This window comes from Astatotilapia calliptera, chromosome 14 (assembly GCF_964374335.1).
Source record: "Astatotilapia calliptera chromosome 14, fAstCal68.1, whole genome shotgun sequence".
Lineage (NCBI taxonomy): Eukaryota > Metazoa > Chordata > Actinopteri > Cichliformes > Cichlidae > Astatotilapia > Astatotilapia calliptera.
Genome location: NC_137435.1, coordinates 40,449,332 through 40,593,510, shown reverse-complemented (window position 1 = coordinate 40,593,510; position 144,179 = coordinate 40,449,332). Strand labels below are relative to the sequence as shown.

At 44.3% G+C, this 144,179-nt stretch overlaps 3 protein-coding genes, 3 long non-coding RNA genes and 1 pseudogene across 8 annotated transcripts; 3 read left to right on the top strand and 4 right to left on the bottom strand.

Moving 5' to 3' along the window:
- Positions 1 to 570: 570 nt before the first annotated feature.
- Positions 571 to 1,254, bottom strand: LOC113036191 (ras-related protein Rab-11B pseudogene; annotated as a pseudogene).
- Positions 1,255 to 10,414: 9,160 nt separating this feature from the next.
- On the bottom strand, positions 10,415 to 23,180 carry LOC145420039 (uncharacterized). Of its 3 annotated transcripts, none has more exons than XR_013901317.1 (4): positions 22,849 to 23,180; positions 21,680 to 22,761; positions 20,632 to 21,246; positions 10,415 to 13,178 (listed from the first exon to the last, which is right to left on the bottom strand). It is a non-coding gene; the product is annotated as an uncharacterized LOC145420039 (long non-coding RNA). The 3 variants fall into 3 exon arrangements; XR_013901318.1 differs by having other exon boundaries at positions 11,897 to 13,178; positions 20,632 to 20,890; positions 21,022 to 21,246; positions 21,680 to 23,171; XR_013901316.1 differs by having other exon boundaries at positions 21,680 to 23,173.
- A 13,143-nt stretch (positions 23,181 to 36,323) lies between these two features.
- On the bottom strand, positions 36,324 to 51,463 carry zbtb44 (zinc finger and BTB domain containing 44). Its single transcript, XM_026191918.2, has 6 exons — positions 51,180 to 51,463; positions 43,989 to 45,088; positions 43,393 to 43,477; positions 42,761 to 42,912; positions 42,074 to 42,374; positions 36,324 to 37,704 (listed from the first exon to the last, which is right to left on the bottom strand). Exons 2-6 carry the CDS (start codon positions 45,052 to 45,054, stop codon positions 37,293 to 37,295), a joined length of 2,016 nt encoding a protein of 671 aa, XP_026047703.1. The 5' UTR covers positions 45,055 to 45,088; positions 51,180 to 51,463; the 3' UTR covers positions 36,324 to 37,292.
- A 1,831-nt stretch (positions 51,464 to 53,294) lies between these two features.
- On the bottom strand, positions 53,295 to 71,796 carry LOC113035900 (A disintegrin and metalloproteinase with thrombospondin motifs 8). The gene is made up of 9 exons (XM_026191762.2): positions 69,828 to 71,796; positions 67,867 to 68,106; positions 63,261 to 63,393; positions 62,976 to 63,143; positions 61,892 to 62,181; positions 58,698 to 58,884; positions 56,499 to 56,671; positions 56,045 to 56,220; positions 53,295 to 55,435 (listed from the first exon to the last, which is right to left on the bottom strand). Exons 1-9 carry the CDS (start codon positions 70,542 to 70,544, stop codon positions 54,691 to 54,693), a joined length of 2,829 nt encoding a protein of 942 aa, XP_026047547.2. The 5' UTR covers positions 70,545 to 71,796; the 3' UTR covers positions 53,295 to 54,690.
- Positions 71,797 to 72,137: 341 nt separating this feature from the next.
- On the top strand, positions 72,138 to 94,872 carry LOC113035899 (A disintegrin and metalloproteinase with thrombospondin motifs 15). The gene is made up of 8 exons (XM_026191761.2): positions 72,138 to 73,242; positions 78,247 to 78,379; positions 80,293 to 80,460; positions 84,609 to 84,892; positions 84,987 to 85,164; positions 87,758 to 87,933; positions 88,623 to 88,798; positions 89,278 to 94,872. Exons 1-8 carry the CDS (start codon positions 72,289 to 72,291, stop codon positions 90,053 to 90,055), a joined length of 2,847 nt encoding a protein of 948 aa, XP_026047546.1. The 5' UTR covers positions 72,138 to 72,288; the 3' UTR covers positions 90,056 to 94,872.
- An 8,389-nt stretch (positions 94,873 to 103,261) lies between these two features.
- Positions 103,262 to 105,244, top strand: LOC145419909 (uncharacterized). Its single transcript, XR_013901167.1, has 3 exons — positions 103,262 to 103,426; positions 104,226 to 104,327; positions 104,902 to 105,244. It is a non-coding gene; the product is annotated as an uncharacterized LOC145419909 (long non-coding RNA).
- A 21,748-nt stretch (positions 105,245 to 126,992) lies between these two features.
- Positions 126,993 to 127,940, top strand: LOC145420037 (uncharacterized). Its single transcript, XR_013901314.1, has 2 exons — positions 126,993 to 127,132; positions 127,688 to 127,940. It is a non-coding gene; the product is annotated as an uncharacterized LOC145420037 (long non-coding RNA).
- The last annotated feature ends 16,239 nt before the right edge of the window (positions 127,941 to 144,179 follow it).

Here is a 144,179-nt window from a genome sequence, read left to right as displayed (position 1 = left end):
CCAGGCTAGTGGGCTGTTTGCTGTGACACTGATACACTATCTGTACATGTGATAGTCTTCCCCTGTTACTCCAAATTTCAGCACTCTCTATAATTCCATTTACAAGTTTCCATGATGAAGTTTGATCCCAGCAAAGCTTTATGCTTGTGGATCAGCAAAGAAGGGATGGAACATAGATATGCTTACACTGCAGTGTGTGCCATGGGATAAAATGAAAGAGCACAACATGCACAGTGTGCTTTGCAAAATATTCCACAAGGTAAGGGTAGTGTGGCGGGGCGTGGTCTGGCGTGGGTGTGGTGCCGCTGCAGGGGAGATGGATGCACCTGCACGGTATCTGCAATCACGCCTCGCCACCATACCAGGCTGTCTGTGTGTGTGTGTTGTTGGTAGTGTGTGTGGCTGAGCTGGAAAGCTGCAGCCGTGAGGTGTGTGTTCAGTGCAAAATAATGACTATGCTGAAAAACATGCAAACATCGTTGGGTCTATTGTTACAGGTTTCACATTTTGATTACTGAAACATGATTCTATGTATTCAGACTCACGTGACTCTGGGAAAGGAGGTCGGGGTCACAGGCTTTGGCAGTAGAGGAGTTTGTTGCCCCTCTGCCCATCCAGTGTTGGGGACACTTATGTCCACTACATTGTTGCCTGGGGAATCTTTGTGTGCAGATCTGTCTGATATTTGCTTCTGAGATATGATACGGTAGGTTTCTGTGAGAATGCTCTTGAATGCTTCTTCTTCGTTAGTGGAGTCCGAGGCTGAAGTTTCAATAAATGAAAGACTGTTCTTTTCTGCAGATGCTCGGGCCTCGTCAGTGGGCACGGCCCTGAGATGTCGAAGGTCGCTCTTGTTTCCAACCAGCATGATGACGATGTTGTTGTCAGCGTGGTCCCTCAGGTCCTTCAACCAGCGGTCCACATCCTCGTATGTCAGGTGCTTTGCAATATCGTAAACTAGGAGAGCCCCGACTGCACCCCGATAATACGCTGAGGTGATGGCTCTGCAGCACTCCTGCCCAGCTGTGTCCCAGATTTGAACTTTTATCGTCTTGCCATCCACCTGAATGCTGTGGGTTGCGAACTCCACCCCGATGGTGCTCTTGCTCTCCGAGTTGAACTCATTTCTTGTGAAACGCGACAGCAGATCACTCTTCCCCACTCCAGAGTCTCCAATGAGTACAACTTTGAACAAGTAGTAGTATTCATCATCTGGAGCTCCCATTTTAGAAAACTTTAACACAAACAACAACAATAAGAACAACAAGCTTCTCCACCAGCAGTAACAAGCAGCAGGCACCGCCTTCCAAGTGCTGAATTACCAGAAGATGGAGCATCTTTATTTGTGGGATTTTTGTTCTTATCAATATGAATATGATGCCCTGAGAGAAGCAGCAGACATAGTTCGTGGGTGTTTTCACTGACAGTTGTGATTCCTGTGGCAGTTACCTTTTGATGATATGCTTTAGTTTTGATTTAATTAGGTGTGCTGTCAGAATAGATCATTGTAATGGTGTTCTTTTAATTTGAGGCATATTTAGCATTTTCCTTGATAAGTAAAAGAAAGATTCCTCATTGACCTGCTGGGTTGTGTTGTGTGCAACCTGATTCAGGTTTGTAGGTCTGAATTGCAAACTCTATTTACTGTGCTGGAATCTAAAAATCAGAAGAGTCTAGCTCAAGATCTTCGAGACTCCTACATCTGGTATGGCCACACTCCTGAAAGCAGCTCTGAATAATCAGGATCGTTGCTTTTCCTCAGTCGTGGTTTCTTAGCAGCTATTTGACCATAAAGTATCAGACACACAGACTGATACTGGAGCTCTGTGCGTCATCTATCTGGGCTCTGATCTGAGCTGCTGTTAACGATTTCTGAGGCTGGTGACTCGGATGAATGTATCCTCAGCAGCAGAGGGACTCTTGGTCTTCCTTTCCTGGGGCGTCCTCATGTGAGCCAGTTTCATCGTAGGGCTTGATGGTTTTTCTGACTGCCATAATATGAACCAATGATATAATTCCAGCAGTTGTCAAACAGGGCTGTCAGCTGTGAACCAACCTGACTTCTACACAACACAACTGACGGTCCCAACCTCATTTAGAAGGCAAGAAACTCCACCAATGAACCCTGGCAGGCACACCTGTGAGGTGAAACCATCTCAGGTGACTACATCACTGAAAGAAAGTCGAGGGTTTGCAGCGCTGTCAACAAAGAAAAGGTGCCATACTTTGAGGAATCTAAAATACAAAACATATTTAGAGTTATTTATCATTTTTTTCTTTGCTACATAAGTCCATTGTAAACATCACGCGGCAGACCCGACTACATGTTTATACTGTTCAGCGTCTTTATTAAGTCCTTTCCTCACGGTTGCTGTTCACACTGTCATGGCTGCACCAGTACACACCAACAACATCATCATAGTCCGGACTTAGTTCGCTCTTATAGGCAGGCGGGGCTCAGGTGTGTCAGCCTCCCTGCAGATACAAATGAAATTTGACTTTACTTCTGATTTGAGGCTCTATTTTTCACAGGAGCTTCAGTATCCAGAGTGTGTTCTTGCAAGACTTCTGACCTCGTCAGCCATCATTGAGAGTGTGCACTGTTTGTACTCAGTCCTGGAGCTGTTAGTAAGAAACAGACATGGTGACTCAGTCTGAGCATGTTGCTTCAGGTGCACCTTTCACCAGTTGTGTATCTCACCTTATGCAAGAATAACAGTTTATCCTATAAAGTTACACCATGCAACAGTTTGCAGCTAACTGAGCTTATATTGGTATTGGTATTATATTGTGATGTGAGTACAAGTGTGTGTGTGTGTCCGTCCTCTGCTACTCATCCAGCGTATGTGTGTTATATTCTGCCCTAAAAATGTAGAAAAAAAGCTGTGTACTCCAGCGGTCCCCAAGCCCCGGGCCACAGACCGGTACCGGTCCGTGAGTAGTTTGGTACCAGGCCACGAGAGTCGAGGCTCGGGTGTGAAACCGATGATTTTCAGGGTTTTTAATCGTTAACACCTTAAAGGCCGGTCTGTGAAAATATTGTAAGGCGTTAGCTGGTCCGTGGTGCAAAAAAGGTTGAGGACCTCTGCTGTAAAAGCTCTATACTTCTGCAATCAAGTTCATAACCCCAGAAAGAACAGCCCAGCTCCGGCGTGTACATATGTGCCTTACTGTGATACACAAATAATGAAAATGAATTATGTTTAACCACCTATTTCTAAAACTCTCCCACTGCCTGTTTTAAACAAGCCAAATAAACTGAATTGACATTTTATACCCAAATGTGAGCCGGCACACTGGACTTGTTTAAGAAAGCAGTTTAGCATGTAAATAACTGTAATTTGACTTCTTAATGACAGCTTTATTATTTTGTCAGCTTTTTTTTTTTGTAAAAGTGTATAATTACCATAATTGCTTTTTAGCACTGAAGCAACACAAAGACCATCTTGATCCACGCTGGCAGATTAACCATTACAGGAATATAAGACATGACAGTGGTTATTACCAACACTGTTAATTTAGGGCGGCTAATCATTGGCTAATAAATTAGTTTATTATGGTTGGAATAAGATGAGATAACCTTTGTTAGTCCCACGCGTGGGAAATTAGTTTTGTTACAGCAGTGGAGAGTGCAAAGTTGCAGAGAAAAACACTGGAATAAGATATCAATAAGATACTGTACACAATAGAATAAAATAAAATACTGTATACAATCAAATAAAATGGAATACAAATGCTATATACAATATGAGTATAATACAATGGTGCCAGGAAAGAGTATTGCACTTAGTCTTATTGCACATGTGTGGATGTGTTTGATCAGTTGGAGGCTTTGTTGTGGAGTCTGACAGCAGTGGGGAGGAAAGACCTGTGAAATCTCTCCGTCCCACACCGTGGGTGCTGCAGCCACTGAAGGAGCTGCTCAGTGCTGTCACAGTCTGCTGCATGGGCTGGGAGACGTTGTCCAACAGGGATGACAGCTTAGCCACCATTCTCCTGTCACTCACCACCTCCACTGGGTCCAGAGGGCATCCTAGAACAGAGCTGGGCCTGCAGATCAGCCTGTTCAGTCTCTTCCTGTCCCCAGCAGAGATGCTGCCGCCCCAGCAGCACCAGCATAGGACTCACATATCACCCATGCATGAAGCCTACGCTCTCAAGCGTGCAGCAGGGTTACGGTTTGAGTGTTTGAGTCTGAACTAACGATATGAGTGACTCCTTGTTCTGAGGTTACTCTATTTAAACTTATCAGAGTGATGAATGATGCTAATCTACAAAATAAAAATGCCTTCAGTATACGTGGCCACATGTCGCACATTCTTACTAACATATTATGATTAAAACTAATTTCCTCCATGTTCATATGCAGGTTCTGCCATCCTAAACTTGGCCAGATGTGCTGGCTGACAACAGGACTGCTGGAAAATGTCAGAGGTGTCGTAGGCGCTTTACTGTCACCGCTGTCAGGTCGGCTTTTCCACGATTTCCCTGAAATGCGATGGAAAGACTCTGTCATGACCGAATGGAAAAAAGTGCTGAGACCCTTTTCTGATGGTTGGTTGGTGGGTTGGACATCGCTGCATCGCTTCAGAAATCCCTCATGTGCTCCAAAAACTGGTCCTAATTGTCTGATATAAATTTCACCCTTCATCTCAAAATGAAACAGAGTTGTCGCAGACAATGGCTAATGAGGAAAAAGTGAAAGTGTGCGTTTAAAGCCTGCAGCACGTGCCCCGTGTCGCAAATCTGTCATCTTAAGAGCCTCTTTGCAACACGTACATGAGGAGGTGGAAACACAGCTCGGGTCGCAGAACGTGGCTGAAATGATGAGAGTGTAAAAAAATCCCAGGCCCTGGCTTTCTCATACGAGCTCGCGCTGAACACACTGTCCAGGCAGCACCTTCTAGATCTCTGGGAAGATTATTTAAGAAGATGAGAGCGCTGTTTGACGTCAGGCTTCCTGTGAAGTAGAGATAGTGTCCTTAGTAACGCCTGAAAACAATGCATCACAAATGTAACTCTGACAGCAGCCGGGAGTCTCATCCCAGCATTGTTACAGGAATAACACATACTTGGAAATGACTTTGAATAGCTCGGCTGTGAATCATCAACACACACACACACCAAGTGTAACCTCTGCTGCTGATCTTTCTAATACACTCCAGCCTACTGACATAATCTCCTCTGGATTTGGTGGATGTGATGCAACTTAATAAAAGTCTGATTTCATGATTAACTCATTTGATCAACAAAACAACAGAATGTCACAAATACCAAACGCAGTACATCTGTCTCATTGACCCTTTTCCCAAAACTTGAACACATTTTTCTTCAGAAACAACCGTGGCAGCATTTTCTCATACAGCGCCCTGTTTACCAGCTGTCAGTTGTATCTGGGCACATTATGTGAATACTGAGCTGCAGGTAAACGGAGTCCATTTTTAAGTGCCTACCACTTTAGTTTGCTATCTAGCTTAAACTGCACCATAAGTGTTGCTCAGACTATCAGAGAGTGTGAAACTCGAGAGGGCAACATGATGCAAAATGAGCAGATGTGTGAGTGAAAGGTTTTAAATGTGAACACATTCATGGTCGATATGTTTGTGCTCCTGGTTTAGTCTGACACCCTGTGCCTATAATGTTAAAGGCAAACATGCTGTTACAAATAACAACAGCCTCAGTCATACACACTTATCGAAATCAGCCGCACAGCGGTGTGCTGATTGTAGCTGTTCCCGTACAGCAAGCAGGCCTTGGGTTTAAATCCACCCTCTGAGTCTGCATGTTTCTCTGGACACTGGGGCTTCTGTGGGCTTACGGTTATAATAGTTATGATAATGGGTGTGAACGGACTTCTATCCTATTTGTCTATCCCCAACCAATCACAGTAGATGGCCCCGCCCCTCCCTCAGCCTGGTTTTGCCGGAGGTTTCTTCCTGTTAAAAGGGAGTTTTTCCTTCCCACTGTCACCAAAGAGCTGCTCATAGGGGGTCATGTGATTGTTGGCTTTTTCTCTGTATGTGTTATTGTAGGATCTACTTACAGTGAAAAGTGCCTTGAGGTGACTGTTGTTGTGATTTTGCGCTGAACTGAATTGGTCATGTGTCTCTTGAGGTAAACTTTCTTTACCTCACAGCAAAGCACGGTATGTGTCCAATAGTTCAATGAAATTCCTCCAAAAGCCACCAAAACTACAAACACAGCAGCTCAAACTCTGAGGCAGACACAGCTTCTATTTGCAGGTCTAGTAACGTGTTAATGCTTTGTTAAAGTGGCCAGAGTTGCCACTTAGTTAGAACTCGATTAACACAATACAATAAAGTCAGATATAAAATCTCCCTGTAGCCATCCAGGCGCTCGGTATGCTGAATTGAAAAAAATGATCATTTTCTGTCGTGCCAGCTCTCAGCATAACAATTCAATATATGTCGGGGAAAGCTCCCCGAAGCCTCAGCTGGTCCATCGAGCCTTCGGTCCCTGCTACAAGGTTTTACGTCTCTTGCGTGGTGTATTCTCGTGACCGACTGAGCCACTAAAGGATCTGAGATAACAGCCGTGACAGACAGCTTGTCCCTCGGCCACATTTCATCTGACCTACCGCAGAATGATGCAAAGTAGAAAATAACTTTACAGCTTGTAGTGGCTGCAAACCTTCAGGATGAGGTAATAGCATTACTTATAATGACTGCAAATTTGTACTTTATATTTATCAGTGCAGCGTAATGGGGATATTTTCTCCTGAAACAGAAAGTTTTGAGAGCTGCAAATCTTAACACCTAGCCAAGCCAGCACCAAGTCCCTGGTGTCCAGATCAGAAACCCTCAGCAGAAATGCTACACAGCAGGAATGTGGGACTTATTGCCACTTAGAGACCATCCCAGCTGGTGAAACGGCAATGCAAATTGAGTGGTGCACTGTTGCACTGTTTGTGCTGAAAACAGCCTCTCTGTTCACAACAAGAGGCTGGAATTTGACATGTTCATATGTTTCCACATGAGCAGACAGCTTGAAAGGGCACCAAGCTGAACACTGAAACTTTTATACCCCTCCATTGCCTACAGCCTTTCCTCTGCAGCTTATGTAATTTTATGTTATTTGCTACCTACTCACTCCCTTTGGAAAATTGTCTCCCCTCACTGGGTCTAACAAGATCCAAAACTGGATGAACACTTTCATTTCCTTAAGATTTGATTTTTATTTTAAGCCCTTAATTTAATTTTGTATCTGGAGCCACGACTCATGACAGACCAACAAAAACAAAGGGTCAGCGCTTTCTCCCAGTTACAGAATTAGCCCTTCAAATGCTGAGCATCTCCAAATCAATTGTGTTGTAGGAGAGCACGCCGAAATAATGCATTTCATTGCTTCTTCTTCTACATAGCAAGCATGTGACTGAGAACATGAGATTTATGCTCACATGTGTAGACACATGCCAGCTATCCCCCGTAGTGAAAACATCTGATTCATTTTCTCCAAAATTCACTGTTACGGTTGAGTGTTTGTAGTAGCCAAAGTCAAATAAAAGTTGCACATGTGTATGCCTGTCTCCTTTCACGTGGGTTTTCTTCATCCAGCCTATCTATTTATCAAACACATCTGATGTACGCTCAGCCTTGATAACTGCACTGCTGTTTATTGCATTCACGCATTTTTTCCATGACAAAGAGTTTTAATCTCTCCTATGGCTTAAACTTACTCGACTCCTCGGTGCATTCAGGAACATCAGTAAGCGAGAATGAGAGATCAAATTAGATTGAAAATGTGACCTCAATCTTTCCACATTTTTCCACTTGAGACAAATCTGTGGAGTAACCAGATGATTAAATGGGTAACAAACAAACTAATTCATCATTTGTCAGACACAAATATGTCCACGCCAGGGCTGACACCACCATATGACCTAAGCTGACTGCGGGTGTTTTCTGAATGCATGAACTGCAGGCTAATAGCTAGCTGTTTGGCTAGCTATTAGCCTGCAGTTGCAAATTTGAAAAGAGCTCAAAATGCATAAAGAAATTTAACAAGAACTCATGTGGCTCATGATCCACCACTATTCACAACTTAGTGAATGAAAAACAAACAAAGTTTTCTGATCAGTAGCTTTATTACACAAACTAATGGAATTAAAATTAAAGTACAGCGGTCCCTTGTTTATCGCAGGAGTTACTTTCTAAAAATGACCCGCAACAGGTGAAATCCGCCAACTTTATTTTTTACAATTATTTTAGATGTTTTAAGGCCGTAAACCCTTCACCACACACTTTATACACTTTTCTCAGACTTTTTTCTCTTGTTTAAACACTCTAAAGTTCAAACCTTCGTAGAAAAATAAGTCCAGTATTATAGAATGAAACCAAAGGCAACTGCAGGAGCCTTTGACAGTGCAAAATGTTTCATCGGCATTGTCGTGTTTGTTGGGGAGAAAACTTACAAACATACAGTCCAGCACTTCAGAGTCACGCTGACATTACGCCCACATTACACCGGTTTTAGAATCGCTGCACTGGCTCCCCGTGTGTTTCAGGATCGAATTTAAATCCATTATTATTATACCTAGACTACCCAACCATACAAAATCTATGTCTGACATACATGTAGATGCAGTTCTACATAAATATGTAAACAAAGGAGGATTTTAAAGTTCTTTTATTGGTTTTTAAATGTCTTAATGGTCTTGGGCCGTCTTATCTCTCAGATCTGCTTTTACCATACGAACCCTCGCGGACCCTGAGGTCCTCTGGTACTGGCCTTTTGATTGTCCCTAAAGTCAGGACACATACTCACGGAGAGGCAGCGTTTCAGTGGTATGGTCCTCGTCTGTGGAACAGCCTGCCGGAGGAGCTCAGGGCCGCAGAGAACGTACATGTTTTTAAGAACAGGCTCAAGACCCACCTTTTTAATTTAGCTTTTACTTAGCGTTTATTTATTTTTTATGCTTATTTATTCTATCCTGTTATTCTATTATTAATTTAGACTTTACCTAATATTTATTGATTTTATTCTTATTCATTTTTTAATCTTCTTACTCTATTTATATTTATATTGTATCCTGTTCTTATTTATTTTATCATTTTACCCTGTATATATCGTATTGCGTCATATCTCCAGTGTTTCCTCGGAGGGCGCTCTCTGCACCGGGGCTGTTATTGACCGTGGCTGCTGGGTCTCTGGGGTCCTCTCAGCCTGGTTGGGGGGCTCCTTGGCCTCCCTCCTGCTGTGTGCCCAGCCTGGAAGCTGCGGTCTGTGACCGGCTCCCGGTGCAGACGGCTCTCTGTTATAATGTTTCCTCACTTGGCTCATGCGAGCCCAGCCCAATTTTTACTCTTTAAGTGTGCGCGTGTGTGTATGTGTGTGTGTGTGGGGGTGGGGGGATATATGTGTATTGAGAGTGTGGGGAGTGAGTTGGAGGGTGGGGTGGGCTGCTTTTAACTATGTAAAGCACTTTGTGCTACATTTTTTCTGTATGAAAAGTGCTTTATAAATAAAGATTGATTGATTGATAGGGATCGAAGATTTATGTAAATTTGACAAGCTGAACGCATTCTGTACTGTACAGGAGACACAGCACGAGATTGGTTGACAATGGTCTACAGCCAGTCAGAACACAATACGCTGTAAAAACAAACGAACAAAAAAAGCCATGGAAAACTGCACACAAAACAATCTGCGAAACAGCGAGGCCGCGAAAGGTGAACCGCGTCATAGCGAGGGAGCGCTGTAGCCTGAAGGATGATCTGATATCGTCGTGTTGATCCTGGAACAACATAGTAAAAGTTGTTCCAGGTTCAACATTGCAAGTGACCAATCACATTGTTGTCACGTTATTCTTTTGCGCACCAAGCCATTCGTGCATTTATGAAATTCCAATGTTGCAAGGACAATATCAGTTCTGCTTAGCGTTTATTAAACGGTCAGGGTCAGGGTCCGTTGATCGGCGGACAGAGGCGGTTTCTCGCAGCTTAAGTACAGTTTTTTGTTTTACGGCGGTTTTTCCCGAAGTCGCAAAAGTATGACGTCACCACATTCTGATTGGTCACTTGCAATGTTGATCCTGGAACAACATTTAGTATGTTGATCTGGGAACAACACCAACACGAGGATATCAGATCGTGCGTACTCTGAAACACATTCATGTTTCCCAACAACCAAACAAACAGGAATGTTGTGAAGGAATTCTCTAAGAATGAATGTCTGTACCTGTGTTGGTAAAGACTATGGGAATTCCACAGGTGGTGCACATAGGCCAAGTACACACAGAACAGACTGGCTCCCTTCAGCCTTACTTTCAGACACCTCTTTTATAAAGAGTTTTAGCACTAATGGAGTTCACTGCTGTGATACTGAGCAGTAGGTCATAAAATGACTCTTCATAAATGTCTAAACTCTGCACTTTAATCTAAGTGATACTGCAGAGTAGCCTGGGGGAGATTTACTGGGAAAGGCTCCTCTTACATGGTGGATATCAACACCATGGTGGGAGTATGCACACATGACAGCACACCTGTAAAACCAAACCATTTATTAGAAATGTATCTTCTCCTACACGTCACAATTATGATTGTTAAAAAAGTGCAGTTTGTATTGCACAATAAACAGTAACAACCATGTTCACAGGCCACAATCTATCATCCAACACTTACCTTCGTCCAGGTCACAAAATAAATTGGTCCAAGCAGAGAAGACCAAACTGGTTCCCAAGCAAACTGAGAGACAGTTGTCCAGAATGTCCTATGTTTGTCTCAGTTGGACATGCCTAAAGAAAATTTCCAACAGGGGTCCCAGTCTGATGCCTGAACCCATTCAGCTGTCTCCTTTTGATGCAAAGGGATTAAGCTACATACAAAGTGCTTCGAGTGCTATGTTATAGCAGAGAAGTGCTACATAAGATCCAGTGTATCTATGCTAGGACGTTCTGCATGATTGAGCTCTTCACCCAGTCTCTTCACACAAAGGTCATGTCTGTGATCTTGTTCCACTGGCCAGTATCCACAGCTTATAGCCACAGGTCAGCTTTCCTTTACCACACCTGAGCCCGTACTTTTATAACGAGCCATCGGCACAGCAGTCGCTGCCCCAACCTGCCCACGAGTCTCATTTAACAGGACGACATGCATGAACCCTTTCTATCCATATGATAAATGGCCTGGTTCTTATACAGCGTTTTTCTACTCTAGCTGAGCATTTAGAGTGCTTTACAGCAGCGGTCCCCAACCCCCGGGCATCGGACCGGTACCGGTCCGTGAGTCGTTTGGTACCGGGCTGCGAGAGTTGAGGCTCAGGTGTGAAATGTGTAGTTTTCAGGGTTTTTATCGGTTTTCAGCGTGATTTTGTTATCGTTTTTATCGTTAACTCGGTTTTCCTGGGTCTTTTCAGTGTGTTATGAATAAATCTTCTTTTTTTCGGTACCGGTACTAGTTTTATTTTGTTGTATTTATCCTCGACACCTTAAAGGCCAGTCCGTGAAAATATTGTCGGGCATAAACCGGTCCGTGGCACAAAAAAGGTTGGAGACCGCTGCCTTACAGAACCTGCCTCAGTCACAGAAGCACCTTTTTATATGCTTTTTGACATAACTGCTTTCTATATAACATCCACACACAGTCACAGTGCGATTGATGCATCCAAGAGATATTTGGCATGTGTGTGTGTGTTAGCAGGGTTTTAACACAATTTGACCTGTCGTTAGTCATCTGAACTTCAGTCAAACACTCTGTTTCTATGGAGGCTCTCGCTGAGATGATTAATACAATGAGGCCCTGATGTGCTCTGGATAAGCTCCCCGTGAGATTCCTAAAAGAAGCTGCACATTCTGTCTGTAATGAATTCCTCACTCCTGACTGTCCCGGTTTATTTCAAATAAAAACAAGTGTACGATTCTCTTCTGAAAACATATTCTCTGGATATTAAGTCCTTGGATAATTTTAGAACCTTTTCCAGACTTCCATTTCTCGCCAGGGTTTTAGAAAAGATTGTTGCCAGACAATCGATTGCTGTTTGAAATAGAAATGAACCACAGCACAGAGACAGAACTGTATTTCATTGCTTTCATCTTATCCCAAACCCCAACATGTCATCTGAAATCCAGAACAGGAGTCCACTTTGTTTTTATTCAGTTCAATTTTATTTATATAGCGCCAAATCACAACAAAAGTCGCCTCAAGGCGCTTCATGACACAGAGAAAAACCCAACAATCATATGAGCCCTATTATGGTGGCTTCGGCTCGGGGGCCAGAGGGGCCGTGCACCAGCACAAAGGTTAGTGACTGGATCGTCGCCGCGTTTGTCGATGTGGGAGATTCTGTGACGTGAAAAGTTCAGTGTGCTTTCTATAGCGCTGTATGTCACGGTGTGAGGATGCGGCTTTGAAGGGTAAAGCTTTCAAGCAAAGTTACTGACCACGACCTGCTATTCAGAGACTCACCCTCGGCACAGCCCCTCTTTTTGCTCACACCCTTTATAGCAGGTGCACATGTGAACACTAGTAAAGTTTGCCCAGGTTAACTCATACCCGCAGAATCATTGTTGCACATCCTCGTGAGGAGACGCTCTGACAAATGCCTGGTGACACTTTTGCAAATGAACAGCCTGAGTCATCAAAACAGAGCGTCGTCTCCAGTTCAGCGTTTCCGAGCTGACTGTGTGCAGACTTCTGGAAATAACTGATAGATAGTGCTGCAGCATGCAGTCGCTCCCAGTTTTGCTGTGATGCTGATGGTTTTGAGCACAAAGTGAATAATCAGACAGGAAGCCTTACCCCAGGATTCACACTTACACACTTTTCCGATAACGCTGCTGGCACTACTCGGATAAAAGAGGTTTGATTTCAAGCGTACTCCTGCTAACCAAATCATACAGCGTGACAGCAGACTGCTACATGGGCAAACGGAGTGCGAGGCCAAATACCTCATTGATAAATTAAGCTTATGTAAGTACGTATGAATGCCATTAGACAACCTCATAAAGCATGTCTGACTCCAAGATGCAAGAACATCACTGCAATGTTCCAAAGACGTCTGATACTTGAGAAGCTTCAGGTGCCCAGCAGCTGCAGAGCAAAGACGTGATGCAGCACCACTGACGTACAGCGCTTCAGCAGAAGATGAAATCCACTCCACCACCACCGCAGCGCTGCTGTCACTGTCATTTAGGAGTCACACAGCCTGAGAGGCCATTAACTCTGTGAAGAGAAAACAGAAGTCCGTGTTTACGTCCCTGACACATTTGTAACTAAGGTCATGGAAACTCGAGGTGCCCCTGACACATTTGCTAAACCTTCTATCAGGAACCTTGGGGCGACTTTTGCAGCTTTCACTCTGGATGCTCACATTAAATCTCTGGTTTGTCTTCTTTTAACACATCAAGAAATACTGCCAGATGATGTCACGCTCTGAACTGGAAATTGTTATTCATTTTTTTCACCACATCTGACTTTTGTAATTTATTGTTCACTTGCAAGCACTCAGTTTACATTATGATATCCAACAGGAGTCACTGTATGTTTAAACTGTATGCTACACATACAGGGGGAAAGGTCTCTTTTTCCTTTTATGTTCAATTCAGTTTTATTTACACAGCACCAAATCACAACCGCAGTCGCCTCCAGGCGCTTTATATTGTACAGTAGATGGTACAGAGAAAAACCCAACAATTATATGACCCCCTATGAGCAGCACTTTGGCGACAGAGGGAAGGAAAAACTCCCTTTTAACAGGAAGAAACCTCCAGCAGAACCAGGCTGAGGGAGGGGCGGGGCCATCTGCTGTGATTGGTGGGGGAGAGAGAAGAAAGACAGGATAAGGACATGCTGTGGAAGAGAGACAGGGGTGTGAAGCCTAATCTTGAAAGTAGAGATAGTGTCTGTCTCCTGAATCCAAACTGGAAGCTGGTTCCACAGAAGAGGGGCCTGAAAACTGAAGGCTCTGCCTCCCATTCTACTTTTAAATACTCTAGGAACAACAAGTAGGCCTGCAGAGCGAGAGTGAAGTGCTCTAATAGGGCGATCAAAGGAGCTTGTAAAGAAAAGCGTCTGGACTTCTTTAAGTTGCTTGAAGACGTTTCACCTCTCATCTGAGAAGCTTCTTCAGTTCTAAGGTCAAATGTTGGAGAGTCCCAGATATAAACCTAGTGGGAGTGACCCCCCACAGAGGGACAAAAGGACCCCCTGATGATCCTCTAATCGCCTGAGCCAAGGTGTGAAACTGGGTGTGGGTCCCAATCAGCCAGAGTTTCGGGTGTGTTCATTGTGAAACCTGGCCCCACCTTATCATGTGATTTCCTGAGGTCAGATGGCCCAGGATGTGAGTGGGCGTTAAGGCGTCTGGGAAGGGATCTCAAAACTGGATTATAGATGGCAGAGAGTTGGTGTCGTAAACCCCGCCTCTGTTCAAAGATGGTCGCTCACAGTGGACATAGATGCTTCTTTCACTCCTCTTTCAAACCATCTGTCCTCTCTGTCCAAAATGTGAACATTGGCATCCTCGAATGAGTGACCTTTGACCTTTAGATGCAGATGGACTGCTGAGTCTTGTCCTGTGGAGGTGGCTCCAGAGCCTCGTTTCATCTTCAAAGTTCTCCCTGATGGAAGGAGGTTTTGGCTCAAAATCTCACGATACATGGCCCCATTCATTCTGTCCTTAACACGGATCAGTCGTCCTGTCCCCTTGGCAGAAAAACAGCCCCATAGCATGATGTTTCCACCCCCATGCTTCACAGTAGGTATGGTGTTCTTGGGATGCAACTCAGTATTCTTCTTCCTCCAAACACGACGAGTTGAGTTTATACCAAAAAGTTCTACTTTGGTTTCATCTGACCACATGACATTCTCCCAATCCTCTGCTGTATCATCCATGTGCTCTCTGGCAAACTTCAGACGGGCCTGGACATGCACTGGCTTCAGCAGCAGAACACGTCTGGCACTGCGGGATTTGATTCCCTGCCGTTGTAGTGTGTTACTGATGGTGACCTTTGTTACTTTGGTCCCAGCTCTCTGCAGGTCATTCACCAGGTCCCCCCGTGTGGTTCTGGGATCTTTGCTCACCGTTCTCATGATCATTTTGACCCCACGGGATGAGATCTTGCGTGGAGCCCCAGATGGAGGGAGATTATCAGTGGTCTTGTATGTCTTCCATTTTCTGATGATTGCTCCCACAGTTGATTTTTTCACACCAAGCTGCTTGCCTATTGTAGATTCACTCTTCCCAGTCTGGTGCAGGTCTACAATACTTTTCCTGGTGTCCTTCGAAAGCTCTTTGGTCTTGGCCATGGCGGAGTTTGGAGTCTGACTGTTTGAGGCTGTGGACAGATGTCTTTTATACAGATGATGAGTTTAAACAGGTGCCATTCATACAGGTCACGAGTGGGGGACAGAAAAGCTTCTTACAGAAGACGTTACAGGTCTGTGAGAGCCAGAGATTTTCCTTGTTTGAGGTGACCAAATACTTATTTTCCACCCTGATTTACGAATAAATTCTTTACAAATCCTACCATGTGGATTCATGGATTTTTTTTTCACATTCTGTCTCTCACAGTTGAAGTGTACCTCTGGTGCAAATTACTGACCTCTGTCATCATTTTAGGTGGGGGAACTTGCACAATCGGTGGCTGACTAAATACTTTTTTGCCCCACTGTAAAGGTTGGCTACAATAGGTGACACGGGGGAGCCCATGGCACAGCCATGTGTTTGTCTGTAGAAGCCTTCGTTGTATTTGAAATATGTAGTGGTGAGGCAGAGGTCTAACAGTGTGCAGATCTGATCAGGTGTGAAGTTGGTCCTGTCCTCCAAGGAGCTGTCTTCTTGTAGTCGTTTTCTGACCGTCTCCACGGCCTCCGTGGTGGGTATGCAGGTGAAGAGAGAGACTACATCAAAGGACACCATGGTTTCATCTGGATCCAGGGTAAGTTTCTGGACCTTGTCGGTGAAGTCGGTGGAGTTCTTGATGTGGTGTGGGGTGTTCCCCACGAGAGGAGCAAGGATGGTAGCAAGGTGTTTAGCAATGTTATAAGTGGCTGAGTTTATGCTACTGACTATGGGACTATGGGTCTGAGTGGGACAGCTTCTTTGTGGATCTTAGGAAGTCCATAGATGCAGGGTATGGCATCCCCTGGGTAAAGGCGGTGATATGTAAGGCGGTCAATAATTTTGTCCTTTTCAAAGTCTTGAAGGCAAGCTATAACTTTCTTTTTGTAGCTGCTTGTGGTCTCGCTTTAAGGCTCCGTAGGTATTGTTGTCACTGAGGAGAGTTGTGATCTTTGTGTGGTAATCTGTAGTGTTTAGGACCACGGTGCATCTTCCCTTATCAGCTGGTAAAACAGTGATGTTGTGGTCTTTGCTCAGGGAAGCGACGGCCTTCTTTTCCTGTATTGTGAGGTTGGACGGAGGGACTTTGGCACTGGAGAGCGTGGCTGAGACTTTCATCCTGATTTGCTCTGCTTCTGTCTGTGATAATTTATTAATCCGTATGGCGGTTTCTGTGGCTGTGATGAGGTCCACTATGGGCAGCTGTTGTGGAGAAATGGCAAAATTGAGTCCTTTGGCTAATACTCTCTTTTCAGGTTCAGTGAGATTCCTGTCTGAAAAGTTCTTCACCCATTTCTCCTGACTGTCTTCAGGTGTGTTTTCTTCTCTGGGTTGTGTAGGTTCAGGATGAGGAGTGTGTGTTTTTGAAAGCAAGGTGTGGAATTTCCTGCGTTGTCTTTCTTTTCCTTTAGAGTGTTGGGCCCGCTGAGCCTTGTCCACAAACTTGTAAACCTCTTCTAAGATTGGAGAGGGTAGAAGGGTTTCCAGTTCCTGCAGGGTCTGGCTGATCTTGATCTGGAGGGCATCTATAGTGAAATGGACCTGTCTTATCCTTTCACTTAAAAGGTGATTTTGTGCTCTCTGTAGAATCAAGTCTGCTCTGTATCCCCTGACAGTGGATCCAAGGCGCAAGCTCTTAGGAACAACTCTGCTTTGTCTGCATCTTAGGTTGAAACGGAGATGGTTCCTATAATCCGCTAGTTTCCTTGATTCCCTTTCATACTCCCGCACCAGTTGAAGGGTGTTCCTCCCAAAATGTACGGCAATAGGGTGATATCATAGCTGGACTGGCCATCGGGCATACCGGGCGGCGGTGGGCCGCTGGCGATTTTTTGTTTTTATGGGCCGATGGATTTTTTTTTTTTTTTTTTAGGAAGGGTATATACAATGAAAGGTGTTGGATTGGCCAATTGGTCATGATCGACTCTGGGCTGGACCAATTACAGCCGAGGAGGCCAAATGCACCCGCCCCCTTCTTTAGCAATCATGTGACTTTCGCGCATTGCATGCCGGGAACTCGTGGCAAAACAATCCAAGTACCGCATCAAATGCAAGCATTTGCAGCACCGCAAAACGTTCATTCTTCGGTTCCAACACCTTCTTGTTTTTTCTTTGCCGCAAAAAAAGGAATGTACAAAACAAAAGGAGAACAATGCCGGTCCGTACAAAGACAGACTCGACGAAAAGACAAAGAAAAGATACGAGGAAAAAAATCAAAGACCATGGTACGAACAAAGGTAAGTTTACCAGTCTCACAAATCGTCGTCATAAATACACATTCGTTAACCGTTTATTAATATAACCTTTGAGCTCAACGGTAATTAATTAGTAGTGGAAATAATTTCTGGTACCCATCACAGAAATGTAGCAGTGACAATAATACTGTATGCTGTAATCGTACTGGACAATTAGCGATACAGAACAACTGTTTTCTCCTGTGAATAAAAGTATATGTTTTTGTCAATGTACCATAATAACAGAAGCGAAACGCAATATTGTGTCAGGACAATTCACTATTTATGCACAATAAACAAAGTAAACTTTAGTAAGTAAGTAAACTTTATTTATTAAGCGCTTTTCGCAGACAGGCAATCACAAAGCGCTGTACACAAATATTAAAATATTAAAATAAACAATAAAATCAATAGACATTATATACAATGTAAAAGATCAAATGTAAATAATGTAAAAAAAAATAAAATATGTAGATCAACAAAAGGCTTGTTTGAACAGAAGAGTTTTTAACTGTTTTTTAAAAGAATCCACAGAGTCAAGCAAACGTAATTGTAGTGGTAAACTGTTCCACAGCCTTGGTGCAACAGACTGAAAGGCTCCGCCCCCTTTTGTCTTCAGTCGTGTACGGGGAACAACTAAGAGACTCTGAGTCTGTGAGCGGAGATGACGAGCAGCAGTGTATTTTAAAAGAAGCTTGGATAAGTAATCTGGAGCCTGGCCATTTAGTGCTCTGTATGTTAAAACAAGAATTTTAAAGCGAATTCTAAACTCTATTGGGAGCCAATGTAAAGAATATAAGATGGGAGTGATGTGAACACGCTTGGTAGAGCGAGTTAGTAATCTGGCTGCTGCGTTTTGTATTGTCTGGAGGCGAGAGAGAGATGATTTATCCAAGCTAGTAAACAGGGAATTACAGTAATCTAAGCGTGATGACACAAATGCATGAATGAGTTTTTCCAGTTCAGCTGAGGAAACCATATGTCGCAGTTTAGATATGTTTCTTAAATGATAGAAACAGGAACGAGACAAAGATTTTACATGAGAGTCAAGGCCCAGGGAAGAGTCAAATATTACTCCAAGATTTCGAATATTTGACTTGACAGATGGACAGAAAGAGGCAAGAACCTGATTTTAGAATGTAGCTCAGGAGGAGCTATGATCATGGTCTCGGTCTTGTTAGTATTTAGAACGAGGTAGTTGCTTGAAAGCCAATCAGAAACCTGGGTTAAGCACTGGACTAGGGTGGACAGCCTATCCAGCTGATGAGGCTTAAAGGACATATGGAGCTGAATGTCATCAGCATAAAAATGATAAGACAGGTCGCTAAAAGATTGAATGATACTAGCTAAAGGAAGCATATAAAAAGAAAATAGTAATGGACCTAAAACTGAGCCCTGTGGGACACCACAGGTCAGGGCAGCAGTGTTAGAGGAGAACCTATCAGTCCTAACAGAGAAGGTCCTGTCTGATAAGTAGGAAGAAAACCAGTCTAGGGCAGAGCCAGATACACCAGCCAAAACCTTGAGCCTGTTAAGTAGGATTTTGTGGTCGATGGTGTCAAAAGCTGCACTAAGATCAAGCAAAATGATCACAGAACAGTTCCCTGCGTCAGATGCCATTAACAGATCATTATAGACTCTTAAGAGAGCGGTCTCTGTAGAGTGCTGCTTTTGAAAGCCAGACTGAAAAGGGTCAAGAATCTGTAATTGACATAATAGAGACCTGAACTGATTTTCAACAATTTTTTCAAGTAATTTACTGACAAATGGCAATTTTGAAATAGGTCAGTAATTACTAGCAGAGCTAGGATCGAGATTGTTTTTTTTTAACAGAGGAGTTACCTCAGCATGTTTAAAATAAGATGGAACATAGCCTTGCCTCAGTGAACTGTTGATGATGGATAGTAATGTGGGACCAATGCTGGTGATAGACCCAGACAGGACAGAGTGAGGTAATATATCGACAGAGCATGACGAGGGAGGAGCATAGCGCGACCATTTCTGTTCAGCGCCAGACTTGCTTGTAACCTATATCACCAATTATGTTAAGAAAAATGACGCATTAACTACAACAGCAGACTGACCTTTGTGGGAATGCTTGGAGCAGACTAACTTGTGAGCTGGAGTGTTCTGGGACGTTATATTTGGTATATCCAGACCATCCGTCGCCTCTTACTTCGGAAACATGGCTTAAAAAATTTCTCTTCAACGACGTAATCCGATAAAAAAAAAAAACCGATCTCTTTACCCGTCGGCTTCCCGTGGCTGTCATGCGACCGGCTATTGCAGTTAATAATACAACGGCTTCTTGACATTTTTGTGTTTCTTTTTATCGCTGTGTGACTGATTTCAATTGAAAGCCTGCGTGCGCTAGTACCTCTTGCCACAAGTTCCCAGAATCCTTTGCGGTTTTACCCCTGAATGACGTCACATTTTCAATCTTTATCCTGGTGGGCCGGTCTCTAGTCAAAATGTCCGGGCCGATTTTTTGTCCCAGTCCAGCCTTGGGTGATATGGTACTACAAGGTCATTAAGATAAGATGGACTATTTATTAAAAGACTAAAACCAGGTTATTGTTTCCTATTCCATAATTATGTGCTTTATAAACTTCTGGTAAAATAAGACTTAAACTATACATTTGGACAGCTACTGCTGTTCACAGCTCTACTAAGTGAAGCAGCCCAGATTCAGTGTCTCGCCTCCCACGTCTTCATCACCACTATGTCACCCATCACATATCCAGTGTAATTTAAAGACGACTGCTTCTGCTTTTCCGTATTTTGTCATGTATCTTCCATTCCAGTCGTGGATGTTCACACTAAACATGAACTCATTTTTAAGGAATGAAGTCGGCGTGTGTGTGCAAGTAAATGCTGTGAGCCAGTACTGTAGCTCAAGGTTCAGACTGCACTAAACATCTGGCACACGGGCCAGTGTCAGCACTTTGTCACATCACACAGATTTAATCTACCCACATGTCCTAATATCAGGGCACAGGAAGTAATGAAACCTGACTTCCAGATTCTCTACCTCAGGACACGCAGTAAGTATATTTTTACATGTACACGGCTGATAATGTGTGGTAGGTCATACACTCACCGGTCCTTTTTTAAGTTTGGACCCCTTTTGCTTTCAGAACCGTGGCGCAGCTTAAACAAGGACCTGGAAACATTTCCTCCAGATTTTGGTCCACAATGACGTGAAAGCCTCGCAGAGTCACTGCAGATTTGTTGGCTGCACATCCGCGGCGTTCTCCACCGCATCCCAAAGCTGCTCCACTGCACTGAGATCTGGTGACTGTTGAGGTCTTTTGAGTACGGTGAACTCGTTATTTTCCACACGCCACCATTATTGTGAACTACTGACACAAGGAAGGATGGCTTCATGCTTTCATGCTGTTTACACCAAATTACCGTCTACCACATCAACTACTCATCGAACCAGGCGATGCCGGCCACTCTCCTTACTGTCGTGAAACTGAGTTGTCACCTGAGTTTCCTGTTCTTTCTCGAAACGTGTTTGGTGTGGTTCTTCTTCAGTGTGTGGCCCTCCTGTTTCACGGTTTGACGTGTTGTGCGTTCAGAGATGCTTGTCTGCGTAGCTTGGTTGGTGTTGCGTTTCCGTCAGCTTGAAGCAGTCTGGTCTGTTCTGACACCAACAAAGCATTTCCCCCGGAGAACAGTTTTCCCTTCTTCAGACCGTTCTCTGGAAACCCTGGAGATGAAGGAAAATCTCAGACTAGCTTATGTGGCACCAACAACAACCACTGAACTCAGGAATCTTAAAGTTTATGTCATAAATACGTGCTTTTGAAATCCTTTAGTTTGGTGTGCATATTTTCTAATGTCGCTCACGCCATCTCCCTGCTCTTAGCATTCAGCTTTCAACATGTTGTTTCCTACTCTTGGGTCTACGGTGTTAAAGAGAGGAGCACAGCCTCGGCTGTAAAGCCCCTCCCACCAGCAGCAAAAAGCTTCTGTCTCTGAGGCACAGCCAATCAGAAGAAATTAGTCGTAAATCAAGCTGCTACCCAAGAATTTAAAAAATGGAGCTGAAATTAGCATATTTAATTTAACGCTCATTTCTTTAAACGTTTGTGTCAGCTGGTGATCAGCTGATCACGGGGCCGGGGTTAAAAGCCACCCACCTGTTCGCCGCTCAGACATCATTCTCTTCGTGTCAGGAGCTCCGAAACTCTGCCGACGTCAGTCTCCGCCTGATTCAGCAACCGTGAGTGTTTTTCCCTTCAATCCTTTTTCTCTTCCCGGCTCCGCTCGCTCTCTGTCTGTAACGACAGTTCCGAAGCCACGCTTCGTGCACTGATCGTTACTGGAATAACTGCGTGTCTGCTCCAAACCCACCGCTAGCCGTAGCCGCGCTTGGGTCTAGTCAGCACCGGCACGCCGAGCTACTGTGCGTAGCTCGCCCCGCCGTGACAGTTTGTTTTACATTTGAGCCTCTGAGGATCTGTGTAGAAATGTTTTTATTTTTTATTGTCCAAATATACTGTTTTCATTACGTAAGTGTCTGCTGGATGTGCCAATCACTAAATCTGTTGTATGTCAGTGTTTCTTGTGCTCTCTCTAAATCAGTAAACCATTAGTAACAACAGGCAGACAGATTTAAAAGGCTCCTGTTACTCCTACAGATGGAAGTTATTTTCTGTCACCACATCCAACCGTAAGTGTCGGTGAAAGGACTCCTGTGCATCAGCTCTGCTGTTATCAGCTGGGACACACAGTTGGTGTGAATGACGCTGCTCCGAGCGCAGGCAGGCATTACCCAGTGTCTTTAGCAGAGCTAAAGGTGAAGACTAACTGCTCCTGTCTACAAAGACTGATGTAAACACACCCAAACACATGGAACCATTTTCCTGAAAATCCGGAGAGCCACACAAAGACTCTCAGGCCATCGTATAACTCAATTACCCCAAAGTGTCCATGCAGAGCAGTTTCACACTGATTCTTCTAAAGCAATAAATCTATTTCACATAACCTCAAACAGAAGTATGTAGCATGGCTACAGGCAGCAGCAGCAGCTTGGACAGCTCGGCTTCTGAATGGGAGATGGTTCTTAGAAACCATACGAGTCCCAGGTGGGCAGGATGCCACCTTCCCAGAGCTTGGATAGGAAGTCAGGACTGCCACTAGGCTGACCAGCCGTACAGTAAATCTTGACTTTATTATGTAACCCACTGGATGGTTTGCTGCTGGAAAATGTGCTCCTAGCCTGAAGATAGACAGGTGGGTGGATAATGTTTGGAAACAGTCACCGTCTGGCACATGTTCATATGAATAAATGTGTTTTACTACTTACTATCGCTCAGCAGTCAGCAAAAGCTTTCAAAGTGACGGCTGCAAATCCAAGCCATCTTCTCTTACCCTGCTCCTGTGTGCTTCTGCTAGAACAAACAGAGAAGAACGTGAGCAGTTTGCATGAGCATGTGTTACAGTTCACAGCGCGAGAGCACTACCTGCAAAACACTTCATCCTGAAACGTTTACTAGCAGCACAGTAGGCAAGGGAGTGCTGCACAGAGCTGTGCTGCATTAATGGAGTATCCATGCACTATAATGCTAACTGGGCAGTGACACAGACAGGAGACAGGGAGAGGTAAGGATACTTCTTCCAGTTATATACCTCCATGAACACATGCTACGGCCTTATAAACTTATGGACTCGTGGATACAAAGAAACACAGCCCGTGTTTGAGATGCTTCCAGGCTCACAGAAACATATGATAGATAACGTGCAGCCCTGCTAGCTAGCTGATCACATCAACAATATGAACTGTGATTCATTACTGCACTGCTATTTAATTTCTTTAAGCTTGAAGCTCCCCGATCATCAACACTGCATCTACAAACCAAAGCAGCTAGTTTCATCACAAGACGTTAAATTATTTGTCAAAATATTAAAATCGTGTCATACTGGTGGAATAGACCAAGATCATTCGCAGAGGTGACTGAGGGGAGGCCAAGAGTGAAACAGGTGGATCAACAGGAAACATTTAATCACCTTTAAAGTAAGTGTTGAAGTAGCTGGCGCTACTCCATGTCCACCCCTCTTTAGAAATCCCTCGGCCACTTCAGTGCCGCTGAGGAAGGGTCACAAAATTCACCCACTCAAATACATTATCTGTCATATGACAGCAGGGTGAACACACAGTGCATTCACACACAGAGCAGCGATCAGAACACGAGTTCACATGACTTAAATACTTCCTGAAGGAGACTGGGAGATTACACACAGCTGGACCTGATGAGCCTGACGAGACGGGGGAAGCAAAACTGAACACACTGACATAAGACAAGGACCTTCAAAGTAAAACAGGAAACAAACAAGTCACAAAGACGCAGACTTGACACTGAACTAAACCTACACTAAACACGAGGGTGTTACGTTTCGGTGTGTCAGTGTTTTGTTTTTGCATGACTTATGTATTTCCTGCTTTACTTTGAAAGTCTGTGTTATCTTAGTGTGTTCAGTTTACATTTTCCCTGTCTCGTCAGTTCTAATTTGCCCCAGCTGTGTTTCCCTCCTGTGGTCCATTTCCTGATTGCTCCCTCTATATATTTAAACCCTGTGTTTCAGTGTGTCATGGTCGCGATCTCCCCCGTGTTGTAAATAGTTTGGTGTTTTTGTTGTAAATAAATAGTCTGTTGTAAATAGTTGTGAATGGGTTTGTTAATACTTTCGTCATGGGATATTTTCGTTTTGGGATTTTGGTGGAGAGCCTTCGTGGTTTTATTTTCCTTATCTTTGTTTTTCTACGTTGCACCCCGGTTGCCTAGGCCGGGGTGTAACATATGGGGGCTCGTCCGGGATCGGTGGAGGGTCCGAAGGAGGGACAGCTTCGGCCTTCTGTCTTCGCTGGAGGGTCCGAGGACCGCTTCAGCCTCCGTCTGTCTTCGCTGGAGGGCCCGGGGACCGCTCCAGCCTTCATCCGCCTTCGCTGGAGGATCCGAGGGACCGCTCCAGCCTTCTGCAGCTGGTGGGCTGCGTGTCCGTGTGTGCAGCTGGTGGGCTGCGTGTCCGTGTGTGCAGCTGGTGGGCTGCGTGTCCGTGTGTGCAGCTGGTGGGCTGCGTGTCCGTGTGTGCAGCTGGTGGGCTGCGTGTCCGTGTGTGCAGCTGGTGAGCTGCTCATCCGCCTTCGCTGGAGCGTCCGAGGGACCGCTCCAGCCTTCATCCGCCTCTGCTGGAGGGTCCGGGGGACCGCACCAGCCTTCGTCGTCTGCTGGAGGGTCCGTGGGACCGCTCCAGCCTCCATCAGCTTCGTCTGCCTTCATCCGCCTTCGCTGGGGGGAGGGTCCGTGGGACCGCCCCAGCCTTTGTCGCCGCTGGAGGGTCCGAGGGACCGCTCCAGCCTTCATCCGCCTTCGCTGGAGGGTCCGTGGGACCGCTCCAGCCTTCGTCGTCTGCTGGAGGGTCAGTGGGACCGCTCCAGCCTTCATCAGCTTCGTCTGCCTTCGCTTCAGCCTTCGTTTGTCTGAATCAAACTTTTCACTTGGGGTTACATGTTTGATTTTTGGGTAGGGGGAAATGTTACGTTTCGGTGTGTCAGTGTTTTGTTTTTGCATGACTTATGTATTTCCTGCTTTACTTTGAAAGTCTGTGTTATCTTAGTGTGTTCAGTTTACATTTTCCCTGTCTCGTCAGTTCTAATTTGCCCCAGCTGTGTTTCCCTCCTGTGGTCCATTTCCTGATTGCTCCCTCTATATATTTAAACCCTGTGTTTCAGTGTCATGGTCGCGATCTCCCCCGTGTTGTAAATAGTTTGGTGTTTTTGTTGTAAATAAATAGTCTGTTGTAAATAGTTGTGAATGGGTTTGTTAATACTTTCGTCATGGGATATTTTCATTTTGGGATTTTGGTGGAGAGCCTTCGTGGTTTTATTTTCCTTATCTTTGTTTTTCTACGTTGCACCCCGGTTGCCTAGGCCGGGGTGTAACAGGGCACAAGAACAAAACCCTAAACCAGAATCAACTGAAACACAGAATTATAATAATAATCAACGAAGCATAACAAGAGAATCAGAATACCTCCCATAATACAGACAAATATATGAAACTGAAAATGCTGGGTCAAAATGACCCAGATCCACGACTTTATCAAAGAATCAAAGAGTTTGTTGCTATCCCCCCCCCCCCCCTTTGCTTTATAAAGCAAAACGCTCTCCTGCACAACACCACTGTGACCTTCTCCAGGTAAACCTAGCATGCCACAAATCTGCCACAACTTCCCAGAGTCATAGGAGAGAGGCTTGGAGTGAAAAAGTAATCAAGTAGTTTCACGCTTCGAACGCCAAAAACTCCCAGTTGGTCCATTCACTCTCTGGGAACTCTTAATGTCTCATCTTATTGTATGGCAACCAGTGTTGGTCAAGTTACTTGAAAAAAGTAATCGGTAACTGATTACTTCTGTCACAGGCTGGGTCTCCGACCCAGCACTCTGAGTTTTCTTTGTATTTTTTGATATGTTATTAGTTTGTGTTATTTCCTATTTGCCTTTAGTTTAGGCAGTTATTGTTCCTGGGTTTTCTATGTTTTGGGGTTTTCTATTTATTTCATCACGTATTAGGTCTGTTAAGTTGTGTTGTCATTTCCTGTTTTATTCTGACAATGTCATGTGTTCTTTGTTCATTGTATTTAGCTTTCCTCTCCTGGTCCTGTCATTAGGTTTATGTCTGTCAGCTGTTTTCCCCCATGTGTCGCCACTTCCCCTGATCACCTCATGTCTGTATTTAAGCCTTTTGTTTTCTTCATGCCATTGTCAGTTCGTCTGTTTATCTCACCAGAGTTACAGTCATAGTCATAGTCATAGTCTTAGCCTGTTTATTTTCCACCTCAATCATAGTTATAGTTTTTGGTCTTAGTACCTTTAGTGTTTTGTTTCTTAGTGTTTTGCCAGCTTAGTGTTTTGTTTCTTAGTGTTTTGCCTGTTTGCTTTGGTCTCTTGGTTCATTTCCTGTCGTCATCGCAATAAAGGTTCACTTTTCTGTTAATCATTACTATTCCTCGTCATCATCTGCTTTTGGGTCCTGTTTCCGCACATATCGGCGCACCCCGCCGTGACAGAACGAACTGACCAGTCATGGACCCAGCAGATTCTGCTCTCACCGAGTGTCTGGAGGAGACTGCTCGGATCCAAGCGATCCTCGACCGCTTCTTTACAGCGCCCGATTTGAAGAGCAAGCTGGTAATGATTAACGTTGCTGAAGCTATTATGGAGAGGGATCCCCGCCTTCTCCAGCTCCCGGACTCACCTGCCATAGTTGATGCCTTTACGAGGATAAAGGAGATGCTGCAGGCCCAGGGACTGTCGAGTCAGGAAATGGCTTACAGCACCCACCAGTCACAACAACCCCACAATCAGTCATCTCCATTGCTGCCTCCGGAACCTGAGTGTGTTCGTGTCGGTTCGCTGAGATTCGCCGCAGCATCACCACCTCTCAGCTCACCAGTTTCCACGCCCTCATCACAGTCTCGCCATACTCCTGTCACAGTTCAGCGCGAGGAAGCGCCGCACACCATAGACTTGGACGACGACGAGCGCCAGTCTATATTCTGCGCTCTCTTGGAGGAGGAGCTCCGGTGGAAGCCGTGGCTCATTCCGGAGCACGAGCACTCTTTCCGGGGAACTCGACTGGCTCTCGGGGGACCTCGGAGTTACCAGGGACTTCCACCCATCGCTCCGCCGTCTTCCACTCCTAAGAAAAAGCGGCGTGCGCGCCACCGACGCTCCCTATCACAAACGCAAGTGAGTGATTACATTTTGGCTCCTCATGTTTTCTCTCAGGAAGTTGTTGAAATTGACACTACTTTTCCGGTTAATGAGCCCGGCTATACAGAGACTGTTTGCCCTGGAAAAGCTAGCCATCAGGCTCAGCTAAGCTGCTGTGGGACTGCTATCCAGGCCGGTTTGGAGCCGGAGACGGAGGTACAGCTGGTGCAGCCAATTTCAGTGTCAGCCGGAGGGCCCGGGGAGCCCGTCCGGCCTCATGTTTCGTCTGCTGGAGGTTCAGGAGAACCCAGCCAGCTTCATGCTTCGTCTGCTGGAGGTTCAGGAGAACCCAGCCAGCTTCATGCTTCGTCTGCTGGAGGTTCAGGAGAACCCAGCCAGCCCCATGTTTCGTCTGCTGGAGGTTCAGGAGAACCCAGCCAGCCTCATGTTTCGTTTGCTGGAGGTTCAGGAGAATCCAGCCAGCTTCATGCTTCGTCTGCTGAAGGTTCAGGAGAATCCAGCCAGCTTCATGCTTCGTCTGCTGGAGGTTCAGGAGAATCCAGCCAGCTTCATGCTTCGTCTGCTGAAGGTTCAGGAGAACCACACCAGCCTCATGCCTCGTCAGCTGGAGGGCCCGAGGAGCCCATCCAGCCTCATGCCTCGTCAGCTGGAGGGCCCGAGGAGCCCACCCAGCCTCATGCCTCGTCAGCTGGAGGGCCCGAGGAGCCCATCCAGCCTCATGCCACGTCAGCTGGGGGTTCAGGAGAACCGCACCAGCCTCATGCCACGTCTGCTGGAGGGCCCGAGGAGCCCTTCCGGCCTCATGCCACGTCTGCTGGGGGGCCCGAGGAGCCCTTCCGGCCTCAAGCCACGTCAGCTGGGGGGCCCGAGGAGCCCGTCCAGCACCACGCCACGTCAGCTGGGGGGCCCGAGGAGCCCGTCCAGCCTCACGCCACGTCAGCTGGCGGGCCCGAGGAGCCCGTTCAGCCTCATGCTTCGTCAGCTGGAGGGCCTGAGGAGCCCGTCTGGCCACCTTCTGCTTCACCACCTGTGGCTGCAGCGCCACCTCCTGCGGCTCCCGTGCCGCCACCTGCAGGACCACCACCTGCTGCACTACTGCTTGCTGCTTCTACGCCTCAGCCTGAGGACGACGCCTCGCCTGGTTCTGCCACACCTCAGTCTGAGAACACATATAAACTCATTTCACCCAATATAGACTGTGTGTTGCTGCAACTTCCGCAGCCTCCTGCCATGTCGGCTGGGGGGCCTGAGGAGCCCGTCCGGCCACCACCTGTGGCTGCCTCACTGTCACCTGGTTCTGCCTCTGCTACGCCAGGACCAGCTCCGGTCTGTGCTTCGTCTGCTGCAGCTCCAGCCTGTGCTTCGTCTGCTGCAGCTCCAGCCTGTGCTTCGTCTGCTGCAGCTCCAGCCTGTGCTTCGTCTGCTGCAGCTCCAGCCTGTGCTTTGTCTGCTGCAGCTCCAGCCTGTGCCTCGTCAGCTGCAGCTCCAGCCTGTGCCTCGTCAGCTGCAGCTCCAGCCTGTGCTTCGTCTGCTGCAGCTCCAGCCTCCGAGTCTTCGTCTGCTGCAGCTCCAGCCTCCGAGTCTTCGTCTGCTGCAGCTCCAGCCTCCGAGTCTTCAGCCTCGTCGGGTCCGGCCTCTGCCTGTGCTTCTGCTACGCCTGGTCCGGCCTCTGCCTGTGCTTCTGCTACGCCTGGTCCGGCCTCAGCTTCTGCTTCAGCGTCGCCTGGGCCGGCCTCTGCTTCAGCGTCACCTGGTCCTGTGCCCTCCAAGCCTCGGCCGGTACGCCTGACACTTGGGCGCCGCCGCCGCCTTCCGCACGGCCGGCCCCCTGAACTGTTTCCACGCCGTCGCCTTCCGCACGGCCGGCCCCCTGAACCGTTTCCACGTCACCGCCGTCGAGGTCGGCCCCCTGAACCGTTTCCGTGTCGCCGCCGTTGCCGTCCGCACGGACGGCCCCCTGATCACATGAACTGTGGCTTTCTGGACCGTCACCCCCCGGGCCGGCCCCCTGAGGAGTCATGAACTGTTCCCTGCGCTCCTGTGATTTTTGATGGACATTTTGGTTTTTTTTTTTGGCCTTGTTTCTGCAGATTCCAGCACATAAAATAAAATATTTTGTGTGTTTACACTCAGTCTTTCAAATAGATGCAAGTAAAACACAGCAGAAAATAAATAAAGTCAAAGACTCAGCGGTCCTGTTGCTCTATTTTCACCTGTAAAGCAGGAGTGGGGTAGGCGGAGGTTTACCCTGGTGCAGGTGTGCCGCGGTCAGTGGAAGAATCCGCGAGTTTCTCTGTGAGTTTCCCATTACGTCGTAGCTACTCGGTGCTTGTTGGAAGTTTAGGGGTTTTTTCGCTGTAAAAAGAAGTTTTCTTCCCACGCACAGCGGACACTAATGTTTTTGTCACTTTTTATGGAATCAAACTCAAAGTAAGGTCAGTACTTCCACGCTTTAAACGCTGCACGCTCATACTCTCTCCCACAATCGATATATGATCCACTGTTGATCTGCACACAGCTGTTGTCACTAACGTCGCACTCGCTTACGTCACTGTCGTGAGACATTCTCACAGAAAAATCACGGTTTTAGTAACGCAGTAACGCAGCGTTCCTACGGGAAAGTAACGGTAATCTAATGACCGATTTTGCAATAGTAATCCCTTACTTTACTCGTTACTTGAAAAAAGTTATCAAGTAACGTGTTACTGCCCATCTCTGATGGCAACTGCATGAGCCATGGGAGAAGTCACACTAAAGACGTGCTGATGAACTTTGCTAACATCTATCAGTTAGGATCATTGGCAGAGAGGCATGTGGGGGCATCACACAAAGAGTCCGAGTCACTTTCTGTACACACAGCATGAAATTAGCTTTAATTTGGATCCTATGAGGTGTTGCTGGGACTGGAAGACAAGGCAACTTATTTTGATCAGTGTTATATTATTATATTAACACAAGTGAAGGACAAAGCGTGCACAGCCTCCTAAACCGTGATCACAGTGGCCTTTAGAGGTTATCTCTCCTATTACTACAGGATAGATCCATCGGTTCACTGCAACAGGCCCTTTAGGTGGCCATGTTTACCTCCCGTCCTTCGTCTAGCCACAGCACTGTGTGCGACATCACGTGAGCTGAAGGAATTTACACTGGAATGAGGTGCCGGGTGTTCCGTGTCTGGCTTTAATGAGGTTTTTCCAACACTAGAGAGCACAATAAATTCTGAGCTGTAGTGGAAAGAATCAGACACTGAGTGAGCCTCTGAGAAGCTCATTAGAAATGAATGGAAATTGACATAATACAGTGGGCAGATGAAGCGATTTTCTTATTGCTTCTATTAGCAGGTATTTAGTGCAGTAGAGCTACTGGTGGACAGACACGAGTGCAGCTGTGGAAAAGGGAGAAATCATTGCGGTCAATCCTTCTCAGACAGCTGTCATCATGGTCCCTGAATCTTTGAACGTAATGGAACAAACCTTTTGCATAACTGCAAGATGTCAACTGCAATGATCACCGGTAACATTACCCAGATCCTCGGGTCGCTTGAAAGACGGAGTTATTATTTTCTGTGGATACAAAGGGCTAATGAATCTGGCAAGGTCGGGATTTGTGGAATATTCCATTGAATCCAACTCCTCCATTGATTGGGAATGTATGACATGTGTATTAGTCATGCAGTGTGTTTTATTTTTCCTGGCATTGATGCGCGCCACAGCATTATCGCTCAGAAAACTGCAGTATCCCGTGTGTCTAAGAACTCGCCTCGGGACGTTCACGACCTGCAGATAAGCCCAGAATGTAAACAAGTCATAAATGCATCTGCAGTAAACCTTTACAGGTCTGAGCCCAGTATTATGCAATGGAGTTGTACTGGAAGCAATGCAGGGGTGGGAGTGAACAACTGCTCCGTCACTCATTCATTCATATTCATCCACCTGCGTAATCCAAACGAGCTGTAGTTTATTTGGCCTTTAATGGCAAAGAGAGAAGGATCATCTACTCTAACCTCCTGAGACCTGAACTCTTCCACTGAAGCATTTTTCATTTCTCTTTGATATTTGGGCTGATTGGGACACGATGAATGTGAAAACAAAGAAATTTTTTTTTATTCTAATTTTTGTTTCTAAGAAAAATCAGAGCCACATGAGGACATTCGTTTAACATTTTGATAGGACAGTAGCAGCATAACGTCCTCGTAAGTGGATATCAGGCCCATGTAGAGCAAGATTGAGTATTTTGGTCTAAATAACCGAAAATGTGACGTCCACACATGTGGACACCAGGTCCTAGGAGGTTAAATCATCCAATGTGCATCTTTAGAAAAACAAACAATTGTGTGTAAAACATTTTAAAGATTCATCCAACATGAGCCGTGCGAAGAGAAGGACTTCCTGCGATGGGTCTACGATCAGCCAGACGTTCCCAAATGACTCCAGCTTAGCCAAATTTTCATCCACTGGTCATTTCTGCTCCGCTAAATATTTCTGGGAATGACTATGAAAGGCAACTTGTTACCAGAACCAGGGGTTGATATTAATATATATTCATTTCTGTTAAAGAAAAGGTTCTTAGCTTTAAAAACAAAAAATTAATGACTCAGTTTTCCCACCCAGTACCAGTACAGCAGTCCTGATGCCATCATGAGTTCTACTATGACTGTCTACGATGCTGATGTTATGAAATATAAAACGTATGAAATAAGATTGAAACCCCGGACCTCTCCCACCTCTTCGTGGTTTGGCTGCTGTTTGTTGGTTCTTCAGTTTTAATTCGACTTCATGAAAGCAGCTTGTAAACGGAGCAGGTTTAAGTTTGCAGCCCGTCACAAATGAAACTTTCCACTGAAATTCTTTGTTCAAGGTTCAGGCAGCACGTTTGGTTAAAGGTGGACATTTTGACTGTTTCACATTCTCGTCTCCCACAGCAGTAAACATCCATTATGCTTCAGTATAGGTCCACATAAACAAGTGGTGCGTTCTTCTGCACAGGTGTGTAAACCCGGAGCACCGTGGGTTTGAAGCCAGTCGATCACTTCTACCCTAAAGGTTACTGCAGACGGCCTGCGACGCGTGCACACTGGCCAGATGGAGCTGACAAGGTGGAACAACAATCCACTGAAGTCTTTTCATTTTGCAGCATCTCGTCTGCCACACAGAGAACGCCGCCTCCCACAGTTGTTGGCTTTGACGGCAGCTGTGGCTTTTTGTTATAAATGAAACAAAAACACAGCACTTAGCTCTGGTGGCAGCCGTCCTCCAGGCAGACAGTGGAAGATCTCGCATTTCATCAACACAATCAAAAGAATGAAATAGCAGCTGAATGGCTCGCAGGCTGCTCACTGTGACAGCGCACGATGACTTCTGTGGGGTCCTCTGAAGTGGGAAGTTTGTTTGTTTATATGTTTCGCAATAGCAGATTGTTTCATAGGCTGGTTTCATTTCAGTTTTGTAAGTATTCTTAGGTACTGGTTGATATTTGTATGGGCAGATTTGCAAATGCCCGACCAGAAGCACCACAAACAGGGTCTGAGCTTATCGAGGTAACTTCATACCACCGGCAGTTTTACCCTGAGCAGGAGGCAGAGCAGCACCTGCTATTTACAAGGTTAGTGGTTTGACCCCTATTAGAGCGAAGTGCTCTGCTGGGGGCTTCCCATGATGCACTGATGCACACACTGTTTCTTCTTCACTTCTCCACCTCTTTTCACTCAATAAGTGTTTATACACCACTCTGCATTTAATCATTAGTTATCATTAACCTCTGGCTCTCTTCCTCCCCTCCGCCCATCGAGTAGCAGCAGGTGTGCTCCTCCCTGAGCCTGGGTCTGCTGGAGGTTTCTTCCTTCCCGCTTCTTCATCTGACTGTTGGGATTTTCTCTGTATTATTGCAGCGGCTTATAATGTAAAGAACATTGAAGTGACTGCTGTTGTGATTTGGCGCAAAATAAAACTGAGTTGAACCGAATTGTCAAATCTGTAGTTAGACTAAGCCTCTGTCTCAGTTCAGGCTTTATCGGTTCTTCACTATGAGACTGTTAAGCACAGCCGCAGCTAAGAGAACAAATGCTAAAACTGTCACATAAAAAAGATGAAATGAATGGAAGAAACATTGTAATCAGTCAGATTGTCTTGATTTACAAGCACCGTGTTTTTGCTGGTGTGTTTTCTTTGGGAGCTTTTAAGTGGCTTCAACTTTAAAAACATGAAGTGGTTTCGTTGTCTGTAGAAGCTGTCGCTATATTTTCCTAATACTGTCTTATCTGTACTTGTCTGTATCTGTGACTGCTTGATAACACAAAAATGTCCGTATATGTTCGACTTGTCTTGACGGGGTCCAGGTTAAGTGGACAGAGCCTGACAACGGCAGGGCCAACAACCCTGGCGTGTTACTCCACACACTCCGAAATAAATCCTCAAAGTTCAGTGACAATCTTTCTGACTTTGATTTTTTTTATTTACATTTTAAACTTTTACAAAACAACTATTTTTAAGAACAACAGGACTGCAAAGCCAGAACACTAGCAAAGATTGAGAACAACCATAAACTCTTAAATACAGAGTGGTCTCGTCAGTTTTTAACAGCCAACTGTGGAATATGATCCAGTTAAAACACTCAACACCACCACAAACGTCAGTTCCCCGGATACAGTGTGTGCAGGTTGCATTACTATCTGGGATGTTTTTGTACAGGTTCTCCAAACTACAGTTTAAATACAATATCAAAGACACAAAGTACAACAATCTGTCTCAAAGCAGGTTGTAATCAGGCTGCCTACAGTATAAAGAATATGCAACATAGTATGAGTGTATATACTGGATATTTATATATATACACACACATTGCAGACAGTCACAAAGTGAAGACTACCAAGGCCCCGCCCACTCCCAGGCTAAGCTGTTCTATTCACATTTAACAAGAATATCCAAAGATGCCATGAAACAGCAACCAGAATAGAAAAATCACCAAAAATATATATATATGCCATTATGAAGAGCTACCAGTTCGGGGGGTACTTTTTGTTTTTTATTATTTTCATACTTTTAAATAAATGGTATGGACTGGAAAACATATACAACATCAAGTGTACTCGTATAATCAAGATATCTTTTGAAACATTGCACATAAAAAAGGGATAACGTACAGAAAAGAAGAAGAGGGCATGCTGAACAACAGATCGGATGAAGAGTCGGCTACAAAATAAGGCCTTGACAGAACATACCACCAACTCAGCACATGCTCTCTTTCACGTCACGGAACGACACGAACATGCAGCCTTCCCAAACAAACACAGAGGAGCTGGACACAGCCAGTCGTTTCATGTCAAAGCTTACAGATGTTCACAGATCAAACGGGCTCGCTTTCATTCAGTCACATTAGATTGAAACAAAATGATACATTCTTATTTTCTTTTTCATATATTTATATTTTATATATATATATATATGTATATTTTTAAAAACGAAAACCTTTAAAACGACACCGGTCCATTTATTGCACACCATTGGTTCACAAAAATATTTTGGGCACTTTGCGTTTCGACAAACAGCAGCATTTCATTATAAAAAAGGTGATCTGAATACACACACCAACACAAGATGAAAAGCGTGACACACACGTGGAGAATAGAAAACTCTGTCTTTTTTTTTCAATTCTGAAATTGTGCAACTAGAGTTAATAGGTCCACTTACTAAGGCTAGCCTCTTCAACGCACAACATCATACAGTGTTGTAAAGGGCAGAACAGCAGGACCCCTCAGCTAAATAACATGGACCGCTTGAATGATTATCTCTTTCTTTTAATATGTGCAAGTACTGATTGCCACGGCAAATCCCCAATAAGAGAGAGAACATTTGGTCCTAGAGGAAAAAGCTCGGTTTGCACCCAGAGAAAAAGGGCAAATGGCACGACATTTAAAAAAGGGCTGAACGGATGGCACGGGGCGACACCGCTGCTTCTTAAGACGGCTCTGATTGGATTCTCAGCAGTATTCATCCTCACGTTTACAATCGAGCTCGTGCACCCTGCTGGAGTGAGCTGTTTGTACGACTTTTGGGGGCGCGTGTGAACGTAAGCACAGAACCCAGCTGCCGTCAGTAGCATTCGACTCAAAGTTCAGGCGCAACAGAATCACAAGCCCGTTGGCACAATGCGGGTAACAGAAAGTCTGACCCGAAAATCCACATTTAAAATAATCAGTAACACGAAGAACGGCCTGCGTGGGTAACATTTCCAAAGGTTCAACTCACGGTTAGCAGACGGGTTACTTCAAAACAACATTATCACATTAACACTCGACAGCCTCGTGATCACACTGGGTCACTCCTGCTTCCTGGGCTACAGTAACTGTACACTCACTGAGCAGTTTAACAGTTAATGTAAAAATACTCCTCGTTACTGTGACGTCACATATTAGTTTTAGAGTTCAGAGTCTCGACGTTAGCCAGCACAACGTTACAACATCAACAGGAGCAAAGTTTGATGTTTCTGATAAAACTCTGAAACACGAGCTTCTTTGTAGAGCCACAAAGAAGCTCGTGTATGTGCATTTGTATGTGACCAACATGACAGGCTGTATGTGACCAGCCTGTCATGTTGGTCACATACAAATGAATTGAATGCACCAAGGTCAACACCCATATATGTGAGTTGCTGCGTATTAACAAGCTTCCACAGTCGGCCCCCAGTGGCCGTTAGAGGAACTGCAGTTTTTAGCACTGCCACGTGTATCCATAAGCTGTTGTTACAAAGCTTATACAGTGGTCGTTGTTACAGGGGATGTAGCGGATGTGTGCCACTGTTTACGTGTTCCCAGTAAACTGCTCAGTGAGTGTTAATGGTAGTCAGGGAATCGTCCCCTTTGTAACAACTAGAAAGAAAAAAACTAAATCCTGGTTGAGCTCAGAGTCCCACAGAGCTGCAAAGAAAATCACGCTGTCAGTGTAACATCGCTCCAATAGTCAGGATGCAGTGTCCAACGCACCTGCTGAGCCACGTGAACATCTATCCAATGAACTGCCTTTGGAAAGAAGGCTGGGATGCTACATTGCCATATCACATTTGGGAATATATAATACTGCAGTCGTTGACGACAAAGTAACAATGTGATTTTTTCAGTCTCGATTTGTATCCATTTCGTTGGATTACAAAATAAAAGTCGCTCTAGTGCCGATCCAATCTTGAGATATTTGACGTCACGAAGTCTAAACAGGAAAATCGTATACTGCACAGATGTGTTCGGGAATACTTTGTCAAGTAATTTCAAAAAATGAAATGTGTTCATAGTGATCAAAGAAATGCACATACACACACCTGACATATCATTTCACAACAACCAACATTCACAGCATTCAAATAGTAAAACTACAGTACAAGCTATTGCAATATAGATAATATTGACATTTAACAGTTTGCCTATAGCAACGGCACTAAAGGAATAACACAGTCTCTGCCAATACAAACTAGCATCAGCACTACAAATGAATACAAACATTTTTTCCAAAGACTTGATTTGTCACTGTTGGCAAAGCAAAGAGCTTTTCTTTCTCTACACGGTACTTTGTTAAAATGGGAACTCTCAGGCACTTTCCAAAAGTAGAGCAAGGCTTCGATTTAACAGACCTCGAATTGGCTAAGACAGAAATGACTTTAGCTTGTGCTGCATTCACGTCATATGGGAAAAACAACCTTCCTCCTTTAAGTGACTCATAAAAAAACTTGGATTTCGAGCGAGATCTTCTGACCCACTGAAATCTCACATCAACAGTGAAGGTTTATGAAATATTATATTTGAAACAAAAACAACCCCACAACAACAACAACAGCTGACATTGAGTTGCTGGGTTTGGTGAGGTGTTCAGCATCTGCGTAGAGAAACGCCAGTCAGTCGAAGTATCAGAAAACTTCAATCGCAGCGTCCTGACAGTTTCACACGATGAGGCGGCAACATCCAGTCGTCCCAACCGATATTCCCATATGACATGACTGCAAAATAAGACATAATGGGCAAGTAGAAGACTCGAATCACTTTATGGTAATGGAAGCCACCTCCTTGGCCCGAGCATGTTGCTGCTGCTGCTGCTCTTCTTCAAACACCTCTGGGGAACTGCCACCAACGCTGTTGTCCATCTTGGTCTCCTCTGTCATGGGCGCCGTGTCATCGGCGTCCATCTTCGGGGAGGCTGGGGCTTCCAGGGGATCCAGGGGCTCAGGTGACAGGAAGCCAGAGGAACTCTCACAATTCTGGGTGGAGGAGGAGACCTGGGAGATGACGGGCATCTGCACTGAGGAGGAGGACGAGGCGGGGGTGGTGGTGGAAGCGGAGGTGCTGCCCGGGTAGACCGGATGATGCTGGGTCTCCTCCAGCTCGTACTGGACTCCCAGCGCCTCCTCCTCCTCCTGTACCTGGCTCAGGTAGTCGGGCACGAGGAAATCACTGCGTGGACCAAGAGAACACGTTAAGTTCCCCGTCACCCGACAATAACTGCACATGTGATTTTCACAAAAACACACTGTAAAATACTTGTATATACATATACTGTAATACACAGAACATATGTCCACGTGTCTCCCCATGGAGATGAGCTCTCTGTCACTGTGACCACCAGTAGACCAAAAATGCACCGATGACACTGCGGCTACTTTCGGGATGAGGTCTGGGTATTTATAGACTTTATCCCGATGGTAACACCGAGCCAACGGAGGAGACTATCGAGGGGCAGTGGGTCTGCAGCCAACAGAGCTGAAAAACCTGAAACTAATCTCCAACAAGTTCTATTAATATTTAAGTTAAAGATTTATCCCACTGTGCTGCCGTTAGTCCTCTATGTGGAACAAGACCACTCTCCCTCTTCTGATTGGTGGCTGCTCGGAAACAGACGATTTGAAGAGAGAGCCGTGTGCCTGAGACGACCACGTTAGGGTTAGGGATTGTCTGTGCAACAGCACAAACAGCTCGGTTTAAAACCTGTCCGTGATGGTCCGAAGCCTGAGCTTTGGAGTACTGTGCAGAAGTCTTGAGCCACCCTCAGGCTGACTTTTTTCTGTGCCGCTTCTTTTGGTTATTATTGAGCTGAATCATTCCAGCGTTAAAAGGCCCAAACTCAACAGATGAATCAGTGCTAACACCCAGGGACCAGTTTAGGCACTTATAGATAGGCTGCTAGAGCCTATCAGTGAAACATGTTTGAGTCAGTGGTGTTGAGGAGTTTGCCATAATTGATGGAACCATAAATGCAGAAAAGCACCATCAGATTTTATCCACCATGTGGAAAGCCTCTGCTCGGCAGCAGCGTCGTTCTTCAGCGTGACAAAGATCCTGCCAATGCAGTAAAAGCTTAGACAAACCACACCGAGGACCAGTGGGAGCCCAGAGCTCCGTGAAGCAGTGTGGGATCATCTTCAGAGAGCAGGGAACGAAATGCAGTCAAAATAAGAGCTTTGGGATGTCCTTCCAGAAGAATGGAGAAATGTTCCTGAAGCTCAGCAAGTCACTGTAACAATCTCCTATTTTCCTAGCAGAAAAGATATATAAAGAAATCTGCTCAAGACTTTTGCACAGTACATCAAACTCCTTTGAAACTTTGTCCACCTTCAGCATCCAGATAACCAGGAAACTCATAATCGGGCCGCTAAAAGCTAAAAGCTACTTCACATGTTCCATCATCAGGGTCACACGTGTAAGGTCTGTTGCTTGTATTTCTTTCACATGGTAGCAGATTGAAAACGTCTTCAGGGGTAACTTTCAGTATTTTACAACTGAAAGAAAAACATCGTAAACTGTTGCAGCTCCTGAGCGTTTGGAAACAGACGGCGTCATCGCCCTCTCTTTAGGTAAACGTTGGCGTGATTGGCTCTCCCTCATAAACACTGGGTTTAAACAGCGACGGCGTGCCTGAGACGACCATATTTACTGACATCATACTGAGCCAAAAGTGGAAAAACTGTCAGAAACTAAATGTTTAGAGCAACCCAAAGCCTGAGGCTTCAGCTTAATTGCACAATCACTGTACAGTAAATATAACGCAGACAGTAAAACAGGGATAACAGGCCTTCTATGACAGCACGCTCTATCGTAAATAAGGAAACATGTTTAGAGTGTTTTTCTGTAGTTACAGCATAGTTTAAATTTGTTAATAAATTCATCATCTTTGTGATGCACCTTCATCTGACTCAGTCATTGGTGTAATAACAGCACTGATTCAGTGTGTGGGATTGGTGGACTCATCCTTTACATGAACGATTGGTACAGGCAAACATACGAGATACTGCTGCTGCCTGAGCCAAAGTGACACCGAGCTTTCATCACATGGTTTCCATGGATGTTCTTTCAAACGTGTCAGTGCCGTCAATCTTGCAGCTGCACATGTGCAGACTGTCAAACTACGGCTGCCGCAAATTATTATTTTGATAGTCGACTAATCAGATCGTGCATCCATTGGATGTTAAAATTACAGCTGACTGCACCAGCAGCATCTGCTCTATCATCAGCTTACAGCTGGAAGTGTTTAAGGTGCTCACTAAAAATAAAAACAGATGATAGTTTATTAACTTTTAATGAAGTTTGCAGATTGTTTCGGTGAAGTTGGATAAACTCCTTGCTATCTAAAATATATCAGGACACTGGAGTAAAGTCTCGACCGTCTCACACTGTTGTCAGTTTGATGTTTATTCAGCTGTGTGAAAACTTTAATCTCAGCCAAACCGATTTACTCAGGAACAAATAAAACACTGAAAAAGCCAAACAGTAACATTTTTAAGTTATCTTAAATTTGCCGTTCTCGCCGGCTCGAGTGACCCTCGACCTCTCGGCTAGCTTTCGAGCTGGTGGGTAACAGACGTCTCTGAAAACGTTGGAGCACTTTTGCAAATATGCGATGTCTCGATAAATCGAGCAGATATTTGAGGTTTACACAGCTACACTCTCGCCTGAAAATATGTTAAAAGTTTATTTTGTGACCCAGAAAGATTAATAAGAGTAATATTAAAGCTAACTAGCTGATGATGAAAACAAATAACCTCCTAGATTTGGTTAAAGAAGCAGAGATGACAAAGGCACCACACACAGTACCTGCAACAGTACGCTATAGTTTCTCAGGCGTGCTTATTACTACGAGTTATAATTTGGACAGTTACTCTGTGTGTTAAGGAAACTCAGTAAGTTCTTGTTTGTACTCTCGATACTTCACTTCATCCTCTTACTTCTGGAAATCTTTCAGTCAGAGCTGAAACAAATTTGAGGTATTTGTAATTTCCTCTCAGTGGTGAATGTTAAAGAAACAGTTTGACATTTTGGGAAATGTCTCCACTCACTTTCTTTACTGACACTTAAATGAAAAGCTTGAGACCATTCGTGTGCAGTAAATGCAACGCTACAGCCAGGAACTGTTTGCTTAGTGTGGCATAAGCTGGGCCAGTCGAACGGTAACTAAACTACCAGCAGCGTTTTCCAAAGTGAGCTGGTGATGAACTCCAACCGGAGCCTGCAGCAGCTGGGGGACTGGTTCCTCTGCTGCTACACCCAGCTCACAAGGCTACTATTATTAGCATCCCACCTAGGGCTGCCACGATTAGTCGACTAGTCACAATTATGTCGACTATCAAAATCGTTGATTTAAGAGTGTAATAACGGACTGAAACAGAAGATGGCAGCACTGCATCTACAAGGACGCCAGCTGCCGTTAAACACCAAAGAAGAAGAAGAAGCTGTGTCTGGTATCGTAGCTGTGTCCAAATTCAGAGGACACATCCTCCTGCGGCTGCATTTGTAAGCCAATGATGCCACAGCGACGCGACAAAGGATGTCCAAATTCAAAGACTCCTCCAAATGCGGCCGACAAATGGCAGAATTCACAGCGCAGCTCAGCCAGTTCCAGTTTCCAACAATGGCGGCAGCTACTTAGTTTTAATATTACTCTTATTATGAATGTTGTTGTTTGGCTTTTTCAGTGTTTTATTTGTTGCTGAGTAAATCGGTTTGGCTGAGATTAAAGTTTTTACACAGCTGAATAAACATCAGCAGACAGCTGATCATCAGAAGTGTGAGACGGTCGAGACTTTACTCCAGTGTCCTGTTATATTTTAGATAGCAAGGAGTTTATTAAACTTCACTGAAACAATCTGCAAATTTCATTAAAAGTTAATAAACTATCATCTGTTTTCATTTTTAGTGAGCACCTTAAACACTTCCAGCTGTAAGCTAATGATAGAGCAGATGCTGCTGGTGCAGTCAGCTGGACGTTTTACGTCCAATGGATCTGATTAGTTGAGTATCAGAATAATAATTTGTGGCAGCCCCATCTACAAGCATATGCATGTAATTGAATGACTGTTGTTTATTCAAAGAGAAACTTGAAATGATATTCTCTGTTTTATTTCATGGGACCAGTTACGGGGCACGACTCCCAGTTTTCCCATGTTTTGAATCATGTGGAAAAGGGTTTCCACACCTGCCACAGCACACAGTGCTCACAGCAGTGACCGAAACAAACAGAGGCCAAAGTGCTGTGGACAAGGCCTCATTATCAGTATTCACATTTACACCACAGTTATCAGAGCGGTCATGACGTTTTCATTCAACTCATCAGATAATCCTTATTCCCAAAATATAAAACAATTGTGTCAAAGCAGTTAAAGTTCCCCAGTAAATACAGACACCCTTGATCTAAGCATTCAAATCATCTGAAAAACAGTTGTACAAAGCCAAAGTCACGACAACGAGCCTTCTGTTAGAATCTAAACTCAACTTTTTTCTCATCCAGGTGAGATCTGAGTAAAGATGGGGGCGGCGCCCCCGGACTCCTCACCTGCTCTGGAAGTAGTTTGCTAGTTCGGATGCCTCATGGTTCAGACTCCTCAGGTGTACAATTAAATTGCCAGAGTTGGTGAACATGGCGCCGCACGTTTTGCACTCATAAATCCGCGGCTTGCGGATTATGTGTCGGGAGACCCTCATGTGGTGCTTATATTCACCGAAGGACGTGAATGTGGCGCTACAAATCTGGCACCGGAAACAGCGTTTACCTTCGTGCTTCAGCCGATGCATCTTTAGGGAGTAGGCCCGTGTGAACTTTTTCCCACAGCGGTCACACTGGAAAGGTTTAATGCCTGGAAAAAGAGACAAAACCACGCTTGCTGATCTGTACATTAGCATTACACAAGTGTTTGTGTCCACGCGTGTGAGATCACAAAAAGCCTTTGCTAAGGTTTTTTAGATCAGAGTCTCCTTGAAAGTCTCCTTTGTTTCCTGAGGCATTTACAAGAGCAGCAACTTGTATCGTTTAACCTTTTTATTAAAATCTTCATTAGCAACTTCACAACCGAGAAATGTATTAACCCAGTTGTTCTTCTTGTCTCCAAGTAAAAAGACAACGTCTCAAAAAATGTCTCAGAAAACAAAGGCTGCAACATTTTTGTTTACTTCAGAGGGGCGTGGTGCTGCGCAGTCATATATGAAGAATCTTGTGATGCACCTGCTTTCATATCTCACCTACCGGAGTGTATGAGCATGTGCTGTTTCAGGTTTTGAATGCGTGTGAACCGGACTCCGCAGGTCGGACACTGAAAGGGCCGGTCAGGGCCGTTGGTGCCAGGCCGTGTTGAAGGACTGATGTAGAGATGGTACGGATACTGAATACCTTCCAACCTGAAACACAAACAGAGGACTAGTCATTGATGCAGTCCAGTCCCAGTCTACAGTATAGAGCTCTAATCTGTCATCAAAATGCCCTTCTTCTATTTTAACAGTGTTGACAGCGGATCAGGGTAACAACTCGACATGCACGACGTAGCATAAGTGTGAGCATGAACAAGCATGTGCGTGCACCTACAAGTACCGTTGTTGCATCTGCTGGTTATAATATAAGGAGTTAACAGAAAGCACGACCCTAACCAAGTATATATGTGTTTATATGTGTCGTGTGATTAGTGACGACAGCGATGTGCGCCACACTGAGGAGCGTGCTAACACGCATCACACAACGACCATTCTTTAGATTACCGTGCAAACACGACGTCTTTATTATCTAACCAGGTGTGGCCCAGACGTTCAGTCGCGAGAGCCGCGTCTATATGTTCTTTCCTACTTTATGATTGGTTCACAGCGAGTTTCAACAAATCACGATACCTCTCATCATCTTCCGCATGTCCTCCAGCGTTAGAGGTGCTCTGCATTGACGGTAAGCCCTCTGACACGCCCTCATCCATCGAGCCTGGGAAGACGGAGGGAAGAAAATGACTCACGGTAGCTGTCGACTGAAAATAAAGCCTAAAGCATGACATCTTGGACACGGTTAGACTAATACACTCTTTGAAGGCTAATCCCCTGCTTCGGGATTGATGCTGCTGGATAACAAAGCACTGTGCCACTAAACAGTTTAGGAAAAAATGACGAATGTTTCCATTTCCTCTTTTTATTTATGGAAAGGCAGAAAAGCCTTTCAAGCTGAATTTGGACCAGTGGACAATAAAACTTTCCACTGAGACAATACAAATAAAAATCCAGTGGGTGGGGAGGCAGCTCTGGGAGCAGGGCGAGGCAGGTTTGACTGCACACTTTGCAAAGCAGCGCCGTCTTAAGTGGGTCAGGACACAGCCCTGTTACACCAGTGAGAAACACAATATGCACATCGAAGTTTTATCTAAGCCGAACGTTTTAACCAAATATAATCGGCGCACATATGATACAACAATGCACCGTGAAGGTAGGACAAAGACGGTCACCTATGGAGGAGGACTGTGGACTGATGAGGAGCTCCTCTTGGACCTGTTCGCTCCCCGGCACCGTCTGCTGGTCACTCAGCGAGCTCTGAGAGGCACTGACTGGCTGTGATGATGCTTCCTGGACCTCTTCGTCACTGAGACGCTCCACCTTCACCCTTACATCTTCCTCCTCCGCTGCGACAGGTGAAGACACCGTCTTTGAGCTCTCGCACGTTAGGAAGTCGCTGAGCCGACGGCCAACCACTACCTCCGAGGTCCCCGGGGTTCCCTGCTCCAAACAGCGAGGGCTCTCCGGCAGCTTCGATTTGTCCGAGTGAAACCTCCGGTCGATACCGAAAGGGAAAGTCCAGGGGAAGGCCAGGGAGGACTCCACGGGCTGGGCTGCGCTGTCTGAGAACGAGGGCGATGGGTTGGGGATCTGAGGGGAGGTGGTGACCATCTGTGTAGTGCATTTGAGCGGACTCTCGGGGGAAGCCATCGACACAAAGCTTTTGCGTTTCCTTCGCGATTCGCGGCAGATGGGAACATTTCTTTCCATCACGCTGCAATCGGAAGACACCGGCGACACGCTGCCATCCAGCGGTGTCAGGGCACAGTTTGACGAGGCGCTCTCCGGTGCCGATTCGTGAGGTTTATCCGCTCCCATGTTGTTGTTGTTATTGTTGTTACCCGGAGTCCACAGAATACTTGACTTCATGAACTCCGAACACGTACTAGCCACAGCAAACATCTGCATGTAACTGGCAGCTGCCAGGACGTCGATGATATTCTCCGTGCTGATGGAAAGAGTCGACGTGTAGGCGTACTCCAGCAGGGGAGCGAAACCGCTAACCGTCACGTGGTGAAGGTCCAACACAAACTTGTCCTCCTCCTCTGGCCGGCCCACCAGTTTGGAGCGGAAGAATTCACTGCAGCAGGCCAGAACCACTTTGTGGGCCAGGAAGAGCTTGTCTTGGACTCGGATGGTGACATCGCATAAATGACCCTCGTTGCGCAAAGCGTTGAGCTTCTCGAGCATCTCCTGGCTGTGCGAGGTCGAGCTGTGGGTGAAGGTTTTCACCCCCATGTTGGAATTCCTCTTTATCCCAAGGATGCGTGTCCTGCAGAGACAAAAAGCCATAAATAAATGCCTCCGTTTGGAAAAGAGTAGTGTTACCGCGCCAGTCCTTTCTACCGGTAAAAGAAACAGATCGCTGTGAATGAACATATACTTTGGATATTCTCCAAGATCCTTTTTAAACCTTAACCAAACAATGTAAAAATGATATACCGTATAGCTGCTGGTCAGGTGCACGACTAATTACACATGTCTGTGGATTTTAGACTTTTGACAGATAAAACAAGGAATCTGGTTAAAGGGCTGCTACTTCAGGAGCTCTGAGTCTACAGGTACCAGTTTCTCACATATTCACACACTCCAGGCAACGCATGAGGAGAAGCTCTGGTTCTGTATCAGCACGAGGACACTGACAAGCAGACTGGGAGGGTCAGGGATCAAACCACCGGCCTCCTGAGCCACAGAGAAAATAGAAAAACACTCATGAAAAGATTTTCCTTTCTTGTATTCACTTTATGACACAAAGCTGTTGTTTATTATAAATCAGTTATAACTCAATCACACCACATTCCCTCACAGCAGCTCAAATTAAATCACTGTTCAGTTCAGCTCAGGCCAAGACGGCTAAAACTGATTTTCTTTCTACAAGCTGTTGCATTTGGTCCGGGTCGGAGACCAGTTAGGCTCTTCTGTTGGCTGTTAGCTTCAGCAGGTGTAGCCGTGAGCTCGCTGCCGCCCGGGAGTGTCTTCGCCTGCTCTGTATTCACAGACATCCTTTGGTGGAGGTTCAGTTCTGTAGGTGTGCAAGGATTAGCTTTCCTTCCAACACAGATCAGAAACAGCGAGAGTCAGGGCTTATCTCGCCTTCGTGTTCACTGCCCTCCTCCCCAACTTTCTGACACGTATCTGGTTTTCACTTCACTTAAATCAGCAATCAACAGAAAAACACTGTAAACAGACACATTTTAGGAGCTGAGGAAGTGCATGACCTCAATGAAATGAATGAGGTTAGATTACAGCACCAACCAAAATATCACCATCCTCATGTAGTTGCTGTTATACTATAAACTATACTTTTGATTGTTGCAGCAGTATGTCATTACTCATGGCTATGATGACTACTGAATAGTTGTTTTATATGTAGTCATCAGGCTGTCTCTGCTGCTGTTACACTTCCAAAGGACTAGGCTGGGTTTTAATAATCGACAGTAACAGTAAATGAGAGCAGGAGCACAGACTCTGCACAGAGACGTAAACACAAAGCTCGGACCCGCCGACGCATCAGAATCAGTGAGATGTGACTTTCTCACCGACGGCACGGGCACGGTCGGGGCTGAAAGCCGACAGCTCGCTGACTCTGATGTGTCGGCGGGTCGAGCTTTGTGTTCACGCCCTTTTTTCACTGATTCTAAAGCTGTTAGTTTGATGTCTCTCCAAACAATATTGACCGAACCAGCAGCCAAAGAAGATCCAAACTACGCTTCACATAAACATCGTCATGGATTCTCTGACTTTTACTGTTTTGCTTCCACCAGGATAAAATCTCACTTCATGCACAGCTCTCTCTCTCTCTCTCTCTCTCTCTCTCTCGAACAGTTTCCCGTCTAAAAATCTGTTTTCTTCATTATTCGCTTGCTTGTTACGCACAAGTCTGCCGTTGTTTACAGGCTGTCAGCCGCTGTTTTTTTTTCTTTTACTTACTTCCGAAAAGAAAACCTCATTTCTGCTGTTCAATACTGAACAAATTTATACTTTTTAAAATTGTGCAAAATGCAAAACGCTGTGTCTGTAATAAAACTGCTGTAACTTCAGAGGTGATGTTCATATGTTGATTAATGGTTTTCTTTCGTTTTTGATCTACTGCAGAATATTTTTATAAAATCCCAGAACAGGAAAATCACCTTCATGTGTTTCTGTTTTATCTTCAGCTACTTTGACACAAAGGCCTCGCTGTGATGCTCACACCTTTGATAAAGTCTGGAAAGTGTCAGCTTCCTTCTTATAGATACAAAAATATGTAAATGTACAGATCTGAATTATAATATTTCTGACTGTGTGAGGCAAAATTTCCCAGATTCAAATCGAATTGAATCGATTCTAGAAATCAGTGGCGATACCCAGCCCTACAGAGGACCAGTAGAAGATGACACATTAGTGTGTCACACCACATCACTATGTCTTAAAATGACAGTGTGTGTGACGACCAAAGAAGAACGATGCAGAATGAATAATGTGACAACTTCAAAAAGTAATCGCACTTCAATTTGAACACCAAGAAGCAACAGGACATTGAAGACATTTTAAGAGGCTGTTTTGTCTTTATTTTAGTTTGAGACTTTTCTACTGACCCAAACTTTACATGATTATTCTTTAAATCATTGTCAATGTGTCAAATCCAGGCCGAGCTGTCAAAGACTCGGGTGTGGAATCACTGACTTACTCAACAATCAGAAGTACAGAAACAAAACGAGGGGTCAAATATTACCCTGCAAGACATGACGTCGAGAGCAGAGACAGAGGGGGACAGGCAAGTGCTCGATGTTCAGAGGACAGTGGATAAAGGTAGAGAGGAATACAACGAGGTGCTTTCTGAGGGGAAGGTGAAGGGGGGCTGAAAGCAGGCAGGGGTAGGAACGCAGAGGACCAAATGCCAAGTTATGTAACAACAATCAAAGCAGATGCGCGGCGATGCGAGCCAGACCCATGTGGAGGCCAGCGCACTGCAGGACGCTCGAGCAGCTGTCTGCGAGACGTGGATTCTCTGAGGCATGAGATTTTCCATCAAACAAAAGCTCGAGTGAAGGGGCTCTCACAGGGAGAGCGCACTCTCCTTCACACGGCCTCACCAAAGGAAAATACTCTTGGGCCATGTTGGCCCAGTAAAGGCAAAGTGAATTATAGATTTGGGCTGCGGTGGTGCAACAGGAGTCTGAACCAGCAAACAGAGCATATTAGAAAACGAGCTTTAATTCCACCACGAGGTTAGACTCCTGTCTGAAGAAGAGATTTCTGTTAACCTGTTCAAATCAATGTTCTTTAACATGAAGCTGAGATGGCAAACAGACATTTCACAAGAAAAAAGGCTGATTCGAGGGAATCATGGAGCTCCGGAGTGCAAGGACCTCTACTTCTTCTTTATATATTTATATTTGCATTGCTGTGCATTTACCTATGAAGTCAGACGACACAAATCCTTTTCAAGAGTGAATTCAAAATACCAGACAATATTTTTTTCATTCAGATGCAGAAAAATAAAACGTTTGTTACGCACTCTTATTTATTTACAGTCTGCGTGACTCTGCTTGAATCCGCTGGTTGTTCTCTTTGCAGCATTCACAGTACGTGTTTTCAACAGCGACGCTGCACAATCCTCTTTGGTGGGCAAACTAGGCAATTTGGACACCCACAACATGGTTGAAGGGTGTCTCTACATTTTAAATTCTTCATTCAACTGTTGTTGTAAATGCAAATAATTGGCAAATAATGTCAGCAATAAATTGGTCAGGTTTCACAACAGGCATGTCTTAAATCTGTGCAATGTTGCTAAAATGAGAAATATCCTGTTTCAGATTTTCAGGTTCTGTGACTGTAAGTCATTAGCCAATGATCAAGTGGAAAACACCACAGCTGACCAACGTTTATAAAACAGGCTTCATTTTTTATTTAGTGTGATGTCACTCATAATGGGTGACGAACATAAGAAAGCCTTTTCACCCCGACACACTTCTGTAAGACTGGGAGTCTCTTAACAATCACACCTGTTGCCACCTGGTGGCCTTCAGATTGCAGGATGGTGGAAGCTATGTCCATCTTTCTTACCGTCTAGATAAAAAACAAGAGAGAAGATGTATTTGAAGAAAAGAAATAATTGCATCGACTATTCAACTTTCCACGCCCAAGTTATTCCAAAACGTGTGCAGAAAAATCAATAACAAATGTTATTCCTCCACATATGCAGCATCTGCTGCTAACTCATGATATTACCCGCCTCGTCAAACTTTCCTCTGACAGAGACACTGAAAGAATTTTGAAGTGAAATTCATGGGAGAATCCTGTAACGTCCAGAGGAACAAAGCCTTTTAAAGTGCACGGGCACTTGGTAAACTTCTGGCTGCTCGCTTATTCACAAGAGATTTTTTTTCTTAACACCAGGAGCTCTTCCTCACTTTGTGTCCTCCTGTGATCAGACCAAGGCCCTTTCACTCATTAGAGGACTATTTAAATCACTATGGAGTAGGGCTGCACGATTTTGCATAAAATGAGAATCACGATTTTTTGGCTTAGAATTGAGATCACGATTCTCTCACGATTCTCTTTTCCAGTATAAATATTTATTGCACTTAGTAACTCCACATCAACTTCGTAACAGTTGAGACTGAACATAAAAACAATAAATAAACATAAAAACAACAAATGTCTCACATTTTGTCGTTGCCGTAAAATGTTGTACTGCTTGAAATTCCGTCTCCACCGTTGCTCGACGCTGCGTGTACAGAGCAGGTAGTGCAACAATAGAAAAATAGTTGCGGGACGGCACTGTGCAGCATTTGTCTAGGGTGTTGATCGTTTTCCTAAATCCCTCGTTTTGCACAGTGTTGATGGGAGCCATATCTTTGGTCAGGTGATAAGTGATAGCCTCCGTAATGTCTTTGTGCCTGCGGGAGTTCGACGTGTATAGGGAAGCGCTTGACCGGGACGGATTTTCTCCTGTCACTTTCTCGTCATCCCTGACGTGCTCTCCGTTGTTTTTTCCTGCTAATTTTAGCATCACACAGCACAGCTTCTGTATCGTGGTATAAGGCTCCGCCCTCGTCATTTGTTGAGCAGGAAGCCTGAGCGCTTGTTTTCATGCAGAGTACGTCCCGGATCAAAATGCGGTACAGTCGTCGTCGTCTTTTTTTCTTTTTTTTTTTAATCGTTGTCATTTGGAAATGAGATCGCACAAAAGTATGAATCGAGATCGCGATTTTCTAACGATTAATCGTGCAGCCCTACTATGGAGGCACTCTAAAGTTAATTTAGAGAACATTTCAAAATGACTTGTTGAACACTCCACAATAACGTTGATCCTCATGTTAAGTTCAAACATTAGGTTTGACACTCTGAAAGAGATTTTTATTTTTAACACAAATTCTGGAGGAAAAATGCATAAATATACTTCTTTGTAACAGCTACTTAAAAGTGAGCATGATTGTTTCCCACATTAGTTTATTAGCAGGTGAATAATAAGACAAATAAGCTTGCATGCAACTGATTAAATAATGACTATATGACAGACGACAGGGTCGAGGGGGCGTGGCCTTCATCCTGTACTTATACTAATTGCATTGCATGAAGACAAAGTGAGCAAAGTGCAGGACTATAACAGCAGAAAGCTGAGAATGTGAATAAAACAAACAAACAAAGAACGACTGTGTGTGTGTGTTTCGAGTGTGTGTGCATCTCAGTTTCAAGTGGACAAGATGCTCCGTGAACATGATTGCAACAACAATCACAGTTTAGCAAACACTAGCTAACGGTGTCAAACAGACGCCGAGTTTGCCAGGAGGCGATTTGAATTTTCAAAATAAAAGCCAAACGAACCTGACAAATCATTTGAAGCAAATGGGGCACGTTAATGTGTGACAGTTACTGGTGTCGTTCAACGGGTTTAAAACACAGTTGTTACCTACAACTTGCACGACGTAAAGTGATTATTTCTATTATATGACTATAATAGCCATTTATACTAGTCATCATTTATATTCATGTGTTATTCACAACTATTGCTGGTAGACCTGTGGTGTTTTTTTAAGTTAGCTTTCTGAACTGCACTGCAGTCTGAGATTTTACCAATCTGCATAAATACTAAGACAGAAATATACAAAATAAGAGAACATTTTTAATTGACTTCATTTATTTTGAAGCCGACGTATTCCCATTTCCGTTTTGACCGCAGACTAGCCGCTGCACTTTGACGCAGCTGCTCCACGGGAGCTAACTGGCATTAGCTGCCAAGCTAGCGATAGCTGAGACAACACGGCGCTCTTAGTTGGTTTGTCTGTCGTTTTCAGTGTCGAGAAAGCAACACAACCAGACAGGAATATACACACCACGGTTAGCGTTATCAGGCACAGCGGACGAAGGTAGTTTACCTTCTCGGGTGAGGCCTGTGATAACGGATGGGCCTCGGGTCGCAAACAGCTCAGCTGACAAAGCAGTTGGAGACAGCGGTGTGCCCTGCCGCTCTTCTCCGCTCCCTTCACATTCCTCGCTCTTCCAGCAGTTGTCAGCCTGCCAGCCGCCAAAAGTCGCGCTTTAATTAAGGCTCACATGAATTCACATTACAGCAGGCTGGTGTTAAAAGTTGCCGAGGTGCAGTTTTTACCCCTTTGTGCTCCCCGCTGTCCTTTCTGCGCTGTATTTGTACCCCCACAATGCAACGCGCATCTCCCACTGTACTGTACAGTACTGTCAGAAACAGGAAGTCTCACATTAAGCTGTGTACGCACACCTCGGGGCAGCTTGGGGGTCCCCACTGTTTGTATGCATTTGTGTGAAGTTTATATTTTCTCTATAGAGATGTTCATAGAATCACAGCATGTGCAAATCTGCTGTATTTGTACATTTTCTCGTCTTTATATTATCACATCTATTATTTAAAGTAATTTGATAATCTTTTACTTACAATCTGTGATTTTAACTCTTCTAAATCCTTTTATATTACAACATCCTGTGTTTCTTGATGCCTCTATTTATTGTAACTTTTAAATAAAATGATGGTGTGCAGTTCAGGAGCTCCTGTTAACCATGTAAACCTCTGACTTTCAGTATAACTCGGGGTCATGCCACCTGCAGAAATACTCTTAATGAATCTGCAGTGGTTGGACATTAGTGATGGGCAGGAGTATTACAGTGGGTGATTTTATGGAGTCGGAGAAAAGTCTTCTGTATCTGAATAAGACTAGAGATGAAGTAAGAGGACAGCTGCACAACTGGTGAATATCTTGGGACAGGATGTTGATGTGGTGGAAGAGTACATAGACCGACAACAGGCTAAACTCCGAGGAAGCTGAGGTGCTTCGGTCTGTGCAGCACAGTACAGGAGATTTTCTATCAGTCACTTGTGGCTAGTTCAGTATACTTTGCTGGGGGGAAGCTGGTGAAGAGCACTGGATCATCTGAGCTCTGGTGAAGAGGATAATCCTGACCACCTTCTGCAATGCAATATAGCATTTTGGCTGAGGTCCATTTTCCCAGTAATGCCAGAAAAAAAGCAGAAATAATAATAATAATAAATCATTTGAACTGGTGTAAGACGATAATTAAATGATTAACTAAACAAGATGACGACAACCATCATTATGGATGGACTGTAACATATGAACAGCCCCCAACACTCCTACACAGGAGAAAGATTGAACAGTTATTTTTTGGTCATCATTTGACTGACATTCAAAAGAGTTTCTCGTTATTTCTTTTAAATAGCTTTCATTTCAGACTTTGAATTTCTTCAGCGTGATAAAGCTCTACGGTCTGCTGAAACATTGCATACCAACTGAAAGTCAAACTGAACTGTGGATAACGTGATTATGGTCATGCTGGTATTTTTGAACTATTATGATTTTAACATCAACCAAGCTCAGAATATAGAATAACAGGCGTTAAAACAGGATGTTGTTAAGTGGCTGGGTTCCTCCCTAACCACAGCTACTGAATATATTCTTATATGGCTGTCTTTGAAATATTTGAGCGGAGAAGTTATTCCAGCGTGGGAGGATTTTTACAGAACTTTGGAAAAGGTTTCGGTTTGTAAAACTTGCCTCACCCAACTTTTAAAAGCTACCAGGCACCTAAAAGAATTCCACACATCTGTGGCGAGTTTTAGTGTCGTTCAGCCTAAAAATGAACCCTGGAGTATGGAAGCCCACAAAAAAAAAGGATCCATAACTCGAAATTTCAAGTTATTTTCTCGAAATTTAGACCTATTAACTCGACATTTTGAGAAAATAACTCAAATACTTTTCTCAAAATTTTGAGTTAATAACTTGAAATTTCGAGTTATGGATACTTGTTTTTTTGTTTGTTCTTTTAGTGGCGGAAACGGGCTTCCATACTGGAGATCTTACGTGAAATATTTTGTGAAATTTATGAGTCCTTATCGCTAATGTTCACTCGAAATTTCTATGCGTAGTTAATAATGCCAATATGTTAATATGTTTTTAGTGATGTTTTGTGGAGGGTCACTCACAGTACAAGAGAACAACACATCGACATAAATGTGTTTATTTGACCATTTTATAGACAATTATCTCAAAGACAGCAGCGTCTGCCATGTTACTTACATGTCCAAGGTAAAAACTTTACAAAAATAAATAGCTTAAAAAGGAAGCTGTAATAATAGCATATTCCTTCACTGAAGGGATACAGGCCTAATCCTCCATCTCTTTTATAACATACTGTAAATTAACAACAGGAATGAAGAAATCAAATATACACACATGAGTCTGAAACATCTGCAAACATTTGCATATGATGCATGAACTAAAGGGAAAATGAATAAAATTACTGTTATTTTTTCATATACATGATAGATAATATGCTTATCACTTAACTTAGTAATAACACCTCCAAAATAAAATATTGCAGACTGGTTGTACTGCTGTTGCTCAACTACACTGTGATGCACGTGGACATGGAACAAGGCTACAGTTACGTTACGGGGTCGAGTGGTCTGTCGTTGGGTTGTCCGATCAGAAAGACCAGACATGATCGAGGCTAATACATGTACAAAGTGTGGGAAATGCCTAGCTTTTGATGTTGGCTCCAGCAGCCAGTAAATATAGTGAGAGCTATGGGTTTGGCTCAACAATACTAACTCTCCAGATAAAACCATGACGTCCTCGTCACACGAATTTAACACAAATTACATTAATGTGTGTTTGAAAAGACGAAGCAATCACACACAAGTGCCTCGATCGTACGTCCGTACCTTATTTAAGGGCAAGTGGCTCGATCAAAGCTCTATAGGGGCTTGATTCTGTGGATTACAGCTGGACGAGGTATATTTACACTGTGCTGGTGTCTGACAGCAGGTTTCATTGTTCTAGCCCCACCGAACTGCTGTTAATAGCAGACGGCCTCCAAAAACAATCTTTTAAGCTGGACTAAATCTCTCATTCTGGAGGAAACACACACACTGCACCTTCTCTTAGCAACTATGCATAGCATCACATGTACATCCTGAGGTAGATTTCCATTGTTTCAATAGTGGTTGTCAAATGATGTCAACAGAATGACATAGCAATATTCAGCTAAAAGCCTTTGATGTGATTTGATGCAACCAGTCGATAAGATGGATGGATTATGAGGCAATGGGCCCTGGGATGTAGACGTTTAACCCCCACCCACCACCACTGCCACTACTGCCACTCCTGCGTAACAACAGGACCCTCCAGATTGAAAGGCATAAAACATCTTGCAGGTGAAAAAGAATGGTCATAATTATCATTTCTTTGGTTTTGTGGATCGCTCTGTGTGTGTTTGTAGTCATACTGTCCCTGATCTAATGGACCCCAGCATTATTCTTGGTGCGTCCACCTGTTCAGTAATCCATCCATTGTTCATAAGTGCACTATGACCATGAGTCCGCTGTACTCGTGTTCTTCACAAGCAGTCCTGGTTGAAACATTCCCCAGACACCGGCTCTGGGATCTTTCTTGGATCGCACTGTTCTGCTTCAACAGTCTTGCCAGTGTAGTCTATGCAGAAAATGCTGCGGTGGCGCTCCCCCTGACCACAAGTTCGTGAGCAGGCAGACCAAGGTCCCATCTGCCATATGGGACAGGGCAGATCTGCACAGGGCCTGATGTCTATGGGCTTTAGGTCTTTGTCACACTGACTGGAGAGGAAGCCTTCGTCGTCCATGCATTCAACGTTTCTCCTGGACCACCCGGATCCACAGGTCTTGGAGCACAGAGACCACTCGCCCAGCACCCATTCAGGCACGCCAAACGGACGAATCATATGCAAAGACAGGGACGAGCCCTTCTTCTCCTTGGGTTTGTTCAAAGTCACATCTTTAGGGATGAAAAAAGTATATTTGACCTTGGGAGGGCTACCATCTCCTGCAGTGGCGAGGAGCTGGATGGTGATGGCCTCCTTGAGCTGCCTGAAGCTCTGGATCCTCTCTAGCGTCGTGGAAGAGCCGCTGTACTTCAGTACTGCGCCCAGCACCGGAATGTCCTGCTCAACCGTGGACACGGAGAAGTTACCATTAAGGATGTAACCGCCACTCTCTCTCTTTACAGCCAGGTAGTAGCCATCGTGCTTGATTCCTCGGTGGCTCCGCTGCTTGATGTCAATGTTAGTAGCGCCAGTGGGAACTGTGACAATGTCACTGTATCCATAGCTGATGGAGAAGAAAAAGAACAGATAACAGTTTACTATAGAATATCTTATCTGTGCATTAATTAGAACTTCCAGGTGAAAGGAGATGAACTTGGTTTGAAACAGAAGAAGCGTGAAACTATAATCAACCTACCAACATGTATGAAACTACTAATCTTATCTAAACTATGTTGAGTAGATCAGAAAAAGCATAAATAAAATGAGACAGATAATCAGAATACCACAAATGGCTGGGCCAAACGTTATGAAGGACCTAAATTGATATTTGGGGTGAATAAATTCTTGTGAATGGGCCTCAAGTACAACATAAGCAAGTAGAATTTAAAAAAAGATTTGTATTATAGTGGGCGAAATATGATCTAACAACACAATCAATTAATCTACTAATTAACTACAGTAGAAGGAAAGACATCAATATATTTGTCTAAGCCTTTTAGTGCTTTATCATTTTTATTATCACGTTCAAGTTCAAAGTTTATTCGCCACATGTAGTGGCAGGTCGCCCTGCAGTGGAATGAACCCGCCCCCCAACCTTACACATACAACACAGACATCACATGGGGATACAAGTCGGAGAACGGTTGCATTATCGTTGATCTCATCGGCTTACGTTGCTTTGTTGCTCGAGCCTGTGATCTTTCTACAGGTCAGCCCACTTCCTCCACACACTCCACACTTGTCCACTCTCTTGTTGGATCCTATCACCTGGTCGCAGCCTGCCTTCACACACTGTCCTTGGACACACACAGATGTGGTGTCAGGGCCACAGGGGGTCCCGTCAATCACCTGCAGGGATGGAGCAAGCATCGGTGGGTCACTACACATGTCCCATTCAACTATATTTTGAATACAGTTCAACATCATGTCAGGGTGTTCATCAGTGGATGGAGGTCACGGTCATGATGTTGGAGCTGGTTATGACACTGGCTATGAAGCAGAGCTGGGACTTCAGGAATGAGTGACGCTTTTCTAAAACCACTATTCTGATTTAAAAAACTGAACCAGTGCTTCAGACTACTGGCTTTCCTTTCATTGAGATTTGCTGTCGAGTGACGTTATTGTACCTTGGATTCAAACACCTTGAATTCACTGCTGCCCCGGGCCCTGCAGAACAGCTTGCACCTGTCTCTGGGAGAAACACCAGCGTACTTTGGTATCCACTGTTTCACGTTCCCGTTGTGGTCCAGGTAGTTGGGGCTGCTGTACTTCTCACACTGCTCCTCCCTGAAACTTTTACCTAACATGAAGAAACAATAAATTAAGATACTCTACCAAAACAATATTATTTGTATAATCCGAACACCTGATCAACTGTATGTTTATATTCATTAGAGCAACGCAGAAAAACAGATGAACACCAGCAGAGTCTGGATCAGGCTGGTGGACAACAATTAATTATGTAGCATCAAAACATAAAACCTGATTAGAAAACACTATATGGACAAACGTACTGGGCCAGCTGCACATCGCACCTACAGGAGCTCAGCCATGCTTGAAGCGTGCAGTTTTTGTGGCGATGGAGGATGCTTCACGGCCGAGTTGGGGAGATTTCTACAAGCTTCCTCTTTGCAATATTCACGCTCACAGTGAATCTCATGATATCTAGAAGGGAGGACATTTCATGAACTGACTTGTTGCAGTGGTGCCATCCTGTTACAGCACCACACTGGAATTCAGCGAGCTCTTTACAACGACCCATTCTTCTGCTAATGTTTCTAAAGGCAGGCCACACAGTTCAGTGCGTGACTGTAAAACACTCTGACTCAAAGATTAGGAGGCGTGGCCATATGGTGTGTTTTTGCAGTTCTTTTATTGGTTACAATGATACATTAGTGACTCCTCTGGTCTGCCCTCAGTGAAGATGTTTCATTGGAGTCTTTAGTTTCATGTCTACAACATGAGTCTTAATTTGTAAATTAGTGTCCACACTAGTGTCGCTGACATGTCCCTGCTGCATGGGTGGTCATTTCCGCACTCCCATCCCCCCATCCCTGCTTACAAGATGGCTCAAATCACAGCACCTACATCTGTCTTTTATATGCAGGCTGTGGGTCAGTCTAGAAAATGCTGTTTTTCGATTGAGCGTCCCCCTGTTGCCTCCAGTGCCGTCTCCCTGTCGGCCTGTGATCATCTGAGTGCAAACAGCTGTTCTAGAGTCCGAGCAGATCTGTGCCAGCTGTGCCTCATCACAACAATCAAGCTCTCTACAAATATCCAACTCTGCCACCACCAGCCTGCTGCGTGCTTATGCAACTTCTTATTTTGTTGTTACTCGTTACAGAATCCCGACCCTCGTCTCCTCTCGCCTGCAGCTCCATCTGTAATGTCTGCAGCGTCAGACTTTTAGCTTCCAGCTCGTCACTTGTTTCCATCCCTGTGTTACCCCTGCCCCAACCGAGCTCTGCTGCTCAAGTCGGAATATCACAAGTTTTAATCCAAGCCTGCTCTGCTGTCCCCGCTCATTATCTACAATGAATTGTCTTTTATCTACAACTCTGTAGAGAAAAGACAGTTGAATGTCGCAAAAAGCTGGAACAAGTCAACACTGCAAAACTACAAAGTTGGATCTGCTGACATCAGTGGTCGGTAGATGTCTATAAGCACCTGTTTTGTTCTCCTGCTCATGATTTGCAGTGTGGTCAACAACACTGGCAGCACTTTGGCAGAAAAGAGGTTCTAGATAGAACCAAGCTTAATGTGTTTAAATTACACAGTTTCTTCCAGAGTTTGTGGAGTGGTTTGAACACGAGCTGGTACATAGTTTTTTGTTTTGTTTTTTTCTTCATAAAAATGTCCATCTGTTGCAAAGCTTAATTTTCATTTCTAAAGACACGGTGGAGCCTGGGGAAGAACACAGCACATTTCAGAGCAGGTTTAGAGAGTTTTTCTTAAGGTTGCGATGTAGATCTTGGGCTTTGGCAGAGGCACTCGGGGATCACATCCTGTGGCCTAATGTTCCTGTGGCTTATGGTGAGGGTTGGGTTTGGAAACTGTGGCCAAAACATCATAAGGTGGGGTCAACGTGCGGTGGGGCCAACCCTCGCCCAAATATGCCAACACACCTAACATCTGGCCTGCATAAAGCGGATCTACAGTAGGTCTGTGGCAGCCAGACTCACCCCGGGTCAATGCTGCCAGTCAAGGCCAAATGTAGGACAATGGAAAGTGCAGATGTGGGACAAACATTTGTTGGGAACAAGCGATATAAGAAGCTGTTTCTTTGTTCATTTGAAAGCTGAGAGCTGTATTACGTTGACCCTTACCTTCATTGTTGTCACATGGCTGTATGTTGCAGGACTGGTACTGGACCCTCTGCCCTTCACAGTACTTCCCTCCATTCTGAGGCACTGGGTTAGTGCACTCCCTGTAGGAGAACTCCACCCCACCTCCACACGTCCTAGAGCACTGCTGCCACGGTCCCCACGAGCTCCAGCCGCCGTCCACAACCATCTGCGGTAAAACACACAGGAAAAAAAGAGCAGAGTAGTTGGTTAGTGCTCTGAGCCAAAGGCAATGTCAGCTGTGCAGCCTAAACCACAGTCTGGGCTTCTGGGTTTGAGGCCGCACAGCGTGTTGGCATGCCGCGACTCGAGGCTAAATCTGTGTTGAAGTTCGGCACGCGCCTGCTGTCTGACTCTACCCACATTCCTGCCACATGTGTCACTCACTGCTAGTAGAACCTGCCATGCTCCAAGTTTGTACGTTGAGTGAGTATGTGCGCGTGTGCATGTGTGTTTGCTAGCAAGGTTGTTCTTTCCAGAAGTTTTATAAGTTTGAACCACATCCCAACGGCCAGCATGTCTGGATTCATAAACAGATGTGTATTCAGAACACAAGGAGAAGGTATCAAGGCGACCGACCTTAAATAAGATGCTGAGATGTTCTTTGAGGAAATCTAAAAAGGTATCGTGAAGGATCTGCATTTCAACTCGCCAAAGTCAGACACAGCTCAGTTTATAATGCGTTCTCTGAGCCCTTTAATGTCTGTACTTCAACTTGAAATGGCAGCATTTATGAAAACGAGTCAGGTCTCAGCTAATGCAACACTTTGTACAAACATGCAGAGTTTTGTATTATGGAAGCAGTGAGATTCTCCACCACAGGGAATATTTTGGCCTTGCTGACTCTCATCACTTGTCTGTTGTTAGCGTATTAGCTTTGCTATCTGCTGTCATCTCTCTGCTATCATTGTGGGTTTGAATCCACAGTTTGGGGCGGAGCTTGATGGTTCTTACCATATTTGCGTGGGCTCTCTGTGGGTATTCCAGCTTCCGCCCACACGCCAAAGACATGCAGTTAGTGCATTTATGTTCATTGGAACATCAGATTAAGAATAAACTGTGAGACAACTCGTGCATTATCCACAGCTTATCTAACGCAGCATGAGCAAAACCTCCAAAATGTGCTGAGGATGCCGGCCTCATTAGAGCTTTATGACTACAAACCTGATTACTCTGTTGAAAGGAAGTGACTCATCAGACACTGTGAACATTCTTTGGTGGTGAGCCAGTGAAATAAACAACATCAGCATGCAACATGCAAGAAGATGGGAACAGGGTCCAAAGACTGTAAGGGTTACTGAAAAAACACGTGCTTCAGAAAAAAGCTTGGAAAACCAAGGATTTTGACTAGGCTGGGTTTTAATAATCGATTCATCGATTAAAATGGATTCCGGCTTGGATAACGTGATATCGATTCATTAAATTCCTGAATCGATTTTTTTATATAAATGTATTTTGCCCAAAACGCCAGAATCTCAGGTTAAACCTCACAAAATTTCAACAACCACCAAACAGCTAAAACAGTAAATGAGAGCAGGAGCACAGACTCTGCACAGAGACGTAAACACAAAGCTCGGACCCGCCGACGCATCAGAATCAGTGAGATGTGACTTTCTCACCGACGGCACGGGCACGGTCGGGGCTGAAAGCCGACAGCTCGCTGACTCTGATGTGTCGGCGGGTCGAGCTTTGTGTTCACGCCCTTTTTTCACTGATTCTAAAGCTGTTAGTTTGATGTCTCTCCAAACAATATTGACCGAACCAGCAGCCAAAGAAGATCCAAACTACGCTTCACATAAACATCGTCATGGATTCACTCTGACTTTTACTGTTTTGCTTCCACCAGGATAAAATCTCACTTCATGCACAGCTCTCTCTCTCTCTCTCTCTCTCTCTCTCTCGAACAGTTTCCCGTCTAAAAATCTGTTTTCTTCATTATTCACTTGCTTGTTACGCACAAGTCTGCCGTTGTTTACAGGCTGTCAGCCGCTGTTTTTTTTCTTTTACTTACTTCCGAAAATAAAACCTCATTTCTGCTGTTCAACAGGCTTCTAAACAAATGTAAACTTTTTAAAAGTATACAAAATGCAAAACGCCGTGTCTCTAATAAAACTGCTGTAACATCAGAGGTGATGTTCATATGCTGGTTAATGATTTTCATTTGTTTTTGATCTACTGCAGAATATTTTTATAAAATCCCAGAACAGGAAAATCTCCTTCATGTGTTTCTGTTTTATCTTCAGCTACTTTGACACAAAGGCCTCGCTGTGATGCTCACACCTTTGATAAAGTCTGGAAAGTGTCAGCTTCCTTCTTATAGATACAAAAATATGTAAATGTACAGATCTGAATTATAATATTTCTGACTGTGTGAGGCAAAATTTCCCAGATTCAAATCGAATCGAATCGATTCTAGAAATCAGTGGCGATACCCAGCCCTAATTCTGACCCTCGTGTGAAAATCTTTGGTCTCAAAGCTGCACTGATATTTCTTTTCTTCCAAAAGCAATCGTGACCTTATGTTGTCGCCATGGCCACTACAAGCCTAATCACCTCATGGCCTTACAAGGATGGTGTGGCTCATGTGTTGGGAAACAGCTGAATGAACAAACGTCAGCCTCACTTTTTGTTTTTTACCGACTGACGAGGAAAAAACAAAAATCAGGCTCACTAGCACGGCGGCACAAAGGCAGCAGGTGCACTGATGTGAAACAGGCATGCAGGAGGTGCATTTCTGCACATCTACCTACAAACTGTGTCCCTTTCTTAGTTGTGTGTCACGGTGAACTTATTTCTAAGGCTTCTCCACAGTACTCTGCCAGCATATCTTTCAATGTACACACTGATCATGTGTGAGCACTCAATAAGAGCTGCTAAGTCGGCAAGTTTGGATGCAGTATTTGTGTTGTGAGATAAAATTCCTGCTAGCAATACTTAAAATATTTGACCAATAATACAATAAAAAGGTCAAACTTTAAAATAAAAGAGGTCGTGTGGGAGGGGCACTGACTCAGTAGTGAGAATTACACAGCTGATACCGCGAGCTAATGCTGGTGTTCATAGCTGGTAGCTGAGATACTACCGGTCCCTGTTCATGAAAGCAAAGGATTTTACTGCCATCAAATGTAACTTAGTAAGGTGTCTTTTAAAAAACAGGGAAAAAGACTCGGGCTTACCAGTGGCTTCATCGCCTCATAGACTGGCACGCAGACGCCAAGAAGGCAGCTTCCATTGGCACTGCAGGGGGTGCCATCAGCCCAGGGCAGGCTCTTCTTGGTAGAGCATTCCAGCGTCCCCTCCTCCTGACACCACAGCTGGCTGCAGATATCGCTGTCGGAGGTGTTGGGGCAGTGGACGAACTCCTCTCCAAAAATCTGCTGGCACTGCTGGTCCACGCTGTACTTGGAGCCTGGCAGCTCCTTTGGTAGAGGCATGGCGCTCTCTGGGACATCGAGCAGGCAGTCCCCTGTGGTTACAGCACAAAACAAGTCCGTATGAGGCCGATTATATCGGGGTTTGTGGAGACTGTGGTTCTCGCGGCACAGTGACAATCGTAAATATGCTGCGTGTGGCATGACAACAGTGGGAAAGTATTCAGTGCAAGCTGTGTCCTGACTATAAAACGGAATAATTTCACTTTAACTGATGTAGTGCATGTTTATAGGCAGCCTAATGCTCTGAATCTGGACGTCTGACAGGTAATCCAAATCTGATTGTTTTCCATTATTCCTCTAATGATCTTTATTGCATTCAATAAGCTTTTGTCTGGAGCTGTCAATGACATCTGCGGTTCGGAATGAACATTCTCAGCCACATGAGTTTTTGTTGGAAACATTTTCCAACTGATAAAGAACATATTTTGCTGACACCAGCTGTTGCTTTTGGCCGAGGAGGTGGGGAACAGGAAGAAGTCCATATTATGACTCAGTGGAAAAGAAGGTTCACTGACAGATCTAGCAAGGATACAAACAATACAAGATGCACAACAAGGCAGGGGGAGAGGGAGCAACAGAGGTAAGGCAAAAGAAAGAGAGCAGGATGTGGAAACCTCGGGCGAAATAAATTGAGCGTCCAACCCGTAATTTAAGGGGAGCGGCACGTTTAAGCAGGAAAGCCTCGGTTCACGAGAGGATGAGAGGAAGCGTATGTTTTATACATCTCTGAGTCAGCCCTAATAACAGAGTCACAGCGTGGCAGGCAGCCACACTGGCACAAGACATTAATGTCTGCTGTAGAGCAACAAGCTGCAGTGTGCCTCACCGTGCCCGTTGTCAAAGAATTCGGTAACGTAGAGCGCGCTGCAGGGCGACCAAGGCATGGTTTTGTTGAGGCTGACGAACACAGGCGCCATCAGGTGATGACCTCCCAAATCCCCAAAGAGTCTCTCACACGTCTTGGAGTCATCATGAGGCATGCTCAACACATGACCTGCAGGAGGTGACAGTTTTTGAAGGTGCTTGAGTGTTTAGGAATGACTGAAAACTCGATCTAAGAAGCTTTTCCATAAAGCCGAGGATCGCGTCAGCCCCCCCAATGCGACCTCACCGAGCTCGTGTGCAGCTGTGAAGGCAGCTTGCAGGCCGTTGTCCTCGATAACCGAGCAGCTTCTCTTGGGATCGCACATCGTCCCGACATCGGCCACGCCCAGCGTGTCGCAGCTCTTCTGACCGCAGATGTTCTGGAACACAAACACAGAACAAAAATGTCAGATTTGAATAAACTGAAAAGAAGAGCTACTTTGTTTCTCCACAATTACATGTTCGTAGTTTCACTTTGGTGGCTTCTCCTTCTGGGCTTTTCAAATACAGGAGGGGAACGGGTTCTCCAGATAAAGCTGGAATTCAGTGAAGCTCCATAAACTTCAAACTCCAGCAGGAAGAAAGAATAAAAAGGACGCTCGGTGCCACTCCGGTTTCTGCTGCAACGTTCAGAATTTGATGTAAACAACATGGAAGAATGGATCCGTCCTGCCTTGTGTTAGCAGTTTGTCCTATTACATCACCGGACCGGTGAGCATTAATGACCTGGGTATTTTTCTGACCACGTGCAGCCCTTTATGTGCACGTCTTCTGATGACGGCACACCACAAAGCTTCAGTTATATCAAACTGCTTTGTTGAACACAACAATGAGTTCACTGTACCTTTGGCATGTTCTCGAATCGCAGACTCACATCACGGAAGTGTAGCAGACAAACCTGCAGCTAATGTGTGATGTTATTGTGTCAGTAACAACAAAATCGCTGAGGAATGTTTCCAGGAACGTTTCGTGTTTGTGCCACGAAGAATTAAAACAGACAAAAAGGGTCCAAATTCAAACAAAGTGTCCCGTGAGCACAGTTGCCTTTCGTTTCTAGGTCAGCTGTTTGGTCACTTTAAACTTTCCGTTCTACTTTGAACCAACTTTTTCGTTTTTGCTAAATTGCTTATTTATTCTAGTCTGTTTATAATTAATCACTGGTTCAACTTTTCATCAGTGGCTGCTTGTTACAATATTCGGTTTTTAGAATGAGCCTCTGGAGAGTGAAGCTAGCACAATCAGTCCTCTTACAGTAAAGGTATGTACAGAGATCTCTATATAATGTGCATTATGCCAAAGTAAACGAAGCAGCAATTTTAAGATTGTTACAAAGCGTGAGTGTGACGTGGAGCTGGGAACCGAGTTTCGTCCTCTGTGCAGTAAAAAGCCTGATTGTGTTGACCTGCTCGGACTCTGACTAGTTTTCATGCACACTCAGTAGCAGCCTGAGGTGTTACAACCACCTCCTGTGTGGATATAGTTTGGTGGCTAGCTGCATATTAACTCAGCGAGTGCAGCTTTGCATAAAGTTGGAGCGCTATGTACAGTATGTGACAAGAACCAGTATACACTGGAGGGAAGTGGCAGTGGCCAGCAAAGGTAATGGGACAGCTGCACTGCTGCTAAAACTGCGTTTCACTCAAACTAAATTGAAAGATTCAAACTGAAACAGGCAACGTCCGAATATTTTATACATCCCAAATATTTGCGTGATAGCTTGTGGATATATGGCACTGCAGGCTGGACTGTTAAAGACTTAAAGCCATTATTCTGTCAAATACAGTAAATATATTAGCAACCCTTGATGACTGTTATATAACCTTCACCATCTATTAAAACAAGCAAAAGCATGTTACTCAGTGTTTCCATCATTAAGCAAAAGCAAATAAATATCCGCAGCTGTGGGAGAAGTGACCGTGTGTTATATCAGACATCTTTCCTTATTTCTGTGTAGCATGGACAGATGCATCCACGGCCTCGCCTTCTCTAAAAAACACGAGGCAGGACCTTCTGTGATTGGAAAGACATCTGGACTTGGAAACAGGGACTGAGTGCAGCTCAGTCTGTGTTTGCTCACCTTATTCCACAACAGCAAACCATGCCTTTCATGCAGATGCAAGACTCGACGTATGGGTCAGAGCTCAAACCGCAATGTTGTACAAACACACACGCGGTGAGACCGCAAAGATGCACGAGTGACATGTTTCCAATGCATGCAACCCGCCGCGAGCTTTGCGTTTTACGCAGCGTCAGTCTTCTCTTTTGACTGCGGCTTGCACAGCACGCATTTGCAACCCCGAGCAGGCCACATACTAAAGCTCGACCGTTTGTAGGGGCACTAAAGTTAGCTCATCCACGAGGAGCCTTCTGTCCTCTGCATTTCAAAGCGTATTTCTGCGGAAATGGAAAAACAAACAGAAACCCGGGTTGGCGTGAATGATGGTTTCCCCCAGAGAAATGCCGCTTCAACAATCCAGCACAAGACAGCACAAAGCCATATGTTCTCTCCATTATTTCTCAGAGCCGGGGTCAGATTTACACGCTAACGTCATTCTGTAGGCGGATAAATGCCAAGCCTGTCATCAAATCGAGCCGCAAACCAGGGCACTTAGCTATAAAAATGTAATAATAGAGAAGTTCCTCGCCTAATGTATTGTCTGCTAACACCTTGTCAACACGCACATACCAGATGGAAGAAGGCAGCCAAATGCAGCAGAACAAGCCAATCGCAACTCAAACCCCGAGGACTTGTGAACTTATTTCCTGTCGAAGCATCCATAAAGAACAGTTTGTTTGCTTTGCTTTGACATTTCCCCAGCTTGGAAAAGATTATTCCATCTCTGCAGTCTGGTTTCAGCATCTTTAATTGACAGCTCGAAAGTTTTTCTTTTCTATGGGTTGTTAAAAAAATAACGCATGACAACGGTTGGTTTAAAGCGAGGCGCTGTTTCAGCTGGGAGACCTCCAAGTGTCACTACAGCTGCTCTAAAGCGCACCTGTGCCACTGTGTGGCACTTTGGCTTAGATAATTGCTGGGCGGTTGGCTTTGCTGCCTGTGAAACCGCGTTATGCTCCCACAGCTGGCGGGGCACTGAATTCCACCAGAGATTATTTTCGGACTCATTCTTGCTGGTTGTCTTCTGAACGGGAAACTAAATCTGCCAGAACGTGATGGTGAGAGGACCGTCCATCCTCCGTGAAGCACGGCAAAACCGCACTTTGAAGAAAAAGCTTGACTGCTGTAACCTATCGTGGTGACTGACTCTGTGTCAAGGTGTTTTTTACTAGCACGCACACACACACACACTGCATGAACTGCTAAACACGTCCAGCTGAGGGCACACAACCTACTTTGTATCACACACGTGTTACTTCAGAGGATCCTAACATTAAACATGATGAACGTTTCAAATAGTAACAAATAATCCGTGTGAGGTCAAATCTGACTTTCTTACTTCAAACTATTTTTTTTCTACTTTTGGATCTGTATGATGTCACTGTGAGCAGAGATCCCTAATACACTCATCTCTGTTACCATCTGTTGCTGTGAGTGTACAAGCCCCACCCACTTGGTGGGTTTTATTTATGAAGAGCAGCCAATCAGAAGAAACTTGGCTTAAAAGGAGGGAGAGGGTCGCTGGGATGGCTGCCATAAACTTGTAGTTCATTTAGTCGGTGAAAAAGCGTCGCACAGAGTCCCATTACGACGTAAAGAACTGCTTTAATAATATAATGTAGCTGTAATAAATCCCCTTTAAAAGCATTAGCCTTAGCTCTGTTTTAGAGAATCATACATTAATTCTCCTTCTTTAACTTCCTTTATTGCTTTGGTTGCTAGCAGGTGGCACACATTGAGTTTATGTGAACATGAGAATCCACCTTCAGCAGTGAGAGAAATACATGTACCTTTTACAGGACACACAGGGATTTGTTCAATAAAACATTAAAAAAATAGAATTTATTTGTTAGCATTTACATTTTGGGCAGCACGGTGGTTAGCACTGTTGCCGCACAGCAAGAAGGTCCTGAGTTCAATTCCACCATCAGGCCGGGGTCTTTCTGTGTGGAGTTTGCATGTTCTCCCCGTGTTTGCGTGGGTTCCCTCCGGGTACTCCGGCTTCCTCCCACCGTCCAAAGACATGCAGCTTGTGGGGATAGGTTAATTGGATAATCCAAATTGCCACTAGGTGTGAATGTGAGTGCGAATGAGAGTGTGAATGGTTGTCTGTCCCTGTGTGTTGGCCCTGCGACAGACTGGCGACCTGTCCAGGGTGTACCCCGCCTCTCGCCCTATGACAGCTGGGATAGGCTCCAGCGCGACCCTGAAAAGGATCAGCGGAAGCGAATGGATGGATGGCATTTACATTTTTGCTTCATGACTAAATCACTTCCCATTGTTAAACCTTTCAATGAAACCTGAAATACTCCGGTGTTCCTCAAGGATCAGTTCTCAGGCCACTGCCGTTTGCAAATTATGACTTAATGAACACTTCACAGTAACTCTTAATTTTGCCTGTAGGTTTTAATTGTGTCTCAGTTACTAAATGGCTGAGTACTCGTTTGCACAGTCCAGATGTCGTCGCGCGATCTTAGAATTTCAATTGCACGATATTAAACAATGCCTTTATTCAGGGATAATGATGGCATTTCTCTGAACTTGTGCAGTTAAAAGCTATAAATAGTGTAGTTAATGACTTCTTGTTAAGATGTTCATCTTGTTTAAAAGATAAATGTTTAAAGCCTTATTTGCAGATGATGCTGTGTTTTATTTCAAAGACCTAAACAGCTTCAAATAAAACAAAAAATGAGAAAAATAACAAAATCAGATGTATGCTCGTCTGCTGGTTCCTCACCTCTCTAGTGAACAGCATGGCAGTGTCGTAGTGCTCGGGATGCCTCTGGCTTGGTGGATTGAAGCGCTGCTGCCAGGAGCAGAAGTTCCTCAGAGCCACACCTCCATTGCTGGAGACCTCCGGTCCAATTTCCTCATCTTCCACCATCAGCATCTCCACCACCACCATGTTCACAGAGTTCTTTATGCTGGGGTGCTTATAAAGCTGGGCGGCCATGGACATGAGGGTGAGGATGTAGTGCTGTGGAGGAGAGGATATTTATGATTCAGCCTACAGATGTGTTTGGAGCCAGGCTGGCTGTCCCTCACAAGTGTGGGATTATAATAAACATACACGTGATGGTAATGAGAATTTTTTTATGAAATCTTGACAAGAAAGCGTGTGCGTGTGTGCGGTATATTACTCCAGGAGACTTTAATGATGTTTTGTGTCTGCGGGACAAGCTTCATTATAAAATTTTGAACAGATTGCAAACACATTTTTGCCTTTTCTTACTTACTAGATGTGCATGTGTAATCGTGTAGAGGGGCCAGTGTGTTGGTTAGCTCGGCTCTAACGTGCCGAGCCTCGTTTGATGCCTTCAAATGGAAAAGAGACTTTTTCCAAATGCAGTAATTGCACAAAAATAAAAGCATAAACACTATGAAGTACTACTCACTGAGCACATGTGTGTTCTACAATGGAAATTAAACTGGCTGATATGTGGAGCTGTCCTGGACTGTATGTTACTGCTGCAGCAAACAAAGAAAAGGAACGGATGCCAACATCATACAAGATGGCCAGAGCTGTAGGCAGACAAACCGACCCCCTGCTCTCTCTGTCCTGGTCGTTGTGCCCTTTGGGCAAGACACTTTACCCTACCGGTGTTGGCCAGAGGGGCCGATGGCGCAATATGGCTACAACTGTAGCTGCCTCCACCAGTGTGTGAATGAATAGTGGAATTGTAAAGTGCTTTGCCTGGAATTATTATTATCATTAAAGGAGACGCGTCAGGGATTTCCACTGAGCTGCTGTGTCACCGTGTTTCAGAGCTGCCAAATCACAGACAGTGTGAGCGGCTTTGCCGTGATGTGTATTCTCAGTGAAATCATTTTTTCTAGGGTGGGTTGATAGTCCCACATTGAAAGTTTTTCCACATGTGCTGTGAGCACACCCACGGAACCACATGTTGATTTTTGCCTGCGGAAACCAAATCACTGAAACGGCCCCTATTTGTAGAAAACTGCATAGAAATAAAGGAATGTGTGATTTGGGATGGAAAATCCACTGTGAGCCAAGTTTATCAGTGCAACCTTTCTCCTCACCTTGTGTCTGGTTGCCTGGGGAATACTATGGAGACTTTGGCAGCTGAGGAGTGACTTAAACACAAACAGATTAGAATTTGGCTGGTGCGGACTTTGGCACAGTCCTACTTATTACTGGTTCAGCTTTGTTTGGAACCAGGACTGATTTTAGATTGGAAGGAGGACGTAATAAACATTTAGTGCACTTTAAACACTGAAGGTTTTATGCGGGAGAGAAGGGCTGATTTAAAGAATCACGGAGTAAAGACAGAATGGAAAAGCGCTGTGAGTCTTCCTGGTGATGCTGAGGCTTTGCTGCCAAATGGTGACCTAGTCCCTAGGAATGTGCTCTAGCATTTCTTGCATTTCTTTGGCCTGACATCTTTCTGTGAAAAACAGGGAGCTCATCGATTTCCGCCCAAGGTCCCTCACTGACAAAACATGTTTTATGCAGCCGGAGAGAAAAACATATGCCTGCCTTTATATTTTCGAGTGTGTGAATCCTGACTTTGCAGACAGGATGGGAAAATAAAAAGGGGGGGGGGGGGGGGTAATGGAATGACGTCTACAACAGCGGCCTGTTTATGGAAGAGTCTAAGCCAAGAAATTAAAGAAAGCTTTGTTTGGGCGCCGAGTAAGTGTGTGCGTGCAGGAAAGAATGAGTTCATGGCGTCTGACCTTTATTTCATCTCCATAGAAGTGGGTCATGGTTGAGTCTGCTACCACCAGGGTCTCTATGAACCGTGGCGCGGAGACAAAGCGTCTCCGGCGTGGTTCCCTCCTTGCGTCACCGTCGCCGTGCGTAAAACTTTCCCCATTGTGCTGCTCCACGGCCGCGTGATCAGACGGGAGGGAAACACCGTTGCTGTCGTTGAATGTTCTCCTCCTGATGACGTGCGGCTCCTCGGCAGAGGCTGGCCCCGGGCCGCCGTGGAGTTTGGGCTCAATCAAATACTCTTTGCCCTCCGTTACAAAGGAGCCAAAGATGCCCGAGCACAGACTGACAGCCACGAGTGAGTTCTGATCTTGATCCACGTTCCCGGAGTAAAAGCAGCTCCTCAGGTGGCCCTCGCTCTCCTCTGACCTGTTCATAAGCTTCTGGGGGACGGCTCGGGCACCTGGAGCGCTGCGTAAAGTTTCAGCGTCTCTGGCTTTGACGCGCTGGATGGTGAAGGAAGGCGCGATGAAGCTGGTGTCCGGGACGAGGTTTAGAGTAAAGTCTTTGCCAAACGCACTGAGGACAAACCTCGGCTGCTCCTCGCTTCTCTTCCAGAAGCGCCCGCTGGTTCTTGCGTTTATCCGAACAGGTACAACATCCTCTGATTCAAACGAAGAGGCAAGTGTCGCGTTGACTACGCACAGGAGCGAAAAGAGCAAACACGCAGTGGCACACATCGTCTGCAGACAGAAACGCGCTGAAGAGTGGATCAAAAATAAAGACTCTAACAAAGATGATGTCCTTTCTCTTCTGCAGTCGCAATAACGTCTCTACTGAAATGAAAGTGAGCTCCCAGTCCCACTCAGCTTCGACCAGCTATCATTCCCTGTTCTGCCGCTCACCAGCACCGCTGCAGTCTGGACATATCGGGGGTATTTATACTTTCCCTTCTTCTCTGGACACGAGGGGGCTTATTTTTGATATCCTCCGTTGCTGGAAATTCTCCTCCCACTCACACTTCATGAGAAACTCGAGGATAAAACGGGTCCAATAAGAATGGGCCGACACTCCCCCCTTCTGAAACAGCTTGACAACCGCGCTCCTATTATTAACCCAGCGTGCTGTATGGCAGCGACAGGACATCTATACTACGCATAGCTGGGAGTCCGCTACGCGAGTTATTTCGGAGGTGTGTGAGTGGCAGGCCCCCACAGGGCCCGGAGCCCCCCACCCCGCCCCTCTCCAAATCCGGCCTGCTTCATCCTCCGCACAAAAGAGCAAGACGAAGAAAGGCGCCGAGTTTTCTTGGAACTGACCCCGAACACTGGGAAACGTCTAATCGCGTTAGTGATGATTTTGGATGAACGTTATTCTTCTCATATCTCCAATATGTGACGTTTGAAGAAGCTTCTTTTTAAATACTAAAATAAAGCAAGATTTTACACACAGTGAATAAAAAACTGCATTTGAACTGAATGTTAAACTCATCAAATAATCAAAAACAAATGCCAAAAAATTCCTGCACCCCAAACAGATGTACAGATCACGACATGTACCAGCAGATGGCGCCAAAGCACAAGGACCGAGCGTTTGTGCTCACTCTTCGTTAGACACTAGGTGTCGCTGTTTGCCCAAAAATCAAGTTTCTGTTTTCACTTGTTCCCCGTTTTCTTTAGTAGAAGCTGGAGACGTGTGGTACTCTGTAATGTTGACCATTCAATAATATTAGAGTCGTTACTGTCATGATGGCCTCCTCAGTGGCAACACTTGATTCTAGGAGGGTTTTGGTCTTGTTCCCAAATCAATCGATCTCTGTTAGATACGTTTTTCATCCTTTTTTGCTGGAGCCCATCCTCCCTACCCCCAACTTTGTACATTCACTGCTGTACTTTATTAAATTACAGATTTAATGCCCTTGTACTGATCCAGCAGTGCTGAAGTCACTCAAATCACCTCCAGCTGCAACATTAAAGTGACATACACGTTATTACCTAATCCAATGATATCATGTAAATGATTCTGCTTGATGTTTTGATGAGATTGAAATTCATGACCAACGTTTATCAGTGTATCTATTTCTGATCAAGTGATGCTCTGTGTGCTCTTCTGAAACATGTCTGATTCAGAGTTGTCTGAGCAGACTGCGTGGTGATGATGCTCATGTCGCTCATGCTGTACGGCAACAATAATATTTGGAGAGCTACAAGTGGCTGCGCTCTGCAGCACAAAGCGCGCAGCCTGGCCAATGAGCTCCGTCCTGCACACGCACTCAGATTTCTGTTTGACAGCGATGCTCGAGTTTAGCGCGACTTTAAAACTGAGCAGCTCAGAGAAGTTCGCGTGCAGACAGGAAACGGTGCAAGATGGGAAAGCAGCAGGGAGGACGCGCGAGTGCATAGGCTTTTAAAAGACGCATGGGCTGAGCTTGGTGCCATTGCGCACAACTTCTTGAACGGCGGACTGTCCCGAGTGGGAGCAGAGATGGCGATGCCGAGCAGTTCTTTCGTTCTTTTTACGCAGTTCTTGCTTTATTTGAAGGTGACACATTGCATGGAGGTCGATTTCTGCAGACCTGTTCGCCTGAGTCAGAAAAAGCCCGGAGTGTATTTGCACCGGCGCGCCGAGCAGATGAATGAAGATGAGATCGTGTTTAGACTTCGTGCATTCAGAGAGGATTTTTACCTCCATCTGTCTCCAGATTCCAGTTTCATTGCAGCTGGGAGTGTTTCAGCACCCGACACCTTTGCAGGCTCTGAATTCAGGGAATGCTTCTACTCCGGCTATGTCAACGCAGACCCCGACTCCTTTGCCGCGCTGAGCCTGTGCAAAGGCCTGCAGGGGGGATTCTTCTATAACGGCGTGGAATATTTTATTAGCCAGACCGAGACTGAAGACGCAGGGGCCGCTTCTGTGCGTGGAAACTCCTTCGACAGGACGCATATCATTCGCCGCCGCAGACGCCCAGCGCACTCAGCTGGAAACTTCACCAGCAGGTGTGAAGTTCCACCTGACACCAACTTCACCGTCTCCCTGGAGAGATACAAGTACATGAGAGAACTGGAGACGGACGGCTTGACCGAGACTGTGCTCAATTCCTTGGGGAGGTCTAAGAGGTTCGCCGCCGTCCCCAGGTTTGTGGAGGTGCTGGTTGTGGCAGATGAATCTATGGCTAAATTTCACGGGGATGGCCTAAAGCATTACGTTCTGACCCTCATGTCAGTAGCAGCCAGGCTTTACAAGCACCCCAGCATCCTCAACTCCATAAACATAGTGGTGGTGGGCTTCATGGTGATAAACGACGATGACAAGGGACCGAAGGTTTCCAGTAATGCTGCTCTGACTCTGCGCAACTTCTGCTCCTGGCAGAAGAAGTTAAATAAACACAGTGACAAGCACCCCGAGTACTGGGATACAGCCATTCTGTTCACCAAACAGGTAGGTCAAAGAGCCAGAGCTGCATTAGAGATGTGGCTGCTGCAGAGAACAGAACTACTGCACTCATGGATGGATGGTCAGATCCTGGAGTCTGGGGCACAAACACATACAGGGCCCCCTGTTCACTTAGACACCAAGACTAAAACACAGCTGTAGCTGAAGTAGATGCATTGTGTCATCCAGGGGTCTCAAACCTGTGGCCCGGGGGCCACTTGTGGACCACGTCAGCCCTACTTGCTGACATGAAGAAATAACGCAGTTTGTCCGTTGTTGTCGAGTGCAATGTTAAAATAAGTTCTTTAAGAAGCCCAAAATGATTTAACATGAAGGCGACATGAGCAGAGAGCACAAACACACTGAGGCTGCGTTACTCAGTGACAGACTCACACTCATGTCTGCAGTTTGATTTGTTAAACACGAACACAACGACAGCAGCAGTGCTGCCACGTGTGCACAGAGAGCACCAGTGTGTGTGTTCAATGAAAGGATCCAGTTAGTTAAAATCTGTGCTCACGTTTGCAGTTTGCTCTTTTTATACAATATTTGAAATTTTAAAAACAAACAAACAAAACATTTTAGGAAATATTTGTGGGTGTTTTCTTGTTTATTTGTTTGTTTTTGTACTACTTGAACATAAAGTGTCCGTCCAATGAGACGACAGTGCCAGCAGTGGCCCACAGCTCATGTAAGTTTGAGACCATTGATGTAATCATTGTGTGTCTCTCTCAGGTTGTTTGATGTTTTGATTGTCTCTTTGTATGTTTGCGTCTGTTTACGTCACACAGTGAGTTTTTGTTGGGGTCGTTTGTATCTCTGTAGTCATTTACACGTCTTTGTTGGGCCTCATCGCTGTTCTTTTGGGCATCATGTGGGTTTGTGTTTCGTAGTATCTTTCGTAGTACTTTGCTCCCCTTTGCAGTTGTTGCTGATTGCTTGAGGTCGTTTCGTGTCTCTGTTTGTTTTGCTTTTACTTCACGTCTCTTCATCTCGACACTACGTCTCTGTGTCTTTTTTCTTTGCATTGCTGTTTGAAACTGTCTCTTTGCAGGGATTTAGTGTTTCTCCACCTCCTTGTAATTGTTTCACAGCTTTTTTGAGCTGTTTTGCATTTCTGTGGTTGTTTCGTGTTTTTATAACTATTTGATTAGTATGTCTTTAGTGGGTGGTATAAATAGACTAGGGGCCCTGAGTTTGTAACCAGTAGTTTGATACTGACTTTCCAGCATTGCAGGGTTTCAAACACCCATTTCACACGACCACAGCTAATTAAGGTTGTCGTGTTTATCACCCCAGTTTTAAAAGGTGGCTTACTTGTTGCTTCTAGGTTTGATTGTTAGAGTGTAGAGCAAGCCTGACGACGATGCAAACTCCCAGAGACCTTAAGAGTAATCCTCAGCAGCAGCAGTAGTGGCGGCAACAGTGCTTGTCTGTGACTCTGTGTCACAGGCTATCGTTATCAAGATGTGATGATAACACAAATGGCCAGTGTCACTGTGGAGACTTGTTATGATTCCTGCACAGCTGCCACATTTACCCATCACTAGTGATCAGTAGGCTCAGTATAGGTGCAGCTACATCCCAGGACTTGCACAGCTCTGCGAGTCCCCTTTTCTGTTGGCTGCTGCAGTGCGTCAGTGGAAAAGACCAGCTGAGCCAGTTCTTTCCATGAAAGACCTCACCTCTATCTGCCTCAGCCGAATAAGAACTGGATTACTATCTGCCTGTAGTGGCCATCTTCATACTATCAAAAACTCTGTAAGAATCCAGCTAGAATTCCAACGACTCCCTCATTTATTCAAGCTGATGTAAGTTGGCACCGTCTGAAGAGTTCAGCCTGTTCACAGCTGTCAGATAATCCCATGTGGTCACCAGAGCTGTAAACACTGGCTGATTCTTACTTCTCCGTCTCTCCCTCTTCAATGCCTGCTCATTATCGGGGGTCATTTTTCCATTAGGTCCACTTTGGCTGACGGTCTGATACACGTCGGCCTCCTTTGCTTAACACGTAGCAACATACAGAAACATTTACGTCAAAAAGAATGAAAAATTGTTCCAGTGTTGGGAACCATCCCTTAATCACACTGTTATATATAGGAAAGTCCAGGTCCAGTGCTGTTGTCCTTGTAGGGCACAGTGACTCCAGCTGCTGCATTGGAAAAAATAATGCAATAGGTTATGAAGTCTAAGATGTGTGGAGTACACATGGTTGGCAGTGTGTGTTACAGCCTTACTGGGCCAACACTGGGTTAACAAGTTCATTTTCAGCTGTCTTCATATTTACTTGGAACACACAGGTACATGAAAGCCACTTGGCCACAAAATCATTCCTGACTTGACATAATGAAGCAGAGACACAAAGAAACCTTTTCAGTGAGCCTCGTGACAGAACTTTGCTACAAAATTACTGATAATCGTTGAATTGTGGCCATTATTCCAAGAAGTTGTTCAGTGGGAAAATACAGTTTGCTGTAATGTTGAACACCAAGCAGGTGCAGCGTGTGCAGCGATGCTCTAAGCTAAAGTCACAGACTAATGTGGACGTAAGCAGTGGAAACGTCGTACTCATTCACCAGTCTATTTGTATTTGTTAGTGTCACTTAGTGTTCATAGTGAGTTGTTACATTACAATCTGTGACTTGTCATGTTACTAAGTTATCAAAAATAAACAGTGTTAGCGTGGACACGTTGGTTAGACTGCACAGAGAGTGTTAGCCTATTGGCTAATGTAGCTCTGGCTGTGCTAGCTCTATCGCCATCAGGTTTGTATTAGGTAAGTGTGGTTAACCACGACACCATAGCCACAACAAATAACCAGCAACAAGCTTGGTAATGTCTCTCAGAGTGACAGTTTGAGTTGAAACCTCGCTAGTGTGGTTTCTGAGCTGTGGTGGTGGTGGCCCAGCCAAGGGGCCAGAACTGTGGTACACTACTGACTCTGAGGCTCGCTTTGCTGGCAGCAAGACCAGCTAACGGATGAGGTCAGCTAGGAATCTCTGTGGATTATGATGTTTGCGGACGACGCTGGAATCTGTAGTGAGAAAAGGAAGCAGATGGAAGATAGCATGGGGAAATGCTATGGAGAGAAGATGAAAGCAGAAGTAAGGCAGTGCTGGCAGGGTGGAGTCGGTGGGGCGAGTGTCAGGGTTGATTTGTAAAGGGAAGGTTTACATTATGCTCGTGAGACTTTGTGATGTGTGACAGAAGTGTTTGTAGGCAAAGAGAGGCAAAGCTGAGATGGACAAGTGCAGAGGACGGATCGCAGGTATGTTCAACAAAGCGTGTTGATTGTAGAGCTGCAAGGAAGCTCCACATTTTGAGTAAAAGAAAAAGAAGAGTTTTATAGAAATAGTGAAGGAGGACATGCAAAGGGTTGGTGTGAGAGAGGAGGATGCTGGGATATGATCTACCATGGTGACCCCTACAGAGAGCAGCCAGAAGAACAAGCAGCACTGCCATCAAAAGGTGTCATTATCACAAAATCGGAAGCACATGCCAGACCGCAATTATCAGCCCGCGAAGATTCACGCAAATCACTCCGAAATGCACAGTCCAACCTGTCGGCTGTCTCGCTAGCTAACTTCAACATGCTCGCTGACACAGCTGTAAGTTTGGATGCATCCTGCTCAGCAGCTGCATCCCACTGAGGCAGAGGGAGAAAGATCCTTAAGGGCCTTTCCTTTTCCTTCAGCCGATCGCTTGAAAAACCACACTATATAACTCATCACTTTGTAACGCTGACATTTGTTAACAACAAGCGCAGTATACACCTGAGGCTGATGGGAACGCCAGTTTTATATAAACACAGCCATAAATTAAAGCAACGACCATTTTCAAAATTTGATCCACTGGTGGTTACAGCAAGGCCAGCACCTCATGAAGCAACACATCAGTGTTCTTCTGGAAGGAACATAAACACCTCTGATACTCGATGTTGAATCTTTGCACATTGGTGCTGATTTAGGAGACGACTGAAATCCAAAGGAGAGCTCCTCTGGGGACCCTCAGTGTCACACATGGAAACCAACCCAACACTTGTTGAAATGTTTCAGTTTGGACAAAACCACCAGTGATCTGTCCTCCTTGTTCTCAAACCACATTAACAGCATAGCTAGAAGATAACACCACAGCTGTAAATGTGGGCACAGGTGTGGGGATCATCCTGGTTTTGGAAGTTTTGTCTTGAAGTTTTTGTCTTGAAGTTTTGTTTTGAGTACAGACGACTCCTCTGTACAACTTACTTCAATCATGACACTTTTGCAATTCAATCAAATTACTTTTCTAGAACCAGCAGCCACCATAAAGGCACACGACTGTGTTCAGTTCTGGTGCAGCAGACTGTGGAGTTTTACTCTGAATACCACTTTGAAGGAGTGCTGTGAAGTTTACATCAAGTGTAGGTTAAAGTACTGTCTGCATTTCGGGGGGAAACCTGCATTTGGTGGCATCTGGGTGCTCCGAAACTACAGGTTTTCTCTAAAATGTTGTACAGAGGGTACAACAGGACATATCAGGACAAATATATATTTAATAAAGGTGCTCAGACAACAAATAAAACAACAGACTGATTCTTATCAATATAAAAACATCAGATGTTCACATTAAACCAACAATTTACTTTGAACTGTTCTGTAAATTAAGAATGGGTGAATGTAAGCAGAGAGTAGATGGGAACAGACTTTGCGATGAACACAGTCAGATAGATTCCTGTGGATTTATTCCACTCTGCGCTGCGCTGGAGGTATATTCTTACCTCTGTACAGAAACACAAAGAGGAAATCTGTGGCAGCCCATCTCCCCCGACCCTCTGCTTCAATATATTTTAAGAACAGGGAATAAGCAAACCACACTCCCACATGCTTTGAATTAGTTCCTTTCATGGTCTGTTCAATGTGTTGCTCAGGGCCCAGCCACACATAGCATGTTTGGAACATGGCCCGAGTCCAATCTGATTTTTCAGGCTTCCAATGAGAATAAAGAAGCACACATTTGTCTCTGTGTCACCAGGATCTTTGTGGAGCCACGACCTGCGATACGCTGGGGATGGCTGATGTTGGGACCATGTGCGACCCGAAGAGGAGCTGCTCCGTCATCGAGGATGACGGCTTACCCTCGGCTTTCACGACTGCTCATGAACTTGGTCAGAAGTTTTCTCACATTATGCACCTCATGCTAAACCAACACGACCACAGAATGACTTTTTATTTGGGGCTTGACAAACTTGTATGTGCATAATCAGTGCGCAGACTAGCCCGGCCTGTGGGACTTATTATTTTCATGGTGAATTGTATGGTTGCGGTTCTTGGTCTTGATCCTGGGGGACTGGTGGGTTTCAATCTGTCAAATGATTTAATTGCCTTCATCTGATGCTGTGTTTGAAAATCAGTATCATTACAATCAAAAGCAGCGCTCAGTGTTTCACCGAGCAGCCACACCATGTAACTTTGTATTCTGGCAGCTGCAAATGGCTGCTGTGAAAAATCTCAACTATTTCATTTGATATCATAAAGCAACATCTTTAACAGTCCAGCCAGTCTGTGGAAAGGAAAGGGGCAACGAAAGCACAGGAAATATTACTGGTATGTCCAGCAGTGGCTGCTAATTGTAAACTACATACATAAACTATTGTTCATCTCCGAACATTTGGGGTGGAAGTGAGTGACACGAGCAGATTCATACTACTGTTGTGTCTGTGAGTTAGCTATTAGCTACAGCAAGCAATTTAGCATAAAGGTCTGAAGATACTGGGAATGGCTCGCCTGCTTCATCCAAGCTCTACTGAGTACTGTTACAAAGTACACTTTGGCACAAACAGCTAGCTCTTAGCCCTGCCCCCAGTGCTTTTCTTTGTTAGGCTGGCTGTAGCCAGGTTAGCCTCATTAGCTTAGCCTCTTACGCAACCCACAAACATCACTTCGTTTTTACTCTGTCGCGGTGGGGTGCGCCGGTGTATTTGGAAATAAGACCCAAAAGCAGATGCTGATTGGGTTTTAATGAAAAGCGAGCCTTTATTTGCCTGGTGGCAGGAGTTAGACATAAAAACTAAACGAACAGAAACACTGAGAAACACCGTGACTGTGACTATGGGGGGGATGACAGACGACCTGACAATAACTAAACAGAAAAGCACAGGCGAAATACACACAAGGGTGATTAGGGTAATGAAAACACACGAGGACACAGCTGATACACATGAACCTAATGACGCTACTGGGAAGTGAAACTAAATACAATGACCAAAGAACACAACACTCTTTCAAAATAAGACAGGAAACATGGAGAAAAATACAGTAATCGATTAAATAAAACTAAAATACACACAACACTGGCTCACAGACCCAGAACCATGACATACTCTGGATAATGTTTTTATTCTGACATGACAGTTACCAGGTTATATGAAATCCTAGTTTCAATGTATTACGGTGATTGTGCACCATAATAAATTCATTTTGTAAAATTCTTCCAGAATTTGTGAAGAGCCTATTAGCTAGCTAAATTACCAGCATAAATCTGTGACTCCTAATGAAAACATAAATAGGTAATTCTTCTCCGCCTGCTGCCTTAATGTTTAGTAATAGATAGCATTAAACTGCACAAACTTGTAAAAACTCCTGAGACTGAGTGACCGCTGAGAAACCTGCTGAAAAACAGAGGGCTTTAGCCTGAAACCAGATGCACGAGTAACCCGAGAGGCCCAGGAGAGGCATTGGTTTACACTGTCCTCATATATGTTAAGTAATTACACAAGTTCCCCCTCGAAATAATCCGGTCTCATGAACGACCGCATTAAAACCACAGTTTATGTTTCTTTTTTATTTTGGAAGGCACTGCTTGTATTTAGGGAACGTAATGATTTCCTTTGGAAATAAAGTGCTCTGTTCCTGACATCAGCTTCAGATGACTGAGTAGAGCTGCTGTGTGTATGTAAACGATTTGTCTTTGCATTAATATGTTCGCATTTCTCTTTATCTCCGCACGAACTCATTGTGCTCGTGTTTTACTGAAAACAGAACCAAAATGAGTCCTCCTCTTCCCACTGTTTTCCCTCAGGCCACGTTTTCAACATGCCCCATGACAATGTGAAGGCATGTGAGGAGGTATTTGGGAAACTAAAGGACAACCACATGATGTCTCCCACGCTGATTCAGATAGACAGGAGCCGACCCTGGTCTGTGTGCAGTGCAGCCATCGTTACCGAGTTCCTGGACAGAGGTCACGGTTAGTAAACACTTCCTGCTTATGTTTCTGGACTCTGATTAACATCTAATTATGTCCAGGCGTCGTCATCCAGCTCTCAGCTGGTAGCAATCTGACTGTACCCACAAAATGTTTTTTTTGCCTGTAATTTCTGCTTGATTTCATGCCAAATGATATTTCTGTTTAACATGTTTTCAATCATTTGGATTCAGTTATTGAACTGTGCCTCACAATCATATTGTTTTATTTTAAAAAGTCGGAGCAATTTATCTAAAGCAAGTTTATCACTGGAGTGTTTAGTTAGAACCAGGCCACTTTTAAAAGGTGCACACGTAGTAATTAGTCAAATGACTTTACAAACTATAAAGATGTTGGTTATAGAGAATTTTATATAAATACTGTTTGTCATTGCAGGGGCAACATTTTAGTGGTTGTTGACGGCTTAGCACGCCCCCCTAATGTGATCGAGGTGAAAACGAAACTCACCTGTCGTCAGGCAGAACGCGGATGCTGAGGCTTGATGTGGACCAACTGGTCACACAGTTGTTTTACATGACTGGTGAACAGCCGAGGCAAGGCCACAGCATTTCATTCATATATGACGTTAAGTTGTCATCAGTTCAGATTTGATAAAAAAGTTGTACTTAACTGGTGTACGTGAAATGAAAATTCTGGATCCTCATCCAGAAATCTTGTTTTTCTGACGGATCACTCGGTTTCTTCATTTCTAGCCAAGAGCAAATTTCTAAAAGACAAGTTAACAGAGTGATTAGTGTTATCTGCCGGTCAGACATCAGTAAGAGACATGGTGGACGTCCCATCTGGATTCTGTTGATTTTCAGTCTGGGTTCTGTTTCCTGTGGTCTTCATGTTTCATTCTTTGGATGAGAGTTTGTTTTTTTACTACATGTTAGAGTTTTGAGCCAGAATCAGAGAAAACCACCGACTGTATGTAAACGATGTACATAGACCTCATGATATCACCTGTTTGTTGTTGGGGGCTGCAATCTTCACCCATCCTCTTCTCCTTATGTGGTGCTGAACGATACGCCAGCTATCAATCATGAGGTGAAAGGTGCAGCCTGTGCCACCACTAGGTGCACGTCTTTGGACAGTGGGGAGATGCCAGAGCACCTGGAGAGGACCCGCGCAGGTAGAGGAGAACATGCAGGTGTTGCATTTGAAGACCTTAAATTAGTGATTGAGACCATAAAGTCATCATGAAGATTTCTCCGGTGAGGCCATGGATCAAGAGAGCCGAGGACGTTTCTCATATGTTATGGAATATATGATGGTTCCAAGTTTACCTTAATGTAGCAATAACTGCCAAGGACATGAGAAGTATAATATCGATGCATTTATTATGGAATATTACTTGATATTAGAGAACACAGGTGGACATTCTTGCTTCAGCAGGCACAGCTATTCAATTCTGAAGTTGTAACCTCACACACGGTTTCATAAACTTCCTCCTACGCTCTCTGGATAAGGAAACACATTATGTCTATCTACAAGCTGCCGGCTGTCCTCCAGCCAAAACACCCAGTGCCATCAGTGGACTGAGGTCATTGTAGTCCTACAAGCTCCAATAAGACTAACCTTCTCTCAGGCCTTCCTGAACAGTGAAGCAGCATCTGACAGACTAGTGCTGTCACAATAACCTGGACCTAACGGGAATAAAGAAACAGTGGAGTTTGGAACTCAAAGTGCACTGAGCTGTCGGTCCTCTGCCTGCACAGAGAGGAGGTAGAGAGGGAATATGTGGTAGGTGTGAGTATCTTCACAACAGATCGTCACATTCAAATCCATCGTCTGCATCAGCACCTGCTGACTCAACTTCTCTCAGGCTGCGTCCACGCTGGCCAGGATAGATTTGAAAACGGCGTTTTCAAATCTGTCGTTTTCACAGAGTTGTGCGTCCACATTGAAACGGCCCAAAACGCTCACATTTTATTACTGCGCACGCGTGAAACGCAAGAAGATTCGACCTGCCTCGTTTCTGTCTTATTTACTTTCCGGCTCTTTGAAACGTCGGCAAGATGTCGAGGAAAAGCAGCGGGTTTTTTAAATGGACTAGCAACGAGGTGGAGTTGCTGCTGCGAGTAACACAAAAGTACAAAGGTGCAAAAGCGAGTGAGAATACTAGGGCTGACAAAACTGAGAGCAAACAAAACAACTGCTGTATAACGTCCTCCGCTATCTTAGGTTAATTGGCCACGTGACTGCATCACATGACTAAAGTGCATCATCGTTTTTGAAAGTCTCTGTTTTCGCTGTCCACACTGCGACGCAAAAGCACCGTCTCCAAATGAATTCGTTTTCGAGTGCGTTTTCTAAAACTGCGTTTTCCTTCGGGAAAAACGGCGTCTCAGTGTGGACGGGCGGCCAAAACGCAGAGAAGATGATGCGTTTTCAAACGAAAGCGCATTAGTGTGGACGTAGCCTCAGTCTTCAACACTCCTGACCTGCTGCCGTGTGCTGAGGTTGACCAGCTGCTCACAGCGAACAACAAGAATCCACAGCAGGTGGTGACGGCGTCACAGCTCCCCACTGACTCCAGCTGTTTTACAAAGGACCCCACTCACTGTGAACATCACCTGTTCTTTCCTCCTGCCTTCTTGGAGGACGTACAGCTCACACATTAAAAATACAGATTCTATATTATGTTATTGTTTTAGAATAAAATGTATTATTTTCCTTTTCCAGTATTATTTGTACCTGTGTTTACCTTTCTCTCAGTTTATTTTACACGCCCTGACGTACAGCAGAGAAGCAGGACGCTTTTCACTGTAACACTGTTATAATGACAATACACATTTGTTCTATTCTGGATTATAAATACACCAACAGAGTGATTAACCATCCTGAGGGTGACTGTAAGTGAAGTCATTAAATGTACTAATTTATTATATCACCCCTAATCTCCAGCTACCAACGACTGCCGTTCCTAAAACAAGCAAATGAACCTGAACAAGCTAACAGTGCTGAGTCATTAGCTTAAACTAAACACGATCAGGCGTCTGCACCGTCTCATGCAGAGCACACTCTGCTTGTTCACACATTATTTATAAGTTCAAGCAGTGCCTGTCTTCCATAGGCTTTGATGCTGCAGGTTTAAGTCCGACATAATGTTAAACGTGCATCATTGTTTATCTCCCTGCCAGGACCTTACATTAACTTACCTAAATGTACCTCAGCGTCAGTGTCATATAAAACAAATCAAAATGAATGTGTGAGGTGAACGTACACTGGTTACATTTTCAATTAAATTTCCACTGACTGATGAAGCTCAGTGACCTCGAATGAGTTTTCACACGTTCAGGTGACAGGAAGCATCATCCAAGTCCCGATGTCCCGTCCACAGCTATGTTATGACGCCAAAAACTGAACTCGATGTTTCGGAGAATAAAGGTCGCGTCAGACCATCACTTGCAAGGGGAGAAATATAGACGAGGTTTTTGCAAAGACAAATACAGATAATAATGAACAGGAGCCCAAAGAACAGCGTGGCCGTGCAGGCAGACCGGCTTTGTCAGAGCCTGTTTCCTGTTTTTAAACACTTCCCATACAGTTCTGTACATTTAAACTGTGTTTCTTTAGTGACATAGTGAACACGTCAGACTCTTATCCTCCGTGACATTCATTCAACTTTCATGTCGCAGCTGTTTTTCAACTATGACCAGACTCTGAGAAAAGAGGACCGGCAACATTCAGTGCTGAAATGTTTGAATTTATTGACAGCCATGCTTCTTTCCACCTGGTAAACACAAGTGCACAATTTACATTTCTTTCATCTGTTCTGTGTTTGCTCTCGTCACCGCCTCACATCCTCGTCCCATTTTTAGCTGCAAAGTGTTCGTATGCTAGCTGCAGACTTTGTTTGGTACTGGGTAGGTGATGTAGTGTAGTGCACACATTTCCTGCTGCACAAAATGATGAGAGTAAAGAGACTGAACCAAAATATTCAAGGGTGTAAGAAACAGTGAGCTCAGTGAACAGCTACAAACATTTGTTAGTGCATAGATAAACTACATAACAGGTTTTTCTCAATCAGCATCACCTACATGCAAATAAGGCTTTTCTCCTTTTGTAATAATATTGATTAGCTATTTAAAGAAACTGATCACTCCACGAATAAAGCTTTGCTGTTACTCTCGGTGTGTTTCTAGGAGACTGTCTGCTGGACCAGCCTCAGAAGCAGCTGACACTGCCCGACAACCTGCCCGGCTCCAGCTACAGCCTGCACCGTCAGTGTGAGCTTGCATTTGGCCCCGGCTCCAAACCCTGCCCTTACATGCAGCCCTGCTCCAAGCTGTGGTGCACGGGAAAGGCCCGAGGACAGCTGGTCTGCCAAACTCGACATTTCCCCTGGGCCGATGGCACAAGCTGTGGCAACGGCAAGGTTTGCTACCAGGGGGCTTGCTCTGTGAAGAACAGCACTGAGCACATCAAGGTGAGACGGGGTGTGGAAAGAAAGCAGCATCCCATCCTGCTCCAGCATTTTTGTCACAGACTAGTGAACAGCTTTGATCGTTCTTTTGTCTCAGGTCGATGGTCGGTGGGGGAAGTGGGGTTCATTTGGTGACTGTTCCAGAAGTTGTGGAGGCGGAGTTCAGCTGGCAAGAAGACAGTGCAACAACCCTGTCCCTGAAAACGGAGGCAAATACTGCTACGGCCTTCGTGTCAAGTACCGTTCCTGTAACCTCAGCCCTTGTCCTGACACAGGTACGCTGATCCTCGGACCATTCACCATAAAAATAAACCTTAGCAACCATAACTATTTTTGTCCAGTGATGGCAAGTAATTCAAACAGAAGGTGGCAAAATCCTGCAATAAATCCCCCAAGGAGGGCTCCTTAAGCCTATATCCAAGTATTAGATTAGCATTAGATTAAAATGCAAACATGTGTTCAGTATTTTTAAAATTTTCTTCAGTTTTAGTCAGAAAATTTAAAAACAGTCAGGGAGGTGTATAAATACCTCATAGACTTTGCTTTGTCATTTTCCTGTTAGCTTACTTGCTAACAGTTTTCATAAGCACAGAAACAGCAGCATTAATGGGACTAGCTAGTGCTAACCTGGTACGACAGTTTCTGCTCTGTGTTCGAAGAAATTAAGTCAGCTCAGCATTAAGATTATTTAATTAATGAAAAGTTAGTTGGTTCTTAAGTAAAACGGCACTGCTGCAAGCTAACAGCTGGCTAGCTTAGAGCTCATTCACACAGGCCTAGAGGCTGGTCGAGGACCCTTTCACAACCTCATTTACTCTGGACCTGTTGCTGTCTGTCACCAGGTGGAATCAGTCACACAACCTCCAAACTTTAGTTTCTATAAAACATGCCACGATGTCAGATATTAACCACAGAGCAGCAATGAAACTTGAAAACGTGCTACAAATCGGAAATGGAGAATGTTTGCTTTCAAAGTAAAAGTGCCTTACCACTAAATCCAGCAAAACAGTCAACTTTTAATTTGAAGGCAGATTAAATGTCTGATTTGTATCCCACTCTTCACAGTTTCAGTGCTGCTTAGCCAACAGGTCAACCAATTTTACACAGCAACAGCAGCAAACACCAGCAATGCTAACTGTCCTTTTGTAGTGCGTGGCTGCGACTCCAGCAATCAGTTTTACAGAGGCTGCCAATGACTGCCTCCAACCAGTTGGGGAATAGTCAAAGGAGCTTGCAAAGAAAAGCGTCTGGACTTCTTTAAGTTACTTGAAGACGTTTCACCTCTCATCCGAGAAGCTTCTTCAGTTCTAAGGTCAAATGGTGGAGAGTTCCAGATATAAACCTAGTGGGAGTTTCCCCCCACAGAGGGACAAAAGGACCCCCTGATGATCCTCTAATCGCCTGAGCCAAGGTGGGAAACTGGGCGTGGGTCCCAATCAGCCAGAGTTTCGGGTGTGTTCATTGTGAAACCTGGCCCCACCCTATCATGCGAATTCCTGAGGTCAGAAGGCCCAGGATGTGAGTGGGCGTTAAGGCGTCTGGGAAGGATCTCAAAACTGGATTATAGATGGCAGAGAGTTGGTGTCGTAAACCCCGCCTCTGTTCAAAGATGGTCGCTCACAGTGGACATAGATGCTTCTTTCACTCCTCTTTCAAACCATCTGTCCTCTCTGTCCAAAATGTGAACATTGGCATCCTCGAAAGAGTGACCTTTGACCTTAAGATGCAGATGGACTGCTGAGTCTTGTCCTGTGGAGGTGGCTCTTCTGTGTTGTGCCATGCGCTTGTGAAGTGGCTGTTTGGTCTCTCCAATGTAGAGGTCTGAGCATTCCTCGCTGCACTGTACAGCATACACCACATTGTTATGTCTGTGTTTTGGCGTTTTGTCTTTCGGGTGAACCAGTTTCTGTCTGAGTGTGTTGCTGGGTCTGAAATACACTGGGATGTCATGCTTGGAGAAAACTCTCCTGAGTTTCTCTGATACGCCGGCTACATAGGGGATGACAATGTTGTTGCGTCTGTCCTTCTTATCCTCCCTCGCTGGTGTCTGGTCTTCTTTTCTGTGCCTCTTTGCTGACTTTAAGAACGCCCATTTAGGATAGCCGCAGGTTTTGAGTGCTTCCTTTACATGTGTGTGTTCCTTCTTTTTCCTTCAGGCTTAGAGGGAACATGTTCTGCCCGGTGGTGTAGGGTCCTGATTACTCCAAGTTTGTGTTCCAGAGGGTGATGGGAGTCAAAGAGGAGGTACTGGTCCGTGTGTGTGGGCTTCCGGTAAACTTCGATGTTGAGGTTGCCGTTCTCTTCAATGTGCACAGCGCAGTCCAGGAACACCACCGGGCAGAACATGTTCCCTCTAAGCCTGATGGTTTGAAAGAGGAGTGAAAGAAGCATCTATGTCCACTGTGAGCGACCATCTTTGAACAGAGGCGGGGCTTACGACACCAACTGTCTGCCATCTATAATCCAGTTTTGAGATCCTTCCCAGACGCCTTAACGCCCACTCACATCCTGGGCCATCTGACCTCAGGAAATCACATGATAAGGTGGGGCCAGGTTTCACAATGAACACACCCGAAACTCTGGCTGATTGAGACCCACACCCAGTTTCACACCTTGGCTCAGGCGATTAGAGGATCATCAGGGGTCCTTTTGTCCCTCTGTGGGGGGAAACTCCCACTAGGTTTATATCTGGGACTCTCCACCATTTGACCTTAGAACTGAAGAAGCTTCTCGGATGAGAGGTGAAACGTCTTCAAGTAACTTAAAGAAGTCCAGACGCTTTTCTTTGCAAGCTCCTTTGACTACAATGACCTGGATGACTGAGAACCTTCACAGACATCTAATTTGAGGCTGTTGCTTCATTTCCAGATAAAAGCTTCCGCGAGGAGCAATGCGAGGCCTTCAACGGCCTAAACCTGAACACCAATCGGCTGGGCTCATCTGTGGTTTGGGTTCCCAAATATTCAGGCATCTCTCCCAAGGACAAATGCAAGCTCATCTGCCGTGCCAATGGGACCGGATACTTCTATGTCCTTGCTCCAAAGGTATGCATCTGATTTTCAGCCGTTCCACTCAGGAAACAATTCTTATTGTATCTGTTTCTATCAACTCTTTCTTAACACACTGAAAAACGTGTTCAAGAACGCAAATTATGTTCATTAAATGAAAGATAAGTGATGGCTGTACACAGTACAAAGATCAGCACTGCTAGCTTTCATTATGCTGCAGTTAATTTCAAAATGAAAGTCCTGCCACGCTTGTATCTGTGTAACGAGCTCAGACATGACACCGGCCTTTCAACTATTATGCTTCATAATGAATCTGAACTCCTCAGTGTTTAACACTTCAGAAGTCAGGAGTCAAAACCTGATGGGACACTGAAGCTTTGAGTTAGAAAGGTTGGTGTGTCACTGCTTGGCCTTATTCACAGTTTGGGAGATGATGGTTACATCCATCACTTTTAAAGTGACAGGTGATGTTTTGGTGGCAGCAGAGAATCAATAGAGTGGTGAGAAAGTCAAAGATGGAGAGACAGAATCACTGCACAGCTGTGGCTTCTCAGCAACCTTTTATGAAATCAGCAGAAATACAAGCCAACGTCTCACTGACATGTTGTGGCAATCAGTCTGGGGAAGCTTCTTGGTTTGTAGTGATTTATGGCTCTGTTTTATTTAAAGCAAAGGCTGGTAGCTCTCTCTGATGTGTGTATTCATGCATGATGTGAATGTGGCAGGTTGTGGATGGGACACCCTGTTCCCCGGACACTACGTCTGTGTGCGTTCAGGGAAAATGCATCAAGGCAGGCTGTGACGGCAAGCTGGACTCTAACAGGAAGTTTGATAAGTGTGGTGTATGTGGTGGGGACAACCAAGGCTGCAAGAAGGTCTCAGGATTGTTCACCAAGCCAGTGTAAGTAATCCCCACATACAAATTTTACCTAGTACATTGCTCCATGTGACAGAATGTTTCTAAATTCAGTACATCAGCAAAGTGGAATCAAATCGTAAAGATAAAGTATCGATTTTGATAAAAAGCTTCAAACAAAGATGCAAATGTTACATTTCAACCCATATTTAATCTGAAAGACTCGCTGTACACAAACACAATTCACCTCCTAAAAAAGAAGTTCTGCTATACTTGGCACCCGAAAACAGGAAATGAAAGCTTGTGTTTAGAGAGTAGTTGGCTGAAGATGTACTGGTAAGACTGGTTCTGGTAGAAATGGCACATGGTCTTATTCTGGATTCTGTCATTGTGCTAAGTTTAGTTGTTTGCATTGTGCACTAACACATGGGACCTAATTAGTTTGTATTAATGATATTTTGGCACTTGTAATTTAAAACCACTCGGTTGGACATCATCAGTGTTTGACACCTTTTCATTTGCAGCCATGGCTACAACTTTGTGGTGATGCTGCCCGTTGGGGCGTCCAACATTGACATCCGTCAACGGGGCTACCGAGGAATGGTCAGCGATGAAAACTACTTAGCCGTGAAGAACCGCCACGGGAAGTACCTCCTGAACGGCAACTACGTGGTGTCAGCTGTTGAGCGTGACCTGCTGGTGAAGGGCAGCCTGCTGCGCTACAGCGGTACCTCCACATCTGTGGAGATCCTTCAGGCCACCAGACCCCTGGTGGAGCCTCTGACTGTGGAGGTGCTCTCTGTGGGGAAGATGACTCCTCCCAGAGTACGCTACTCCTTCTACATCGCTAAGGAGAGCAAGGAGGAGAAGACTCTGTGGAAAGAAGAAAAAAGTCATAAATCAAAGAACAGCGTCTTGGCTGATAACAACAAAATTGAGTCTAAGAAGCAGGTGATGGGGAAGAGACCCGTGAGTCACTGGGTGACAGGTGGATGGGATTCGTGCACAGTGACTTGTGGGAGTGGTCTGCAGAAGAGGCTGGTACAGTGCCAGAGTGTGGATGGACGTCCTGCTGTGGACTGTGATGGTGCTGACCGGCCCGTGTCAGTAAGAGCATGCGGGGATCCGTGTCCCGTGTGGGATGTTGGGACTTGGTCTCACTGCTCCAAGTCATGTGGGAGGGGCTTTAAAAGGCGGCTGGTGCGCTGTATTACCGAGAACGGCCTGAATCTGCCCAGAGAGCACTGCTCTGGGAAAAGGAAGCCTCAGGAGCTGGACCTGTGCAATCTGAGGCAATGCTAGAGCTGAGCAGGCGCAGCCTGGGGGGTTACCTTCAGCAGTCAAGTGAACCTTTAGCCCTAATCAGCATGATAATGATTCATTTGCTGTGTCAGGTGACTGTTACTGTGACTGAAGGGGCTACACCAGAGAGGGCCGTCTTCCATGGTCTGAAGGACAGACATTTATTCCCTAAGAGAAAGGAAGGAGACCGCCCCCTCCCAAACTGTCAAACCTGCAGCGGGAGGTTTGACTCGTGGTTTGTCTACCTCTTCCAGGACCGATGACCTGATGCCTGCATATACAAAAGACCTTCTAAGACTTAGAGTTTGCAGCAGAGCTGCTGCATCCTCAAAGACTCCGTTATGCACATAAAGACTTTTAATCGCTGTCGGAAACGTTCAAAAGACTTGTAAACACAGCGCTCACAAACTTCTTGGTATACCTACACAGGGTGAGATCTCAAAGCAAGGAAATGAAAGTTTGTGAGATTCGATCTCAAAAGCATTACTGTGCTGTGATGATGTCTTGCCTGTGTACTGGACTTCTCTCAATACTGAGGAACTGATGAAAATGTGAAACATGGTACTGTATATGTCACATTTAAGGCCTCCTTGATCCATGCAGTTTCTACATGTTCGTTTTCCTTTTAGTTACTGGTGTGTGCGATGGGCTGTTGTCTGATATGGACAAATGAAACACAGAACCCAGCTTTATATGTCTCCAAAAAGAAACAGATCCAGGTCATTAGTGACTCTTTAGGGTTAGCGACGGGTTTAAATAGCACAGAAACTCAGAAAGTGTTAGGGTGACATGGTGGTGTGGTGGATCCTGATTGGTTCAAATCCAGTCTGGTCCTATCTGTGTGGATTTCGGGTGTGTCTCCCGTGTCTGTGCGGTGGACACACAGATTAACTGGCGATTCTAAATTGACCGTGCGCGTGTGTTTGTCTGTCTTTGTACGAGCCCTGTCACAGAGTGAAATTTTGCGTTAAGTTTTCCTTTCACTCTGGATGGCTCACAGGTGACCTGGTGGATGATGAGAGGTTAGCTAAACATCAAAGAATTCCTGAATTAATGACCAAAGTATTAGTAAGTTTCGAGCTGAGCTGAAATTATATTCTATACAGTGAATGTAGTCGGTCAGTATGATGCTGTTTCTAATGTGTGTGTCTTTTGTGCAAAGAGCAACAACACATGTTCAGCTGCTTCTTCTATGTTGCCAAAGACCTGTAAGCTGGCACAAAGCCTTAGCACAGTGAAACAGCTCTCTGCAGAGTGGTTTTCATATCTGTCCTCAACCTGAAGCTGGCTTGGTACTGACAAACCCTGACCTCCAGGAGGCTTTAGATCAGGTAAAAACTTGAAATGGTGGATTGATAAATTCATGAACTACTGTTCACCCCACTCACCTTCAGAAATAGAGTCAAATTCCATTTGTGTTCCTTTAGGTAACCCCTGCATGAATATACAAACTAGGACTAAATACCTGGACCTCCAGGTAACTTTGTGTATCTTTTAAAGTACATATATGTTCTTATACATGAAAGCATACATGGCTGCACGGCTTCTTCACGTATGTAGACACATTCAGTAAAACCTTCAAATCTAAGATTAAAATGATTATTTTACAGGTTTCCTTATTTCTTTAAGATTTAACACATTCAGATTTCAGAAGGTGATGGTCGGCCAAAGTTGACTTTTCTGTACATGCACTCATGTCCTCCCAATTAGTCAGTATTAGCATACACTAAATGTACACCTAATAAAAGGCTATAGTTCTCCTGGTTAAGCAGACAACCCATATGAAAATGTGCCTGTGTTTGTATCGGCCGCAGACCATTTTCTGCAGATTATTCCCGTCGCTTTGTGGCTGCATCCCTCCAGTTACATGGTTTAGGACTAGACACTCCATAAAGCACAAACCACAAGGGACCACAAAAGAAACGATCAGCTGTACCCACTGTACCTTTAAATGTACAATAATGTACTTCACTTTCTAAGTGAATTTAGCATTTTGACTGGTTTACCAGACAAAACTAGTGACGTGAAACCACTGCCTTATGTTTGCCTGCATTTTACAGACCAAACAATAGACGTTTGTAGTTTGCTTCCCTCCTCAGTAAAGCTTCTAAAGATTATGGAAATTAATCCGTTATTGCAAAAAGAAATCATAACTGTCTTGCTATGTTATCACTACGTCTAAACCAGTTATGACAGCAATGTAATTTTGACGTAAACTGGAGCCTAAGAAATGCTTCAGTGACAGACTTTGTGGGAAGAACCATTCAAGCTGCTGCTTCCAGTTGCTCTTCGAGGGATCAGTGAATTTGAACTCAACAGAAAGGTTCAGTGGTAAAAGCAGCAGAAATCCCTCCAAGTCAAAATAAGACCTGAATGCACTGTGAGAATCTCCCGAAAGCACTTTGTGTATGAAAAACAAAACACTTGTGCAACTGCTTAACAACATGGGGCCAAGAATGTGGAATATAACACAAGCATCTTTCGACATGGTGTCCAGTTTAGTTTGCTGTGCAGACAGTCCAAGGTTTCACATTTTAGGTCGCCTGCAGACACTGACAGATGGGCCATGCTGTACATTTATCTGTGGACATGATACATTTGTCTTTAGTCCCCTGGGAAAATTCCTGGGATGAAAATCTAGCAGGATAGATATATTTCTACTGACGAGCCACATCCTCGACTGGACACAGAATGAGTAAGCTCAGAGACGATGGCAGGACAATGGAGCACTAAAACTGCACGCAAAAAATAAGTCAATAATAATATTTGTAATAAATTTATATAGATAAAATATAAATGAGACTCCCAACCAGAGAATTTAAAAAGAACAGAGCATTAAAAGTAAAATGCCAGCAGCAGAAATAGTCAAAGAAAACCTCAGTAGATACAAACTGCAGTTTTTAATTGTTGTTTAAAAGTTATCCAAACTTAGCTGTGTGAGAAATCACTCTCTTTAAATCACGAATTAACTCTGATTAACCACAATGTGTCAGGTTGGTAAAACCACAGCGTGAGCCATTACCCATGATGGGAGAAACCCTGGACCAGTGATCAACCTTCCCAGCAGTGGCCAGCTCACCAAAGTTAAGAGTGTGTCAGTGAGTCACACAGCAGGTCACAAAAGACCTCAGAACAACATTAAAGAACTCAGTTAGCTCGGAGGTCATGATCCAACCATATGAAAGAGGCAAAGGAGAGTTCAAGGAGAAAACCTCTGCAGACCAAAAAGAACATGTAGGATGGTCTCACATTGTCCACAAACATCTCGATGAGCCCCAAGTGTGGACTGGTGAGACAAAAACTTTTTGGAAAGTTCAAGTCTCAGTATTTGGTGTCAAACTAACACAGCCTTTGATAAAAGGAAAAGTCTTGGTGTTGGGAGTGTGTCTGGTCTGCTTTGCCAACACTGATGGAATCAGGAAATCTGCTGAAATCCTGAAGGCGACTGTCCGGCTGTCAGATGGTCCCTCGAAGTCCACTTGAGCCAAAATGACCTGAAACGCAGGACGTTAGTGTCTGGACCTGAATCCAGCTGAGATGCTGTGGCATGACCTTAAACAGGATGTAAATTCTCCAGTGTAGCTGAATTAAAACAATTCGGAAAGAACTGACGAGTGGGCCAAAATCCCTCCACAACAACGTCAAACACTCGTTGTTAGTTTGTGCAAACACTTGATTGCAGCCAAGTGTGGCCCAACCAATATTTAGGTTTTTACTTTTTCACCAGAGGCCAGGCGGCTTTTGTCCCTGTTGTCTCGTAATAAATCAAATCATTATTTAAACTGCATTTTCTATTTACGGTCATCTTTGTCTGCTATTAAATGTGTTTAATAATATAACACAACATGTGACAAACATGCAACAGGAAGGGAACGATTTTTTTGTTGTTGTTTTTGCTCATTTATTATATCTGCCTACATTCATAACACAACATTTTGGACCGTTTCCTCCAGTGTTACATTTTATTCTTTGTGGTTTACAAAAAGAAAAATGTGTTTTCCTGATGAAGCTTATGGAAACAAACGGATCACATGTATCACCAAGCAGCTCCTGTTGTTTTTCCTCCCTGGTGTAGCGTTAACATGTGTTGTTGAACAGAGAGTTGATCCACGGCGTGCTGGTATGTCTGTACTCGCCATTATCCTCGCAATATTCACCAGACCACTAGCAAACCATTTACGGGTGGTTATGGTTTCCCTTTCACATTAATTCCTTACATGCATTTTGGCAGTTCTTCTATTACAAATTGAAATGTCTGCATGTTAAACGTGTGAAAATTCCAATCAAATACGTAGATGCTAAGACGTTAACCCTCTGGCGTCTGATTGGTGGTTAGTAATGACCCCAGCTCCAACCCAAATCCCAACCTGAGACAATGAGGTTCATTTTATTACACTGGTCTCACAGGTCTGTCCAATCAGATAAGGAGGAAAATAATAACCTTAACTGACTCACATCAAAGACTGTTCACGTCTTTCTTCCAAAACTGGCTGTTTTGTCTTCAAATTAAATATTTAAAGTATAAGATTAGTCTGAAGTGGGGTTCAGCTGTTGCTCTACTTTGAATCATAAATTCATGCATGATGATCAAATGTTGGGTTTATTGGAAGTTTGCATTGATCGACTCTGTCCTTTAACAGAAACCTTTTTTGTGTTTGTTTAGAGGGACCAGTTACACCATCTAAAAGGTGGTGATGCTATTTTTATTATTCATGCACATATAATATTGTTTTAACTGTTGTCCCTTGTATTGTATACTATGTATACATTCATCTAGCTGAATACAATAAAGTATTGAGATATTCAGATATTCCACATTCACATGTTGTTGGCTGGATGTTTGGTGAAGCGCTCCTGTTGGTATCTGTTACATCATATTTCTGCTGTGCCAAGCAGTCTTCCACCACACGAGACAGTCTTGATACTTAAGCCCTTCCTCAACTGAAGCATGACTACAGATAAAAACACATTCATTCATCTACTTTGGTATTCTGCTGATTTAAGCTCCCTTGTCTCGACTGTGCTGTAATAACACACCGGCCTGGCGAGCGAGCCTGACGCATTGTTGGGCAGACACCATCATTCCAATCATCTAAGGACTTATTAGCCATAATATTTAACATTTTTTAGAAGGTGTGGTTAGCTGAAGCAGGCTGTCACAGGGAATCACACACAGGTGTGTGCATTTCATTTCTACCTAGAATCAGGTCGATGTGTCTCCTTGTGGCAATATTTAAGAGAAATGGACACTTAACCAGGTACTGGACTCAGTGACAGCACAAGTTCATACAAAGAAAAACGATCGTCCTAACACACGTGTGCTAAACACTCAGCTGCTCTCCTGTGTAGGGTCCACAGCACATGTGCATTTGTGTGTCCCACCCACAACTTGCTGCTTACATAATAAACTTGGCATTGTGATTACCTAACACAAATAAAAGTCCTGTTTTAGGCACTGAGAAAAATGTACTAATGTGACGCTTTCATCCTTTTTAAACTGACCATGTTTCCAGCTGTGGGTAAAATATCCCACTGCAGTCCTTTTGGCCCACAGGGTATTTATCTCTTTTGTCAATTAGATTTTTGGTTGCAACCTCATAAGTGAACACTGGAAAGAGCGAGCAGCTAGCTGTGGTCCTTTGTTTAGGTCTCTCAACAGTAATGACGTGTTTACGGGGTCAGATTCACCCTAAAACATCGCGCTCTGATTATGATGCTAAGGTCAAAGTCAGGCTCACTTGTAGTGAGCCTCAGAGCCACACCTGGAGGAGGTCAGGTGTGTGCATATGTCAAGGAAACACTCGACTTTAGCACAAAGTTTCCCTCTTCTTAAAGAGACATTTGTTGTAAACCACTTCTAAATATAGCATCCAGTACCCAGGTAATCCTGTCTGGCTTTATCATCGTGTTTGGGTTTCATTTTTTTATCCATCCATTTTCCTAATGCGTAGGTTTGCCCTGGACTTGGTGGTGCTCCAGGACGTTGCCATTGCAGACCCTACACCAGGGGTGGGGACTCTCAGTCCACGAGGGTCGGTGTCCCTGCAGGTTTTAGATCTCACCTTGGGTCAACACACCTGAATCACATGATTAGTTCATTACCAGGAATCTGGAGAACTTCAGGACATGTTGAGGAGCTAATTTAGCCGTTTAAATCAGCTGCGTTGGTTCGAGGACACATCTAAAACCTGCAGGACACCGGCCCTCGTGGACTGAGATTGCCCACCCCTGCCCTACACCCTCCTGTGGCAGGTGTGGGAAATGGAGATGCTTACTGAGCCTTCTCGTTTCCTCTCTCCTTCTGAGGGTAGCATCTACCTCCCAGTCTGAAATGCATTAGCTTCATTTGGATGCCTGAAGTTCACGATCAGCATGTCAGTCTGTAAAGGACGAAAGCAGGCATTGTTCAGCCAAAAGTCCTTCCTCTGTAAATGTGCAGCTAAACCAAATATGTTACTGATATGCTTCAAACTCCTCTAGATCTCCATGGGTAAAACTGTGAGCCAGTAAACCAGATGTTCTTTCTCGTTTTGCTTTTATAGATAAGATGTGATGAAGAGTGTTCAGTCTGTGCCAGAGCATCGTCTGAGATCAGTTCCCTAAAGGTTGACTTGTAAAGTTGCACAAGGCCACATGACTATCTACTGTTGGCCTGAATCACACCCAAGTCAAATATGTGGATTTGCAAAGATCAAACTAGATGCACTTCACCCACAGCTCAGTTCTTGAGAAGAAAACAAACTGTAGTGAGATTATAATATATTACTAATGTGTTTTACTTTGGGCGCAGAGCGTTGCAGACAGGCTGGGTTGGTGAGCGTGGCCGTCCGTGTGCAGACTGAATGTTACGTCTTGGAACTTCTGCTTGGGCGATAAAAAGAATCTGCAGGATGGGGAGATTACGTTACCCGATGATGTGAGTGGATTGGTTGAACCAGCAATAAAGTTTGATGTAATTTAGGTTTAGTTTCTCTTGAAAAGCCTGCATACCTACCTGTTGGAACAGCACTGAATACCGTCGGACAACTGCAGAGCCCAGCAATGGTTGTCTCGGCATTCCTGTCTGACACCATTCATATTAACTGTAGTAATTAGATTAATATTAAAATATTAATGAGTGAAACACAATCGTCTGTGCGCTCAGGTTACACTGTTGCTGTGAGTCTGACTGTGAGGCCGTGCAGTCACAGAGGCAGCATGCCCATCACTCATTAGCTTGTAGAAGCATCTTTACAGGTAATAACTTGGAGTTGACTTGCATGACTGTGGCCCACTCTTCTTTGCAGTGTTGCTTCTTTGCAGTTTGTTGGCTTTCACTTCTGCAAAGCTCTCTTAAGATCCCACTAAAGCATTTCAGTCAGGTGAGACTGGACTGTCAGACTGTGTTGGCCAAGCTTTAGATGTTGCACATATGGCTTCAAATGTGACTCTAGATGCATGCAAAGATGCATGGGCAACTCAATGATTTTAAGATAATCGAGTCCTGTGGCTGCAAAATGGCCCAAATCATCATCCTCCCATCACTGTTCTGAGCAGCTGTGTGATGAAGGCCAAACATCTCTGCAAATATCTAAACACAAATACCTGCTGAGATTATTTAAAGCAGAACACCAAATTTGTTTCTTTTGGTTGTATTACTCACATAGTTTAACATTATCACATCATAAAATACACAAAAAGCTTCTCTGCACTTTACAGTTGTGCACAGTTGTTTTTTAACACAAAAAACACTGAATGCAGTTTATAATTATTACGGGTGAAAAAGACCAAGCTGCGTTGCAGCACCCTTAGCAGCAAAACTGCAATCAAGCATTTGCAATAACTGGCACTGAGTCTTTTACAGCACGGTGGAGGAATTTTGGCTCATTCGTCTTTGCAGAATTGTTGTAATTCAGCCACATTGGAGGGTTTTCAAGCATGAACCTTTTAAGGTCAAGCTACAGCATTTTAATCAGATTCAGGTCAGGACTACGCCACTCCACAGTCTTCAGTCGGTTTTTCTGTCCCAGGTGGACTGGCTGGTGTGTTTGGGACCATTATCCTGCTGCAGGGACCAAGTGTGCTTGAACCAAGAATATTTTTCTTTGGGATCATCAAGATGTTTTGAGACAAGCCTTTGTGTTCTTTTCAGTCAACAGTGGTTTTCTCCCATGGATGCCGATCTCTTTCTTTTTGTTGAATCCTGGACTCTGGATTGACTGACTGATGGCTCTCACTGTGGTTCACTGGTCACCAAGCCTTAGAAGTGGCTTTGTAAGCCTTTCTAGACTGATAGATGTCACTGGCCTTGTTTCTCGGGTGTTTCTTTAGATCGCCACGTGATGTGCTGCTCTTTCAGATCTTTAGTCGGTTTTTAAGTCATTTCTTGATTGGACTGCTCTGCTAGTCGTCAGGCCCGAGTGTATTTAGTGAATTCAGCTTTCAAACGTGTGGTTAACCACAGTTAGTTCATGATTTAATAAGAGGGGCTTTTTCACACAGGGCCAGTTAGGTTTGGATAACCTTTGTCTCTTAATCAATGAAATCATCTTTTAAAAACGTTTTCTATTTTCTACTTACTCAGTCTTTCTTTTCCTAATATTACAATTAGTTGGATGCTCTGAAACATGTAAGTGTGACAAATCAGGAACGGTCAGACATTTTTTCACAACACTGCACACACAGAGCTGCAAAATAAACCGCATCTCAGAATCCAAAAGAAAAGATCGTGAGCTCCCTGAACTCTAACTTCTGGGCCAATGACCCAGGACTGTGACAGCTGGCCACTCTTGGAAAGACTGGCATTGTGTTAATGCACACACGAATGTTCAAGACTGGCAAACCGTCAGAACATCTGCTTACATAGAGGTGTTCAGACCTGCTCAAGTGCACTTGGATGCTATTTACCCTCACGATTCCTACGGCAGCAGTAATGGTGCGTGTAGTTTTTCCCAGACTGCACAGAGTCCTGTGAACTTGCTTTTTCAGAACAATAAACTTGCATTCTGTGTCGTGGCCTGCAGACATTATATTCAGGTCAAATGCAGAAGTTGGACAGTGTAGATGTCGGGGGGCGGATTTTATTCTGCCGGTGAGTTCAAGTTCTTAATTGCTAGTTTGAAGTTTTCTTTGACACAGTGACGTATGTTTATGTTCATACATCATCGTTACATTAATCAGAGTAAAGCAGACAACAGACTGAGACATGCCTGTATAAACTGGGCCTTTTTTACTCACCACCAATCAAGCACACAACATATTTTAAAAGATTTCCCCCCCCCAGTTTCACCGTTACACTGGGGGAAGTGCAAAAATAATGAATTTTAATAAACATTTTAATTCATTTTTAGGCTATTTATTTATTTATTTGCCATTTTCTGAATGTTAAATACAGGTTCATGGAGCTGAACAGCATTTAGAACATAATGATGGGATGCGACAGGGTCCAGCATAATACAAAGAGCCGTGATTCATGCAAGTGGTTTGAATTAGCATTAATAATAAAAACAACTGCTGTACAAGCTGGCCGAGTTTACCACGAGGGACTGGGAATACATTCCTGTGTGACACTGCAATAACATAATTTCTAATTTGAGTGTGTATGTGGAAATTAGATCAGCCATTACTCTTCCGCTCCACTGGCTGACACAGCTCCGCCCTTTTCATCACCTCGTATCACCCTGTGCTTAAAAATAAAGGAGTGCTGTGTGAGTTCTTAGCCACTTTAATGGACCCGGCTGTAGCATCCTGAATGTCTCAGGATCCTATTGAATGTCAGCTTAAGTCCAGTGTATTTAGAAAATCTCCCTCTTGGAGCTCATCTTAAGGAGTTTTACCTCACAGTGGGCCGCTGCTGCAGAGAAGTGTGAAGAGAACTCTTGTCCGGAAATCACATTATCTGCTTTACACAACAACACAGCAGTTGACGCAGGCCTCAGCCAAGAATCAGGCGGGTTTTGATTGAACTTCCCCCTCCTCTTCTCAAAATGAAGGCCTGTCCATCTATTCAGGCCCCACTCACGTGGCTAATGAGCATGAGGGGCTGATGTTTCCCAGTTCATGGGAACCTGTGAGGCTTTAAGTTGCCCTTTCTTTACATTGACTGAACCACAACATCAGAATGACCAGCGTTACAGAATGAAATGCATGTGGAGTGCTGTAAACAGCTGGCTGTGAAGTTCCTTTGCTGAGCCAAGGCATCAAAGGAGTGCATGCAGAGCACCTTTGATTTCACAGAGTCTTTGTACACTCACTCAATCACTGACATGTAATAACCCAGGCTCAGTTCTTCAGTCATAAGAAAGTCATAAAACCCATATGAGACAATCTGTAGTGGTTCCAGATAAATTTTCCAACAACACAACGACCATCTTTATGCTACATTGCAATGTTAGAAATAAATGTCCTAATCTTAAGAGTCTGGAATCCAAGCTGGTTCCATAATAGAAGAACCAGCTGAAGGAACCAGAGTGCCAAACATTGTCCCTGTTTCTAGTCCCAGTTAGTTCTCTTGCTTCAGCTGAAAGGGAACTATAGAGCAACGTGATATTAATGAATTTCAGTAGACCAGCCTATAAGTAATTAATGCACAAACACGCTTGAACTTAAAAACTATGCTTTTGGGAAAAAAAGGTTGAACACCGTCACTGTCACAGCTCTGTTGTCTGGCCTAAGTTCCTCCCTGTTCAACTATGTGTCTCAATAACTGCAAATTTACTATGGATAATAACAAGTGGCTTGCATAAGCACCCATTACAGTTTTAATGTTGCCACAAAAGACGCACTTTGGGCACTGTGGCAAAAACTACAGAGACTAATGGTTGTTTGGTTTTTAACACCAGGGTGGATCAGATCTGATTAATAATAACGATAAAACCAAGGAGCTGCTGGTAGACCTCCACAGGCACAAACTGTCACGGTCTGGCTGGGGCAGACCGTATGTGTTGCAGAGGAGGACTCAAACGCAGACCAAAACGTAGTGTGGATAAACAAAACAAGCCGTTTATTGAGGCTAGCAACGAGGGTAAAAATAATCGGGCATCGGTGAAAACTAAACAATAACCTAAACTGGGTGAACCAATAACAAAACATGAAAAACCTTAACCATAGTGAACTGACATGGGTACCTGGAGATGAGACATGGATGAGCAGACGACCTGACAACAAATGACTGAAAGCACACGGACTAAATACACACAGGATGATGAGGGAAGTGGGAACACATGGGGAAACAGCTGGCACACATGAACATAATGACGTCACAGTGGGAGAGTAAAACTGAACATGATGAACACAGAACACCAGACCTCTTCACAATAAAACAGGAAACATAATGAGACATAGACATGACAACCCGAACTTGACAACGTAAGACACAGACATGAAACGCATGAAGAGCAGGGGAGACTTAACATGGGTTGGAAACACGAGGGGGAACTAATAAGCAAATGAACATAGGAGGCCTAATGAGCTTAACATACTACAAACATCAAGATGAACTAAAACTCAAAACACTGGGTCCTAAGACCCAGGATCGTGACACAAACATCCTCCACTGCAACCACTGAACATCCAAGATATGGACATCGAGGCTGTGGACAGCTACAGGTACCTTTCTGTTCATCTGAACAACAAACTGGACTGGACTCATAACTCAGACGCCCTCTACAGGAAAGGGCAGAGCAGGCTGTACCTGCTGCAGATACTCAGGTCTTCAGGAGTGGAGGGCCCACTCCTGAAGACCTTCTATGACTCTGTGGTGGCCTCAGCCATCTTTTACGGTGTGGTCTGCTGGGGCGGCAGCACCTCTGCTGGGGACAAGAACAGACTGAACAGGCTGATCTGCAGGCCCAGCTCTGTTCTGCCCTCTGGACCCAGTGGAGGTGGTGAGTGACAGGAGAACGGTGGCTAAGCTGTCATCCCTGTTGGACAACATCTCCCACCCCATGCAGCAGACTGTGACAGCACTGAGCAGCTCCTTCAGTGGCTGCAGCACCCACGGTGTGGGACGGAGAGATTTCACAGGTCTTTCCTCCCCACGGCTGTCAGACTCCACAACAAAGCCTCCAACTGATCAAACACATCCACACATGTGCAATAAGACTAAGTGCAAAACCCTCTGACAAAGTTGTATTTTTACTCAGTTGTATACAGCATTTGTATTCTATTTTTATCCTATTGTATATTTTATTCTCTACTGTACATAGTTGTGTACAGTATTTATTCTTATTGTATTCTAATTTTTGCTTCATAACTTTTGCACTGTCCACTTCCTGCTGTGACAAAACAAATTTCCCACGTGTGGGACTAATAAAGGTTATCTTATCTTATCTTATTATCAAAACATGCTAAAGAAGTATAATTTAGTAGAGTCAGAAACTTAAAGATTTTAAATTTCAGATATACACTACCAGTTGGGATGGCTGTAGCTCAGGCAGTAGAGCAGGTCGTCTACTGATCGGAAGGTTGGTTGTTTGATTCCTGGCTTCCCCAAGTCTGCATGCCGAATATCCTTGGGTAAGATATTAACCCCAAATTAATATCTAATTAATTTGTAACAAGTACATGTACTTGTTACAAGTACAGTACTTAGTGCGTGTTACTGCCCATCTCTGGTGATAGGCGGCTCAGTGGTCGTAGTGAGCAAGTCTCAGTTTCAGCTGTGAGGAGAAGACTTCAAGCTGCAGGTTTGACAGGACGAGCTGCAGCAAGAAAGAAGACGTCAGAATAAGATAAAAAGAGGCTCGTCTGGGCCATGAAACATTGGACTACTGAAGACTGGAAGAAGGTTTTATGGACTGATGAATAGTTACTTCAGTTTCACGATTTACAACCTGAGTAGGTGATAAAGTGATAGATCTTTCAGCCCAATTCTACTTTTTCTACATAATCCATCATACAAAATGTAATCAAATGGAAAAGTCTCTTTTTAAAACTTGTTTTATCAGTTTTAATATTTTAACTTTATGCATCAAGCAAAGATTTAATTATCTGCAACATTCTCTGACTGGAAGAAATTAGTTTAACATTTAAACCTATTTCCTGCACATTCCAGCACATAAAATAAAATATTTTGTGTGTTTACACTCAGTCTTTCAAATAGATGCAAGTAAAACACAGCAGAAAATAAATAAAGTCAAAGACTCAGCGGTCCTGTTGCTCTATTTTCACCTGTAAAGCAGGAGTGGGGCAGGCGGAGGTTTACCCTGGTGCAGGTGTGCCGCGGTCAGTGGAAGAATCCGTGAGTTTCTCTGTGAGTTTCCCATTACGTCGTAGCTACTCGGTGCTTGTTGGAAGTTTAGGGGTTTTTTCGATGTAAAAAGAAGTTTTCTTCCCACGCACAGCGGACACTAATGTTTTTGTCACTTTTTATGGAATCAAACTCAAAGTAAGGTCAGTACTTCCACGCTTTAAACGCTGCACGCTCATACTCTCTCTGCACTCGATATGTGATCCATTGTTGATCTGCACACAGCTGTTGTCACTAACGTCGCACTCGCTTACGTCACTGTCATGAGACATTCTCGCAAAAAAATCACGGTTTTAGTAACGCAGTAACGCAGCGTTCCTACGGGAAAGTAACAGTAATCTAATGACCGATTTTGCAATAGTAATCCCTTACTTTACTCGTTACTTGAAAAAGTAATCGGATTACAACGCGTTACTGCCCATCTCTGTCCACGACATGTGAAGACTCCTTGTTTATGTGAACTTGAATCTGTCACCACTGCAGTTTATTTCTGTGATATGATGTTGCTGTAGTAAAAGCTGTGCTCACCAACTGATGTGCTGAGAGGCACAAACACAGAGACAGTCAGCTGTCAGAGGCTTAAGGAGGCCGGCAGCATCCAAAGGTGAGGAATGTTTCACTCATGGTTTAATTTGCAGATCTTTGAAGCCTGTGATATACCGCCTATTGAAAAAATGAACTGGTCACATTTAAAACTGAAATATTAATTAACGACATCTTCAGCATCATTCCTGCCACGCTGTCAAGACCTGAACCTAAATCAGGTTGCTGGTCACATGGTGGATATTACAGGGTTAATAATTTGTGATGGTTATGATTAACGTCTTGTGAGAGGTCAGTTGTGTCCGAGTAAATGATGTTTGGGCTTTCCTGATTTCGGGGACTTCTGCCTGGTTGTTGTTTTCATGAACACGTCTCAGGTTAACTGCAGTTTATTTACAGTGTGCGATGATCAGACCTTACACGGCGGTGACGATCCCAGGCTCCCACACAGACACGCGTGGCTCTCCGACAGTTTCCGAAAACTAGAAGGCAAGAATCTAGGTGAGGTCCCGGCATTGCACAAAACCCAGCGCACCGTACACACACACACAGACAGAGAGAAATGGCAGGTCCACACAGTGACCACTGTTTTTCCCCACCGAAGGTTTCAAGCATGCATTTCCATGCTGTGGGAATGATTTGATGCTTGGTGCTTTCAGGAGCTTTCAAGATAATGTGTTATTCTGACGAATGGAAGTCTGCAAAGTGCAGCACATGTGAGGTTAGTCCTATAGTGCACTTACCAAGCTAATGACCAGTCACTAACATATGTTCTTTTCCAATACAGTGTCTACACTTCTTACACACACACACACACACACACACACACACACACACACACACACACACACACACGCACAGAGTGTGTGTGTCTCAGCTGTCCAGAGAACAAATGATCCTTCTTCTTTTTTCCCAGAACACAGAATCAGGTCCGATACAGAGGCCGGTGCTTAAAAACAAGACAGCACACCTATATATACAAGCTATATGATATATTTGTAGACACAGACGACCTTTTGAACTGACAAAAAAATTAGTATACCATATCATTCATCTTACTTTATCATCTCTTTAGATCATGTCTTCAGAGTTCCAGAGGACAGCTAAAGATCAACACTTGGAATCAACTCCAGATCTTCAATCTGCTTGATTTGTCTTAAAATAATGTGGAAGTGCAGATGGCTGCCACTCCCTGAGCCTGGCTCTGCTGGAGGTTGTTTGCTGTTAAAAGGGTTTTTGAAGAACAGGACCAGGTCTGGCACCACTCACAGCTGAGTCTTCAACTTTTGGGACATGAAAACAGCAACAAATTGTCAATAAAAACGAGTCTTTGCCATCTTATTACAGCAGCTATTGGTTTGCAGCTGAATTGATTAAGTTTGTCAAAATGTGACAATAAACTGTGATAAACAACTTCAGTTGCTGTTGCAGACATGTTGTTGTCTACATACACAGAAATTCCCATTGGCTTCTTATATTGAGCCAGAACCTCATATTCTTAAAACAGACTTTCTTCCATAAATAGTAACATAGTTGCACAGCTGCAGGATGACGCAGGGATCTTCAAACCTTTGCCCACCTGTCTGAGAATACCTGTCTAGTGTTGGACACTGTTTGTCTCTGTAGATATATGAAGCACGGACGATGCGGAAGTGCTTTAAACCTGCATTGCATCTGGCAATAGCTGTGGTTGACCTCTGGTTCTGTAGATGGGAAAGCTGCTTTCTGTCCTGACCTCTGTCAATAATTTCCTGCTTAGTTTCTGGGCTTGGTCCCTCGTTTTGAACGCAAACTAAAGTCTGTGTGTAAATATCGGTCCTTCCCTTTATCTGTGGGATTATCTGTGGTATGAAGCAACATGCTCACTGGCTCATTAGTAATTAGTTAATAAGCGTGTAGTTTCACAGTCAGACCCAACCCAACTTATCACATCTGTTTTTTAACCTAGATTGTGAGAAAAGCAGCTCTCAAGAACCCATCTGTTATACTGTTTGTCATTTCATCTTGAAGAAGAACAGCTCACCAACGAGCTATGAGGAACTTACTGAGGAACACCCATTTGTGGGTTTCATTTGTAAAGCCGTAGTTCTTTCTTACTGTACGTAGTCCTGCACGTGTCTTTTTACCTTAAAGGTGTAACCTATGGGCTCACAGAAGCTCACAGTTAATGATTGCTTTCTCACACACCTGAAGCTGTTCTTTGAATGACTCGGACGTTCTGCCTGTAACGATGTTTGAAAGTTTGCTGTGATCGATCCCTGCTTATTAGCACTGTTTGGATACAGGACAGCTCACATCTGACTCAGCACAAACAGCTTCAGCTGAATTCACTGGCGCCTGCTTCGTACCGCTTCGGGTTACACAGAAGCCCTTCCTCTAAAGGAAGCGAGAGCGTGGCTTGAATCCATCAATCTGAAGGATGCGAGCTGTGACTGTGGGGTTCACGGTGAAGACTTCAGCCACAAGAATGTTTTGGTCTCGTTTGTTCGCTTGTTTCAGAGTGAAGCACTGAAGGGCTGAAGTAGAGCCGAGAGCACAGCCACATGTGTGAGTTCAGCATTGTGTGTTTTTAATGAAACCTTTACAGGATGCATTCAGCAGCACTTATTTACAATGAATGTATTTATATTCGTGTTTTTCAACATAGTTAAAACAAACTCTTGATCCTGTTTAACCAGTTTGCACAAATAAAGATGATGATCCAGAAATGCTCATCTTTTCAGATCCTTCACTCAAACTATTTTCAGATGTAATGTTTTTCTGTGGAAAAGCATGTACAGTGTCGGCCCTGAAATCTGTCCAGCAGTCTTTGAAATCAGACGTGCTGAAACTTTTGACCAACTTCAATCGCTTATCAAACACAACACCAGTTTTCGAGTTGTGTTAAATGTTCAACAAAAGGCTTTTCATGATCTTCAAAGGCTATTTAATAGGATGGACAATTAGTTAACTGTCTATTAATCACTTGTCATCTCCAAAGCAGGTTCTGCGTATTGGTGCCTCATTCTTATTTTAGTTCTAATAAATGCAGGAGTGCATATACTTTATTGATCTGTCAGATAATTGCAGTGAGACGCTCCATCCCAGCAAAAACGGATGAAACACTGTTATTTTCCTGTTATCTCAAACCACACAAACAAAATAACATTAGAACATTTTTGTCCACAACATCGGTGGTGATTCAGCACAGCTCTGATTATGAACCTATCATCAAACACAGCCGTCCAATGTCTACATTTATATATAACTTTATTATTTTGGTTTGTTTCCTTTGCTTTGAATTGATAAAAAAGGTATCGTGAAAGAATTGCAGAGCGACACGTAGCATGTCATCATGTCACCGCAAAAAGTTCCATTTGGAAATATCTATGAAATACCAAGTATATGTCTGTAATAGGCCAACAGTCAGTAGTTAGTTAACATCACAATGTTTTAGACAGTGATGCAAATAAAGAGTCCATCAAAAAGCTGCCAAGCCCGAGGGGGCCCGAGGGGCTGGCCAGGGCACTCTGGCACACCTGCAACTGGTGCAAAATGCTGCGGCACGCTTTTTAACTGGTAAAAGAAAATTTGAGCATGTTACTCCTGTTCTGCCCTCCTTGCACTGGTTTCCAATTGAATTTAGGATCTATTTTGAAATCCTTTTACTGGTTTTTAAATCCTTAAATGGTCTGGCAACTGTAAATTTGCCCTACGCCCCCTCGTTCTCTCCGGTCAGCTGAGCTTGCTCTCAGTCCCTAAATCACAGCTGAACTTCACACTAAGCCGTCTACATCAGTGGTGCTCTTTAAATCCAGGTAAAAAGCTCAGTTTTTATTCACTGGCCTTTCACTCAGTGGGTATTTTATTGTTATTTATTTATTGTATTTATTATTCCCATTGCTGATATTTCTGCTGTGCGGCACTTTGGCCACGTGTTGTTTGTAAAGAGTTACATAAATAAATTTAATGAGTAAATTCAAACAAAAAGCTTTTCAGCCCCGGAGATTTCTGCTTGATGTAACGATGAAGATGATGTCCTTATTGTTTTGACATGTCCAGATCCAATGTCCAGACAAATCATTCAAATAGCGCTAATTATTAATCTAATAAAATAATAGAATTTTTCTCTACTTTACTGCTTGGATGTGCTGCGTCACACAGCATGTGGTGACATCTGGCTCACATTCTGTGGTTAGTGTTGAGGCCCAGTAGACAGCTCGTTATCCTGGGACAACTGTCAGCCGGGATCTCCACACCCCAGAGTTATGAAAAACAAAAGATGCAGTTTTCCTACCGTACTATAAATATGCTGATCGCTGCTCTTAAAATGGGCATTTTAATTGGGTTAAAACTGTTGCATTTAATCGAACTGCTTTTTTTTTCTTATTCTCACTGGGTCAGGTTTAAGCTTTGTTTCAAACTTGTTGTCATTGCTTATAACAGCACACAATAGTGCATATTGTTTTGTGTACTGTATATATTGTATATTAGTATGTAGCACAAGTACAGTTGTCCTGTGTTGGGTGAGACTTGGTACTTTAATCTTTTATTTAATACCAGACTTAATATGTGAAGGCTGAAGAAGAAAACACATGTAACTGTTCAAACACTGTCGCTTTCATATGTTTTACACTCAGCTGCTTTCCTAATCGCAAGTGACAGCTGGCAACTGCTGCCAGCGTCTCACACTGACACACACAATTAAGACTGTGTAACTCAGTGTTAGCAGAAACAACATGCACACAATCTAACACCACATCTGAGTGACATAAGGAGGCATTAGTCTCTCACTTCTTCCCCTTTGTTGTTCCCCTCAAAGAAAAAAAATGGTAAGGTCTAAATTGGGGTTTTTCCAGTGCCTACATAGATTTACGTTGCCATGGAGATGTTACAAAATAAGGGCTGGGTTAGTTACCCTCTCCTCCAATGTTTCAACAATCATCTGGGCTGTAACGAAAAGCAGAGAGCAAAGAGAGAAACGAGTGTCACCGGCTCTTTGTAGTGTCTGTCATCCTAGCCGGAGCATTTTCACGACTGTAACAACAGTTTAACAAACGTGTTTGCACCCTGACATGTGCACAGATCACGTGACTTGATGAATTTAACAAGGTTTTCCAAAGCAGACAGCACAGATTGTGCTAAAGCTGTATACTCAGAAGTGACAAACTGAATGCTCCACCAGCCAGAAAAGGTCAAGTTAATGAAAAACAGAGCAGCACCTTTGAGATCCAGCCTGCTGTCCCACTCAAGACACCAACAACGACTAATTCACTTCCACTCTGAGACCTTGCACATTTTAAATGCTTGCTTGCCTCTCAAAACAAAACTGTCTTTTGTGATGTGAAGGAGACGGGACCGATGGATGGCTAGAATCTGCCGAAGCTGCCAGCGGGCATTGATCCTGCGGAGCGGCCTCTGCTCCACGCTGGCTGACGGCCAGACAGAAACAAACTGTGCAGAGGGAAAAGTTGCAATGAAGAAAAAAGGAGAAATTAGGAAAAACAACAACAAGAGGAGACGACAGTGGAGACATTCCCCAGCTGCTATGCTCTAAGTCGCATATCGCGCTTCACTGAGACAGCATGAGTTTAATCATAACACGCTGTGTTTGCTTAACAAGTTTACACTAGAGCAGTTCACCTCAGCCCACGCTGATGAGTCTTTCTGAGGGGAGGCAACGTTCCACAGTGACTCAGTCAGCCAGAGAACAAGCAATCTGCAGGACATGCAACACACGTGCAAATACACACAGACACACACAGAATAACAGTAAATTCATGCTTTTGTTCACTCCTGGAACTCAAGGCACGGGAAACTGCAGTTCCTGTAATGGCCTCTTGGCGACTCAGTCCTCAGAGACTCCCATTAATCAGGATATTTGTAGCAAGGTACAAAAAACAAAATCAGCTAAACAAGTCCCAAGAAACACCAGCCGGGAACATCTGGCTGTGATCTTTGCGGGAACCCTTACAACACGAGTTTTGAATTTTTAGCAAACAGCCCATTCTAGCTCAAATAACATTAGCAGATTTTATCAGCTGTCACTGGCAGTGTTGGGAAGGTTACTTTTCAAATGTATTCCACTACAGATTACAGATTACATGCCCCAAAATGTATTTTGTAACATTTTCCGTTACGTTACACAACGACAGTAACGTATTCTGAATACTTTGGATTACTTAATATATTATCATGCTTTTTACAACTACATGAATGTACTATTGCTGTGTGATTTATTACTGTTACTGCAGGTTACTCTCCACATCTTGATATAAATGAGTAACAGTAGGTGGACATTAGGTAAGGCTACACTTTTTGCAGCGATCTCGTATAGAAAACTATTCCACACGTATATAAAACAGGTCAGCGGCTCTCGACTGTAGTAAAGGGACCTCTGGCTAATACGTCGGGTTTGTGTCGGGCTCGTAGGTGGAACCACGGGACGATCGTGGCTCAAGAGTTGGGAGTTCGCCTTGTAATCGGAAGGTTGCCGGTTCGAGCCCCGGCTCCGACAGTCTCGGTCGTTGTGTCCTTGGGCAAGACACTTCACCCGTTGCCTACTGGTGGTGGTCAGAGGGCCCGGTGGCGCCAGTGTCCGGCAGCCTCGCCTCTGTCAGTGCGCCCCAGGGTGGCTGTGGCTACAATGTAGCTGCCATCACCAGTGTGTGTGTGAGTGGGTGGATGACTGGATGTAGTGTGAAGCGCTTTGGGGTCCTGAGGGACGAGTAAAGTGCTAAACAAATACAGGCCATTTACCATTTTGTTGTCTGGGTCGACTTTGCTAGCAGAGACAGAGAGAGGCGTTGAAAGGCTGCTCCTGCAGAACTTATTGTTTCAGAGGAAACACGAACACAGAGTACAGTCGAGTCTTAACAGCTTACTTACAACTGGGCTGTAACACTCTGCCTGTTGCCTTCATATTAAAAAAATCTTTGAACAGTAATTTTTAAAAATATTTCTTCACGTCATTATGCGGCCGCAAGTAGACTTGACATTGGGCCGTTAGATTGAGACACAGACATTAGAGCCTCCCGTGTTTTGTTTGGGTTTTTCCAAAAATAGAGAGGGGGCAGCCTAACGTATGGAACAGGAAAAGACCGCCGTGTAATCCATTTATTTCAACAAAGTAACTGTATTCTGAATACCACCTTTTTAAACGGTAACTGTAACAGAATACAGTTACTCATATTTGTATTTTAAATACGTAACGCCGGTACATGTATTCCGTTACTCCCCAACACTGGTCACTGGTGCACTAATACAGCTAACACTGTTTAAGGTAAGTTGACTGTTTGTAAGTTTTCAATGAACGCTTTTATTTAGAGCGGGGCTCCAGGCCTCGAGGTGTTCTGCAGGTTTTAGATGTGTCCTTGATCCAACACAGCTCGTTTAAATGGATAAATTAAAATGTTCTCCAGAGGCCTGGTAATGAACTAATTGTTCAGGATTCAGGTGTGTTGCCCCAGGTGATCTCTAAAACCTGCAGGACATCGACCCTCGAGGCCTGGAGTTCCCCACACCTGGTTTAGAGAACCTGCTTTCCTAATCCATGCCTAACTAACATAGTTAGATACAAACTGGCTATGAATGCGTTGCTACTAGTCTCAGTAATTATGGTATATAGTTTAATTAAACAGTTTTCATACATGCTACCTGTGCTGAACTTATACAGCGGCCTGGTCCATCAACCCAAACACCAGATGTGTTTTGTTTTATCCGGGTCTAAATCTCTACTTCAAAAAGCGTCACATGTGAGCTAACAGCTAGCTGTAGTTTCAGGTCATCTTTACAGTGACTGCCCCTGCCATGCTGTGCCAAAATGACATTTTCATATGAGTCACTGGTTTGATCTCGGCCGTGCACCTCTATCTAAATCACAGGGTTGACTTATATTACATAAAGCTTCCATTTTTTTCACCTGCAGGAACTGTGCATGTATAGTACACTCATACCATGAAACTGTGTGTGTGTGTGTGTCACAGCATTTTAACAACACAGTGCTGTAAGGAAAACATGCAGTCGAGCGCACATACACATAGGCAGTAAAAAGGCTCCTTTCACTACCGCTGCTATTCATGCGTCTGTTTTCAATGCGACAGCACAGGATCAAAGACCGTCGCATTATAACAAATGAAACATCACACGATGATGCCAGTGACACGATCCTCATAGTCTGGAAGGTATCAGGTGTCACGCTGAAGAGAGCAAGAGAGACGCAGGGAGTGACATAACAGCACAGCAGAACACTTTCACACAGACATTAATCACTGATGTCTTCAAAGCAGTCTAACACCACACACTGGACCACTTTAGTTCCACTGATGGGAACTGAAGGTGGGCCAAAGTAAAACCATATACAGCACTGTTGGCTTATTCGTGTTGTTTGAATGTCATGCACAGTCTTATTGTGCAGTTTCTGATGCATGAGCTGAAATAAACCTGTGAGAGGAAACCCTGCATTCAGCACAGCCACGCCCACCTGGGGGTACCACCGGGCCGGTCAGCCCCTGTGCACCCTCAGTGGAGACCTTTCTGTCTTTGACCTGTGATGCTGTGTGGAGGTTTAATGCTTTACAAATGTTCCACCAAAGAGTCTTTGTCCATTTGCTAATCACAATAATTTAAAGAACAGTTGGATCAATAAAATCTATTTCTGCTGCTAAGAGTTTAGAAAAAATAAAATGTGAAATTTCTGGACTTTATTCTTGTATTGAATGTTGCATATAGACTCGTTCTTATACAACACTTTTCTACTCTACTCAAAGCACTTTATACTACATGTCTCATCCCCATATCTAAGTGCTCTCTGTCCAAATCAGGAAACCTTTCAGAGAGCAACCCCTGGTTCAACCATATGATTGGTGGATGACTTGCTGTACTTCCCAGCCACTCAAACATATGTGTTCTTTTCTTTGTCGCTTCCCATCACACATTGCTCTTATGTCAAAAACCTGCCCTGAGGAGAGAGTCTGACATTGTGGTCTGGTCAAAGCGTCTCGTACAAAGAAAGAAACAGCAATCATGTAACTGCATTAACAAAATCCAGAGTGTGCGTCAACTCATTTTATTGTGAAGTAAATGCGATAAGACAGTCGCGCAATGTCCTCTCCAAGTAATCCAGCGTCTTTTATCAAACACCCCATTTTTAAATATAAACAATGTTTTAAATTCTCTGTTATCAATAGTATGTGTTAGATTTTCCATTAAAGTTTACAGATCACACACAAAATGCAAAAGTCTTCCACTTCATAATAAAAACCAGGAATAGCAAAGCATCTGTCCAAAGTTATGAGACCCACAATAATCACAATATGTCAAAGTAGTTATTTTCTAAACTTCTCCCTCTTTAACAACAACACAACTGTGTTTTTATTTCTACACATGAATACAGATGATGTGATGTTTGTGGCACATATGTCGATGAAAGCTGATTCTTTGATTTGCATTGCTAATATTGGTGGGAACATTTCAGTGGACTATGTTGTTCAACCATTTAAGGTCGTATTTTATGAATAAAACGTCTTTCTTTCTTTTTTTTACCATATTTTGTGGTAAAATGTGCAAACACTTTAGGAACACGAAGACCTTGTGAGCTGCAACCTGTTTTTGGGCCCACAGGTACTGGAACCAATAAGTAGGGTCTTTCTTTTATGTGGGCTTGTCTGTTTAAAGGTTCTTGGCTCTTGGGACTCTACCCAGTATTTCAGCCTACACTGCACATGTGAACTGCCAGACTGTATCAGGAGAGTGAGCGCTGAGTGTTCATGTGTGAAAAAACAGGAAGGTTGAAAAGCATCTGGATCCACTCCCCTATGATCAACAAATAACTGATCAAAGCCAAATAATCAGAGGCGCTTATGTCATATAAGAACATTTGAATTCTCAGAATAATTGCAAAATGAAGCTTTAGAGGAAAGCTCGTGTGATCTTGGGCACAGCTCAATATGGACACGTTTTGTGGATTTTTAGCATACTGACAACAAATTTCAGCAGTGGTTTGATTGATGTAGTCATGGATTTGTGGTTAGGGATTGTGGCAAGCCACTAAGGCAACTTCTGAGGCAAATAACCCTGAAACAAGTGGTTCTGGCAGTGAAGGAGGAACGAACAGTTGGGGGTCCAAATCATAGAAACCAATCCTGTGCCCACTGCAGGGATCAGATTTCATATGAAGGATTCTTACAGCAATAATCTTTGAGTTAGTAGGTTTTGACGTTTGGGGAAATCCACTTTCAGGCCCTTTGAGAGTTCAGGTTCTCAATTTTAAAAATGGAAAGACAGTGTTTGTTGTATTTTTGTCTTTCCTTCGACTGCATTACTCAAAAATCCAAAGTATTTATCAATCTGTGCTTTTTGAGCTTCTAATAATCAGCACCAGACTTTGTGACTTCAGCATAGTTTTATTAAACAATGTTTTTATTGCTTTTTGCAACAGCATACAAAGGTTTGTTTTCACAGTAATATGCCACAGTAATAAGAACACTCCCGCCTCACCTCCCATCTCTGCTCTCTCCCAAACCTACATCAAATAGAAACACATGAAATATGCATACAGTAGTACAATATGTGGCATTTATAGATATTGAATGAAACAAAAAGGGAAAAGAAATAGAAATAGCTAGCACAGACTAAACAATTTTCCCCTCATCCAGACTCCTGCAGCAGTTGTCCGATGTTTACTTCTTTTACAAAGTTTTTAAATGGCTTCCAGATCTCATCAAAATATGTTAACTTGTCTTTGAGAATTGCCATACACTGTGCCAAAGGATTTATCCAAGCACCAATAGCAGGAGGATCTGATTTTTTCCAGTTTAATGCAACTGTACATTTTGCCTGTGATGTACAATAATCCATAAACTTAATTTGATGGGCTCTTAGTTTAAGATTTTTAGGATACACATGTAGTAGCAACATTTCTGCTTCTAAAGCAATCTTTGTATTCAAAATTGGTTTATTTTATCTCCGAAAACGTCAGAGCACTTATGCAAATATGTGATGTCCTGATGAATCGAGCAGATATTTGAAGTTTACACAGAAACATTCTCGCATGAAAATATCTTAAAAGTTTATTTTGGGACCCAGACAGAGTAATATTTCAAACTCCGCCCCTCTGCGTTCCTCCGCCACTGCCTCGTTTGAGTTTTGGATGAAATGCATTCTGGGATATTGCATTTCATCATTTCGAGCTGATTGGAGACCAAAACAGCCAATCAGATATTTTTGCATCCAAGTCTGTGATTGGCTGGCTTTGTGGCACAAATATAACGGTGTAGAGAAAGAGTTGAGCGCGCACGGGCAGAAATAATGGGTGCGCGCACAGCTGCTTAGAGCTGTAGCATCCAGATTACTTACAGCTACTTCCGTGCAGCTGATATAAGATGCGGTAAACTGAAGACAGCTTCAACCGTCTGTTGAAAAATAGTAACGGACCACATTTTCCTGTTAGTACCTGTAACGGCATTGTAACAATATTAGATTACTTGTTCCTGAAAAAAGTAACGGCGTTATTCCCATCACTGGTAATGAGTCACATAACACTCATCACTGTAGATAATTCATATATTACCATCCCAGTGACATTGGGCAACAGTCTGTGTACTGGGAAAGGATGAGATTATGATAAGAGCCCCTCCCCCCCACTTCAGCACAGTTCATCACTACATGTCTGTCCCAGCCCCGGTTCCTGCCCAGCAGTATTAACAGAACAGAACAAGCCTGCCTGGCATACAAAATAACCCAAACTTCCTGGCATTAAACATGGAGGTAGTCCAGGAGTTTATATGGGTGTATGTGAAAATACTGTGCACAGGAACGCACAGCCCGTCTCAGGTTTCCCTCCTCATCATTCCATCGCATTCTGTAATGCATCACTGTCATGTTGCCCCATTCCAAATAGTTTAGTCTGACAGGACCCACTTGGAGGTGATAGCATGAACCTGTGTGTAACACACTTAAGCTTTCCACGCTGAGAGCTCCACTGTTGAAATGCATATGTAGAAAATGTGGGTTTTTTCTGTTTCAAAGCTAGATGTTTGTTGTTTCTTAAAGTTTTAATTCCTCTGCATGTTTTAGACTTTTGTATCAGCAATAAATCACATCACTCTAATATCAATATATATGATTTATTTTTGTGGATAACATTAACAGACACATACACTAATGCAACATGTAACTGTGGCCAGTAATGACTAATGCATTTCCAATGAACAGCTGCTGCTGCACATTTTCATAACAAAACTGCGAGCAGTATGTCCTGCACTATTTCATCCAACCTAAACAATTATTACTGCAAAAACTGCAAAATGGGGTGTTGCGTACACTTTCATAGCAAGCTTGAATTCTCAAATTATCCCACAGGTCTGTATTTGGCTTGGCAACTTTTTTGGTCTTCATATTTTACTAACAGCGACCCCTGTTTGCGTTCCATCTTAGGCATTGTCTCATCATCGATGGGAGTCAGCTGACTGCTTGACCCCTGAGCTGTCCAACATTTACTTAAAATTCCAGGGAGGTAATTTTGGACAATAATCAACTCATATATAACTGCAGCCTGCTTCACACACCTCGGTATCGTCTTACTTGAGTTAACATTCTTGACTCTTGAGCTGTTCTACACAACCCTGAATCATCATTGCATGCTGAGCTGATCCGTACATGTGTATTCATACTTTTTGTACTACAAAGGTGCTTCACTTACAAAGCCATGGTAAATCACGCTGTGAACCTAACTTGGTTTGGATGAGGTTATGTGCCAGAGTAAAGATCAACAAGTTCGTAGACAATAAAGGCTCTGCAGTGGAGATTACTTACAGTCGGGCATTTTGGACAACACTTTTATTTTTGATGCAAAAAAGAGAAGAGTGTGATGTGCAAACTGCTTCCAGGACAGAAAGGACTGTGCAATACTGCTAACACAACGTTGACTCTTTGCAGGCAGCATGCTAACACCAAGCTAGCAAAGCAGAGTGATGGTAAAACTGAGTGCGCATGTGTTAGCCTCAGGTTTATGTTGTTAAATGGTAATTATGAGACAATACATAATGTAACAAATTACTTTCTCTGCTGAGTAATTAAGTAACATACTCCATTGCTTTAAGGCATTACTTTTTTCAAGAACACTGGATATGACAGAGCAGCTATTTTTACTCCCTGACCTTGGATCATATTTGTTTTTAACTTTACTTGTTCTCAGACTGTTAAACACCACAGGGGCTGCAGCCGCTAAAGTTTCTCAGTGATAGAGATATGATACTGATAAATCTGTCAACTTATATTTTTGAAAGCTTTCTTTCTTTCAGAGATGCTTCAACCAGGTGTTGTGGCAGGACTTGTGGATGTTTCTAGGTTTGCTTCAGATGGACAGTGACGGAATTAACGAGTGCCTTAATTTCAAGCAGACCAATGAAATTAGGGGTTAGTTTCATGGACTCACTTCTCAAGGAAATATTTTTGGAAAACAGTTAAGTTTCTAACTTAATGAGCAGTTGGGAGTCAGTGGTGGTGAGGCTTTTTATTCTGTTCCTGGGTTCTTAGTAGGGCAGCCCTAGTGATCCTACAGAGGTGACGACAGCATTGGAGGTGATGCTGGACAGGTCAGCTCGCTCTCTTGGGCTGGGAGGAGCAGATAGCAAGGTGAGAGGCCAGTGGCAGAGCTGTGAACTCCCGGTGGACTGGAGTGCACCACATATTGCACTGATTTGTTGTCTGTCCATTTGCCTGTGGGTAAAAAAGAGCAGACACTTAGCTGTGTCCAGAATCGGGAACTGAACTGTGAAGCCAAAAGAGACGATCTGTGTGGAGCTCAGCCGTCTCTAGAGGGAGCTTGGAGAGATGTGCTTTGCTTTGGAGACCCAGCACTGGTCAAACTGGTTGCATTACCTGCCTTTGAATTTCTGTTCACAGTTCTGTGGCAGTCTAAACAGTAGCTGTTAAACAGAATGGTCTGTCCTGCTGGTGGTGGTAGAGGAACACTGGTGGGATCATTAAAGTCACAAATGCGCAACCACTCGATACCAAGAATGCCTGTAAATTTTGGACAATTTATAATAAAGTTTGGTATTCACACACACTGCACTGCTAAAGTATTCATTCACCTGTTCAAATCATCAAATTCACTGATTACTTTCACAATAGATAGACCTTCCTGTTCCAGCATGACTGCACACCAGTGCACAAAGCCCATAAAGACATGGATGAGCGAGTTTGGTGTGGAAGAACTTGACTGGCCTGCACAGAGTGCATGACCTGAGGAAGGTGAAGTTTCATTCCCAAATCGGACCTCATCTCCCATGATGTTGCTGACCCTTCCTGGTCTGCTTGGAGGATGAAGGCTTCTCGCCCTCCCTGATGAACTGGATGGATAGCATTGGTCTTGCCCAAACTTGATGTTTCCTCCATTGCTGCTGCTCCAAAATGTCGGCCAACACTTTGGGACCTTGTCATGACACCATTCGTATCTTCCCTGTCTAAGAGCAGTCTTCCATCCTGCTCCAAAATGTGCACCATGGTTCCTCTCCCCACATAACCTGCGCTGTGAGACCTCCCTCAATCCCCACCTATGCAGGTTTGTAGGAGTGTTTCCAGTTTCAGACTGACAGTTTCTCAGCAATCAATGCAATAATGACTAGTTTGAATATATGCAATTTAAAGTGGCCTAGTTTAACCATTTAAAGTCACATGAAATCCATTATGCCAGCTAGCCTTTAGTTCAATATAACAGCCTTTCCCCATATTTCCCCATTTTTTTCTCCTGTCAGCTTTCTCTTGGCTGTCACACATCACAGATGGATTTGGACATTAACACTTTTCTCATCTGCCTCTCAGTTATGAGAAGCCTAATGTCTTTGGAACAAACCATGAGAATCAAACTTCCTCCAGTCAGCAAAAAAGGGAGAGGACACGGTCTGAAAATATCTTTCACACCCAGATCCTGACACTTCGTCCATCATTGTATACTGTTCACCAATCTGTGCCATAAATGTCAGTTTTATTAAAGACCGTGTTGAAATGCTTAATATAAACATGTTAGACTTTGTGCTCAACTACCCAAGTAAGAAAACAAAAAAGAAGAAAAAAGGGTTAGAGCATGAAGTGTTTCTCAGGGCTTTCATCCAAAATACCTCACAGATCTGTGAGTGAATTTCTTTACAAAATGGGGTCTGCCAACAGAAATGAAACACCCTCTGTCATGCTAAAATCGATGATCGAGCCGCTGAATTATCTGAGAAATAAAAAGGAGAGGATATTAGAGGATATTAGAACAAGTCTCTGGAGTACTGCCATACAGGTAAATGGCAAAAGTGACCTATGCTTTGATGCCTGTGAAAAGGCAGAGATGGGATGGGGATTTTAAAAAGCCACCTCTCACCCGCCTCAGCACTCAGGACAAAAGCCAGACCTGGTCCATTATTTGTTCTGTGTGAAGTAAGCCACAGAAATGCCTGTCCAAATGCCATGTGAAACATGTGCTGCAGCCTGCTTTATGATATCATCCACCAGTCATCCACATAAGAAAAAACCCACACAGCCCTGTTAAAAAGGCAGGCAACAACAAAATGTAGCACAGCTCATTAACAAAGGCATGAGTCACTGGGCCTCTCTTCGACAGGATACGTGCACCAAAACATCATCTACAGTGGCTGCTTTTACGAACAGTGGTTCATTTTGTTTACAGGTTTGCAGCATCATTTCCAACGTGTGACAGAGTGCCAGAAAATGACCCTTTTCTATCCTGTACCTAATGAAAGAACAGATCACACGACACAGCCACAGGTCGTTAGCTAACTAAGACCATTACATTCAATGTGAGGCACAAAAAGGATGAAATGGTAACGATCCTACATAACGGAGCCTGCTGGTGGCATCCAGTAACTCGAATATGCAGAATTCACAGCAGATGCTGGAAGCTGGAGCTGCTCAGCAGATCGCCCTGCCAACTTTACAGGAGATAGGGACTGCCGCTGTTTCAGCTCCGAATTATCTGAGGGACCAGAGCGAACGAGGACCTCCAGCTCAGTCTTTGGGCAGAGTTACAGTCAGAGTAGGTTAGCTTGGGAACATACAGTTCAGTCCTTGGGGAGTCAAATCAGCAGCACAACAGTCTCTGAATAGGAACGACAATAAGCTCGGCTCAGAAAGGCCGGCACAGATACAGGACACATAAACTTCACAGTCCACCCACAAACACCAAGTGCAGTTTTCAGCAGGAAACTAAAAATCCGAGCGTGGCTCAGAAATAGAAACACCAGGTAATATTTGACTGCTGTCCGTCTCTGACACGACAAGGTTTCACCAACAGTTCTTTAAACAACAAACTCTGTTTTTTATGTCAAAGACAATAACACAGTTTATAAACTTTCAGTGGTAAAAACACGACAAACGTTTTCGCTCTGTATTTCTGAATCAGATTTAACCTTGGATGATCTTGTGATAACTCTGCACTCAAACCTTCCCTACCAGTGTTTTGTGAAAATAATGCTGTTTGATGAAGTGTGACATGGTATGACCGCACCACCATATTATTTATCAGATATTTCAATGAAATATGTTAGAAAACACACCGACACCCCAAATACAATGGAGAGATTGACATGGGCGGTGACTCATGTTTGTGGAGTTTAATGAAGCCTCATTTTCTGCTCAGCCAGCGTCGGCACACCTGTCAAATATCCATCAAATTCAAATTCAAATTTTCTTTGTCACGTACACAGTCATACACAGTACGATATGCAGTGAAATGCTTGGACAACTGCTCGTGACCTAAAGAAAACAAAAAAGGAAAAGGCTATGAATAAGATAGGAAATAAATATGAAAAATTAAAAAGGGTAAATTTAACTAGGAAGGAATAAAATATAAATTAAGGTTAAAAATGAAATAACTGTACAACACAAATTAGAATGAAGGGTAAATTTAACTGGGAAGAATAAGATAAAATATATAAATTAAAGTTGAAAATAAAATAACTGTACAACAAAATACACAATATAGAACTATATAAGAATGTATGAAGAAAACTAAATAAATATATACACAATAACAGCAGCTGTACAAGTATTAACTGGAAATGAAGAATGTAGTGACCAGTGTTGTGCAATCCACATTATGTCTTGTGCAGTGCAAATATGCTTAAAGTGATTTAAGTGATGAAGTGAAAACAAAGTCCAGAATGTCCAGTGTGTGTGTAAGAACTACAGGGAGTGCAGAACTATTAGGCAAATGGGTATTTTGTCCACATCATCCTCTTCATGCATGTTGTCTTACTCCAAGCTGTATAGGCTCGAAAGCCTACTACCAATTAAGCATATTAGGTGATGTGCATCTCTGTAATGAGAAGGGGTGTGGTCTAATGACATCAACACCCTATATCAGGTGTGCATAATTATTAGCCAACGTCCTTTCCTTTGGCAAAATGGGTCAAAAGAAGGACTTGACAGGCTCAGAAAAGTCAAAAATAGTGAGATATCTTGCAGAGGGATGCAGCAGTCTCAAAATTGCAAAGCTTCTGAAGCGTGATCATCGAACAATCGAGCGTTTCATTCAAAATAGTCAACAGGGTCGCAAGAAGCGTGTGGAAAAACCAAGGCGCAAAATAACTGCCCATGAACTGAGAAAAGTCAAGCGTGCAGCTGCCAAGATGCCACTTGCCACCAGTTTGGCCATATTTCAGAGCTGCAACATCACTGGAGTGCCCAAAAGCACAAGGTGTGCAATACTCAGAGACATGGCCAAGGTAAGAAAGGCTGAAAGACGACCACCACTGAACAAGACACACAAGCTGAAACGTCAAGACTGGGCCAAGAAATATCTCAAGACTGGTTTTTCTAAGGTTTTATGGACTGATGAAATGAGAGTGAGTCTTGATGGGCCAGATGGATGGGCCCGTGGCTGGATTGGTAAAGGGCAGAGAGCTCCAGTCCCACTCAGACGCCAGCAAGGTGGAGGTGGAGTACTGGTTTGGGCTGGTATCATCAAAGATGAGCTTGTGGGGCCTTTTCGGGTTGAGGATGGAGTCAAGCTCAACTCCCAGTCCTACTGCCAGTTTCTGGAAGACACCTTCTTCAAGCAGTGGTACAGGAAGAAGTCTGCATCCTTCAAGAAAAACATGATTTTCATGCAGGACAATGCTCCATCACACGCGTCCAAGTACTCCACAGCGTGGCTGCAAGAAAGGGTATAAAAGAAGAAGAACTAATGACATGGCCTCCTTGTTCACCTGATCTGAACCCCATTGAGAACCTGTGGTCCATCATCAAATGTGAGATTTACAAGGAGGGAAAACAGTACACCTCTCTGAACAGTGTCTGGGAGGCTGTGGTTGCTGCTGCACGCAATGTTGATGGTGAACAGATCAAAACACTGACAGAATCCATGGATGGCAGGCTTTTGAGTGTCCTTGCAAAGAAAGGTGGCTATATTGGTCGCTGATTTGTTTTTGTTTTTGAATGTCAGAAATGTATATTTGTGAATGTGGAGATGTTATATTGGTGTCACTGGTAAAAATAAATAATTGAAATGGGTATATATTTGTTTTTTGTTAAGTTGCCTAATAATTATGCACAGTAATAGTCACCTGCACACACAGATATCCCCCTAAAATAGCTAAAACTAAAAACAAACTAAAAACTACTTCCAAAAACATTCAGCTTTGATATTAATGAGTTTTTTGGGTTCATTGAGAACATGGTTGTTGTTCAATAATAAAATTATTCCTCAGAAATACAACTTGCCTAATAATTCTGCACTCCCTGTATATGTGTGGGTCAGTACTGTGTGGTGGTGTGATTGAGAGACCGTATCGCCTGCGGGAAGAAGCTCCTCCTCAGTCTCTCTGTGTTGGTCTTCAGGGAGCGGAATCGCTTTCCTGACCTCAGCAGAGAGAACAGTCTGTTGTTGGGATGGCTGAGGTCCTTCACCATCTTCCTGGCCTTGGTCCAGCACCGCCTGCTGTAGATTGAGTGCAGGTCAGGGAGCTCGGAGCGGATGGTGCGCTCAGCTGACCGCACAACCCTCTGTAGAGCTCGTCTGTCCTGCATGGTGCTGTTCCCGAACCAGGTTAAGATGTTTCCCGTCAGGATGCTCTCTATGGTGCACGAGTAAAAGTTCCTGAGCACCTTGGAGGGCAGTTGGAAGTCTCTCAAGCGTCTGAGGTGGTAGAGACGCTGTCGGGCCTTTTTCACCACGGTGTTGATGTGACAGGACCATGACAGGTCCTGCGTGATGTGAACTCCGAGGTATTTGAAGCTGTCCACTCTCTCCACTGGGCACTCGTTGATGACGGGGGTCTGGTAGTTCCTCTCCTGCTTAGTGCTGAAGTCCACTATCAGCTCCTTTGTCTTACTGACGTTTAGAAGGAGGTTGTTCCTCTGGCACCAGTTCTCCAGATTCCTAATCTCCTTCACGTAGGCCGTCTCGTTGTTATCAGAGATCAGGCCCACCACGACGGTGTCGTCAGCAAACTTGATGATGGTGGTGGAGCTGGTAGTGGCCACACAGTCATATGTGTACAAAGAGTACAGCAGGGGGCTCAGAACACACCCCTGGGGGGCTCCAGTGCTGAGAGTGGTGGAGGCTGAGACATGTCCGCCCATCCTTACTGCCTGTGGTCTGCCAGTTAGGAAGTTGGAGATCCACTGACACATAGATGAGCTGAGTCCCAGATGCTCCAGCTTGGTGGTGAGTGTGGAGGGAATTATGGTGTTAAATGCAGAGCTGTAGTCTATGAAGAGCATTTTAACATAATTCCCCCTTCTAGTGTCCAAGTGAGTGAGTGATGTGTGGAGGAGATGAGAGATGGCATCGTCTGTGGAACGATTTGGACGGTAAGCAAACTGTAGTGGGTCCAGTGTGTCTGGTAGTGAAGAAATGATGAAGTCTCTGACCAGGCGTTCAAAGCACTTCATCACTACTGAGGTGAGGGCTACAGGGCGATAGTCATTGAGAGAAGCAGGGTGGGGTTTCTTCGGGACAGGAACAATGATGGACTCTTTGAAGCATGTGGGGATCACCGACTGAGATAAAGAGATGTTGAATATCTCAGTGAACACAGGAGCTAGCTGGTATGCGCTGTCATGGTCCTGGGCCATGTGGGCCCAGTATTCTTAGTTCCTTGTATTTTTGTATTTCGTTCCTTATTTAGGCCATGTTTTCTGAGTTGCCCTGTTGTGTTGTTCCCTAAGTGTTTTCCCTTCATGGCTCTCTCCCCCCTGTGTGCCCTCTATGTATTTATGAGCCCTCGTCTCCCTTTGTGGTTGTTTCATGTTTCCCCAGCCCGTTATGTCTGTGTTTTCCCCGTGCTCTCTCTCCTCCTGTCTGAACCTCTGTGCCTGTACATGTCATGTTCAGTTCACCCCGCCCTGTCTCGTTATGATTATCAGTGTCACCTGTGTTCCCCGTGTGTGCCCACTTTCCTCGTTTACCCTCTGTGTATTTCTGTCTGAGTCTCCCTCTGTTCGGCGTCGCGTTCTCCCTCATGCCGTGTGTGGTTCTCCCCGTGTCTTCCGGTATATGTTACTTTAGCTTTTCCCAGTTTAGTGTAGTTTTGCATTGCTTTTGTATCATCGTTATTGTTTATCACTTGTCAGCAATAAAGCTGCATTTTGAGTTTATCCCCCGTGTCTGTGAGTTTGCAATTTGGGTCCTCATCCTGCCTGCCACACGGCCGAAACATGACATGTGCAGTCTCTGAGGATACGACCTGGGATGCCGTCTGGTCCTGCTGCTTTCCTGGTGTTCACTCTCTTGAAGGCTCTCCTTACTTCATGCTCGGAGATGACGAGCACGTTTCCGGTGCTGGCAGTATCTTCCTGTCTGCAGCCGTTAGCGCCGCTAACACTAGCATTGTTGGAGTCCTTAGCTGCAGCCTCGAAGCGAGCATAGAAAGTGTTCAGCTCGTCTGCCAGAGTCACGGCCGCGTTCGTCATACCGGTTGTTGGTGCTTTATAGGCCGTTATTGTCCTTAGTCCCCGCCACAGGCTCCTAGAGTCACTCTGTTGGAGTTGTGACTCTAGTTTCCTCCCGTAGCGCTGCTTCGCCTCTTTCACCGCCCTCCGCACGTTATATGACGCGGCTTTGTACGGGTCCATGTCCCCCGTCATGAGTCCCGTGTTGTAGGCAGCGGTGCGGGATCTCAGAGCGTCGCGGATGGTTTTATCCACCCACGGCTTCTGGTTGGGAAACGTTGTGATAGTCTTTGTCTCCACGGTATCATCCGCTAGTTTCCCGATGAATCCCACAACCGCTTCCGTAAACACGTTGACGTCATCGTCGGAGCTGTTTCTGAACATGCCCCAGTCTGCGTCATCGAGTGCGTCCTGTAACACGGCCACCGATTGATCCGTCCTCTGAACCGGAACTTCCTGTTTCAGCCTTTGTTTGTATTTTGGCATGAGGAAGATGGCGGCGTGATCAGATTTGCCAAACGGAGGGCGGGATTGTGCCTTGTAGCCGTCCTTGACCGTAGTGTAGCAGTGGTCCAGTGTCCTTTCACCCCTGGTGGGGCAGGTGATGTGTTGATAAAAGTTCGGCGCTGTGCGTTTGAGGTTGGCGCTATTAAAGTCCCCCGTCACAATAAGCGCAGCGTCCCGGTGTTGTGTCTGGTGCTGTGTGAGTGCCTCATGCAGCTCGCATAAGGCGGTGACCGTGTCCGCTTGTGGTGGAATATAAACGGCACTTACAATGACCGATGTAAATTCCCGAGGTAGATAAAAAGGACGACACATGATGGACAGTAGTTCCAGATTTGGTGTGCAGGAGCGTGTGAGAGGAACAACGTTCGCACTGTTGCACCAGTTGTTGTTCACCATTAAACACACGCCGCCTCCCCTTGACTTCCCCGAGTCCCGTGTCCTGTCCATGCGGTGAACCGAGAAGAACTCGGCCGGCTGGATGGCGTGGTCCGGCACCGCTGGGTTCAGCCATGTCTCGGTGAAGCAGAGGAGATTGCAGTCCCGAATGTCTCTCTGGAACTTTATCCTGGCCCTGAGGTCGTCAAGCTTGTTCTCCAGTGACTGGACGTTGGCGAGCAGGATGCTAGGCAGAGGTGTGCGGTGTGCACGAGCTCTCAGCCTGTTCCTGACGCCGGCTCGCTTCCCTCTAGGCCGCCGCCGCTTCCCTTTGTTCTCCCTCGAGATCTCACTCGGCCAGCTCGGATCCGGAGTTAAAAACTTCGAATTGTGAGTACATTGTATACCAATAGAAACAAGAGTGTCACTGTCATACCTAATGTACCCAATGGTGATGATTTTGTCGATTTAGAAACGCTGAAAACTAACTTAAAAAACAAAGACAAAGAAAAAGTGGTCGGAGCAGTCGTGACGGCAGCCGACCTCACCGGCGCCATCTTCTTTCTAACTTTAAAGAAGAATCCGAATGCATGAAAGAAATCATCATCTGCACAGCTGGGATAACAATTCATGTCAATTTTATTTACACAGCGCCAAATCACAACAACAGTCGCCTCAAGGCACTTTATATTGTAAGGTAGATCCTACAATAATACATACAGAGAAAACACAACAATCACATGACCCCCTATGAGCAAGCACTTTGGCGACAGTGGGAAGGAAAAACTCCCTTTTTACAGGAAGAAACCTCCGGCGGAACCAGGCTCAGGGAGGGGCGGGGCCATCTGCTGTGATTGGTTGAGGTGAGAGAAGGAAGACAGAAACACTCAATGCATCATGGGAATCCCCCAGCAGCTTACACCTATTGCAGCATAACTAAGGATTCAGGGTCACTTTATCAAAAAGGAAAGTTTTAACAGGGGATAATATTATAAAAACCATCTGTTCTCTTCTGCTTAGCCTTGCTAGTTAACCCAACCCCTCTATGGGAGGAAGCCAGAGTACCCAGAGAGAACACGAATGACCCTGATGCTGGAATTGAACTCAGGACCTTATTGGTGTGAGGCAACAGTGCTGACCACTGTGCTACTTTTACGCTAGTCCATCAATTTAAAAGCAAAATATTATTTTTTTGTACCATCACAGCAAATTCAAAAGTGTTAAATGTTTTGGTGTTAATAGTCTTCGTGCAAAAGTAGAGTTAATTTTACTCTAAGCAGAGTCACATTCTTTTAATGTAACTCTGAGGTGTAAAATGATAGTAGTTAAAATCGAGTGTTAAAAATGAGTGTTTCTCTGTCAAATCTGGAGGTGTTACAATGGAAACATTAACTCTTGACCTCTTAACTCTGAACTCCTAGAGGGGCTATGACACCAACAGAGTAAATTCACAGACTCCGCCCCCAGCACGGCTCCAATCGAAGCTGAAGTGAAGCCGTTTCAGAACATTTTGCTCTACATATTTGAGTTGTTTGCCATGCTTGGTAAGTCATTTTTTCAAAGATTGTTTCAATTATTGTTATGAGCTTTTACTTCTGTGGCTCTTTGGAGTTGAGACAAAGCTGTGTGAAAGGCATTAGCCATGTTGCTCGCTGATAGCATAATATTCTGTTTTAGCTAGCTGAAAGGTATTGTTTGCCTTGAAAAAAAGCTTGCATGTGAATTTTCAGTCAAACCTTTGGTCAAATACACCTAAAACAATGTGTAGAATGTGAAATGTTGGTATAATGGTGCTGCTTGAAGCCTGAAAACGATCGCCCATAAAAAAAAACCGAGCAAACAGCAGTAGCTGACGTCCTGACTGGATTCTACGTTAGCATAGATCCCTCCAGAGTTTTGTGCACACGGTTTAGGTAAAAATGAAAAAGGTTGAGGTTTTACATTTAGTTCAGTATTACCTGTTGCCTGTGTCCTTGTCTTTTGGGAAAATACTTTACACAAGTAATGGCTCAAAGATGATTCCTTTTTTTTTTTACTGTGCTGCAATTTTTTTGTGCCATTAATTAGTGTCAACTAATTTTTATTCAATCTCCGCACAGGATATGCTTGTGAAGATGGAATATGGGGGAGAGCAGAAGTGCGTTGAAGTTCCACAAAGGGATGAATGAAGGACATGCATATTGTATTGAAGCAATAAGTGATGAGATGCTGTTATTTGCATTTACCATGTCAGACCTTTTGATAAACAAAATTCTAATGAAAGTGAGAACATATATACTGTTACATCTTTCAGAAAATGTTTTGAAATTGTGGTGCACAGTTCAGAATAAATGTTTTTCAAAAACCATTGCATCTTTTTAGTAAATGTTTATTTCCAAAAGAAATGTCTAGAAGTTCAGAACAGGAAAATTTCCGCTTTTTAGAATGAATTAGAAGATAACTCTTACGTAGTTAAACTAAAATACTCTTTGAGAGTTAATATATAAACTCTTAACACCAAGTGTTAAATTATCAACTCCAGACAGATTTGGTGTTTAACACTAAATCAGAGTTAACGTACCAACTCTCCAAAAAGAGTTAAATTAACACTCTCTGGTGTAGACCCATATAGACACTTTAATAGTGTTGAAATCAAATCTGGCAGTGTTAATTTGGACATGCTGGATTTGCTGTGATGCTACCATAGCATTTTAGTACGTGAGGGTTTTTTTGGAGGACCCTCAAATGGCTGTTAGAAAAACTGCAGTTTTTAACACTTCAGCATTGGAAGTTTCTTCTTGATTTTCCTGATTATATCCAGTTTCCAGTGTTAAGAGCATTCATCAATCCTCTGACTATCAGCTGCAATACTCACACCTCACCAGTCATTATTGATTCTAGATCATTATGGCTGACCCATTTGCATTTTCCAGACTTGGACCTTACTTGAAGGACGCCGTTCTATCAGACCACCCTCACCCTCCTTTTTCATGGACTGTACACTGGAAGGATCTCCTGAACGCTATGGTTCAAGCATGCATGGAGAAACTGGAAAGAGTAATCTTACATTATTCTTGTAAAGGCTGTCTCATAGTAACAGGCAAGTTATAATATTAATAGCAATGGGAATTCTTTTTTTTCTTTTTTTTTGCTTTAATGACTGAAAACGGAATTTTAGTGCAGAAAGAAAAAGCTGCTCTTATTTAGGGCGACTTAAATTCAAGAGGAGGATCTATGGTCTCACATGTGTCCGCTCCCAGGTGCTTCCAGCTAAATCTAAACTTTATACGCCGTCAAGTTCTTTGTGACATCACTGGTCTAGTCCAATCACCTTCACCCGGCCTTCTCCAGGCCAATCAGCGTTCATGCCACGTACTTTAAATATCAGTGTGCATCTGTCTTTGTCCTCGCAGATGCCATTGTGCAACCCACCTCCTCCCCATCTCCACCTCTCATCACTCAAGCTCCATTCAAGCCTCCTTTATCTCCACCACCAGCGTCGAGGCTCCAGGGGCTCTAATCCCTTTCACAGCAAGGATGGGCTAACCGCCAAACATCAATCTGTATCTGTTCATCAATAACTCAGGTTCAGTCTTTCTAATGATCTGTCCTTACTCAAGTATATTTAGTGTTTTTTTTTTACAAACAATGTGCCTATAATGTCTTTATCAGCTGACGCTCAACCTTCTCTCCTTCTCAGACCATTAAATACTGTGATTTAACAAAGCCTATGGCATCTTAGTCATACATGTTAGAGAAATGCAATGAACTGAAATAAAATAATCATAATAGAAAAAAGAAAAAAAAACGAATGAAATGATGTTGCGTACAAACTAAAATAAAATAAAAAATACACAGAAAACATCTTTGTCAGTGTGGTCAACGCAAACATAAATGAACTCTGACGCAGATCGTTATGAACACAGGGACGGCTCTTTGATATTTAATGTTGTGCTTGAGAAACATCAGCCACATAAACCAGCCTGAAATGAATAAAATGAAATTAAAAGTAAACATTTACAAAACGCAAGAAATAAATAAAACTGAATTTAAAGAAATCAAAATGAAATAATAACTGTTGAACTGTTTGTTTTGTTTGGAGTTATTTGATAGTTGCACACAGTAAGATGTAAGGAGTGTTAATGGCTCTCCCTTTCAGGTGTGTTTGTTTTTTCCATACATCGTTACATGGACACGTTTTATTTGGCGTCGTCCTAAAAGCCATTGTTGCAGATGTTTAAAGTGCTGCATGAACCGCGGTGCTCAATGTGAACTGCTTAAAACGTCCTTTCCCTCTGATTCGAGTTTCTCAGGCTCCTACTTTGTTTAAAAAGCTGGTGAGAATCATCCACAGAAACTATGATGCAAACCTGCAGAGATCCACGAGGCTTTTTGTACAAACTGGTCTGTCAGAAACTGCCCCAGAGGTGAAATTTGTGGGATGTTGAGCACACTGAAACATACCATGACAAGACATTGAACTGCATATTCTTCCTGTGCCTGTTTGGTTCCCCCCAGCTAACATAGACACATATTAGACTGATTGGTCTAAATTGGTAACAGTGGTAGATAGGAGATTCAATTCAATTCAAATTTATTTATATAGCGCCAAATCACAACAAACGTCGCGTCAAGGCGCTTTATATTGTACAGTAGATTGCACAATAATACATACAGAGAAAACCCAACAATCATATGACCCCCTATGAGCAGCACTTTGGCGACAGTGGGAAGGAAAAACTCCCTTTTAACAGGAAGAAACCTCCGGCAGAACCAGGCTCAGGGAGGGGCGGGGCCATCTGCTGTGATTGGTTGGGGTGAGAGAAAGAAACAGGATAAAGACATGCTGTGGAAGAGAGACAGAGGTTAATAACAGATATGATTCATGCAGAGAGGTCTGTTAACACATAGTGAGTGAGAAAGGTGACTGGAAAGGAAAAACTCAATGCATCATGGGAATCCCCCGGCAGCCTACGTCTATTGCAGCATAACTAAGGGAGGATTCAGGGTCACCTGGTCCAGCCCTAACTATATGCTTTAGCAAAAAGGAAAGTTTGAAGCCTAATCTTGAAAGTAGAGATAGTGTCTGTCTCCCGAATCCAAACTGGAAGCTGGTTCCACAGAAGAGGGGCCTGAAAACTGAAGGCTCTGCCTCCCATTCTACTTTTAAATACTCTAGGAACAACAAGTAGGCCTGCAGAGCGAGAGCGAAGCGCTCTAATAGGGTGATATGGTACTACAAGGTCATTAAGATAAGATGGGGCCTGATTATTTAAGACCTTGTATGTGAGGAGCAGGATTTTGAATTCTGGATTTAACAGGAAGCCAAAACAGGAGAAATCTGCTCTCTCTTTCTAGTCCCTCTCAGGACTAGCATTTTGGATTAGCTGAAGGCTTTTCAGGGAGTTTTTAGGACTTCCTGATAATAATGAATTGCAGTCGTCCAGCCTGGAAGTAATAAATGCATGAACTAGTTTTTCAGCGTCACTCTGAGACAGGATATTTCTAATTTTAGAGATGTTGCACAAATGGAAGAACGCAGTCTTACATATTTGTTTAATATGTGCATTGAAGGACATGTCCTGGTCAAAAATGACTCCAAGGTGTCAGCCGGTGATCGGCTGTGATCAGCTGATCACGGGGCCGGGGTTAAAAGAGAGACGCTGGCGTGAGGGCCTCTGCGCCTACTGTGGATCAGCTCGACACCGTCGTCCCCAGTGCCCGCTACGGCCGGGAAACGACGACGCCAGGTAGACTGCGGGGGTGTCCCACCTGGCCCTTCCCACTCCTCCGATCCCTCTCGTTTTCTGTTACCGGTCACATTTCACCTGAAACACCAACAGCTCTCATCCGAAGCCCTCCTGGACACCGGAGCCGCCGAGAACTTCATCGACCAAAAACTAGCCTCTCGGCTCCGCATCCCATTGACTTCCGTCGACCGATTTCTCCCGGTGACCTCAGTAGACGGGCGACCACTCCAACCCTACCCGGTCCAGTTCCAGACCCAGCCAGTCCGCATGTCTGTCGGGGATCATCAGGAGGAGATCCGGTTTCTAGTAGTCTCGGCCTCTTCCTCTCCCCTCATCCTCGGATACCCCTGGTTCCGTCGACATGACCCCCACGTCTCCTGGTCTTCCTGCCAGATCCTGGACTGGGGTCCCCGGTGTTCACGCCGCTGCCTCCTCCTCCGGACTGGACAGGACTCAAAGCCAGAAGAGGCGTCACCCCCGGAGCCCGTCGATCTGGATAGGATCCCTCCGGCTTACCATGACCTGTCCGAGGTCTTCAGTAAGAGGCGAGCCTCCGCTCTCCCTCCTCATCGCTCCTACGACATGGCCATCGAGCTCCTCCCGGGAGCAGTCCCTCCTCGTGGTCGCCTGTTCTCGCTGTCAACCGCAGAGAACAAAGCCATGGAGGAGTACGTCACTGAGGCTCTCCAACAGGGCTTCATTCGCCCTTCTACCTCCCCTGCAGCTGCGGGGTTCTTCTTCGTAAAGAAGAAAGACGGCGGGCTTCGCCCCTGTATAGACTACCGAGGCTTGAATAAAATCACCGTTAAGAACCGCCATCCTCTTCCTCTGCTATCCACCACGCTCGATTCCCTCTCCCAGGCCTGCATCTTCACCAAACTAGACCTACGCAGCGCTTACAATTTGGTGCGGATTAGAGAAGGGGACGAATGGAAGACGGCCTTCATCACCCCTAACGGGCACTGGGAGTATCTGGTGATGCCCTTCGGCCTCTGCAACAGCCCTGCTGTCTTCCAACACCTGATCAACGATGTCTTGCGGGACATGCTGGGCCGATGGGTGTTTGCCTATCTGGATGACATCCTGATCTACTCCCGCACCGAAGTGGACCATATTCGCCATGTGCGGGCCGTGCTAAGCAGGCTGCTCGAGTACCAGCTGTTCTGCAAACTGGAAAAGTGTGCCTTCCATCAACGGTCCACTACCTTCCTGGGCTTCACCATCTCCTCCAATGGCCTGACCATGGACCCGCAAAAGCTCCAAGCCGTGACCCAGTGGCCTCAGCCTTCCAGCCTTAAGCAGCTACAGAGCTTCCTGGGCTTTGCCAATTTTTATCGGCGCTTTATCCGCAATTTCAGCACCATTGTCGCGCCACTGACATCCCTCACTAAACCAGCTAACCTGCCCAGGCCCTTCTGCCTCCCCCCTGGTGCGAAACTGGCCTTCCGAGACCTTATCCGTCGGTTTGCTACAGCTCCCGTCCTGCTCCACCCTGATCCTGCCGGAGATTTTGTGGTGGAGGTGGATGCCTCCGATGTTGGCGCTGGCGCCGTCCTCTCTCAACATGGCCCGGATGGAAAACTTCACCCGTGCTGCTATTTTTCGAGGAAGTTCTCTGACACGCAGCGACGGTATGGTGTCGGCGACCGGGAACTCCTGGCCATCAAGTGGGCCTTGGAAGAATGGCGGCATTGGCTCCTGGGAGTGAAAGAACCATTTCTGATCTGGACTGATCACCAGAACCTGATCCATATTCGTTCTGCCAAGCAGCTCAACCCAAGGCAGGCCCGTTGGGCCTTATTCTTCGAACCGTACAACTTCCACCTCGCCTACCGCCCTGGCTCCAAGAACACCAAGGCAGACGCCCTCTCCAGGCAGTTCACCCAGGACGACTTCACGTCAGACCCTGGACCTATGTGCCATCCCGGTGCCGTCAGGAGGCCTTGCTCTGGGCTCACTCCTCCCCGCTCTCTGGTCACCCAGGGCCCGACAGAACCCTCCAACTCCTCCGTCGTGCCTTCTGGTGGCCCTCCATGACTCGGGACGTCCGTGACTTCGTTTCCGCCTGTGACACCTGTGCTCGGGCCAAGTCCTCCACCCAGCCGCCCGCTGGCGACCTTCACCCTCTCCCGGTGCCGAGACGTCCCTGGTCCCATGTCGGCCTTGACTTTGTTACCGGCCTTCCATCTGTGGACGGTCTTGACACCATCCTCACCTTTGTGGACCGGTTTTCTAAGGCGGTGCACCTGGTCGCCCTGGCCGGCCTCCCCTCTGCCAAACGGACGGCCGAGCTCCTCCTGGACCATGTCGTCCGGCTTCACGGATTCCCCAAGGACATAGTCTCCGATCGGGGGCCACAGTTCACCGCCAGGTTCTGGAAAGCCTTCTGCCGCCTGATAGGAGCATCTCCCAGCCTCTCGTCCGGCTATCACCCTCAGACCAATGGGCAGGTTGAACGGACCAATCAACAGTTGGGGCGCTTCTTACGGTGCTTCGTCTCCGCCCAACCGTCGCTATGGCCTCGTTACCTGGTGTGGGCTGAGTTGTCTCATAACCTTCACATCTCTTCCGCCACCGGTCTCTCGCCCTTTGAGGTCTGTCATGGATTTCAACCTCCTGTCTTCAGCCATCAGGAAGCGGAGGTCGACGTGCCGGCTGCTGAACGGATGGTCCGCCGCTGTCGCCAGGCCTGGATCAAGGCGCGGGCTGCCATTTCCCGGGCCAACGCTCTGTACACCCGGCAGCATCGTCGCCGCCACCGCCCGGGTCACCCCTTCCGGCCGGGGGACCGCGTCTGGCTCTCCACTAAGCACCTACGGCTGCGTGGCGAGTCCAAGAAGCTCGCTCCCCGGTTCGTCGGCCCGTACGAAGTCACCGCCCGGCTCAACCCCGTGGCTTACCGTCTCCGGCTTCCGCCCGCCATGAAGGTCCATCCGGTTTTCCACGTCTCGCAGCTTAAGCGGCACGTCGCTTCCCCACTGGCGCCCCCCTCCCGGGCCCCGCCCCCGCCCAGGATCGTCGATGGGGGTCCTGTCTACACTGTCCGTCGGATCTTGGACTCCCGTCCCCGGGGCCGGGGGGTCCAGTATTTGGTGGACTGGGCTGGCTACGGCCCTGATGAGCGCTCCTGGGTGCCGTCCCGCTTCATCTTGGATCCTTCCCTCATCTCGGATTTCCGTCGCCGCCGTCCTGGCCCGTCGGGTGCCGGTCCTCGGGGGGGGGGTCCTGTCAGCCGGTGATCGGCTGTGATCAGCTGATCACGGGGCCGGGGTTAAAAGAGAGACGCCACCCACCTGTTCGCCGCTCAGACATCAGTATCCTCGTGTCAGGAGCTCCGAAACTCTGCCGACGTCAGTCTCCGCCTGATTCAGCAACTGTGAGTTACAACCCCTTTCAATCCTTTTTCTCTTCCCGGCTCCGCTCGCTCTCTGTCTGTAACGACCGTTCCGAAGCCACGCTTCGTGCTCAGGTCATTACTAGAATAACTGCGTGTCTGCTCCAAACCCACTGCTAGCCTTCGCCGCGCTTGGGTCTAGCCAGCACGCCACACGGGCACGCCGAATTACTGTGTGCGATCCGCCCGGCCGTGACACAAGGTTCCTCACAGTGTTACTGGAGGCCAAGGTAATGCCATCCAGAGTAAGAATCTGCTTAGATACCATATTTCTAAGATTTTCAGGGCCGAGTACAATAACCTCAGTTTGATCTGAATTAAGAAGCAGAAAGTTAGCGGCCATCCAGGTCTTTATGTCTTTAAGACATTCCTGCAGTTTAACTCATTGGTGTGTGTTATCTGGCTTCATGGACAGATAGAGCTGGGTGTCATCTGCATAGCAGTGTAAATGTATGCTATGTCTTCTAATGATGCTGCCTAAGGGAAGCATGTATAATGTAAACAGAATTGGTCCTAGCACTGAACCCTGTGGAACTCCATAATTAACCTCAGTGTGTGAAGAGGACTCTCCATTTACATGCACAAACTGGAGTCTATTAGATAGATATGATACAAACCACTGCAGCACAGTACCTGTAATACCTACAGCATGTTCTAATCGCTCTAATAGGATATTATGGTCGACAGTATCGAACGCTGCACTGAGGTCTAGCAGGACAAGCACAGAGATGAGTCCACTGTCAGAGGCCATAAGAAGATCATTTGTAACCTTCACTAAAGCTGTTTCTGTGCTGTGATGAGCTCTGAAACCTGACTGAAACTCTTCAAATAAACCTCTGCAGATGATCTGTTAGCTGTTTGACAACTACTCTTTCAAGGATGTTTGATATGAAAGGAAGGTTGGAGATTGGCCTATAATTAGCTAAGACTGCTGGGTCTAGAGATGCTTTTTGAGTAAAGGTTTAACTACAGCCAGCTTGAAGGCCTGTGGTACATAGCCGATCATTAGAGATAGGTTGATCATATTTAAGATCGAAGAATTAATTAATGGCAGGACTTCTTTGAGCAGTTTTGTAGGAATGGGGTCTAAAAGACACGTTGATGGTTTGGAGGAAGTAATTATTGAAGTTAACTCAGAAAGATCAATTTGAGAAAAAGAGTCTAACTTAACATCAATGGTACTAAGAGTAGCTGTAGATAATATTACATCTGTGGGATGATTACTGGTAATTTTTTCTCTAATGATAAAAATTTTATTTGTGAAGAAGTTCATGAAGTCATTACTAGTTAATGTTAAAGGGATGGTTGGCTCAACAGAGCTCTGACTGTTTGTCAGCCTGGCTACAGAGCTGAAGAGAAACCTGGGGTTGTTCTTATTTACTTCAATCAGTGATGAATAGTAAGATGTTCTGGCTTTGTGGAGGGCTTTCTTATAAAGCAGCAAACTATTTCTCCTGGCTAAATGATGATCCTCTAAATTTGTGACACGCCATTTCCTCTCCAGATTACGAGTCATCTGCTTTAGGCTACGTGCTTGAGAATTATACCACGGAGTCAGGTACTTCTGATTAGAGACCTTAGTTTTCACAGGAGCTACAGTATCCAGAGTCGTACGTAGTGAGGAGGTGAAATTATTAACAAGATAATCGACCTCTGTTGGAGCAGCGTTCAGATAGCTGCTCTGCTCTATGTTGGTACAGGGCATTGGAGATGATAACAGTGGGTGGATTATATTCTTAAACTTAGTTACAGTGCTTTCAGAAAGACATCTACTGTGATAAAGTCTACTCTCCACTGCTGTGTAATCAATTATTGTAAATGTAAATGTTATCAGGAAATGATCAGACAGGAGAGGGTTTTCAGGAAACACTGTTAAATGTTCAGTTTCTATGCCATATGTTAAAACAAGATCTAGAGTGTGATTAAAGTGGTGGGTGGGTTCTTTTACATTTTGACAGAAGCCGATTGAGTCTAATAACAGACTAAATGCCATGTTGAGGCTGTCACTTTTAGCATCTACATGGATGTTAAAATCACCCACAATAATTATTTTATCTGAGCTCAGAACTAAATTAGATATAAAGTCTGAGAAATCAGACAGAAACTCTGTGTAAGGCCCAGGTGGACGATAGATGATAACAAGTAAGACTGGTTTCTGAGTTTCACAGCTGGGGTGGACGAGGCTAAGCATCAGGCTTTCAAATGAATTAAAAGTCTGTCTTGGTCTTTCATTAATTGATAGGCTGGTGTGAAAAATTGCTGCCACACCTCCCCCTCGGCCTGTGCTTCGAGGTTTCTGGTAGTTAGAATGACTCGGGGGTGTTGATTCATTTAAACTAACATAATCATCCTGCTGCAACCAGGTTTCTGTAAGGCAGAGTAAATCAATTTGTTGATCAATTATTAAGTCATGTACTAACAGAGACTTGGAGGAGAGAGACCTAATATTTAATAATCCAGATTTCACTGTTTTACTCTTTGGTTCAGATGTGGATACTGTATTGTTCTTTCTTTGTGATTGTTTATGTTTAAGTCGTTTGTTTCTGGTTTTTAGTTTGTTTTTTGTCTCTTTGGGAGCTGACACAGTCTCTATGGAGATGGGTTTTTGGGGGGGTAGCAGGAGGAGAGAAGCTGCAGAGAGGCGTGTAAGACTGCAACTCTGCTTCCTGGTCCCAACTCTGGATAGTCATATTTTGGGGGGTTTAATAAATTTGTCCATATTTCTAGAAATGAGAGCTGCTCCATCCAAAGTGGGATGGATAAAGTGCTTATAATGTACACAACAGAGTGCTCTTTTAATATGTTGCTTTGCACATAAAGTTCATTGAATGGTCAGTAAGACTATCAAAGTACTAAATACCTGCAACTTTATTTTCAAACAAATCAGTCAGAGGAAGCTACGATGATGACCTCGGACTATGTCGGGTATCCAGTGCGTTAAAATAATACCAGAATTTGTCCTTTCAGGGTGTGCAAATATTAAAGAAACCAAAATGTGTAAAACATTAGTGTGTGACAGTCATGTTAACTTACTGTTAACACCAGCTGTTCCTGCTTCTGGATGTTATAGATTTTACAGTGACTTTTACAGGCTTTTAAAGTGTAGCCATGTTCATCCAAATATCAGCAAACGTAAAACGCAAAGTTTAAACAGTACAAAGAAAAAGCCAGTGTGACCCAGCTTTAAAGACTTTAACGACAGAAAGCATGATGATGCTACGAGGAGCAGAGATAAAGAAGTGTGGGCGTGACGAGGGTGTTTTCCTAACAGCTTCCAGCTCCATTCATCATTCTCAGATTCCTTGTGTAAGACGTGCTAGCTGCAGGTAGGACAGGGAGAAGAAGAGAGGCCCATTCTGACAGCTTTTGATGGATGACCTGCATATTTCACCATTTCTTATTAAATCTACTCAAAAATTAAAAAAAAAACAGGGTCTTTCTTTTTTTAAAAGTTTTTAGCTGTATTTGTGTTCAGTCAGTGGGTAATCAGGAAAGTCTGCACATTGCTCTGACAACATTTTGGAAATATGTGTGATCATGAATGTATTTTCTACCAAACTTCAACCTTGCAAGAAAAAAAAGAAAAAACAGTTGTCCAGAGAGCAAAGCTGGATGATTTCTTAGCTCGTCATAAGACAGAGCTATCTGTTCCTCAGTTGTCTCCTTTCCCCTCAGTAATGAAGGAGTGTGTACAATGTGTACCAGGTAGGTTAAATGCTACACATTTAGCAGTAATTTCAAATCAAATACCAGTACGTGATTTGTCAGTGCACTTTAGATCAGCGGTCCCCAACCCCCGGGCCTCGGACCGGTAGCGGTCCGTGAGTCGTTTGGTACCGGGCCGCGAGAGTTGAGGCTCAGGTGTGAAATGTACATTTTTCAGGGTTTTTATCGGTTTTCAGCGTTATTTTGTTATCGTTTTTATCATTAACTCGGTTTTCCTTGATCTTTTCAAGTGTGTTATGAAAAAAATCTTCTTTTTTTCGGTACCGGTTTTATTTTGTTGTATTTATCCGCGACACCTTAAAGGCCGGTCCGTGAAAATATTGTCGAGCATAAACCAGTCTGTGGTGCAAAAAAGGTTGGAGACCGCTGGTGTAGAACCACCGTCCTTTGTCTCTACAAGTCGGGTTAGGGACAAAGTCTTGGCTGGATTTAGAGAAGGGTTGGTAATTAAAATGGCCGGAAATGAGAAGGATCATGTTTCCCTATGTGGACTCTTTCCCTTTAAAATAAGGATCCATAACTTTAACTTTTAAAAGAAACTCTTTCTTCTATAACCACCACCAAGGCAGCAAAGTAGTGGCATGCACTTTCCAGTCATTGGGTGGCCTAGCCAGTCTGCAGACCTCAGTCCTATAGAAAATACATGGAGGAAGCTGAAAGTTTGAGGTACAAAGCAGCAACAAGACACTGAAAGGATTCAGAGTTCCAGTAAAGAAGAGTGGACCAAAATCCCTCCTAAGGTGTGTGCATACCCGGTGACCAGCTACAACAACCCTCTTACCACCGTGCTTTCTCCACCAAAAGCCATGTTTTGGTTGGGGATCAAATACTTATTTTGCTCAGTGACATGTAAGTCAATTAATAATTTTCATGTAATGTTATTGGAATGTTCATTTCTTTGTAAGTGAGCAAACCTAAACCCTAGCAGTGGATCAAACAATTATTTCCTCCACTTTGAACTGAACAGTGTGGAACGTTAAAGGATCACAGGGATTTTTCTTTGTTCAGTTCAAATTATTGATTTATGTCGTCTGGCTTGGATTGTGCTCGTTGCCACTTTGGTTTGGATCTGAAGAAAGCTCTGTGCGAGTATCTACAGGCCAGTTTAAAAATGTTGCAATATTTTGTGTTGTTTTTTTCAATCTAGTTGTTTGAAAAGAAATTGCCTTCTGCTGCATCAACAGAATGAAGAGCTAGTTTACACAGCAGTTAAGCTCAGTTAAGTCTCCTTTTATATATTTTTCATATACTAACAAATAAATAACTATGAGCATCTGTATAACAACAAAAACACCTTCCATTAATTAACAATTACTAATCTCTATACAACTAAATAAACAAGAGATATTTGAACTCATTGCACTCATCCTACAATTAAATAAATTAAACAACCATCAATTAAAGTCAGTTCGCTAATTCTCTGTAAAGTTATGCTATGAAAGATCAACTGTGACCTACCATCCAACCATGCAAGTGGAAATATTAGTCAAATTAATCTTTGCAAATAACCCTATTCACAAAGATTTCCATGCTTGTGTTGAATCTTGAACAGCTTAATCTGGATTTAAGGAGGGTTTTAACAAACATACCAATGAAGTGACTTTTAATAAGCTTACCTAAAAAGAAACAAAGTTTATCTTGTCTGTGATAAGGACAGAGGTGTTATTACTGAGGAAAACATCTCTTATTCACAATCATTCAATTACAAGCAGCAGAGGAAGGAAAGCCGCATGTGACTGTACTCCTGTTGTACAGGTGATGTGTTGGTACCTACACACATTGACTCGCCCGTCCAAATCCCTGTAATCAAGTGTTCCAATGACTGTGCTGGGCACAGCTGCATAAAATCAAGGCAAGCAGGCTGCTTCTACATACGTTTGTGAAAAAATGGGTCGCTCTTAGGAGCTCACTGTAGTGCAGTGTGGTACCATGATAGGATATCATCTGTGAAACAAATCCAGCTGTGAAATTTCCTCACTACTAAATATTCCACAGTCAACTTTTATCGTTACATAGAAGTGACTGTAAATGGCAGAAACTCAGCTGAGAAGTGGTCGATCACTTAAAATCAGAGAGAGGCACATAAGTGCACAGAGGTCACCAACTTTCTGCAGATTCAATTGCTACAGACCTCCAAACTTGATGTGGCCTTCAGATTAGCTCCAGAAGCTTAATGCACTGGGTTTCCATGGACCATGCAATGCAAAGGGCAGTCGTGAGAAGCACACTGCCTCTGGAATATATAGCAGTCAAGAGATGTTCTGTAGAGCAACTTATCCATCTGGCAGTCCAATCAGTGAATCTGGGTTTGACGGTTGCCAGGTGAACAGTACTAGCCTGATTGCACTAAGTGTAGAGTTTGACGGAGGGGGGTTATAGTGAGGCCGTTCAGCCTCGGGATTTACACTTGGCTCGACACGGATATGTGAAGAATGAAGGGACCCTGCAGCAAAACGGAGAGCCAACCTCTGACTGAGTGCCTGTTTATACAGTCTGACCACCTGTTGAAGGTAACACGCTAACATGGCTAACGCTAGCATCACCGCACGTAGCCCCGTTATTTTAAGGTCATCTTAGCTTATGAAAGTTTTACGTCGCGGCTGTACGAGCTAGCTACGTGTTTTGTAAGCTGCTGTGCTCTTCACAAATAAAGCTGGAAGCAGCTCAGACTATTAGAACCAGCACTGAGGCCTGTTACATTCATACAGTGTTAGAGCGACGGCTGCAGCCTACAGCCTTTAAACTAGCGATTAAAATGCTGACAGTAAACTCGTCAGTCCAGATGTTACATTACTTTGTGATACTTAAGAGTTAAAACAACTGAGACAGGCTGATTAAAATAACAGCTGTCAGTTCTCTCATTCAATATATGAAGACTGGAGATCACACTACTGATTTCGGTTCATTTAATATGTGAGTGCACTGATTCATTCTCAACTGGACATAAATGATGATCAAAGGTTGTATATATGATGTATTCATCCAATCCCAGCCTCTAACACAGTGCGCTGACTCTTAGCTTTGAATGTCCAGTATATTCTAATCAGTGCAATTTCAGCATTCACTGAACCTACAGTATCTACACCTGTGTGGCAAATGTGTGGGAGCAGGTTTACTTTATGTAAACAGGATTAGATCGCGGCCACGCAGGTATGTCCGCTTCATTTATACGAAAGCAACAGCGATATTCCACCACTGTTTCACCATAAATAAATAACATCAATGTAACTAAAGATAATGCAGCACTTGATCCTTTTATTGATGTCACACAGATACATACAGGTCATTTCCTAAAAAAGGGAAATGTACTATTAACATTCTATTACATGTATGTGATTATTACAGATGTAATTCATATTTCAGAGTAGTAATTGTAAATTACTTCGTGTAATCAAGATGAGAGACCACGGCTATAAAAGCGAAGGTGGATTTGGGAAGTCTGTCGCAGCCATGTCCTGTCCGTATACGCGAGCCACCCATTGTGGAAGGTGCAAGATTGATAAGGAGAGTCCTCAGAATTCAGCGTATATTGCGGGACAGACAGGATCCTTTAGCTCAGCGCGACAGTGTGCTCATAGAGAGATATCGATATTCCCGTGAGGGTATTATTCACTTAACCAACTTGTTGACGAGGGGGTGCAGGACCACCACCTGTCTTTTTTTTGCTCTGCCCTTTTCTTGGTTGCTGTTATGAAAAAAATAAACAAATTATTTCAGGGTCTCTTTTCAAGAGACGAAAACCAATATAAGTGATAAATATTACCATTCTGTAGAATATTCTTATATTTCACTTTTACTTGTTCCCATGTTCTAGTGGGTCCTGTTGTGGCTCTAATGTGAAAGGGGATATAATATAACATATTATAATGTAATATAATATTGGATAATATAGTGTGATATGTTAAATCTACCCTACCGCCTACTGGTGTTAGCCAGAGGGGCCGATGGCGCGATATGGCAGCCTGGCTTCTGTCAGTCGGCCCCAGGGCAGCTGTGGCTACAACCGTAGCTGCCTCCACCAGTGTGTGAATGTGAGAGTGAATGAATAGTGGCATTGTAAAGCGCTTTGGGTGCCTTGAAAAGCGCTATATAGATCCACTCCATTATTATTGTTATTATTAAATTACTTACGAGTTTAATTTGTCAGCAACTTCCTGCCAGCCCTCTCTCCTTGCTTTTGCAGCCTTTGCAGTGTTCCCTTGCGTTTTAATTAAACTCTGAAACTCCTGAAATCCCTCACTCAGGAGTTCTTGCTCTGCTGCCGAAAAATACCGAGCGCGCTCCTTCAACATTTTCGCCGACCAATCAGAGGGTTGCCGATCAATGTTTCTACTATCGATGCGTAGCCCCTGTTGGGCCACCCAGTGATCTCACATTACTTCATCCAGCTATACTAATCGTCAACAGCAGGTGTGTTCGGAGAACCGGATTAGCGAGCTCACGGTTAGCGCGATGATTTGGTCTTGGATGTGTCATTTGATCTTGGATGTAGTAAGCGACATACGAAGAACGGGCCCCTGGACTTCATGCATGAGAGACGGCCTCAGTGATGATGGACTCTGCATCCTCTACTTTACCTCCTAATCTCTTTCTCTTTAACACACAATTAAAATCACTCCAAAAGAGTGTAAACTTACTGAGGAAGTCTAACTTGTACACATTTGTACTTTTACTTGTTTTCTGAGTTATATTTAAGAAGAGTAAAGTTATTCACAAAAAGTTTTTATTCTTCTGTATTTATTCTCTTGTATCATGTGCCACAGTCATACTGAACTTTACAGACCTGGTGAATTGGAGAAAAAAAAATCACATTTATATATATATAATAAATATATACATATATATTAGGGGTGCAACGATATTCGTATCGATATTGAACCGTTCGATACAGTGCTTTCGGTTTGGTACGCATATGTATGAACAATACAAAATTTTTAATTTATTTTATCAACTTTCCTTCTGACGATGCTGTCTGTGTTGAGCGCTCAGTGGATTTGCGCTCGACAGTGCAGCCTAGGCGGAGTAGTCGAACGCAGATTCACTGAGCGCAGGGCAAGCTAGCGAGACAGAAGTTAAGCTCTCCTTGCAACATTGCAAACTGAACCTCCCCCACCCTCATTCAGATCTGGCGTTTGGAATTATTTTGGTTTTCATGTGACGTATGACCCTGAAGGTAAGCGCGTCATGGACTAAAGTAAAACAGTATGTTGGATGTGCCAGGCAATGCTCAATTACATGGGTGGGAGCTAGTGTGTTAGCGCAGTTAGCTCGTTAACGTGTTGGCCGTCCAGCCCCACGCACGGGGCTATCAGGGGTAGCTCGTTAACGGAGATTTGCCGTGTTGTGGCGTTAACGTCATTTCAACGAGATTAACCTGAAAGCACTAGTGGGAACACAACGAATATGACTGCACATTTACTCCGACATCATCCTAGTGCAAAGACAAGTGGAAGCAGACAAAAACAACAAGCATGCATGCTACAAACTTTACCCGAGTCATTTAGACAGCCGTTAGCACAGGATTCTCCTTATGGGGACCTGATATGTTTAATGTGCTGCTGAGAATATAGCCCAGAAGAAGCGGATAGTATAGCTTTTATTTTGAAAGAGCCATTTCTCTGTAATAAACTCTCTTTTCCAAAGATGAGTGATTTCTCCATCAGATAGATTTATTATTTTATTACTTTGTTGTTTCAGCAACATTAAATTTAAAAACTGTACTTTTGAGTTAAAATATATATT

What these genes read in the sequence shown, in the direction of transcription:
- LOC113035899 (XM_026191761.2), top strand. Translation starts at nt 72,289, where the DNA reads ATGGCGATGCCGAGCAGTTCTTTCGTTCTTTTTACGCAGTTCTTGCTT. An exon ending in GTTCCTGGACAGAGGTCACG is followed by an intron (nt 80,461 to 84,608) that starts GTTAGTAAACAC and finishes GTGTGTTTCTAG; the next exon opens with GAGACTGTCTGCTGGACCAG. An exon ending in CAGCCCTTGTCCTGACACAG is followed by an intron (nt 85,165 to 87,757) that starts GTACGCTGATCC and finishes CTTCATTTCCAG; the next exon opens with ATAAAAGCTTCCGCGAGGAG.
- LOC113035900 (XM_026191762.2), bottom strand. Translation starts at nt 70,544, where the DNA reads ATGTGTGCCACTGCGTGTTTGCTCTTTTCGCTCCTGTGCGTAGTCAAC. An exon ending in CACAGCTGCACACGAGCTCG is followed by an intron (nt 63,144 to 63,260) that starts GTGAGGTCGCAT and finishes CACCTCCTGCAG; the next exon opens with GTCATGTGTTGAGCATGCCT. An exon ending in GCCATGTGACAACAATGAAG is followed by an intron (nt 56,672 to 58,697) that starts GTAAGGGTCAAC and finishes TCTTCATGTTAG; the next exon opens with GTAAAAGTTTCAGGGAGGAG.
- zbtb44 (XM_026191918.2), bottom strand. Translation starts at nt 45,054, where the DNA reads ATGGGGGTGAAAACCTTCACCCACAGCTCGACCTCGCACAGCCAGGAG. An exon ending in CATGCGGAAGATGATGAGAG is followed by an intron (nt 42,913 to 43,392) that starts GTATCGTGATTT and finishes TTTGTGTTTCAG; the next exon opens with GTTGGAAGGTATTCAGTATC. An exon ending in GCAAACTACTTCCAGAGCAG is followed by an intron (nt 37,705 to 42,073) that starts GTGAGGAGTCCG and finishes TGGTCCACGCAG; the next exon opens with TGATTTCCTCGTGCCCGACT.